A 123,233-nucleotide genomic window follows, 5' to 3' on the forward strand; every position below is an offset into this window, starting at 1 on the left:
ATCTGCGAGCTCTGTTGCCTGTAAGAAAAAACCCTAATATCATGCTTTTTAATTCATTGATTGATATTTAGTTCTGGGTTCTGAAGTACAAACATATATAGTTAGAAGATTATTCTGAAATCATAGACTGCATTCTTGGATCCGATCCTTTAGGGTTTTAGATATATGTTTTGCGACCTTTTAATGCTTTCGTAGGTATGTTCTTCATCAATCTCTGTTGTTATGAATAGGGAATGGCTTTAATATTTGCATGCTTTTCATTAAAATTCAATGTTATCGGTTGTTAACATATGTTGGGTTCTTGGAAATGGTCTGAATAAAAGAAGATTTAGCCTCCTTTTCTTTAAGAGTTTGACGACGGTTTTTCGTAAAAACCATCATCTGTATTTCCTTTACAAGGCGGTGCTTATTTAACTACCGTCGTATGTAATTGTATTGCTGTTTTCAGAATCACTGTTTACTAGCTTAAAACGTCGGTTTTTGAAAAAACCGTCGTTTATGTAGTATAAAACGTCAGATGTTTTGAAAAAGCTGTCGTCTGTATTTTAAATTACTTTCTATTAAAGTAATTATAATCTGCTATAGTGATGGTCATTGCTTGTCTTTTCACTTTATTATAAATAGTAGGGTATATTGTCGGAGATGGATAAGTCATGGATGCACGCAGAAGGAAGATCGAAGGCATATGAGTTAGGGGTGGAAGCATTTTTAAAATTTTCAATAGAAAATCTTCTTACCACAACACATATTCATTGTCCATGTGTTAAATGTGGGAATTTTCGATTGTTTGGGGTTGGAATTATAAGGGACCACTTATAATTTAATGGAGTTGACCAAAGTTATAAGAATTGGACATTTCACGGAGAACCTTGGCAAGCAACTACTAATGCTAGTAGAAATGTGGAAGAAGATGATGAACATGGTAGGTACAGTTTTGTGTCTGAAGAAATAGAGATAGATGATAATGATTTAGGGGATTTTGGATTCGATCCTTATGGGTTTGCCAATGTTATTGGTGATGGAGATCAACCCTTGTACCTTGGTTGTAATAACTACAACAAGTTGTCGGCATTAGTGAAGTTATATAATTTGAAGGCAAAACATGGGATGAGTGATGTCTGTTTTACAAAATTGTTGATACTTCAAGTAGATTTGCTTCTAGAAGAAAATACAATACTTTCCTCTATGTATGAGGCAAAAAAGACTTTGTGTGCATTGGGGCTGAGTTATGAGAAAATTCACGCATGCCCCAATGATTGCATCTTGTATAGGAAGGAGTATGAACATTCAACTCATTGTCCTACTTGTGGAATCTCAAGATGGAAGAAAGGCGAAGATTCAATCTTGAAATAGGGTGTCCCAGCAAAGGTAGTGTGGTATTTTTCACCAATTCCAAGATTTAAAAGGATGTTTCAATCAATCAAGACAGCTAAGAGTTTGACTTGGCATGCTGATAGGAAAGCAATTGAAGGTTAGATGTCTCATCCGGCGGATTCTCCCTCTTGAAAACTCGTTGAAGATAAATGGCCCGAGTTTGGTAATGAGTTGAGAAACTTGAGATTGGCTCTCTCATCTGATGGATTCAATCCCTACAGTTCTCTAAGTACCAGATACAATTGCTGACCAGTTATCTTAGTTACATATAATCTCCCACTATGGCTATGCATGAAACAAAAGTTCATGATGTTGACCTTATTGATTTCTGGTCCTAAACAACCCGAAAATGATATAGAGGTCTACTTAGAGCCTTTGATTAATGATTTAAAATCTTTGTGGGATGAGATTAAAGGAGTGTATGATGCTCATATAGGAGAATACTTTACACTCAGAGCTGCATTACTGTGGACAATTAATGATTTTCCGCTTATGGAAACTTATTTGGTTGTATCGTAAAAGGATATAAATCTTGTTCAATATGCGGTGATGATACACCTAGTCATATGTTGAAAAATGGCCACAAAATATGTTACACCGGGGATTGAAAATGGTTACCAATATAACGTCCATATCGGAGGCAACGTGCAGCTTTTAATGGGAAACCTGAATATGACACACCTCCAAAGCCTTTAACCAGAGAAGAAGTGCTACAAATGGTTGAAGGTATTAATTATAAATAGGACTCGAAAAAGGAGGGAGGTGGAAGTGAAAATGATGGTGACAAAGTTTGTTGGAAGAATAAGTCAAAATTCCTTGATCTCGAGTATTGAAAATACCTTCCTGTGAGGCATGCTGTAACACCCCGACTCCAAATTTAATTCCTATTTTAATTTATTTAAAGTGAAATTACGAATTTACCCTTGGGGTAGGGGTAAATTGGTCTTTTTTTTTATCCGGAAGGATTTGGGGTCACAACTGGTATTTTTGGGTAGGTTGTACTGAGACGAATTTGTAGACATGCGGTAGGCTTGAATCGGAGTTGGAACGAAGATTTGGCGATCAAAAATAATTCAGTGGCAAACTTGTAATTATTTCGAAAAGAGTTAGAGTAAAAATCTGATTTTTTTTCACTTTTACCTCACACACTCTCTCTCTCTCCCGATTCTCTCTCTTTCTCTCTCTATAATAACCCTGAAACTTGAATGCGTAACATAAGAATTATTTTACTATTACCCGCCGTCGTGCATCCATCCTATATGAGAAGGGCCCGGAACCTGAATAGTGGAGAAGAGTCTTCTTGTTCCTATTGCCCTTATTGACTTTGGCTTTATTCTGGTATACAAAAAATAAAACGTATTAGTTGAAATTGAAATGAAATATACAAAATTAAATAAACATTAGTAAGAAATATATAATAATTTTTAAATTAATATTAAAAAATTCCACATCATCGGCGTATGAAAATGAGCGCAGAGACACGCTCAACTATCGTCTCACCCCTCAAGCTCCTTCGGGCAACCCTCCTGAAGAGCGACTTGCAGATCATCAAAAGCCTCAAAATAATGGTGCAAGTCGCTCTTCCACTGCTTGTACCTCTCAGTGAAGAGTCCGTTGGCGTACGCCAACCACTCGTCGTCGAGATCCTCTAAGTTGTAGTTCGTCTGTAATAAATTAATTACATACATTAAGTAATAGAAAAAGATAGAGAGGGAGTGAAGGGTTGCGCACCTCCGTCTTGATCTCGTCAGGCATGACCTTCCAAGACTTTCATTGCATTGAGCAATAGGTCTGAACGACGTGATCAATGTCGTGGGCCAATGAGCTATGCAACTCCGCCTTCGGTGCAGCCCGATGCCCCTCGTCGTATCCGATGTTGATACGACTGTTGGTCACCCAGGTGACCTTTGCTGTTTTCAACTACTGACACGGCCCTCGAGTGTTCTTCTTGGCTGCAAAGATATATGACATTAATGTTAAATAAATAATAAATTTAACTATAAAAAAAAAAAAAAAAACAACAACAACTGGAGTTGAAGGAAATCTATACCTGGCAGTGACCCTGACGCACAAGTAGCATCGGTCGATGTGGTATCGGTGGTGCTGGCAGGCCGGTGACGCCGCCTGGTGCTAATAGGCTGCGCCACTGATGAAGCTGATGACACAAGCGCCTGGGACCCCCCGGGACCAACTGGCAAGTGGTCCATCAGTGCTAGAGCAGTGGTAGCAGATGAGGCCTAAGCTGGGGGAGGCGAACTCTGTGCAGTCATGACCGCCTTACAACTTCTAATAAGGTTTGACATCTGCAAAATTTCATTAATACACATACAAATTAATCAAATTTACGAATATATAATTGTAACCACATACAATTTCATTAAGAATCTTAACTAATTAATTAAAAGCATATCTTCACCTAGGGTTTGCGATTTTAGAGTATTCGGGACGACGATTCAAGATCCGTCGAATCCTACACGATCCTAGAAATACAAGGTACAACATACGTGAGTTGAGTTCAATCCAACGGTCTGAACATATCAAACCCGAATTTCACCTGGAAATTGCAAAATAGACTCAAACGGTAACCAAATTCAAATCCGAGCACACATACACACTCGTGACAACTAGGGGATTGCATTGGGACCCAATGCCCTACTACGACAATATCCCACACGCAATCACACGCGTCGGCAGCGCGTGAGTGTCCAAAGCGATAACAATCGCCAGAAAATTCTAAAAACTAAGAGCCAAGGTTCTTACCCTAGGTTCAAAACATCAATTGGAGCCACTTTTGTTCTCGGACCTAGGAATTTAAATTAAAAAACCGGCCAAAACTTAGGGTTTAAATTCGAGATATCTATTGCTACAATTAATCAAATCTACCCAACCATCAGCTAGAGCACGAAAAATAGTCCAGAAACCATACCTTAGGTGTTCGATTTGGTGGCCGGAGGAGAAAAACGAGGCCGGCAAAGATTCTGTGAAAACCGAGCAAATTCCAGTGGCAGGCGGGGAGAGAGAAAACTTTGGGCAGAGAGAGAAAGTGAGGAAGAAAGGAGGCTGTCGTGTTTTTTCTGAAAATTTAATCGATCTTGCGCGACGAATAAAACAAAGCTTCGCGCAAGGTATGTTTAATCGACCTTGCGTGACAAAAAAAAATGATAACATCGCGCAAGGTAGATTTTCCGCCCAAATTTTCATTACATTGCACGACGAATAAAAAAAACCGTCACGCAAGGTAGTTAGTCCGCCAAAATTTTCGTCATCTTGTGCGACGAGTAAACCAAACTGTTGCGCAAGGTTGTTATTCCACCAAAATTTGGGGTTTAGGGTTTAGAAGGATAGAGAGGGAGTGAAGGGTCTGATCGATCTTGCGCGACGACTAAAACAAAGCGTCGCGCAAGGTTGTGCTTTATAGACTTTGCGCGATGAAAAATTTATTTCTCCGTCGCTCAAGGTGGTTATTCCGTCAAAGTTTAGGATTTGTGTGGGAGAGAAAGTGAAGGGTCTGATCGATCTTCCATGACGAATACGTTATATTTCCGTTGCGCAAGCTGGTGTATCTGCCTCAAAATTAACGACACCTGCGTGACGTATTAAGTACATTGCTTAGCGCAAAGATGTTATGCGCGACGACAAGATGCTATCGTCGCTCAAGATTATATTGTCACGTTAAACCCTAAACCCTAAACCCTAAACCGAAAATTAGGACAACATGCGCGACGTAGAAGTGCTCCTTACGTCGTGCAAACCTCTCGCAAAGTAATATTTTAATTACTTTAAGTAGTATTTAGTTTTTAGTATTATTTCTTTACTGAAGAATTAGTATTTAAATATTTAATTTATTTATGAAATTACTTCATAAATGGTATTTAATTCTTTTATGGACTTCAAAACCTATTTTAATTAGGCAAACATATTGTAAAAACTATTTTAGTATTCCAAAAATTGATTTTAGCCTCCAAAACCCAAAATCCATGTCTCAAATTAAAAACTCTAACTTCTAAACTTGTTCCAACACTATTTTCAAGTCTCGAACCCTAACCATAAGCCTACTCTAAGGCACTTGTGACTCGATTACGCTTGGATACTCACATAACTTGACCTAGTAACCGGACCTAATCCAAGTTAATTGAGTACATCTTTACGTAGACATTTATATTAAACTTATATTTTTAATTTAAACTGTATAGCCGTTTTTTTAAATATATTCGAATATCACTTATTATTATTCCAAACAGAGTCAACACTTTATTTATGAAATTGTACTTTTTACTCTACTTATGATACTTATGAGTCTTTGTGATTTATAAAAATGTTTTGCGCGACGAATAAGTGTAATTTCGTAGCCCAAAGATGTGTTGCACGAGGCCAAGAATTTTTCGTCCCGCAAGGTTATATTTTCACTCGAAAATTATCGCAACTTGCGCGACGTACAAGGTTACCTTCGTTGTGCGAAGACGTGTTGCGCGACGACAACAGTCATTCATCGCACATTAAATTATCAAAAATTGAACTATATAGCAAAAATTAACACAACTTGCGTGACGTATAAAACCTAGTAACGTCACGCAAACCTTTCGCTTTCTTGCGCGACGAATTAGTTTTGAACTATAAATTTAATATCACGATGTCTAGTATATTAGGACAACTTGCGTGACGTGGATGTTCTCTTTACATCGCACAAACCTCTTGCAATGTTATTTATTTTTTTAAATTTAAAATTTTCTTTATTTTAAATAAATATTATAAAAATTACACATGTTACCTTAATGAACTTAAGTTTCATATGAATTACGAAAAAAAATTCAAAGATTTCGGTGCAATTAAAAGTTAATTATTTATATTCATAAAGACCACTGAAAATCAAATAGACAGATTCAAATCTGTTTTCAAATTTAGGTGTATATCTAAATTTCAATCTATATATTATATGACTTATTTTAATTTGTGATTGCCAATTTTGTGTGCAACTTGATTTTAATTTGTGATTGTCATATTTACACTACCATCATTAAATTACAACAAATTTCATTTACTATGTTTTACATGGGTAGTCGCTAATAAATTGCTTTATTCATCATCTGAACCTTCGTTATCATCGCTATCATCACTTTCGGTCTCCCAATCCTCCTCCTTATCACTTTCGTTGTTCGGGCCCACTGGAACTTCGTATCGCGGAAGATCACCAAGGTAAATTGTAATTGACTGAATCGGTATTTCGATTGAAGACACTCCTTGAAGCTGAAACAGTCCTTGTATAACATTTGTATCTCGAAGTGTTTCTGCATCATTTTCCATGGAAGATTCCAACCGTTGGTCAGTGATGTTGTCGACGTCATTGTTAGTTGGGTCTAGTTCTGGTATAGCATACACGTTCCTCTGATCCATCTGCTGAGCAAATTTCCAACCGCTCCCGACTTTAGGGTCATCTAGATACACAATCTGTTTTGCCATGTTTGCCAAAATGTAAAGGTCGCCATCATACCAAGTTCTGTTAATGTTAACTGATAGTAAGCCATGGTCAATTTTAACACTTCCTTGCCTATTTGGGTTTGTATCAAACCATCGACACTTATACATGATCACTTGGTATTGATCTTTGTAAAGCAATTGCACGACAGTTGTGAGTTTTCCATAGAAATCAATGTCCGTACTTTCGCCTCCACCTGGGATATGGACACCGCTGTTTTGCGTACACAACTTGTCATCTCGTGCAGTCTCCAAAAACTTGACGCCGTTAACATGGCAACCCGAGAACAATTCAGCGCGAATCGGGCCGAACGCCAAGTTATATAACTCTTCACTGTAAGAGGGTGAATTCGATGATTTCAACTTATTCACCTAATATTATACAAAAACATTCACGTGTTAGTTTGATAACATTAAATAATACGATATATACAAAACACTTATAACTTACATATTCCAAAAACCATTATGGAAACAATTCACGGTGTTTCTTGGCATACCAATGTGATGGATGTTCTAGCTTCGTCATCTCTTCATGCTCATCTAAGTATGTCATTATCTCATCACAATTGTTGAGTACGAACCAATGCGCTACCTCCATGTCATTTCTGGAAAATGACTCTCCTCGTACAGGATCTCCGAAGGGTCGTGCGCTTTGGGAAAAAATAGAAAGTTTCTCATTTCTCAAACCTCCGTCATTATTGTGCTGAGGACAATTGAAAGCCGTGTCCACATCTTTTAAATACATTCCACAGAAAGTAAGCGACTCATATTGAACCCAAGCCTCTATAATTGATCATTCAGGCTTCGCCCTGTTGTGTACAGTTTTTTTCAGCTCTCCGAGAAGCCTACCAAAATAAAACGAAACGATACAAATTAGCGAGTGTGGGATAAGGATGCATAAAAAATGATGAGAATTATATACCTTTCTATTGGATACATCCAGCGATAGTTGATAGGACCAGCAAGCAATGCCTCTTATAGCAAGTGAACCATTACGTGGATCATACTTGTGAAGAAAGCTAGAGGGAATATCATCTCAAACTTGCATAGGACTTGGATAGTGTCATGGCGCAACTGATTAATGTCTGTCTTTTGCAATGTTTGCCATTAGTAGGGAAAAAAATCTGGACAACAACATGATTGGTTTCACTACATCTTCCGGTAAAATGTGTCAAATATCCACAGGAAGTAGGTGTTGCATAAACACATGGCAGTCATGGCTCTTTAGTCTAGTAAATTTACCCCCGTCAACATTCACGCAACGTGCGATATTAGAAGCATACCCATCGGGAAACTTTACAGACGATACAAACTTTAGAAAATCTTTTTTGTCATTCGGTTTCATGGGAAAAAAATGCCAGATCCCTTCTTGCTTTATCACCTTCCCTGTTCATCCATAAACCTCTTCGTATGCCCATTCTTTCCAAATCAAGATGAGCTTTGATCGCGTCCTTTGTCTTGCCCTCGATATCTAGAATCGTTCCCATCAAAGTGTCAAAGACATTTTTCTCAACATGCATAACGTCGAGATTGTGCCTCAATTTTAGTTTCGACCAATATGGGAGCTCAAAAAACATAGGCTTGTGAGTCCAGTTCAAATGTGTAGAAGGTCTGGTCCGAGTAATTGTTTTCCCGAAAGGAGAAAAATCCAAATAGTTAAGCTATTCCAAGATCTCATCACCAGACCATTCTCTAGGTCTGAGACAATGCTCTGTGTTCCCATCGAACTCTTTATCCTTTCCCTGCCACTCATGGTCTCATGGCAACCATCTCCGATGACCAAGATAACAACCTTTTCTAGCGTGCCAACTAGAAGTTACATCTTCCTTGCATATAGGGCATGCCATATAACCCTTTGTGCTCCACCCAGAAACTATTGCATGTGCGGGAAAATCATTCACAGTCCACATAACTGCTGCCCACAAAATGAACATCTTTAAAGTGGATTTATCGTACGTGCGCACATCGTTTGTCCATAAATCCTTGAGCTCCTCAACCAACGGCCTTAAATAAACATCGATTGACTTGTCAGGATCCTCAATTATCAAAACAGTCATCATCATGTACTCTTTTTTCATGCATTTCCAAGGCGGCAAATTATATGGGAATACAAAAATTGGCCAAGTGCTGTGGTGTTGGTTTAGAACCCCGTACGGATTGAATCTGTCAGTGGCAAGTCTCAATCTAACATTTCAGGGATCAGCAGCAATCTCAGGCAATGTTCGATCGAACTCTTTCCATGCCTCCCCATCTGCAGGATGCCGCATCACATCATCGTCTGCCCGTTTTTCCTTATGTCATCTCATTTCTGTGGCAGTATGAGTCGACATATACAATCGCTGCAACCTAGGTTTCAGGGGCAAATAACGCATGACTTTTTGTGGAATCTTAGTCGTTCTATTCTGAGATGTCATCTTGAACCTCGACTCTTTGCATATACGGCATGTATCCAATGTTTCATACTCTTTGTAGAATAACATGCAATTGTTTTTGCAAGCATGAATTTTTTCATAACCCAATCCAAGACCATTCAACACCTTTTGCGCGTGTCTATGGTCTTTCGGCAAACAATTGTCAGTCGGAAGCATTCTCTTGAAAACCCCCAAAAAGTAATCGAAACATAGGTTCGACATACGATACTTTATTTTTTCGTGCATTAGCTCCACAATGGCCGTGAGAACGGAAAAGCTCTCACACCCCGAGTATAACTCTTGGTTGGCATTTTTTAATAGTTTTTCATATTGTTCGAATTTTGCACTGTCCATTGGTGTAGGCACGTCATCTTGCCCTTCTTGATTGATGTTGGTTGATGCAAATGGAAAAGCATCATTATAATATCCATGACTTGTTCATTAGGATCCACAATAGGTTTAATATTGTCCACCCTTGTGGCATTTGAAGACGAAACATTGTCTAATTGTTCCTCGTGAAGGTTCCAAATGCTATATGTCTCAATCATTCCATTCCTTAGTAAAGGAAATCCAACATTTTCAATTGTCTCCCACAACGTGTTGTTACACCTCCTACAAGGACAACAGATTCTAGTTGCACCTGGGTTGTGTCTACATGCAAACTTAATAAAATCCTCGATTCCATCCAAGCATTCATCTGCGCATCTATTCGGGTTCTGTATCCACCTCCTGCTCATAATTCCTGGAACCACAATCACAACACAACAATCACAACAACTTCATACGAAGTTATAATGTCACCTTATGCCTCGGGTAAGGGCCCTATCCCATTCGAGAATGCATAGTCATGTCACGTAATCTACGGCTACATGAGATTAGATTTCGACGTGGATGAATTTCGGCAGCATCTCGATACAGTTCTTGAGGTGGGCAGAGGTATAAATACCTACGTACCACTCGAAGAATATACAGAGATGACACCGAAATCTCCACAATCGAAACTTAATCATGTAGCCGTAGATTTCGTGACATGACTATGCATTCCCAAACTGTCCAAATAATGGGACAATTTTAGAATTAATTGGACCGCAGTCATGCTTTACGCATCAATGCAAGAAATCCAACTAATCTCGAACGGGAAAGTAAGTGTTACTAAAAATAAAAATAAAAGTACGAAGTTAATTTGTACATCACAACACATTGTGCTACGTCATGCACAATTTAACAACATAATATAAATATAATTTCACAAAAGAAATACAAACATAACAAACTAAGTTTAACATAATGTAATTAATTTAATATTTTTAAAATATAAAACGAATAAAATACTTTCTCAATTGTTCTCCACCAATCACTAATTACAAATATCCCTAATGAGAACGAAATTAATAATGTTAGTATGAATTTACATTAATACTTTTAAACAAACGACAAAAAATACTTACCCAATGAACGTACTGAATTCCCAGCAAAGGCAAAGGCAGAGGCAGAGTTATTTTGCGCAACGAATTTACTTTATCGTCGCGCAAATTATCGTCACGCAAAAAAAAAATATCTACGGGCAAAACCACATTTTCATCGCAAATGTGATCCATTTCGTTGCACAAAATACATTTTTCGTCGCGCAAGTACGTGGCAAAAACCCACTTTTGCGTGATGAAAAATTCTTTTTGTCGCACAAATTCCAAAGATCGTCGCACAAAATCAAAATTTTGTCTCATGAACGTGCCGACATCAAAGTTTACGCGACGACATAAATTTCAGTCTCGCAAGTTTTTGGCGCCAAAATAAAACATCCCACGTTTTTCTTAAGCGACGATCACATTTGTCGTCGCGCTAAGTTGTCTTTTGCGACGACTTATGAGGTCGCGAAAATGTTTGCAGCAAAAGAAAAAAACCCACTGTTTTCTGTCTAACTTTACGCGACGAAAAGGGAAACCGTCACGCAAGGTTTTCTCTCGCGACAAAATCTGTCGTCGCGCAAGTGTTTGGGGCCAAAAAAATAAACCTGCGTTTTTCTTACTCACTTTGCGCGACGATCTTGTCTTTTGTCCCACTAAGATTCGCTATTTTGCGCGACAAATATTTTTTTCCGTCGCTCAAGTGTATCTTGCGCGACGAATTTTGTGTCGTCGCGCAAATAGGAAAATGTAGTAGTTCTTATGTATTGAAAATAGATTTTGAAGAGGTTATTAATGACTTTTGCTTCTCAAAATGCTAGAAGATCAAGAATTTTTCAGTGATTGTTTGTATTTTTAGTGTTATTGCTTTTGTTTTTTGATTTGTAGATGATGGAGTGGAAGTCAAAGCAGCTTTTTGTATACAATTGAGCCACTTGAGAACTAAGCCCTATTAAAGAGCCACTTGAGAACTTTTGTTTTGTTTTGTTGAAATTTTAGAAGCTCTATGAGCCTACATATGATTTTGTTGTTTATGGATCATGTGCTTTTGGTCTTTTTTTTGTTAGTTAAATGAAATTATTCTACTTAAGCCGGTTAGTTGTTTTTGGGGCTTTGCCACCTATTCATAAAAAGAAAAAGGAATGAGCAAATTTTAAAATAAAAACAACATATATGCTAAGGGCCTCATTTAATTTTTGGCCATGAGCCACCAAAATGTCAGGGCTGTCCCTGCCTAAGACCAAATTCCCAGAAAGTTGACTCACGCCAACAAATATCACAATTTAACCACTTGCAGTTGCCACAAAAGTTCATCTTTGACTTAATTCACATTGAAGGTGGTAAAGAAACTATTGTGCCGATAACAGCAAAAATAGAAAGAAATAATCTACTTTGGAAACTTTTTTTTTTTTTTTTTTTTTTGGTCAAAGAGATGCTTCATTGAAATAAAGAGAAATCAACATAAAGTCTCCAAGAAGGAGGGAACAGCATCTCCACTTAACCAGACAACAACGAGGCAAAGAGAAATTAAACTAACTAGGAAAAACTTAGTTAGAAGGCCATCCACTAAGACGTCACCACCGGGTGCACGTCAACCTCTAACCAACCCAAACAAGGAAAATCTACTTTGGAACCTTGTTATAGAATTTGTATAATCTTGGAAAAATGATTCTGCTGAAGTTTTGTACATTAGTTGAAAATTTATGCCCAATAATCGTGTTGACTATCTGAACACAAAGCAATTTTTCCGCGTCATTGTTATTATAAGTGCCTTTGCAAAGAATCTTTTTCAACATTTTTTGTCGTGTGAACTGTGTCATGTGAATTTTCACATCATTTCCTGGCAGGGTGGTTTTCTTTCTTTCTTTTCTCGTGGAAGAAACAAATGGGTTGGTGAAAAGAAAATGACTTCTGATGGCCTAATCAGTTGCCATTTTCTCTTTTGATGTAATGTTGTTTGACATCAAAAGAAAGCTATCTATATATATATTTTTAGTACAAACGGTACTCTAAAATACTTTAAACTGCGTTTGGATCATCTGGTAAACCATAGAATTCCACGTCACTCTAGGAAATCATCCTCAAAAATAATAAACCACAGAATTCCAGACAGTATGGTAGTAGGGGATGGACGCCAAATATCCGATTGGACTAAAGAAAAAGGAGTCGTTCTTTTATTCAAACTGGGTGAAATAATGAGCTTTCCTTGTCTTTCCGTGTCGGCTACCACAATCTATGATTTGTTTACATGGCCGGCTACGGAATTTACTTTCATCAACACTCTTTTCTCATTCTCGACGCAAGTTTCACTTATTTTTTTCTTTTTGTTTTGTTTTTGTTTTTGTTATTTTGTACTTGTTTTAGGTTACCTCTTAGAAACTGGCTTCTCAATAATTATGCTTAAAAAAACTTTAATATGTGAAGTAGCTTTCTGGACCCGTGGTGATTTATTTTGCAAAACATAACAATTTTGTTGTTCCCAAATTTTTCAACAAACACTAAAGTACTTTATTAAATGAGCAAGAAAGACCAAGTACAGCAAACACTAGCTGAAAACTAACGCCTAGACAAAAGGCCAGAGAAGCAAGCGACAATGCCCAGACTGGAAGCGTCAATCTCTAAGCCTGGCAACTGAAACTAAACATTTGGGGAACAAGGCAGGCCATCCAGTCTCGTCCATTCCAAATTGGGATCGACTTTTGGGGCTAGGATTCTCAAAAAAAATCTTATTGGGCATCTGGTTCTTCCTTGCTTGCATCTGGTTCAAGGCAAATGAATCCACCTACAAATGTGCAAAGAAGAAAGCTTCCTATAAGTTTTGTCATTTATTTTGCATTATTTTTTCCTCAACTTGTATGTGTGATTGATGTAAGTCCTTGTGTGTGGCTATGCGAATCAGGAGAACTTCCTGTGTCAATGGTCAACATTTACATATGACGTCTTTCTGAATTTTAGAGGCGAGGATACAAGCACCAATTTTACAGATCATTTGGACAAGGCCTTGTCTGATAAAGGCATCTACACCTTCATTGATGGAGAGCTTACAAGAGGAGATCAAATATCGCCTGCCCTTGTCAAAGCAATTGAAGAATCAAGAATTTCTCTCATTGTATTCTCTGAAAACTATGCATCTTCGAGGTGGTGTTTGGATGAACTTGTTGAAATATTTCGATGTAAAGAATCAAAGCAACAAATAGTTTTACCCATTTTTAACAAGGTGGATCCATCTCATGTGCGAGACCAAACAAGTAAATTTGGTGACGCATTTAAAGGCCTTATTGAAAGCAAATTCAAAGATAACGAGGAGAAGGTGCTCATATGGAGGGAAGCTCTTACAAAAGCAGCAAATTTGTCCGGACATCCTTTCAAGGATGGACAGTATATTTCTATCTTTATCATTTTCAAGTTTAATTTTTTTCTCTCTCTTCTTTCTCTAGTTACACATTTATTTGTTGCTCATTATTAAAGAAAAGTATGCTTTTGTAAAAATATTAAATTGTAGGGAGAAGATTTAATTGGTACTTTTTCATTTTTGATAGCTGTATGTTGCGTTCTTTTGCACGGTTGGATGTTTAAATCTGATTCATTAAATGTGTCTAATTTGGTTAAACTGGCAGGTATGAAGCTACATTTATCAACAACATTGTTGATGGAATCTTAAGCCAAGTACTGAGACGCACATATTGGAATGTGGCCAAGCACCCAGTTGGAATTCAGTCTCATGTACAAGATGTGAAAAAGCTTTTAGATGTTGATGGGAATGGTCGTCGCATGATTGGGATATGGGGGACATCTGGAATAGGCAAGACAACAATTGCAAAAGCTATATGGAATGCAATTGCCCATGAGTTTGAAGGAACTTGTTTCTTGGAAAATGTTAGGGAAAATTCGCCACATGGAGGCCTAATCCAGCTACAGAAGACTCTTCTTCATAAGTATCTAGGCAAAAAGTTGAAAATTTAGAGTGTTGATGAAGGAATCGGTGTTATAAAAGAACAGCTGAGGGTAGTAGAGTCAGTTGGACCAATTAGACAACTTGGCTGGAGTTGGTTGGTTTGGTGAGGGTAGTAGAGTCATCATAACTGTCAATCCTACAATCACAACCAATATTTCCTCCACTAATGAATCCCTAAATGATGCTGATTGATATCATGATCTCCAAATGATTTGCTACGGTTAATAGCCTATTGTATTTACCAAAATGGTTCCATTAAAAGTCAACTGTATTCTATATTTATATTGTACAATTGTATCCAAATAAATCAAGAGATTACATTCTTTACATGGTATCAGCCCTTCTCTCCTTCAAACGAAGTCACCTCTCTTCTTTGATCCTCCATGGCCGCCACCAACAACTCCTCTTCCTCTCACTTTCCTTTGGGCCCAAACACTACCCATTTCATCAAACTCTCTGAATCCAACTACTTGCTATGGCTTCGCCAAATCAAGCCTTTCCTTGTCGGCCATGACCTGTGGCAATATATTGATGGGTCTAAACCAGCCCCTGCTGCTACCACAACCACCACCTCCTCCGACCCTCCTAATTCCTCTCAACCCAATCCTGCCTTCCTTATCTGGTACAAACAAGACCAGCTTATCGTTAGTTACCTCACCTCTACCCTTTCCGAGTCAGTTCTCGCCCTCACTGTCGGTTACGACACTTCCAAAGAAATCTGGGATTGTTTGCAAACTCACTTTGCCCAAAAGTCCATTGCTAGTGCTGCCAATCTCCGCTTCCAACTTCTTGATATGACAAAAGGCACCAAATCTGTTGACCAATACCTCAACCAGGCCAAATCTCTTGCTGACTCCCTTGCCTCCATCAACCAACCTGTTTCCAACGATGACTTGGTCACTGCCATTCTTCGTGGCTTGGGTCCCGACTATGCCATGCTCATTACAGCTATCCTTAATTTCCCTCCGTTGCCAAATTTCACCGAGTTACGCTCTCGTCTTCTCTCGTTTGAGACCCATGCCCCGCGGCCTTCCTCTGACCCTGCTGCCCAGAGCACTGCCCTTATGGCAGCCCAGTCCTCTGGGCCACCCCGTGGTGGTCCTGGTCTCTCCCAGCCATCACCTGCCTCCCGCAGCAATGGTGGTAACGGCCGCAATAGCCGCAATGGCCGCAGTGGTGGCTGGAACCGCAATGGCTCTCGTCGTGGTGATCGTTGGAATGCATTCTCCCTTCCATCCTCGTCTTGGCAGACACCTAGTTGGGCTCCCTGGAATGTGCCTCCACAACCGTCGACTGGTCGTGGATTTAGCTCACGGCCCCCTTGGGCTGGCCAAGGTGTGTTGGGTCCTCCTCCTTCCAATTGGTGTCCTACCTGCTCTACTACTCAACACAATGCTGCTGCTTGCCCCCATCGCTACAATGGGCCTGACTCTTTTCCATCCTTTGCTGGCTCTCACACCATTCATATGCCTGACACCACGTGGTACCCCGATACAGGAGCAACCCACCACATGACTGGCAATGCCAATTCTCTCTCAAATCCCCAACCCTACAATGGTAATAATTCTGTACTTTTGGGTAATGGAGACTCCCTTCCCATCTCTCATACTGGTAACATACCTCTCTCTTTGGGGAATTCTAACCTCAACCTTAGTAATGTCTTCCTTGTTCCTGCTCTTGACAAAAATCTTTTGTCTGTTGCTCGCTTTACACATGATAACTCTGTCTTCTTCGTTTTTACACCAAATTTCTACCAAATTTATGACTTACATACTGCCACACTTCTTTTTCAGGGCCCTTGTAAGGATGGTCTGTACCCGATGTCCTCCTCTTCTATCCCTTCTACCCCTCGTGCTCTCGCTGCTGTCTCGTCTTCAGTGTGGCATAATCGTCTTGGTCATCCCTCATCTTCCGTACTATCTAAATTAAGTTCCTCTTTAGGCTCTACCTTTCATTTGCATTCTAAATTTTGTACGGGTTGTGCTCTTGGTAAATCAACCCAATTACCTTTCTCTATCAATAAAAATTATACCCCATCTTTATTTTACTTAATTCACTCTGATGTGTGGATGTCTCCTGTTCTTTCTGTTACCGGTTTTCGTTACTATGTGCTCTTCACTGATGAATATTCCCGCTACTCATGGATTTATCCCATGCGTCGTAAATCCGAAGTATTTTCTCATTTTCAAAAATTTGTGGCTATGGTTAAAAACATATTTGGGACTTCTGTCAAATACCTCCAAAGTGATAATGGTACGGAATACGTTAATACCTCTTTCACCACTTTCTGTCATTCCCTTGGTATCCAACAAAGATTCTCTTGTCCCCACACCCCTCAGCAAAACGGTCTTGCTGAACGCAAACATCGCCACATTGCCACCATGACCCGTATTCTCCTAACCACTTCTCACATGCCTCTCAATCTTTGGGTCGAAGCTGCTCTCACCTCTGTTCATCTTATTAATCTCCTTCCTACTCCCGTCCTAAACTGGTCTACCCCTTACACTGTTCTCTTTTCTAAACCTCCCACATATTCCCACCTCCGTGTCTTTGGGTGTTCTTGTTTTCCTTTTCTTGGTCCTTATGTTAATCACAAGTTACTGAGTCGTTCCTTGGAATGTGTTTTTATTGGCTATAGCCTCCATCACAAGGGTTATCGTTGCCTTCACCCATCCACGGGCCGTGTCTACACATCTAGGCATGTTATTTTTAATGAAGATTGTTTTCCTTTTACTCAGTTACAGGTGTCTCCCTCATCCCCTTATGTGGCGCTAGACCTTTCTCCACTTCCTGCTGTACCACTGCCCCCACCACCCGTGGCCCACTTGCCCATTGATCCCATGCCGCCTCTTTCCCCATCCGGCACACTTCCTGCACCGGTCTCTCTAGGCCCAGCTTGTCCACCCACCCCTGTGGGCCCTAATTCCTCTACATCCCAGTCAGCCCCTGCTGACCTTGACTCCCAGTCAGCCCATGTTGATGCCCCTGCATCCCACACCTCCCTTCCTCACTCCATCACCCAGGTAGACCATGTGTCTACATCAGCCCCCATGGGTCCGTTTCCTCTCGCAGATCCATCAGGCACTTCTATTGCTGCATTGCCCGCCTCCCATGCTGCCATTGCGCCTATGCCTCCTGTCACAGCCACTCAGCCCGCACCTCACTCCATGGTCACCCGATCCCGCACTGGCACACTCCATCCCAAAATTCGCACTGATGGGACAGTTAAGTATCCTATTTCTCGTGCTCTTTTGGCAGCTGTCACTGATCAAGAACCGACTTGTTTTTCCCAGGCTCAGAAACATGCTGAATGGCGTGCTGCCATGACAGAAGAAATTAACGCTCTTCTGAAGAATAATACTTGGATTCTTGTTCCGTCTACCCCATCTCAAAATACGGTCGGCTGCAAATGGGTCTTTCGGATCAAACGCACTTCTGATGGTCGTCTTGAGCGCTACAAAGCCCGTCTTGTCGCCAAGGGTTTTCATCAACAACCTGGTATCGACTACGCTGAAACCTTCAGTCCTGTTGTCAAACCTGCCACCATCCGCACAGTTCTTACTATTGCCACCTCTCGGGGATGGTCCCTCCGCCAACTAGACGTCAAAAATGCTTTCCTCCATGGCCTTCTTAAAGAAGATGTCTACATGGCTCAACCACCGGGTTTTGTTGACCCCACCCGTCCCAATCATGTTTGCAAGCTTCACAAGGCCTTATATGGCCTCAAGCAGGCACCCCGTGCATGGTTCCATCGCATTAGCTCGTTTCTTCTTTCCTTCGGCTTCCGACACAGCCAATCTGACTCTTCTCTTTTTATTTTTCGGCATGCCTCTTATGTCATATTTTTATTGTTATATGTTGACGACATCGTGGTCACAGGAAATGATTCCAGTTTTCTTCACCAATTCATCACCGCATTGGGCCTTGCCTTTGATATCAAGGATCTTGGTCCACTTCATTTTTTTCTCGGCCTCCAAGTTACAACCACATCTGGTGGTCTTCATATCTCACAACTGAAATATGCCCATGACCTCCTCCAGCGTCATGACATGCTCCACTGCAAACCTGCCACCACTCCATTGGCCGCCAAAGTCCCTTTGTCTGCTTCCGACGGTGTGCCCTTGGAGTCTCCTTCTACCTACCGTGAGATTGTTGGCAGTCTTCAATACTTGACATTAACTCGCCCGGACTTATCCTTTGCGGTCCACTCCGTTGCTCAGTTCATGGCTGCCCCTCGCACCTCTCACCTTGTCGCTGCCAAACGGATCTTACGGTATGTCAAAGGCACGCTCGACTTTGGTTTCTCTCTTAGCCCGCAACCGTCCACTGCCCGCCTCAGTGCCTACTCCGATGCAGATTGGGCGGGCTGTCCTGATTCGCGTCGGTCTACCAGTGGCTACCTCATCTATTTGGGCTCCAATTTAATCTCCTGGTGTTCCAAAAAGCAACCCACTGTTGCCCGTTCAAGTGCGGAATCCGAATATCGCTCCCTTGCGCACTCATGTGCTGAGACTACTTGGCTCTCCTATCTGCTCTTCGAGCTTGGTGTTTCTCTTCACTTTCCTATTCTCCTTCATTGTGACAACCTGAGCACAACATACATGGCCGCAAACCCGGTCTTTCATGCTCGGACGCGTCATATCGAGCTTGACTATCATTTTGTTCGTGAAAAAGTCGCTCTTGGAAGTCACCAAGTTCGTTATATTCCCTCCATTGATCAGCCAGCTGATCTTCTCACGAAGGCCCTACACAAACCCCGCCATACTCTTTTACGATCCAAACTTGTCCAACCAGGGCTGTCCAGTTTGCGGGGGGATGTCAATCCTACAATCACAACCAATATTTCCTCCACTAATGAATCCCTAAATGATGCTGATTGATATCATGATCTCCAAATGATTTGCTACGGTTAATAGCCTATTGTATTTACCAAAATGGTTCCATTAAAAGTCAACTGTATTCTATATTTATATTGTACAATTGTATCCAAATAAATCAAGAGATTACATTCTTTACAATAACTACACAAGATAGCGGATTGCTAAAATGCCATGGAATTGAGTTGATATACGGGGTCCATAAGGTATTTGACTACCAAGCTCTTGAACTTTTCAGTTCGAATGCCTTCGGAACAAATGAACCTCCAAATGATTATTTGGAACTCGCACAACGTGCAATAGCTTTTGCTGATGGCCTTCCACTAGCTCTAACAATTTTAGGTTCTCATCTTCGTAATAGAGATAAAAAAATTTGGCAAGCTATATTAGATGGTTACAAAGGAGAACCTTATACACATATTGAAAGAATACTTCAAAAAAGTTATGATGCATTGGACGATGACGCAAAAGAAGTTTTTCTCGACATTGCATGTTTCTTCAACGGTGAAAATAAGGACTATGTGCTACGAATAGTACCCAAAAATTGCATTGAAGTACTCGTTGAAAAGGCAATGATAACTATGAATGGGATGATAGGATTTTAATGCACGACTTGCTAGCAAACCTGGGCAATGATATAGTTCACAAAAAATCCCCCAATGATCCTGGCCAACGTAGTAGATTGTGGTTTTACGAGGATGTCAAACTAGTTCTAATAGAAAGTACAGTAAGTATCACATACGTTGTTATATTCAATTTGACAAGAAAAAATACCTTATGTTACCTATAATTTTCTTAACAAAATGTGCTTGCATTTTGGTTTGTAATATGACTTCGTATTTTAATGTTAATGCTTTTCCATCTTAGGGAACAAGAAATATTAAAGGCATCATGGTGAAGCTTCCAGAAGCTGAGATAATCTTGAATCCAAAATGCTTCAGTAATATGGTAAATCTTCAAATTTTCATAAACCGTAATGCATCTCTATGCAGGCACATTAACTATCTGCCCAGAGCGTTAAGATTTATTGATTGGGGTAGATGTCAGTTACAATCTTTGCCACCCAATTTTCAAGGAAATCGTCTTGTTGAGTTCAATATGCCTTGCAGTCATATCAGACAATTGGAGGGATTTAAGGTATGTATTTGAAATTATTTTCATCTATTATATATAATTTCAAATAGATTTGTTAATTTCATAAGGAAAAAAAAAAAAAATTGTTTTCTAAGTTTTTGTCTTTTGAAGCATGTGATTAATTATTTCCTGTTTTTGTGTTCTTGTCTCACAGCATTTGCCAAACCTGACATCTACGAATTTGAGGGGTTGTCAATTCTTAGAAAAAATCCCAGACTTATCTGGAATCCCAAACATAAAGTACTTGCATCTAAGTGAGTGCACAAGTTTGGTTGAGGTTGATGATTCTGTTGGATTCCTTGATAAACTTGTTGAATTGGATCTTGATGGATGCGTTAACCTTGCGAGGTTTGGAACAAGACTTAGATTGAAATCCTTAGAAACACTTCGTCTATGGGGATGTGAAAGGCTTAAGAGTTTCCCAGAAATAGAAGTCAAGATGGAATCACTATGGGCATTGTATATGCAAGGAAGTGGCATAAGAGAATTACCTCCATCAATTGCATATCTTATTGGGCTTCGAGAATTGTATCTCGGTGGATGCTTCAATCTTACAACGTTTTCAACAACACTTCAATTGAAATCCTTAGAAAGACTTGATCTATGTGATTGCAAAAGGCTTGAGAGTTTCCCAGAAATAAAAGTCGAGATGGAATCACTACAGATATTGGATATGGAAGGAAGTGGCATAAGAGAATTGCCTCCATCAATTGCATATCTTACTGGGCTTCGAGAATTGTATCTTGGTGGATGCTTCAATCTTACAAGGTTTGCAACAACATTTAGATTGAAATCCTTAGAAAGACTTTGCTAAAATATGAAAACTACGAGAGAATATTTGTTTGTGGGAATTTTCTGTGTATTCTTCTCCTTGTAGGAGGTCATATTTATAATACAACGAAACCTGAATGGGCATGTAAATAATAAATTCCTAAATCTATTTACAGTAGGAAATAAGGAATTAAAGTAAATCAATTACAATTATAATAGGAATTCTTGGTGTGTAAGGAAAGTAAGTCAATATCCACAAGTCATGCCAACACTCCCCCTCACGTTGATGCATAGATGTCGTCAATGCCCAACTGATCCAGTGAATTGTGGAATGCTTTACTGGAAATTGCCTCTGAACTCGGCTTCTGCACTAGATAAAGCTACTACATTATGTTTCTTGCTCCTCCATGTCACCAAATTACCTCCCACAAATGTGAAGTAACCCGATGTGGATTTTCTATATGTTATATTACCTGCCCAATCTGCATCTGAATAACCATCAATATTTAGATGACCATGCTTTCAGAACATAAGTCCTTTTCCAGGTGCAGACTTCAAATATCTAAGTATCCGAAGAACTGCATTCATGTGGTCTTCACTTGGAGAGTGCATAAATTGACTGACAACGCTCACCGCATAAGCAATGTCTGATCGAGTATGTGACAAATAGATCAATCTTCCCACTAACCTTTGGTATCTTTCTTTGTTAGTTGGAACTTGATCCGGATATTCTCCAAGATGATGATTCTGAACAATACGAGTGTCCGCAAGTTTGCAATCTAGCATTCCTGTGTCTGTCAATAAGTCCAAGACATATTTCATTTGAGAGAGAAATATGCCTTGTTGTGATCGAGCCACTTCAATTCCCAAGAAATACTTGAGTCCACCTAGATCCTTCATCTCAAACTCAGTAGCCAAATAGTCTTGTAGTTGTGATATTTCCTATTTATCATTCCCAGTAATAATCATATCATCAACATAGATTATTAATGTTGTTACCTTCCCTTTCCTATGTTTCAAGAACAGAGTATGATCTGAGTTGCACTGTTTGAAACCATTGTTCTTTATTGCCATGGTGAACCGTCCAAGCCATGCACGTGGTGACTGTTTCAATCCATACAATGCTTTTCGTAACCTGCAAACTGTTCCAGTCTGAGTAGTATTATATCCAGGAGGAATGTCCATGTACACCTCCTCCGTGAGTTCGCCATGTAGAAAAGCATTCTTTACATCAAACTGATGTAGTGGCCAATCCAAATTAGCTGCAAGGGACAATAAGACTATGACGGTGTTTAACTTTGCAACTGGTGCAAAGGTTTCTTCATAGTCTATACCATAGGTCTGTGTGTACCCTTTTGCCACAAGTCTTGCCTTGTATCGCTCGATAGATCCATCTGCATTGTTGTTGTTAAAATGTTAACTCGCAATTGTACGGGCCAATTAGTAGTATAGCAAGACAAGTACGAGGTCGTACCCACAAGGACTGAGAAGTTAAAATCAGTTATGTACTTAGATTACCAAATTCAAGAAAGTAGGAGGTTAAGTCTAAAACATAATTTAAAGCAAGAGTGATTGTACTTGTTGAACAAATGAGGCAAAACAAAATTTCAAACAAAAGCAAAGTGAACAAATGTAACAAAGAGTACTTTTGTAGGCTGGAAAACAGATTGGGAGACTAGGGCATTCGATTCACCATAACAATTCAATTCTGGGTTATAAGGAGTCAAGTGACAAGTCTCATTCGGATTCAAAGATTGATTCTAGCTAAAGTATGATTAGGCCATGGTGTCTGGTCCTAACCTTGTGCTCCTAATTCCCTAACTTGATCATTTGTTGTCTAATCTAAATTAAGCATTAGGAACCCATTAAGCATAGAAGAACAATTTAAACAACCAAGCATGTATCTAATCCCTGTTGTCGAATGTCCATACATACTTTTCTTATTCTTAGTTCAATTCAAATCAAAGCATGGTGTCTACTCTTGATTCAAACCAAGGTAGCTAATATACAAGTTCTAATGGTGATCAATCATCCAACAAGCATATTAACTGATAAGCATAAAGAATAGGAATATGAATCATGAATCAAACTTGAAACTCAAAACTTCAACTTATAAACCCAGAATATTCATGTTAGGTTACATCATAGCCCTAGTTATGAATTTAGCTACTCATAATGGAAATGAAACTTAAGCAGAAATGAGAAAACATATTGAATGCAATAAGAGTAGAGAAACCAAATTCTGAAGTTGCTTGTGGTTTCCAAGGCTTCTCCAGGTGCTTCTCCACGTCTAATGCTACTCCAAGAACTTTCTCATGTCTAGAGTATGGCAGCTAAAGAGGTGATTTGGGATGAGTTTGGCTGGTTGGTGATGGCAGAGGAAGAACAAATTCGTAGGAAATGGAAGGAAGGCTTGTTGGAGATGTCCTCCCTGATTTTGGGCTGAATGGAGTGATATAAGATGACTGGAGTGAATTGTTGGTCAGTGGAGTGACTCCTTTTGCACTTGAGTAGCTGAAACACCTCCCTAAATTGCTCAACATGTTAGGTCTAAAGTCAAGGACAGCTGTGGTGAGTCACATGGCTCTCCTTTGCACTTGAGTAGCTGACACACCTCCCTTAATTGCTCAACATGCCAGGTCTAAAGTCAAGGACAGCTGTGGTGAGTCACATGGCTCAAAGAAAGTATCCAAGGCTCAACAACTGGAAACTGCAATCCTGAGCTTGGTGTGTATATGGGCTCACGAATTGGGCTCAACTTCATTATCTGATGCATTTGAGTAGTCCATCTTGAAGTTCAGACTCTTATCTTTCCAACTACATATTATTTGGGCCAATCCGAGTTCGGATGAAGATGTTAAGGCCGAAATGAGTTGCTAACCCAGTCTGCTCGTTTTTGCACCATTTTGCATCTTTTCTTATCCAAAGATACCATTGCTACCTAAGGCCCAATGAACTGAATGATAAACAGAAAAGGGATTAAAAGCACACGTTTGACTCAATAACATAACCAAATCATAAGCTAGAAGGGTACAAAATGATATACAATTGTGAACTGATCAAATACCCCCAGACCTAGATTTTGCTAGTCCTCGAGCAAAACAAAAGAGAATAAAGTTGAAAACAATGTGCAGATGCAACAAGCCTTTAAACCTCTCGGCATCCCTAATCGGAAGAGTTGTGTCTCCTGAGGGTTTAACAGAAACGATACCCACAAACGCTTTACTGACTCTCTAACACCAAAAGGTTAGAAAACTAACTTTGAAAACAACTAATGAAAGGAAACTTTAATCATGCATCCAACACCATAGAGTTACCAAGATAGATGATCAATAAGTGTGTAACGTGGAAGCTATAGCTCAAAGGCACACGGCTTCAAAGTAAACATACTCAAATCTTGAAGGAAGAACATGCTTCAACTCTAATTCTCACATCTAGCACTCAATCACTCAGAACCTATGGTTTTATTCTCTCAAACAAGCATAAGTGAGTATATGAAATAGAAGCACAATATTTGGTTAGATCTCATGAAGGGAATCAAATACTAAGAGTAGAGATACACACATACATACCAGCACCCATGAATACATCCTCAAAGATCAGCTAGGTCTTTCACAAGGTTGTAATGAAAGGCTAAGGTTAAAGGAAGTGGAAGAATTGGAAGGAACACAACTAACTTAAGAACATACCAAGGTTGCATTCTTCATTGATCTGCAAGGTATCATTGATTTAGAATGGTATGGCTGCAACTTCATAGCATCATCTGGCATAGACTTTATATTTCACATTTAGATCAAATCGAAACACTTCCTCTTTATCTTTTTTTTTTTTTTTTTTTTTTTTTTTTTTTTTTTTTTTTTGACTTGATCTACTTCTTCTTTAACTTTATTGCATAGATTCACACCAATTTACATTTGGGCATGTGGCAGCAACCTCCTTGCTTCAAACTTTATCTTGGCACACCTTGGTATATTTCTAAGCTATAGGGTATGGCTATAATAGGTTAAATATCTCTGATTGAGATACAAAGTTAGGGGACTTATGAGGGTGATAGAAGAAAAAGGCTTGAAGTGTTTGGCTGCAAGAGAGCTGATGGAACACACGAATGGGTAGGGTGAAAAGAAAGCACAGAAAATGGTTATACACGCAGAGCCTAGCATCACTTCAATGAGTTCATTCATGGGTGAGAGCACGCACCTGATATCTGTAAAGAGAATCATCCTTAGTATTCAATCAAAATGGAACAATGAGATCATTTAGAGTGAATTGAAGAAATTAAGTAGAGATGAGGAATAGAAACACTTTAAACCCTCTCAAGAAAGCAATTAGGCTCGAAATAGCTCACTAGGGTAGTCTCCACTATTCTCCTTCAAGAATCTGAGCATGGTACTTTAGCCACCAGAATTCTAAGAGCAAAAGCTTTGTGAAGTGTAAAATTTCTGATATGAAAATCTCAATGGCAGCTCCATAGCATTGGTTGTATGAAAATTTTTTTTTTTAAAAAAATAATGACAAGCGAACAAGCGAACGAAAATTGTAAACACAAATGAACAAAAATTGAAAACCTCCCCCCCAGACCTGAATTGAACATTGTCCTCAATGTTAAAGCATAACAAAGATGAGTGAGAACATGTGAATAATAAGGGGAAAGTTTAAGACAAAGTATTAGAGAAACTCCCTCTTGATGCGATTAGGTCGACCGCTACCAAGCACCTTATTCTTCAACACATGGGTTGCCTCCCAAGAAGCGCCTTAGTTAATGTCTTGGCAAGACATTATGCCATTAGCTAACTTGATTGTACGAAGGGAAGATGATCCACCACATGACCAGTTTGAATTCCAACTGACACTCCCTCATAGAATGGCTTTAAACGTTGTCCATTTACTTTGAAAGTCGAGCCATCTTTAGGATTTTGAATCTCCACAGCTCCATAGGGAGATACATTGACCACGGTGAATGGGCCAAGCCACCTAGACTTCAATTTTCCTGGAAAGAGACGCAACCGTGAGTTAAACAAAAGAACTGACATACCTTTGGTGAATTCTTTCCGTTGAATGTTCCTGTCATGGTAACTCTTGGTACGTTCTTTGTATAGCTTTGCATTCTCATAGGACTCATGTCGAATTTCTTCCAATTCATTGAGCTGAAACTTTCTAACATGGCCGGCCTTGTCCAGATCAAAATTCAACTTCTTGATGGCCCAAAAAGCATTGTGTTCAAGCTCCATTGGCAAGTGACAGGCTTTCCCAAACACAAGACGATAAGGGCTCATTCCGATGGGAGTCTTATATGCAGTCCTATAAGCCCATAATGCATCATTGAGCTTGGCAGCCCAATCTTTCCTTGTACTATTCACCACCTTCTCTAGGATCTGCTTAATTTCTCTGTTGCTTATTTCTACTTGACCAGAAGTTTGAGGATGATATGGTGTAGAGACTCGGTGGGTGATATTGTACTTCTTCATGAGTGCTTCAAATAGCTTGTTGCAGAAGTGGCTGCCTCCATCACTAATGACAGCCCTTGGAGTACCAAACCTTGTGAAAATATTGTCCCTCAAGAACTTCAGGACCACCTTATGATCATTGGTTTTGGTGGCTATGGCTTCCACCCATTTAGACACATAATCAACAGCAACAAGTATGTAGGTATAACCAAAGGAAGATGGGAATGGTCCCATGAAATCAATACCCCATACATCGAAGAGTTCCACAAAGAGTATGTTCTTCAATGGCAGTTCGTTCCTGCGGCTTATGTTTCCCATCCTTTGACACCTATCACACTTAACACAAAAATTAAATGCATCTTTGAATAGAGTAGGCCAAAAGAAACCTGATTGCAAATTTTAAGTGCTGTTTTCTTGGCTCCAAAGTGGCCTCCACAAGCCAATTCGTGGCTATGCCTAAGGATGCTTTCTTGTTCTTCTTCTGGAACACATCTTCTAATGAGTTGATCTGGGCAATGCTTGAATAAGAAAGGTTCATCCCAGACATAATGTTTCACCATGGAAAAGAACTTCTTTTTGTCCTGATAAGTTAGATCATTTCTAAGAACACCACAAGCAAGATAATTAACAAAATCAGCATACCATGGCTCTTTGACTTGGGCAACATATAATTGTTCATCTGGGAAAGTCTCATTCAATGGTAGTACAGCTTCTCCTTGCTCTTCAACCACAATTCTGCTCAAATGGTCAGCCACCACATTTTCACATCCCTTCTTGTCTCGAATCTCCAAATCGAACTCTTGCAGCAAGAGAATCCATCTGATCAAGCGAGGTTTGGCGTCCTTCTTACTGAGCAAGTATCTAAGAGCAGCATGGTCAGAATAAACAATTACTTTAGAACCAACAAGGTAAGGACGAAATTTTTCTAAAGCAAAAACTACAGCAAGCAACTCCTTTTCTGTTGTGGAGTAATTGAGTTGGGCATCATTCAAGGTCCGGCTCGCATAATGAATCACATGGGGAAGCTTGTTCTTCTTTTGACCTAAAACTGCACCAATAGCAAAGTCAGAGGCATCACACATTATTTCAAATGGTAAAGACCAATCTGGAGCCATGATAATAGGGGCTGAAGTTAGCTCTTTCTTCAAGGTCGTAAAGGCTTCCATGCAAGTCTCGTCAAACTGAAAAACAGCATCCTTAGCAAGGAGATTACACAATGGTCTTGAAATGCTTGAAAAAATTTTTATGAACCTTCTATAGAATCCGGCATGGCCCAGAAAGCTTCTAACTCCTTTAACAGAGGAAGGGGGTGGTAGATTTGTGATGATATTTATCTTGGCTTTGTCCACTTGAATTCCCTTGTTTGAAACAACATGGCCTAGCACAATTCCTTGTCTTACCATGAAGTGACACTTCTCCCAATTCAAAATCAGATTTGTTTCCTGACATCTTGTAAGCACTAGAGACAAGTGGTGAAGACAATCATCAAAAGATGAACCAAAAACTGAAAAATCATCCATAAATACCTCCATGAATCGTTCCACCATATCAGAAAAGATTGCCATCATGCATCTTTGGAAAGTTGCTGGAGCATTGCACAAACCAAATGGCATCCTTCTATAAGCAAATGTACCAAATGGGCATGTGAACGTGGTTTTCTCCTGGTCTTCCGGAGCAATGGGAATTTGATTATAACCTGAAAATCCATCAAGAAAACAGTAGTAAGCATGGCCAGATAAACGGTCAAGCATTTGATCAATAAAAGGCAAGGGAAAATGATCTTTTCTCGTGGATGTGTTCAACTTCCTGTAATCAATGCAAACTCTCCAACCGGTGATAGTGCGTGTTGGAACTAGCTCATTCTTCTCATTCTTTACAACGGTGATTCCGGACTTCTTTGGAACCACTTGCACAGGACTCACCCACTTAGAATCTGAAATTGGGTAGATGATTCCCACATCAAGTAGCTTCAAAACTTCAGCCCTAACCACCTCTTTCATATTGGGATTTAGCCTCCTTTGTGCATCACGAGATGGTTTGCTGTCTTCTTCCATTAAAATTCGGTGCATGCACATGCTTGGACTAATTCCTTTGATGTCTGCTATGGTCCATCCAAGGGCTGTTTTATGTTCTTTCAGAACTTTAATTAAGCTGTCCTCTTCATGTGAAGTGAGACCTGCAGCAATTATAACAGGGAGAGTTTCATTAGCACCCAAATAAGTATATTTAAGATGATTGGGTAGAGGTTTAAGTTCTAGCTTTGGTGGGGTGACAATGGATGGCTCCAATTTTGTGGAGGATGATACAAGAGGCTCAAGTGGTGGCCTAAAGGATGGTGGGTATGGCTGAAACACTTCTAAGGCAGCCATCACTTCTTGGAACTCTGATTCAAAGAGACCTTCCTCTTCTTGTGTTAGGACCGCTTCCAAAGCATCATTAGACTTTTTCTGCACAATTTTAGAAGAAACCTCATGATCAGTCATGGAGAGGGTGCCATCTTTCACTTTGATGATTGTGTCTGCAGTGGCCATGAACGGTCGCCCGAGGAGAATGGGATCAACACGGTCTACATATGGGTTATCCTCCATATCCATCACTACAAAATCAGCCGGAAGAATGAGTGTATTAACTTGAACTAAAATATCTTCTACAATACCTCTTGGATATTTGATAGAATGATCAGCTAGTTCAAGACGAATTGAGGTTTTCTTTATCCCTTCTAAGCCAAGCGCCTGATAAACTGAATATGGCATTACATTGATGCTTGCTCCCAAGTCCAACATGGCTCTTCCAACTGTCTTATCTCCGATGTTAATGGGAATGTTAAAGCTGCCAGGATCTTCTAGTTTTGGTGGAAGCTTCCTTTGCAACACAGCACTCACATTCTTGTTGAGCTTTACTTCTTCACTTGGAGTAAAATTGAGCTTGTGAGTCATCAAGTGCTTGATGAACTTTCCATATGCAGGAATCTGTTTAACAACATCAAGCAAGGGCAAATTGATATTAACTTTACTCAAAATATCATAAATCTCTTTAAAAGCCTTATCTTGATTTTCTTTCTTCAAACGGCCTGGAAATGGAATCGGTGGAATGTATGGAGGAGGTGGGATGTATCTATCTTGATGAAGATGTGATGGCACAAATTTGTCATCTCTTTTATGCAATTGAAATGGATTGGGTTCCTGAGAATCAGATTTGGCCTTAGGAGCAGATTGGGACGTTTTGGGTTGTTCTCCTTCCATAGCTGTGGTTTCCTCTTCATCTTCATCCTCTACAATCACAACATCATTTGATAGATCAGAACCAACTTTGTTATCAACAATCTTACCTGATCTGAGCACATGAACGGCCTTGGCTTCTTGGTTTTTTGGATTGATCATGGTTTGACTTGGCCATTTCCCAGGTTCTCTTTGAGCTATTTCAGTAGCTATCTGGCCCAATTGGACTTCCAACTTGGAGATGGCAGCTTGTGTTGTTTGCTGGAAATTGGTTTGGTTGATTGCCATTTGCTTCACTATATCCTCCAACGATGATGATTGTTGTGGCCTTTGGAGTGAAGGGGGATTCGCTTGATTCTGTGTATTCCTCCATGAAAAGTTTGGATGATTCCTCCAACCTGGATTATAACTTTGAGAATATGGGTCATTTATTGGACCTCGGTTGTAGGAATTCACCAACTTAGCTTGCTCTTGCACAAATTCTGGATATGCAGCCCCAAAGGGACAAGAAATGGTAGGATGATCATGAGTTTCACAGATGCTACACACTTCCTTCAAAGGGTTTCTTGAGTTCAATGCAAGGAGGGCATCTAGCTTTTGTTCCAATTTGGAAATCTGCACACTGGAAGAATCATTAGAACCACCAGCAATACGTTTACCTCTTGTATCGGTGTGTTGGGTCTCCATTGCTATCTCCTCAAAGAGTTCATATGATTCTTCTGGAGTTTTAGTCTTATAAGAACCACCTGCAAAATTAGTGACAATATTATGGCTAGAGGGGGTTAGTCCTTTATAAAACATACGCATCTGAAGCTTCAATGGAATCCCATGATGAGGACATTGATTGAGCAGCCCGTTAAATCTCTCCCATGCTTCACAAAACGACTCATCATCTTGTTGTGCAAATAGAAGGATCTTGTCCCTAAGCATGTCGGTTTTTTGCGTGGAGAAATATTTCTCCAAGAACTTCTTTTGAATGGCTCCCCAAGTCACGAGTGAACCAGGCTTCAAAGAATTCAACCAATATTTCGCCTTATCTTTCAAAGTGTAAGGAAACACTCTCATTCGAAGTTGATCTTCCGTCACACCTGTCAAGGGAAAAGAGCTCACAACATTAAAAATATCCTTTATATGAGTTAATGGATCTTCATTAGGTAAACCATAAAAACAAGGGAGCATATTAAGATGAGAAGATTTAAGCTCATAGTTTCGAGCTGCGGTGGGCAGCAAGATGCTTGAAGGGGATGCTGGAATTGTTGGGATATCAAGGTCTCCCATGAACTCATTGGCAGCCATCTCTTCTTCTTCTTGGTCTGAACTTGATTCCGAATTTGAAGGTGAAGACCCTGGGAGGTCAGTGTGGATAGCAAGACCTTCAAATGTGGCAATGGCTTGCTCTTTTGCAGTTGCTAACTCTCTTTCTAGACGATTCTGAATTTCAGAGATCACCCGGTTTGGTTGCAAAGATGGCCCTGCGTTCAAAGATCTCGAACGTTGGAATGAAGACCTCACTTGTTCAAGGAAAGGATTACTAGACATAAACTACCTGAAACAGAAAATAATTTGAGTTAATTAGTACTTCTAAAAGAATAGGGTAACCTTGGGCACATAACCAGGGAAGAACTTTCACTCAGTCCCCGGCAACGGCGCCAAAATTTGTTGTTAAAATGTTAACTCGCAATTGTACGGGCCAATTAGTAGTATAGCAAGACAAGTACGAGGTCGTACCCACAAGGACTGAGAAGTTAAAATCAGTTATGTACTTAGATTACCAAATTCAAGAAAGTAGGAGGTTAAGTCTAAAACATAATTTAAAGCAAGAGTGATTGTACTTGTTGAACAAATGAGGCAAAACAAAATTTCAAACAAAAGCAAAGTGAACAAATGTAACAAAGAGTACTTTTGTAGGCTGGAAAACAGATTGGGAGACTAGGGCATTCGATTCACCATAACAATTCAATTCTGGGTTATAAGGAGTCAAGTGACAAGTCTCATTCGGATTCAAAGATTGATTCTAGCTAAAGTATGATTAGGCCATGGTGTCTGGTCCTAACCTTGTGCTCCTAATTCCCTAACTTGATCATTTGTTGTCTAATCTAAATTAAGCATTAGGAACCCATTAAGCATAGAAGAACAATTTAAACAACCAAGCATGTATCTAATCCCTGTTGTCGAATGTCCATACATACTTTTCTTATTCTTAGTTCAATTCAAATCAAAGCATGGTGTCTACTCTTGATTCAAACCAAGGTAGCTAATATACAAGTTCTAATGGTGATCAATCATCCAACAAGCATATTAACTGATAAGCATAAAGAATAGGAATATGAATCATGAATCAAACTTGAAACTCAAAACTTCAACTTATAAACCCAGAATATTCATGTTAGGTTACATCATAGCCCTAGTTATGAATTTAGCTACTCATAATGGAAATGAAACTTAAGCAGAAATGAGAAAACATATTGAATGCAATAAGAGTAGAGAAACCAAATTCTGAAGTTGCTTGTGGTTTCCAAGGCTTCTCCAGGTGCTTCTCCACGTCTAATGCTACTCCAAGAACTTTCTCATGTCTAGAGTATGGCAGCTAAAGAGGTGATTTGGGATGAGTTTGGCTGGTTGGTGATGGCAGAGGAAGAACAAATTCGTAGGAAATGGAAGGAAGGCTTGTTGGAGATGTCCTCCCTGATTTTGGGCTGAATGGAGTGATATAAGATGACTGGAGTGAATTGTTGGTCAGTGGAGTGACTCCTTTTGCACTTGAGTAGCTGAAACACCTCCCTAAATTGCTCAACATGTTAGGTCTAAAGTCAAGGACAGCTGTGGTGAGTCACATGGCTCTCCTTTGCACTTGAGTAGCTGACACACCTCCCTTAATTGCTCAACATGCCAGGTCTAAAGTCAAGGACAGCTGTGGTGAGTCACATGGCTCAAAGAAAGTATCCAAGGCTCAACAACTGGAAACTGCAATCCTGAGCTTGGTGTGTATATGGGCTCACGAATTGGGCTCAACTTCATTATCTGATGCATTTGAGTAGTCCATCTTGAAGTTCAGACTCTTATCTTTCCAACTACATATTATTTGGGCCAATCCGAGTTCGGATGAAGATGTTAAGGCCGAAATGAGTTGCTAACCCAGTCTGCTCGTTTTTGCACCATTTTGCATCTTTTCTTATCCAAAGATACCATTGCTACCTAAGGCCCAATGAACTGAATGATAAACAGAAAAGGGATTAAAAGCACACGTTTGACTCAATAACATAACCAAATCATAAGCTAGAAGGGTACAAAATGATATACAATTGTGAACTGATCAATTGTGTTTTATAGTAAACATCCATCTACATCCGATAGTCTTTTTTCCTTGTGGTATAGTCTCCAATGTCCAAGTCTGATTTTTCTCAAGAGCTTTCATCTCCTCTTTTATAGCTTGGACCCACTTAGGATCTTTCAATGCTTCAGAGACCTTGGTTGGAATATGGATAGCAGACAACTGATGCATAAAATCCTTGAGTGGTTCAGACAGCTTCTCAGTGGATACATGATTTGCAATTGGATATTTGGATGTCTTACCAATATCAGGTGAATAACGGTTTGGTGGCTTCCCACGATTTTGCCTGAAAGGTAATTGATATCCAATAGTTTTATCCTCTAAATGCACAAGTCTAGTAGGAGTAGTTACCTCAAAGATATTCTCAGGCGATTGGTCCGTCAGTACTGTTGAGTGACAAGGGGGTCTTCATCTTGTTATCTTGAGTTGTCTGTAAGAGTATGACTCGAATCAAAAATAGCTTTGCAAGGGTTAGGCGATTGATCGTTGTTTGGCAGAGAGCATTTGCACGTGCCAGACTCGGGACGATCGATTGTTGTTATTTCTTGGTCGAGAGCAATCTTCATGCATAGATGAATATCTTCGTTTTCCAAGCTACTCCAATTGAGCTCTTCGTTCTGTATCTCCCCCTGAAGAGTAGAATTGGATGCTGGCTCATAGAAAAACATCTCCGATTCCAGAAAGGTGACATCCAAAGTGACATAGGTTCGCCGGGTAGGAGGGTGATAACATCAGTAGCCTTTCTGATGAGTGGAATAACCCAAAAAAAACACAACGAAGTGTACATGGATCAAGTTTTGTTTATTGATTTTTGTGGAGAGGAACGAAGGCCACACAACCAAAAATGTGAGGGGTAAACACCAAAACAGAGGGCAGAGGCCCGTGTTGCGCGAGCACTTGTAATGGAGTTTTGAAGTTCAAGACCCGAGAAGGCATGCGGTTGATAAGGTGAACAGCAGTGAGGATAGCATCATCCCAGTGATGACGAGGAACATGGCCACCAATGAGAAGAGCACGAGCTGTTTCAAGGAGATGACGATTTTCCGTTCGGCAACACCATTTTGTTGTGGTGTCTGGGGGCAAGTTGTCTCATGAATAATTTCATGTGTCTGGAAGTAAGTCTGAAAATCATGATTAACAAATTCTCCACCGTTGGGAGAGCGAAGAATCTGTATTCGAGCATTGAACTGTGTTTCCATCTGTTTGTGAAAGGATTGGAATAGGGAAAACACTTCATTCTTTTTTTTCATCAAATAAAGCCATGTCATCCGTGTACAATCATCGACGAATGTGACAAACCAACAAATACTAGAATGAGTAGAAATAGGTGAGGGTCCCCAAACATCAGAATGAATTAAAGCAAAAGGAATATTACTTTTATTCATACTTAAAGGATAGAATGCTCTGTGAATCTTGGCTAAAATGCAAGTGTCACATTTAAAATATGAGTCCTTAAATACAGGAAACAACTCGGGCAATAAGTGTCTCATATAACCAAAAGATGGATGCCCCAAACGTCGGTGCCAGAGCCAAATCTGTCGGTGCTTGTCATCAGACGGATGCTTCACACTGTTGGCACGTCCCATACTGAAGTCATCCACATAGTACAACCCCCCCTCTTTTAGTACCACGCCCAATGATCTCCTTGGTGAGAATATCCTGTAGTAAACAAAAATTGGGATAAATTAGTGCACAACAATTTAGTTGTTTAGTTGCCTGGCTCACAGACATTAATTTATTGGACAAAGATGGAACAAGTAGAGTATTAGAAAGGGACACAGAAGGTGAAAGGGCGACAGTGCCGACCCCTGTCACAAGATAGGTAACTCCATTCGCATTGGCAATACTTATGCGGCAGGGAGTAGTGGTGTGTAAAAAATCATTCGGATCAAAGGTCATATGATCAGTGGCACTAGAATCAATTATCCAACCAGTAGTATCTCGTAGATCAGAAGTATGAAATGCATAACCGCAGTTACCTGAGACATCCGAAAGCGCAGGACTATCAGTAGGGCCTACCTGCGGGAACAAGGCTAATTGGGGTTCGGTAGAGACAAGAGCAGCACGGCCGGAATTACTAGCAGTTTCTTTGAGCTTGCGAGTACGGAGGTCCTTTCACCAATTAGGATAACCATTCAGCTTAAAACAGGTGTCATGGGTATGTTTAGGGTTGCCACAGTGTGTGCAACCACTTCCATCAGTTGGAGCCTTGGGATGGGAAGGTGGGATGGTTTTAGGAGGTGGCGCACCAGCAGCAGTAGTATATGACTGGATCTGAAGGTGGGCCGCAATAGAGAAATTATGGGGCTGTCCGGCATGAGTAAGGGGACCTGATCGAGATGCACTCTTGGCTGCTAAGCTAGTGCCAGTGGGTGCAGATGAACCCATCATCACTGCTTGTCAAACATCTTCACGGCGAACATAGGCATAAGCTTGGTCCACAGTAGGGAATGGAGTGATGTGAAGAACATTACTTCAGGCCTTATCAAGACGATCATCAAGGCCATCCAAAATATATAAACTCGATCTTCCTAGAGAATATCATTATAGCGCTTGATATCACTTTCATACTCCATCATATTTGGATGACGGAAATCAATCTCTCTCCATAAGCTTTGGAGAGTATTGTAATAGGTTTCAATGGAGCCGCCAGTTTGTCGCATACTGGAGACTCGTCGTTTCAGATCATAAACTTGAGAGGTGTCAGTGCCATCATAGTAAGTTGTGGAAATTGCATCCCACACTGCTTTTGCCGTTGGAAAATGAATGAAATTGCCAATCAAGCTTTGCTCTAGAGAATTGATGAGCCATCCCTTCACAATAGAGTTCTCAGTACGCCAGCGAGGAAACGTTGGAGCGGTCGAAGGAGGTTGTGGAAGATCGCCATTAATATATCCCAATTTGTCTTTGCTAGAGATATACAACTCGACAACTTGGGACCATAAGGCATAGTTGGTGCCATCCAACTTTATGCCAATCTGTGCAGCGGAAGCTTCATAGGTAATCGTCGTCGGAATCGTTGTCTGATTCGGGTTCAAGGTCATCGTCTGATTCGAGTTTGGGGTCGTCGTCTGAGTCAAGGTCGGGGTCGTCATGGTAGGATCTTGATTTAGGATCGAGTTCGGGGTCTGAGTCTGCATCTGTATTAGTTGAGCCACCTGGGCACTCAACTCGGCTATGGTTAGTTGAGAAGGAGAGGAGGAAGCAGTGGTGCTACTGCCATGAGGATTATAAGAGTCATCCTCCCCTATGGTGGCGGCTAGGGTTTAGAAACTAGAGTCAACAATCCTAAGATCGCTGCTTTGATACCATGCTAAAATATGAAAATTATGAGAGAATATTTGTTTGTGAGAATTTTCTGTGTATTCTTCTCCTTGTAAGAGGTCATATTTATAATACAACGAAACCTGAATGGGCAAGTAAATAATAAATTCCTAAATCTATTTACAGTAGGAAATCAGGAATTAAAGTAAATCAATTACAATTATAATAGGAATTCTTGGTGTTTAAGAAAAGTAAGTCAATATCTACAAGTCACACCAACAGACTTTATCTATGTGATTGCAAAAGGCTTGAGAGTTTGCCAGAATTACAGCTGCTTTCAACTAACTCAAATATCTCATTTCCACTTGCGAACAACCCTCTTTATTGTTGGTCCACATTACGAGAACTTAATTTATCTGGAAACAATTTTGTCACGCTTCCGGAATGCATTAGCAAATTTGTGAGCTTGTACGTGCTTAACTTGCGTGATTGCAAGAGTCTTCTAGAAATTCCACGAGAAGTGCTTCCACCAAGAGTAGGTCTGGTATTCCTAGATAATTGCACATCATTGAAAAAAATTCCAGAACTGCCACTATCATTGGAGGTTGAGTTTAAGCATCTGAGTTTGATCAATTGCGTTAGACTACGTGGCTATGACATCACAGAAAATATTTTTCTGGATCAGGTCTCTGTCTCTTCTCTCTCTTTGTTTACCCAATGGTTAGAGTTGGTTAGAGCTGTTAGAATTGTTAGGAGGTTGGTTTGCTTAGCTGTCAGCTGTTAGCACGGTTACTTTCTTATTAAGCAAAGAGACTAAGTAAATGTATATATATATATACTGTACTGTACAACGATTAAGTAAGAAATATCATTCAATTTTCTCATCTGCTCTTAGAAACTTCCAGTAAACTCTTTTCTTCCTCTGTCTCTACTACCATGGTTAGCATGGTATTAGAGCCCTTCGTGGTTCTGGGGGCCTGATCTTTTGCTTCCGCTACTCTATTCTTCCCTCTCCTTTCTTCTTCCCTCTGATTTCTGCACCTACTGCACCGTCTGCGATTTTCCATTCCTTCACCTTTGTTGATTCTGCAATTCGTTTCTGTCTTCGTTTTCTTCGAGTTCGCAATTTTCTTCGACCTCTCGCTTCTGCGATTTCTGCAATTTCTTCGTTTTTGTTCTTCGTGCCTCACCTAAAATTCTGTAATTTCTTCAATTTCTTCGATCTGCAATTTCTGTGCTTTCTCTCTCTCCTGCTTTCATGGCGACTTCACATCTCAAGATTGACGGTATTCTTGGTCTTATCACGATCCGGTTGAAAGATGATAACTTCTTGAAGTAGCGATATCAACTTGAGTCTGTTCTGGACGGCTACGATCTCTTTGGCCATTTTGATCGCTCGAACATTGCTCCTCCGAAATTCGCAATTTTGGATGAGGAAGGTGTCACCTCTGAACTCACTGCAGCCTACAAGGACTGGGTGCAGGTCGACAAGGCACTTCTTAGCTTGTTGATCGTCATGCTTTCTGATGATGCGCTCGAATATGTCATCGGTTGCAAGATGGCGCATGATGCCAGGATGAATTTGACGGATCGATATGCCACAGTCTCTCATGCTCGTATCAATCATCTCAAAACCGAGCTTCAGACTACACAGAAAGGCTCTGAGTCAATTGAGAAGTTCTTGCTTCACCTCAAGCACATTCGCGATCACCTCGCTATTGCTGGTGTTTCGGTGTCCGACGATGATATGATGATTGCAGCCTTGAATGGCCTTCCTTCTGAGTATGATATGATTAGGACAGTCCTGGTTGCTCGTGAAACTTCGCTTTCCTTCAAAGACTTTAGCAATCAATTGCTTGCGGCTGAACAAGCTGCAGAGGCACGTGTGCTTTCTTCTCATGCACCTATGGTTGGCATGATAAGTCAATCCTCTCCTTCTGTTTCCTCCCATGCCTTCTCTGGTTCTGGTCATGGTGATGATCTCCTTCCAACTCCTCCAATTCCTTCAATGCCTTCTACTGCCTATATGAGTTCGCAGCTTTTTGGTCGATCTTCTTCTCATGCTCCCGGTGGCCAAGGTAGATTCTCTGGCTCTAGACCTTTTGGTCGTGGTTTTCAAGGCAGGTTTCAAGGTCCTCCTAAGTCTGGTGGTGGTGTTGTTCCTAAGTGTCAGATCTGCAGCAAGCGAGGTCACACCGCTGTCAATTGCTATTTTTGCAATTCGAATACCTCTTCTCCTGGGTCCTCTTCTACAATTGAATGTCAGATTTGTGGCAAAAAGGGCCATGGGGCTCTAGATTGTTACCATCGCTCCAACTATGTTTATCAAGGTTCTCCACCACCTGCCTCCATCACTGCCTTGGCTGCTCAGGCTTCTTTCTCTCCTGATGCTGTCTGGATTGCAGATAGTGAAGCAAGTCATCACATGGTGCCTCATATGACAACCATGGACTCTGCCTCCCCTTGCACCTCTTTCGATCAAGTCAGAGTGGGAAATGGGGAAGGTTTGCGCATTGATCATATTGGCTCAGCTCATATTCCCACTACAACTTCCTCTCTATCATTACCTTCTGTTTTTCATGTACCCCAACCTACGGCCAATCTTTTGTCTGTGTATCACTTGTGCCGGGATAATAATTGCCGTATGATTTTTGATCAATTTGGGTTTTCTATACAGGATAAAGTCACCAACAGGGTTATGTTCCACGGCAAGAGTGACCATGGCCTGTATCCCATCCCATGCTCTTTCCCTTCTTCAACTCATGTAGACAATAAGCAGCCAAAGATGGCTTTTCTTGGACAACAAATTCATTCCTCGTTGTGGCATAGGCGATTGGGTCATCCTACTAATGAGGTTGTTCAACTCATGCTTAGGGAAGCACAACCCCCAGTAGTTTCAGATTCCATATCTCAGATGTGTTCTTACTGCTTGAATGGTAAAATGCATCATTTACCTTTCTCTGCAAGGCATGATAAGGCATTTTCTCCTTTCTATCGGATTCATAGTGATGTATGGGGGCCTGCACATTGTAAATCAGTTGATGGTTATCGATATGTCGTCAGCTTCATTGATGAATATACTGGTTTTTTGTGGCTATATCCTCTTTGTGTCAAATCTGAGGTGTTCTCTCTGTTTCGCAAATTTTTTTGCCTTTATTATCAATCATTTTCAGGCCTCAGTCAAGTACTTTCAAAGTGATGGAGGGGGAGAATATATGAGTCATCAATTTCAGGATTTTTTATCTACTCATGGCATTGTTCATCAAGTCTCATGCCCTTATACACCTCAGCAAAATGGACTTGCTGAAAGAAAAAATAGGCATTTTGTAGAGACTGCCATTACTCTCTTGACTGAAGCTTCTATGCCTGACAAATTTTGGTTTCATGCAATGGCACATTCAGCTTATCTCATTAATCGGATGCCTAGTAAGGTTCTTGCCAATAAATCTCCTTATTTTCGGCTTATGCACAAATTGCCTGATATCGGATATTTGCGTGTGTTTGGGACTGCTGTTTATCCATGCTTAAGAGGGACCACTTCTCATAAATTGCAACCTCGTACTGCTGCTTGTGTGTTCATGGGATATCTTATGGGCTATAAGGGTGTTTTGTGCTATAATTGTTCTACTCAAAGATTTGTCATCTCTCGCCATGTCATCCATGATGAGTCAGTTTATCCCTTCAAGCATCCCAGCACTTTACACTCCAGTATTTTGTCCTCTGTGTCTCCATCTCTTTCCATTAATCTACCTTCCACTATTGTCTTTTCATCTGAGAACCTTGTTTCCCATGCCAATCATCCCTCCTCCTCTCCCAGTCGTCGCGAGTTTTCTCCTGCTGCACCATCGCCTCTCGTTCCTCCAGATGCTTCTTCTTCTTTGGTTCAGCCTCTGGCAGATTCTTTTCCAGTTTCGTCAGGGGAGCATATGCCTCCTATTGATCATGTCATTTCTAGTTCTTCTTCTAGTCTCTCTTCTTCTCGGAACATACATCCAATAACTACCAGGTCCAAATCTGGTCTGTGTCAACAGAAATCTTTCGAGGATTATCAGTGCTTTACTTCTATGCATGATTCTACTACTCTTGATGAGCCTTCTACTTTTCGTGCGACTTCTTTCTCTCCTGCCTGGATTACGGCTATGGAGGAAGAGATTTCTGCCTTAACCATGCAGGGTACATGGTGTTTGGTACTTCGCCTTGCAAATACAAATATTGTTGGCTCTAAGTGGATTTACAAGATCAAAAGAAATTCATATGGGACAATTTCTCGATATAAAGTTCGGCTGGTGGCGCAGGGGTTTAGTCAAGAAGCCGGCTTTGACTACGATGAAGCTTTCAGTCCAGTGGTACGTCATACCACAGTTCGTCTTATTCTCAGTTTGGCTTCTATTAATGGCTGGTCTTTGCCTCAGCTCGATGTCAAGAACGCCTTTCTCCATGGCGATCTTGACGAAGAGGTTTACATGAAACAACCGCAGGGGTTTGAAGACTCTTCTCATCCTGATTATGTGTGTAAATTACAAAAGTCTTTATACGGTTTGAAACAAGCTCCAAGGGCCTGGAATGCCAAGTTCACAGGCTACTTACCTTCCCTTGGTTTCAAAATGTCACATAGTGATCCACGTCTGTTTGTGAAGATTTCAGATTCAGCTATTGTTGTATTATTGCTCTATGTCGATGATATTATTCTCACAGGTTCAAACTCTCACGTTATTCACGAGGTTATTACAGATCTTGGTTTAGTTTTTGATCTCAAGGACTTGGGTCCCCTTACTTTCTTTCTTGGCTTACAGATTTCATGTAAGTCGAATGGTGATCTGTTTATCAGTCAACAGAAGTATGCCAAAGACCTTTTAGTCAAGGCTGGGATGGAATCATGTCGGTCCTGCCCAACTCCCTCTAAACCTCACACATAGGTTCTTCCTACAGATGGTGAACCTTTAAAGGAACCATCAATATACCGCAGTATAGTGGGTGCTCTTCAGTACCTAACTTTTACAAGACCAGACCTTGCCTACTCTGTTAATACTGTCTGCCAATTTATGAACAATCCCACAGAGGTTCACTTTCAGTTGGTTAAAAGGATTTTGCGCTACATTCAAGGGACTTTGCACTATGGTCTTACTTACTCTTCTTCTGTTCCAGTTTCTTTATCTGCATATAGTGATGCAGATTGGGCTGGGGACATTACCACTCGACGATCAACCACAGGTTTTGTTGTCTTCTTGGGTTCCAATCCAATTTCATGGCAGTCTAAGAAGTAGGGGTCTGTCTCCCGTAGCTCCACTGAAGCTGAATACCGTGCTCTTGCAAATGCCTCAGTAGAAGTAGCTTGGATTCGTCAGATACTTGCAGATCTTCATGTCTTTCTCTCAGAACCTCCACTGTTGTTTTGTGATAACATGTCTGCGTTAGCTCTCAGTTCTAATCCTGTGTTCCATTCTCGTATCAAACATTTGGATGTCAACTTCCATTTTGTTTGAGAACGTGTACAACGCAAAAACTTCTTAGTTCAATACATTCCTACTGATGATCAGGTTGCAGACATTCTTACTAAGGGGCTTCATAGTCCAGTATTTGTTAAGCATTGTACCAATCTCAGTTTAGGCACCCTAACTGAGATTGAGGGGGGGTGTTTACCCAATGGTTAGAGTTGGTTAGAGCTGTTAGAATTGTTAGGAGGTTGGTTTGCTTAGCTGTCAGCTGTTAGCACGGTTACTTTCTCATTAAGCAAAGAGACTAAGTAAATGTATATATCTATACTGTACTGTACAACGATTAAGTAAGAAATATCATTCAGTTTTCTCATCTGCTCTTAGAAACTTCCAGTAAACTCTTTTCTTCCTCTGTCTCTACTACCATGGTTAGCAGTCTCTCCCTCTATGTTATATGGTTAAGATGATGGTTGTTGTAACCAATTCTATTGCAGGTATCTTCTCCGCATTCTCAATTTCAAATTACTCTTTCAGGCGATGAAGTACCGAAGTGGTTCAGCTGTTGTAAAGATGCAACACTAGTTAGAGAGTGTTGAGAATAAAATCCCCATAATTTAGGAGATTGTATATAGCATAATTGTTGTAATCCCATCATATATGGGTCAACCTTGATTCTAGCATAGCAGTAACTTATTTCCTAGAATAGCACTTTGCTGTAACCATATATACATATGTAACTGTACGTTGAATAAACATTATCAATTCATTCTCCAATTTTATTATGGTATCAGAGCACCTTCGTGGTGGCTCTTCAATTTCCGCTGCAACCTTTGTTTTCTTTCACTCTGATTGAAACATCTAGGTTTCTTCTCTATCTTCTTTCATCATGGGCAATAGCGATGAGTCTTCTCAAAGCTCTGTCGCCGAGACCTCTAATTCTTTTTTTATACACTCTTCAGATCACCCAGGGCTCTTGCTTGTTAACAAGTGCCTTAATGGTGATAACTATCCCACATGGAAAAGATCCATGATCATCGCTCTTACAACCAAGAACAAGATTGGCTTTGTCGACGGCTCCATCGAAACACCTTCGCGAGCAAAGAAACCGGCTGACTTCGCCCTCTGGGAAAGGTGTGACAAAATGGTGCTTTCTTGGCTACTCAATTCAGTTGAACCCGATTTGGCAGAAGGGGTTGTTTATGCAGACACAGCACACGAAATCTGGAAAGACTTTGAAGATCGCTTTTCTAGGGCAATGCCCCACGGATCTACCAAATCCAAAAGGCAATTGCCTTCCACACCCAAGGTTCGATGCCTGTATCCAATTATTATACAAAACTTAAAGGCTATTAGGATGAACTAACCTCTTATAGGGGAACACCATCTTGCTCTTGTGATGGAATGAAAAGCTACAACAAGTTTAAAGAACAGGACCAAATTATGCAATTTTTGATGGGGTTAAATGATTCGTACAATGCCGTACGCGGCCAAATTCTACTCATGAAGGAACTCCCGAGTGTTTGAGAGGCATATTCACTAATCATTCAGGAGGAGAAACAGCGGGAAATTGGATCACCTGTCACCGAAGGAGTCTCCATTGCCGCTGCTGTGAAAACCCAAAAAGGAGCCGGATCTTCACACCATCGTTCTGGAAATCAGACCAGTTTCATGGGCACACCGACCTCCAGTGAATCCCCACTGCACTGTACCTATTGCAATCAAGATCATCACACAGTCGATCGTTGTTACAAGCTTCATGGCTATCCTCCTGGACATAAACTTTATCGTGGTGGTTCCAACCCGCCTGGACATACTAACACGGGGAGTGCATCGCGCAATGGAGGCCGCAGCAAGTGGCACGCTTCATCTTCATATGCCCATCAGGTTCAAGTGAGCTCACCAGCAGCTGCTACCCAAACTGAACAGACCAGCACAACCAGTTCTCATGTGGATCAATCCACTCAAAATCTGAAAAACATTTTGGGTGGACATTCTGTAGATCAATGCAAACAATTGGCAGCAACAATGGTACACTTATCTAAACCCACATCCGAAAATACTGATGCTTTTGCCAATGCTGCAGGTCTGCCCAATTCCCCATCTGTTAATTCGATTTTGTCTCACTCTTGGATACTTGATAGTGGTGCCACAGACCATATTTCATCTGATTCCTCCCTTTTTGTTCACTCTAATCCCTCTCGTATGCCATGTGTTAATTTGCCTACAGGTTCATCAATGCCCATTGATTCCACCGGCACTATTCTCTTTAATAAAAACATTACCCTTGACAATGTTCTTCACGTGCCTTCATTTCGTCTCAATCTAATGTCTGCTAGTGAACTCACAAAATCTTTACGTTGTTGTATAATTCTGTTTCCTGATTTTTGTGTCATACAGGACTTGGCTACGGGGAAGATGATTGGGTGGGGTAAACAAGATGGAGGACTCTACTACATGTCATCTGCTTCTCAAGCACCACCTTCCTGCCATGTCTCCTCTTCGTCCACCCTTTGGCATCAATGACTTGGGCATCCTTCACTGGCTCGTCTCAAATTACTTTCTTCCTTTATCCCTTCCATGTCTGTTTCTTTTGATAATAATTGTCATGTTTGTCCAATGGCCAAACAAACTCGAAGTTCTTTTCCCTTAAGTAATATTTCTACTAATGCACCTTTTTCTTTACTTCATTGTGATATTTGGGGACCCCACCGGATTTCGTCACATTCCGGTGCGCGTTATTTTCTCACTATTGTAGACGATTTTACTAGGTGCACTTGGGTTTTTCTCATGAGTCGCAAATCTGACACCCAATCTCTGCTCAAATCTTTCTTTCTTTTTGTCGCACGTGCTTTGAGCTTCCAATCCAATTTACCCTTATCTTTTTGGGGGGAGTGTGTTTTGACCGCAGTCTACCTTATTAACAGGTTACCTACCCCATTACTCAACCAAAAATCCCCTTTTGAACTACTTTACAATAAACCACACTTAGATGCGGCACTTCGGGTCTTGAGGTTTATCAAAGGCACACCTGGTCAAGGTTTGTTCTTTCCAGCAGCTAACAACCTTGCCTTAACAGCTTACTGTGATTCTGACCACGCAGGATGCCCTATAACGAGAAGGTCAACCACAGGCTATTGTATATTTCTTGGGGGTTCTCTTGTTTCTTGGAAATCCAAGAAACAATCAAACGTTGCAAAATCAACAGCAGAAGCAGAATATCGCGCCATGGCAACCACGTGCCTAGAGATAATATGGCTACGCTACATTTTGGATGATTTAAAAGTCATTCAGGATAAGCCCACTATGTTACATTGTGACAATGAAGCTGCTTTGCACATTGCAGCCAATCCTGTGTTCCATGAGCGCACTAAACATATAGAGATAGACTGCCACATAGTAAGGGAGAAGCTACAAGCAGGAATCATCTCTACTTCTCATGTTCGCTCACATGTACAGCTTGCCAACATGTTCACAAAGGCATTGGGACGAGATCAGCTAAAATTCTTAAGTGGCAAGTTGGGACTTCAAAATATTCACTCTCCAACTTGAGGGGGAGTGTTGAGAATAAAATCCCCATAATTTAGGAGATTGTATATAGCATAATTGTTGTAATCCCATCATATATGGGTCAACCTTGATTCTAGCATAGCAGTAACTTATTTCCTAGAATAGCACTTTGCTGTAACCATATATACATATGTAACTGTACGTTGAATAAACATTATCAATTCATTCTCCAATTTTATTAGAGAGGAATACTCTTCTAGGGTTGCTCGATGTGAAGTTTGTTTTGAAATTCCTCCAAATTTAGATTGGGAGACGTTAAGATTGGTTCTATGTGTTGTTAATAAAGGAAACTCATATTTTAATAAGATTGGTTGGCGTGTTCATATCAATAGAAAAATGGTCCAATTGACATTTATGGAGGCCAAGAAAACTCATGTGGCTCTTAACTGTATTCCGTTATTGAATCTGAGCAAGTTACATTTGGGGGAAGAACTGATGCGATTGCAGCAAGGTAATATGTGTCAAATTATATTTGAGTTCTATGACATGCCCACACCCGTTAAAATTCTCTGTGGGTTCCACCTATTAGGCCACCAGGTTGCTGATGTCACAGTTGATCGTGGGCAAAGGCAGAGATTGTTGCCTGATGCGATGGCAGTGGACGATGATATTCATGATGATCAACACCAAGACAACGAATTGCTTTCCTTGCCTTCAGCATCAGAGACTAGTCTTGGCAAGAGGCCTCGGTTATCAGATTTCATGGCATTTGATGATGATCATTGTGCTAACGTCGTTGACGTTGTGATCATGAAGCTCAAAGAGGGGAGGCGGATCACCCAAAGAGGAGGAACACTGATCTTAATGAGGAGCCAAAGTATGTAAATCCATTAAATGTTGAATGATATCTTTGCATTTTCTGGTCATATATTTGTGTTTTGTGTTCAGTTCAGATTTAGCAATATTTTGATGCACATCTCTGGGATATATGTTGTAGTTTTCAGCGTTTTGGATTAAATTCTTTTTCTTAGCACTCTACATTCGATATTAAATGTTCAAGCAATGAAGTTCCAAAGTGGTTTATGTGAGCCCCAGTTTTTTTTTTTTTTTTTTTTTTTTTTTTTAGTTGGCGGACGAAATGTGAGCCCCGGTTAAGCTATTGAAACAAACCAAATTTCCGGGCAATGGTCTGGTAATCAAGAGGTGTGTTAAGACGCCAGTAGTTTCTAAGATTCCATTTTAAGTTGCATCCGCAATACCTTTTCTTCTCAATTGATGCATCCAAAATTTATCCGCGGATGAACAAAATTTGTTGCAAGCCAGATTTATCTAATGCTTTCATTCGACACATATACTTTGTCTATGATTCTTCTATCTCATTCATTGGAATTGATGTATGTTGGGGATGAAATGTGTAACAGATTTATCTATTTCATAACTTCCAATCAAGGTTTGTTGAAAATCAGACATTAATTGTAAACAAGCATCCAAATATTTATGAAAGATTGTGTCTCATTATACTAGTGATGTTGCTGGTATTTGGTATTGGCAAGGTACAAGAATACTAGCATGCATGTCTAAATCATGTCAAGTTGCTGCAACTCATGTTGCTGGTATAGTTGTTCAAGATCTTTTTGATAATCCTGGAAAGACATGAAATGAAAAGCTTGATGAGCAGGCAATAGTATCATGCATATTATGTTGTTTTCGAACTCCTATCTAGTTTGCGAATAGATTTTGTTTCTTTGAATACCAATTGATGTTTGAACAGCCCTGGTAGAGCTAACATCTCCAATGGCTCCAATTACCCAAAAAGAATTTGGCCTTAGAAACTAGGAAAAGGACACCATGAATTACAACTTCTTTCTTTGTTCACGAAAGCGCGCATTATTATTGTCATTGCATGACCAGATTGCTACTGTAGATGTAGAATGTTTTTATCCACCGAAAATTAGAAAGGGCATCTCATAGTAAAAAAGATAACTACAACTTACAATGTGAACTGGCTCTAAGTAAAACTTATGAGAAACAGGAAGAGAGCGGCAGACAGCAGTGTAAATTTAGACAAATATGCACGGCAAAACCATGTGTCCATGGAACGCTACAAAACCGCCCACATTACCGCAAAGAAAAAGCTCCACATTGAATTGGCTCAAACCAAGTATTCAAGCATCACCAACTTGGTTATATTCTGACATAAGCCACTGTCCAACAACTACAAAAGCCTATACCTCATTTTTGCCACCATTCTTGGTGTATGGTGCCTTTACAGCTCTGCATGGTTGCCAAAACACATGTTTGAATTGAGTTGTATTTCCTATCATATAGCCAACCGAATGACCATGCAAATACCACAAAGCAAATAATCTCGAACAATCATCGAAAGTTTGCCATTCTGAATAGTTTTAGCCAAGCAAATCTTTAAACATGTTGGGAGTGCCTAAACCCAATTGTGTTACCCCACTTTATGTCACATCCCGAATCGGCTCCGTCGTAGTACGATATTGTCCGTTTTGGGCCCTCAGCCCTCAGGCTTTTGTTTCTGCGAACTCACGAGCAACTTTCCATTGGGTCACCCATCCTAGGATTGCTCTAGCCCAAACTCGCTTAACTTCGGAGTTCCCATGAATTCGAAACCAGTGAGCTCTCAAAAGGCCTCGTTCTAGATGGAGGAGGGCATGCACATATAACGCACATCACCCTCTCTCCATTGGTCGTTGTGGGATGTTACACTTTGAGCAGTTCTTGTAGCATTTGATAACTCAGATGCAAGATTAAACTCATCCCTATTGGTCAGCAAAGGGTCGCCAACACTGCTAGTGAGCCCACTGAGAGATGTATCTGCATATAATCCCCTAACATCAGGTGTCTTAGCAGCGCCAGCTGCACCATGATTTGCAGTTAATGCAACTTCAGTTTGATCAAGAAGCCCTTCTAACTGCTTGAAAGGATCTACAGTAGGAGCAGTACTACTAGTTGAGTCACCCAAATCAAGGAAGTCTGGAGCAGGTTCATGATTAACATCAATGTGTACAGCTGTTGGCTTTGGTACTCGGGGCTTCTCTGAAGCATGGCTATTAGCCTTAGACACCTTATGGTTGGCAGAAGATGGCCTCTCTCGGTTTTTGATGAATCCCCAAATAGTGAAATGGCAAGCTTCTGCTTTTCTGGAGAAATTTCAACCTGGGGCCTGCTCGACTCATAAGTATCATGTGCTTTTGAATTTGACATGCTCACGCTATCTACTTGGGTGACCCCTTTCGCTGATTTCTGGGAACTAGAACTAAAGGAATTTGGGATCGACAATGCTGGAGATTTGAATGGAGTTGACGGAAGGGGGCAAAGGGGGTCATCAAACCATGATCAAGCGGAGTAAGTAGGCCACTTTTAATTTGGGGGGCAAAGTGAGATTTGATTGTAGTTTCAGGGGGCATTAGTGTAAATAAGCTTTTTAGGAATAATGGTGAGTATAAAGATGGAATTGTATTTTTCCAAATTTACATGGTGGGTGGGAAAATAAAGTTAGTGGGAAAATAGGACAAGATGTGGAAATATCAACATTATATATTTTCTTTGGGTGATAATTGCACATAACTCCATTGTCTGGATAGTATTTGCGCAAATTTCCGCTTCTTTTTTTTCCCAAAAAATATGAACCACATCCTTGCACAGGTAGAAGAAAGGTGAGGCCCATTAAGTTTACACACACTGAAAAAGACAGACCACCGGTCAATATTATTGAGCTGGTGAGCAAAAGTCCGAAGTATGCGCGTCAGAAACCAAAGGAAGATGAAGATAGGTACCTTCATCACATTCACAACAGCAAATTAGAAAATAGGTACCTTCTTATAACAACTTATTCTTTGATCAGAGTATGGCTCATCTGGCCAACCAACAAGGACATCCTTCTTTTTCTTCTTCTACTACTACTAATTTTTTCACTCGTGATCCATGGACATATGATGTGTTTTTGAGTTTTAGAGGTAAGGACACACGCACCAATTTCACAGATCATTTGTACAAGGCCTTGTCCGATAAGGGGATCTACACCTTCATTGATCGTGAGCTTATTGGAGGAGAAAAAATCTCACCATCACTTCTCAAAGCAATTGAAGAGTCACAGATTTCTCTCATTGTCTTCTCTGAAAACTATGCATCCTCACGCTGGTGCTTGGATGAACTCGTTGAGATCCTTCGATGCAAAACATCAACGAAACAAATAGTTTGGCCCATTTTTTACAAAGTGGATCCGTCGCATGTACGAAACCAAACAAATAGTTTTGGTGATGCATTTGCTGACATTAACTGCAGATTTAAGGATAGTACGGAGAAGGTGCAAAGATGGAGAAGCGCTCTTAGACAAGCAGCAAGTTTGAAAGGATATACTTGCAAGGCGGGAGAGTATATTTCTACCCTCTATTGTGCACATATATATGGTTAATTTAGTGACTTGATTCTATTTTCAGGGTCCTCTATCTTGTTCAAGTTTAAAGGTTTCTCTCCTTTTTCCTTTGGTTATATTAATTGTTACTCATTAAAAAAGGTATTGTTTTGAGAAAAATTGGAAAGTGTAGGGAGAAGATTCAAAACCCATATATTAGCCAGACTAATATAAATAATACATATCATTGTATACTTACATATCATTGTATACTTAGTAAAACGAGTCAATATTGTTTGTGGTTAAGAACTTAAGGCTCCATTTGGATGGAAGGATTCCAAATTCATGGATTTAGATTACATAATAAGGTAATCTTGTTTGTTTAGACTAGTGAAATTCATGTATGTCAAGATTTGGACAAGAGAGAGATGAAGAAAAATGAATTTCAAATGATTCCTTACATGTAGTCACTTCAAATCTATTTCAAACGCACTACATCTAGTTGCTCCAATATATTCAGTATCTATATTAAATGCACTACATCTAGTTATTCTTAAATCCACATCCCTCCATGATCCATCCAAACGGAAACTTACTTTAGCGAGCTATACAATCAAACTCGGGGGAGTATGACAGTCGGTTGAATAGACTATGTACCTAAATATGGTGTTCTTTATGTGCTTGCATGTTTAAATTTTATTCCTTAAATGTGTCCAATTTTTTTAAATGGTAGGTCTGAAGCTACATTTATCAACCACATCGTTGAAGAGATCTTAATCGTAGTATTGAACCGCACATTTTGGAATGTGGCCAAGTACCCAGTTGGAATTCAGTCTCATGTACAAGATGTGGAAATGCTTTTGGATGTTGGTGGGAATGATCGTTTCATGGTTGGGATATGGGGGGCATCTGGAATAGGCAAGACAACAATTGCAAAAGCTATATGGAATGAAATTGCCCATAAGTTTGAAGGAAGTTGTTTCTTGCCAAATGTTAGAGAAAATTCAATGCCACAATATGGAGGCTTAATCCAACTACAGGAGACTCTCCTTCAAGAGATTCTTGGTGGTAAAAAGTTGAAAATTGCCAGTACTGATAAAGGTATCTCTATTATACATAAACTATTGAGGCCTAAAAAGATTCTCTTAATTCTTGATGATGTGAATCAGTTGGAGCAATTAGACAACTTGGCTGGAGTTGGTTGGTTTGGTGAGGGTAGTAGAGTCATCATAACTACACAAGATAGCGGATTGCTAAAATGTCATGGAATTGAGTTGATATACGAGGTCCAAAAGTTATTTGACTACCAAGCTCTTGAACTTTTCAGTTTGAATGCCTTCGGAATAAAAGAACCGCCAAATGATTATTTGGAACTCGCACAACGAGCAATAGCCTATGCTCAAGGCCTTCCACTAGCTATAACACTTTTAGGTTCCCATCTTCGTAATAAAGGTATACATCGTTGGCAAACTATATTAGATGGTTACGAAGGAGAACCTTATTTAGGTATTCAGAAAATACTTTGAAAAAGTTATGATGCATTGGAAAATTCAATGCAACAAGTTTTTCTTGACATTGCATGCTTCTTCAAAGGTGAAGATAAGGACTATGTGATACATGTACTAAGAAGTTGTAAGCAGAAGGTCTCCCAAGATTGTATAGAAGTACTCGTTGAGAAGGCTATCATAACTATTGAATGTAATAGGATTTGGATGCATGACTTGCTAGAAAAAATGGGAAAGGATATAGTTCACGAAGAGTGCCCCATTGAGCCTGGCAAGCGTAGTAGATTATGGTTTCATGAGGATGTCTACCATGTTCTAACGGGAAATACAGTAAGTATAATATACGTTCTTATATTCCATTTGAAAAGAACCAGTACCTTATGTAACCTAGAAATTTCTTTACAAAATGTACTTGTATTTTAGTTTGAAAAGTCTTAACACTAATTATTTTCCATTTTAGGGCACAGGAAAAATTAAAGGCATCATGATGGAGTTTCCCAAGCCAAATGCGATAACATTGAAGGCAACAAGCTTCTCTGGGATGGACAATCTTGAAATTTTCATAAATCGCAATGCAATTCTATCTGGACACATTAAATATCTACCCAACGACTTGAGGTTCCTTGATTGGGGTCAATGCCAATTACGTTCTTTGCCATCCAAGTTTTATGCAATGCATCTTGCTGTGTTCAATATGCCTTGCGGTAGTATGAGAAAGTTGCAAAAATTTAAGGTAACAATTGAAATTATTCTTATTTATTACTATTTCAAATAGAGTTCTTGTTTTTGGAACAAAAAAATATATTTGAAGTTTTTTTTTTTAAGGGATTTGATAATTTACCAATTTATGTTTTTGTCTCACAGTATATGCCAAAGCTGAAATCTTTGAATTTGAGTGGCTGTCAATTCTTAAAAAAAATCCCTGACTTATCCGGAATCCCAAATATAAAGTGGCTGAATCTAAGTAATTGTACAAGTTTGGTTGAGGTTGATGATTCTGTTGGACTCCTTGATAAACTTGTTGAATTGAATCTTGATGGATGCGTTAAGCTTACAAGGTTTGCAACAACACTTAGATTGAAATCCCTGGAAAGGCTTTGTCTACGTAATTGTGGAAGGCTTGAGAGCTTCCCAGAAATAGAGGACAAGTTGGAATCCCTGGTGATTTTGAATATCGGAGGAAGTGGCATAAGAGGATTGCCATCATCAGTTGCATATCTTACTGGGATTACATTTATGAGTGCTGGTTATTGTGACAACCTTACATTTACGTCATTGCGTAGTATATATGGATTGCAACGTCTCACTACATTTGGCGATAAGGTGAACTCTGACTCAAACATCTCATTAGCTCTTCCCAAGCTAGTTTTCTTTAATCTCCAAGGATGCAATTTATCAGAAAGTAACTTCGTCCTGCCTCTCGACTGCTTGTTCACGTTTACATTTCTTGATCTATCGGGAAACAATTTTGTCAGACATCCGGGATGCATTAGTAAATTTGTCAACTTATGGTTTCTTAGATTAAATGGTTGCAAGGGGCTTCAGGAAATTCCAGAATTGCTTCGACCAAGTGTAGATCGGGTACTCCTGCCTAATTGCACATCATTGGAAAAAATTTCAAAACTTCCCCAGGGGGTTCGGTGGCTGGATTTGGTCAATTGTCATAGACTAGGTGGCTATGAGATCACTGAAAATATTCTTCTGAATGAGGTTTCTGTCTCTTCTCTTTCTCTCTTCCTCTATATTATATCGTTTAGATGATGATTGTTGTAACTCTATTCTATTGTAGGTACCACATTCTGTATTCGAAATTATACTTCGAGGCAATGCATTTCCAAAGTGGGTCAGCTGTTGTAAAAATGCAACAGTATGTAGATATCCTGATGTCGAGGATAAAGAGGAATACATTGGTGGATGTGAATTTTCTTTTGAAATTCCTCCAAATTTAGAACGGGAGACGTCAAGATTGGTTCTATGTGTTAGTTATCATTACCCTTACTTTGACGATGCCAAGATTCTTATCAATGGAAAACTCGTCAATGAGATATGGATTGGGGATACGTCTGCAACGGAGACAGAGGATACTCATGTGTGGCTCAAGTGTGTTCCATTATTGGATCCGCAGAAGTTACGTGTGGGAGAAGAACCGACGCATTTGCAGCAGGGTAATATGTGTCAAGTTATATTTCACTTGCAAGGCGCAGGACCGATACCCGTTATAAGCTGTGGGGTACACCTATTAGGCCACCAGGTTGCTGATGTTAGTTGGAGTGCCATGGCTGGTGACGACGATATAACGATGAATGAATCAACGAGTTGTGTCGGAAAGAGGCCTCGTGGATCAGATATCACCGCAGTTGATGATCATGATCATCAAGAGCAATCGCTTTGCTCGTCTTCAGAACCAACGGATCACCCAAAGCGGAGGCATATTGATATTGAAGATGAGAAAGTCCTTTCTTCTGAGCAGCGAATTTAATGCCAAAGAATAAACCCCACAATTCAGCCTCAAGCACCTGTCCTTTCCCCAAGTTTACGGCAAACCCAGCAATCCAGTCTCCATTAGAAATTTCCTCTGTCCTTTCACATTATTTTGGCACGGTGGTCTCTTTTCTTTTCACTACGAGTTGTCAAAAGAAAAAGTAAAGATAATGCTTGTCAAAAGAAAAAGGCATCTTGAAAATTAAAGGAAATATCACCGTTTGATCACTTACAGTTGCAATGAAATTTCTTCATCTTTTACTTAATCACGGTTCACATTCACATGAGCAAAAATGAGAATTGAAAAGCAAGAACAAGTAAGGCATCTTGAAAAGATGATTGGGCAAAAGTTTGTACATTAGGTAGCTGCCAATGTAGGCCCAAAACTCGTGTTGACTATGTAAACCCAAAGCTAAATATTTTCCATCTATTTTATTTTATTTTTATCACAAGGGCCTTTGCAAAGAATCTTTTCAACATTTTTCCACAATGTGGATTCGGTGTGTGTATATGGTCATGTGAATTTTCACATCATTTCTTGGTAAGGTGGTTTTTTCATGTTTAAAGAGTGTAATCATAGGGTACTAAATTGTAATTAATCCTAATTTTTTTAACAAAAGTACTTGTGGAAGACACTAATTGATCGAAAATACTTTCAACTGACATCGAAAGCAGCAAAAAGGTGGGACCCATGCCTGCCCCGTAGACAATTAAGGGAAATTTTGATAGTCGAAACTTGATGGCAAAAAATTAAAAAGATTACGGTACATAATTGTTAAAATTGAGAGTGTATGGACAAACATGCTTTAAGGGTGAGAGTTTAGGGTACTAAATTGAAATTAACCTAAAAATTAATAAAAATGAGTTTTGTGAAAACAATTTAAAATCTTGAGGGGTGTTTGTGTAATTTCTAAAACTCCAGAGAATTTTGTGAAAAGACCAAAAAGCTCTAGGGCTGTTAGTGTAAATAACTCAATAAAAGAATGAAAAAGAATATTATCACATAAACTAAATTACAATATAAAAAATTTAGAGCCTCAAATATAAAGTCCCGGACATAGAGCCCCATTGTGAGAGAGAATACATTTTCCATTGAAGGTACCATGTACTGGAAGAAAAAGAGATACAAATCAGCCTTAATAATAATGAAGAGGTCTTAATCAAAAAGTAGAAGTTCCGTCAAGTATTAAAAGAACGAGAAGTTGCCTTGAAAGTTACCCTTTACTTCAACAATTTGTACCTTCGCATTACAGAGAAACTGTTTCAACTGACCACTTTTGTAGCTGCCAATGTGCACTATCTTAAAGCAATTTATTAAGCAGTGCCTTTACAGAGAAACTTTCTAACATTTACTGAATTATTATGGTCATATCAATTTCACATAATAAATTACTTGGAAGCCGAGTTATGTATTTTCTATTCTTTTCTCCTGTAAAATACAGGTTGATTTTAAATAAAAAAAAAAAAAAAAAAGGCCGTGAAAGAATAAACAGTTGCCCTTTTTCTTTTGATGTTAAGAGGTGGATAGGCAGTATTATTGAACTGAGTTGATCGATGGCGTGTTTGTGATCTTGTCAACTACCTTACTTGTATTTTGACAACTGAGGTTTAGGTTCTTTTCAGTCTTATTTTGAGTTGTTGTTTTGGATGTTTTGAACTGTGTTCCCAAAAGAATCTATTTTCTTGTTGGAATCTACTGTAAATTTTGTACTCTAGTGGGTTTTGTAAATAAAAGGTTGCTTGTGAATATAACGAGTTTATTTACGTATCCGCACCGTTTTGAAAGTCTTATTCCTAACTCAAAATCCTTACGTTTTATTGAGAACGTAATGTTATGATGTTCGGTTCTTAAAATTGCAGCACTACGTTGTCGATAGGGCGTGGCGCTATTACGTGCTCAATTTTTGGGGCGTGACACCAACAGTATTCTGTAGACATGGAAATTTTGGTGAATTAAATTCCACTAAGTAAAAAAATAATTAGAGTTTGGTTGATTAAATTGTGGGGGCCATAATTCGCTCATGTGGCATACAATTCATCAAATTCGGATTAGTTGTCAAAAGTGACACGTGTTGACATTCGACGGAGTGCATCAAATAGTTCAAAGTGAAAACAAAATTAAAGGAAAGAATCTAATGTGATTAACTTTGATTTAAATCAAATATTAATCAAGTCAATCAATCGAAGATAATTTGGTTAAATTGCCAAATTATCAGAATTGATTTTAAATCAAATCAAAATCCCACAAAGCAGGTTCCTAAAGAAGGAAAGCTATTTAGGTCAAGCATCCTGCAGGGACCTATAAATAGGAGGCCTCAAGACGAAAAAAAGGGGCTTAGACAGACCAAGCATTCAGAAGAAACAAAAAACTTGTGAAATAAGGATGGGTTTTAGAGCCTAATTAAGGACTAATATTTTGTTTCCTTTTTGCGTGAACCGATTAAGTGGGCATGGAAGATAAGTCAAGTCAGCCCTCGGTGATGAGTAGAGACGACTTGACCTGACCCTATATAAGCTAAAGGCCCTGGTCTCATCAGATACGTTCTCTAAACCTATTCTCATCATAAAGAGAGAGCTCAAACAGATTCTAAGAGAGAGGAGAAGTCTTGATCCGTTCCTGTTCTTGTTGGGATTGCTGCTGCTAAGGATAGGATGAATTCAGAAGCTGTGTATTCAAGGAAGATGGCTACAGGTATGTCTTCATATCTTTATATGTATTACAGGTTGTGTGTAAGATCTAGAACATGCATATAAAGAATCTAACATATCGGATGCAGCACTCCACAAAAAGAATTAGGTTCCCTCCTCACACGGACAAGCAACTTTCTTGTTGCCGTATTTTTTTTGTTAATCTAGTCAAATTTCTCTGTTTTCTTATATATTCTTTTATTTTTTTATTTTTTTTTACAAGTATCTCAAAATAAATATATGTTAATTGTATCAACCAATAATGGATCCAAGGCCAAACTTACATGACAATAACGGATATAAACAAATATTTTATTTTATTTTTATGAATGAACAAAATTCTATTTAACCCATACAAATATATAATATTAAAAACCATAGGGGAAGGATATAAGTATTACAAAGATACAAATATTATGTATACCAAAACATGAAATATGTTTTGTTGTGAACTTTTCTCTTTATCGGGGCTAATATATTTTCTTTAAATAAAGAAGTCATGATTATATAGCATACGAAATGGGGACCCCTACTAGCCATAAACAAAGTCCGCCAGTGTACTCAAGTGTTTTTCACTAACTTCAGATAATTGGGTTCATAAGACCATCTGCAATGGTTAAGATCAATGCAATTTTATCATATGAAATTGAACAAAAATAGTAAAGTGTCATTTGCAATTGTGTGATTTAGTTTATTGCAATAGATGCAATTGCAATAGAGGTGCTATAATGTGATTAATCCTCTATTGATTGCAATAGACTAACTATGAGACCCACATGCCAATAAACTGAAGCTATTGAACTGTACCATTGTAAGTAAAACTGCAGTTCAAATAATATACTGGCAGACTTAGATTACTTATCTCTTTTCTTTTCTTTTCCTACAAAAGAGAGTTTAATTTTTTTTGGTCAGAAAAATAAAAAAAAGACTTTAATACCCAAAAGAATCATTACATGTTCCCTCTACTATTAGCTCAACCAGATGAACTGTACAAGTGGGAAGGGGAGGACCATTAGAGCAACTCCGCCAAGGAGTCCAAGCCCGAGGCTGGGGGGAGGCCAAGTGAAAAATCCTGTTCCAGCGGGCTACTTTTGGCCGGACTGGATGTGGGATCCAGTAAAAAAAATTTGAATTCGCGTGCGCTGACGTCATCCCTGCAGGTTTCCAACGGCTAGACACATGTCTTCGCTTGGGCTCTTCAATCTACTTCTCCTCCTCCAATCCCTGCGCTAGCTAGCTGGTAGCTGCTCCCATATTCTCATCTCGTCTCATCTGTTTCTAAAAGCCTCAAATATGCATTTAGAAATTTCAGGGTCAGGTACATCAATTAATGAAGAAAAGTAATTCTTTATGACTTCACCATGAGTATTGTTTGAAAATGGTTAACAGGGAACAAATCAAAGATGCAGACAAAGAACATAAAAATGAGAATGGGTTTCAGAATCAGTATGCAATGGATACCAAAAGAAACAGACAATTGAAAGAATCCCAAAAGAAACACACACATATTGAAAAGCTCACAAAATGATTTCAATAAAAACAGAAACGCAAAGGTCCAAATGGCTCTCACATGCACTTCGAAGACTTTCATCACGAGACTAGGAGAGTGCCTCTTCTTTTTATTTTTGTGGCTGTTCAATTTCTAACATGTTAAATCATGTTACACAGTAATTAGCCACTGCTTCAAGACATTGATATGCCTTTGCTTTGAATGTGTTTCTTGTTAGTCTAGCATATATTGTAGCAAAGGCACTAAAATTTCTACTTGATTTGGTATGGTATTGGTACTTATGGCCCTTTTGGTTTTGATTGTATGAAAATACTCCTAGCTCTGATCAGATTTATTTTAACATTTCATAATGTGAAGCAGCTTTAAACAAACATGGTGCAGCAAAGGTACAGTCTAGTTTGTCTTTGGCCACGAGTTTTGTAGGTAAAAGAAGAGGGTCAATGGGGGGCAATTGACACCAACTGTCCGAGTGAAGAAGTTTCTTTGAAGGTTCCTTATCATTTACTTCAACGTTTCATAAGACAGAAACCGCGTTGACGTATAAAAAATTACCATTCAAGTCAATGGGAAAAAGGGATAGGGAGACATAGAAGACCCCATTGAGATTACAATATCTATACAGAAAATTTTAACCTCAGAAATCTTGATAATATTAATATATATGGTGAGGGCTGGTAAACAAAAGGAGGAGTTCCAACTAGTCTATGACAATATAAATATTCATTTGCTCAAGTTTCCACGAAATCTGACACTTTTGGGTTCTTATCTTCATCAGGAAAGCAGAGGTCAAGGCAAGGGTTAAAATTCATGGCAAGCGTTGTTATTTTTAAAATATTATTTGGACTTAACAATGTTAAGAGAGAATAATATTTATTTGAAGTTTGACGTGTCATATTATAGGTCTTTATATTGTTAGAACGATTTAAATGTAACAAAATACAAGTAAATGCATGATTATTATGTAGAGATTCAAAATCTTGAACAAAAATACCTATTTATCATGTAGTAAAAGAAAGCACGTCACCGTTAAAGATAAGAAGTTACCTTGAAGGTTCATACCCTTGAAGGTGGAAGCGAGCTAGGAAAAATGAGTTCCCACTTGGGGTTTGAAAACGAAGATGAAAAATATCGTGTTAATGTTGCTGAGATAATATGGTTCCTTCTTTTGCTGAGATAAACAACTAAGAAAACACATATGAAGGTCCAAATGAAGCACATGCACCCTCTCATGGGTCAGAACCCACATGACATGAAAGCAACTCTGTAATTATTATTTTTTATATAGCAATTTATATCAATTGCAAATAATAGTAAAATGTGGGACTAAAAATGGAAAAAACAAAATTTTGAAACATACCAAACCCACACAATCCACCTTAGGACATGCACTTGGAAGAGACTTGTCTGCCTCTGGGTCTTCTTTGAATTTTTGTGCCACTTACAAAACCACAATGGCTCAATTTTAGTAATACAGATTAAGGGTTAATTTTGACAAAAGCACTTGTGGAATTGGTGCCTTCCCACTCAAATTTGCAAAAAGTGAACAATTGAAGGGTATTTTGGATAATTGGTGCCTTCCCGCTCAAACCTGCAAAAAAAAAATATGTCATAGTTTTTTTTAACAAAAGTACTTGCGGAAGCCCACCTTAGGGCATGCACTTGGAAGAGACTTGTCTGCCTCTGGGTCTTCTTTGAATTTTTGTGCCACTTACAAAACCACAATGGCTCAATTTTAGTAATGCAGATTAAGGGTTAATTTTGACACTTGTGGAATTGGTGCCTTCCCACTCAAATTTGCAAAAAGTGGACAATTGAAGGGTATTTTGGATAATTGGTGCCTTCCCGCTCAAACTTGCAAAAAAAAAAATGTGTCATAGTTTTTTTTAACAAAAGTACTTGCGGAAGACACCAATTGATCGAAAATATCCTTCAATTGACATTGAAAGCAGCGAAAAGGTAGGACCCATGCGTGCCGATTAGACAATTAAGGGAAATTTTGACGATCGAAACCAGACTGCAAAAAATTAAAAAGATTAGGGTACATAATTGTTAAAATTGAGAGTGTAAGGACAAACATGCTTTAAGGGTGAGATTTCAGGGTACTAAATTGAAATTAACCGAAAAATTAATAAAAATGAGTTTTGTGAAAACAATTTAAAATCTTGAGGGTTGTTTGTGTAATTTTTGAATTTCAGAGAATTTTGTGAAAAAACCAAAAAACTCAATGGGTGTTAATGTAAATAACTGAATAAAATAATGAAAAAGAACATTAACACGTAAACTAAATTACAACATAAAAAATTTAGTGCCTCAAATATAGTCTCGGACATTCCCATTTGCGAGAGAATACATTTTCCATTGAAGGAACCATGTACTGAAAGAAAAAGAGATACAAACCAGCTTTAATAAGAAAAAGAAATACCATCGTTTGACCATTTTTGTAGCTGTCAATGTAGGCCCATTTCTGCTATATAGCAATACTGGCCATGTGATGTGCACTATCTTAAAGCAATTTATTCAGCAAAGAAAAGGTAAAGGAAGTTGAAACGAAAGTTCCTCACACCTTTAACTTAATCATGTCCGCATGGAAGATGGTAGGAAACTGCTTCGTCAAGCCATAGTTCTTAAGCCTTAAGCTATTTGTCATGTATATAAGCTTAGTTCTTACTGTATCGTTTTATTAATTAAGAAAGAAAATCAATACAAAATCAGATAAGATTCTCTCTGCGTCTTCTTCAATTCTTCAATGTTCTTCAAATTCTTATTCAGGTTTATGGGGAGTTCCCCATTGCCAATTAATTTTGGGGTGGAACCTCAACTTCCTTCAGATCTGCCCCCTACAACCACTCAACCACCAGTCTCTTCTTCTCCTTCTTCTTCTTCTTTCACTCATGATTCATCATGGACATATGATGTGTTTTTGAGTTTTAGAGGTGAGGATACACGCACCAATTTTACAGATCATTTGTACAAGGCGTTGTGTGATAAGGGCATCTACACCTTCATTGATCGAGAGCTTGTAAGAGGAGAAGAAATATCGCCAGCCCTTGTCAAAGCAATTGAAGAATCAAGAATTTCTGTCATTGTATTCTCTGAAAACTATGCATCTTCGAGGTGGTGCTTGGATGAACTTGTCAAGATCCTTCAATGTAAACAATCAAAGCAACAAGTAGTCTTGCCCATTTTTTACAAGGTGGATCCATCTCATGTGCGAAACCAAGAAAGTAAATTTGGTGACGCATTTGAAGAACTTATTGAAAGGAAATTCAAGAATGACAAGGAGAAAGTGCTCATATGGAGGGAAGCTCTTAGACAAGCAGCAAATTTGTCCGGACATACTTTCAAGGATGGAAAGTACGTATATTTTTATCTTTATCATTTTCATGTTTAATTTTTTTCTCTCTTCTTTCTCATTGCTATTTGTTACACATTTAATTGTTACTCATTATTAAAGAAAAGTATCCTTTTGTAAAAATATTAAATTGTAGGGAGAAGATCTTTATTTTAATTTTTTGTGTATTTTTATATTTTCGATAGCTGTAGGACATTATTTTTCTATATTTCAGGGTTATCTATCTTTTTCAAGTTAAGTTAATTTCTTTTTCTTTTTTACTTTGGTTACATTTAATTGCTACTCATTAAAGAAAAGTATTCTTTTGAAAAAATATACAACTGTAGGGAGAAGATTTATTTTCTTGGGTACTTTTGTTTTTTCGATAGCTGTAAGGAGAAAGTTCCAAATCCATATATATTAATCTCTTCGAAAGGCATACAAGTATAAATGATACATAACATTAGGTTTGTGGTTAAACAACTATTAATCTCTTCAGTATGTTGTGTTCTTTTGCGTGGTTGGATATTTAAATGTGTCAAATTTGGTTAAACTGGCAGGTATGAAGCTACATTTATCAACGACATCGTTGATGGAATCTTAAGCCAAGTACTGGGCCGCACATACTGGAATGTGGCTGCATACCCAGTTGGAATTGAATCTCGTGTAGAAGATGTGGAAAGGCTTTTAGATGTTGGTGGGAATGGTCGTCGCATGGTTGGGATATGGGGGACATCTGGAATAGGCAAGACAACAATTGCAAAAGCTATATGGAATGCAATTGCCTATGAGTTTGAAGGAAGATGTTTCTTGGAAAATGTTAGAGAAGGAAGCTTAATCCAGCTACAGCAGACTCTTCTTGATAAGATTCTAGGCAAAAATTGGAAAATTCAGAGTGTTGATGAAGGAATCGGTCTTATAAAAAAACGGCTGAGGCATAAAAAGATTCTATTAATTCTTGACGATGTGGACCACTTGGAGCAGTTAGAAAAATTGGCTGGAGATGATTGGTTTGGTGAGGGTAGTAGAGTAATCATTACTACAAAAAATAGGAGATTGCTAGACAACCGTAAAATTGAGTTTTACGAGGTGAAGAAGTTAGAATATTACAACCAAGCTCTTGAGCTTTTCAGTTGGCATGCATTCCGAAGAAGTGAACCTCCAGAAGATTATTTGGAACTCGCACAACGTGCAATAGCAATTGCTGATGGCCTTCCACTAGCTCTAACAATTTTCGGTGCTCATCTTCGTGGTAGAGATATACCAAGTTGGCAAGTTATATTAGATGATTACGAAGGAGAACCTTATACGCATATTGAAAGAATACTTCAAAAAAGTTATGACGCCTTGGATCATCGCGCAAAAGGATATTTTCTCGACATTGCATGTTTCTTCAAGGGTGAATTTAAGGACTATGTGCTACAAATGGTACCCCCAAAAGTCATTGAAGAATTCGTTGATAAGGCATTGATAACTATTAGTTGGTATGCCATTACAATGCACGACTTGCTAGAAAAACTGGGCAAGGATATAGTTCACAAAGAATCCCCCAGTGATCCCGGCAAGCGTAGTAGATTATGGTTTTACAAGGATGTCATACAAGTTCTAATGGAAAGTACTGTAAGTATCACATGTGTTTTTATATTCAATTTGACATGAAAGAATACCTTATCTTACCTGAATTTTCTTAACAAAATGTGCTTGCATTTTGGTTCGTGACTTCGTTTCCTAATTAATGCTTTTCCATCTTAGGGAACAAGAAAGATTAAAAGCATCATGGTGAAGCTTCCAGAACCAGCTGAGATAACTTTGAATCCAGAGTGTTTCCGTAATATGGTGAATCTTCAAATTTTCATAAACCATCATGCATCTCTATGTGGGGACATTAACTATCTGCCCAACGCGTTAAGATTTATTCATTGGCCTAGTTGTCAGTTACAATCTTTGCCACCCAAATTTCAAGGATATTGTCTTGTTGTGTTCAGCATGCCATGCAGTCATATCAGACAATTGGAGGGATTTAAGGTATGTATTTGAAATTATTTTCATCTATTATATATAATTTCAAATAGAGTTGTTAGTTTCAAAAGGAAAAACACGAAATTTGTTTTCTAAGTTTTTGTCTTTTGAAGCGTGTGATTAATTATTTCCTGTTTTTGTGTTCTTGTCTCACAGTATTCGCCAAACCTGACATGTATGAATTTGCATGGTTGTCAATTCTTAAAAAAAATCCCAGACTTATCCGGAATCCCAAACATAAAGTACTTGATTCTAAGTGGCTGTACAAGTTTGGTTGAGCTTGATGATTCTGTTGGATTCCTTGATAAACTTGTTATTTTGGATCTCAGTGGATGCGTTAATCTTACGAAGTTTGGAAGAAGACTTAGATTGAAATCCTTAGAAACACTGGACCTAAGGGGTTGTGAAAGTCTTGAGAGTCTCCCAGAAATAGAAGTGAAGATGGAATCACTAAGAAGATTGGATATGGAAGGAAGTGGCATAAGAGAATTGCCTCCATCAATTAAACATCTTACTGGGCTTGAAAAGTTGATTCTCGAGAGATGCTTCAATCTTACAAGGCTTGATTTACGGCTGCTTCATTGCGTGTCCACTTTACGATCTCTTAATCTATCTGGATGCAATTTTGTCACGCTTCCGGAATGCATTAGCAAATTTGTGAGCTTGGAGGGTCTTACCTTGCGTGATTGCAAGAGTCTTCGAGAAATTCCACAAGTACTTCCACCAAGAGTATGTTGGGTATCCCTGGATAACTGCACATTATTGGAAAAATTTCCAAAACTGCCACTATCATCGGAGGTTGGGTATGTGAGTTTGAGGAATTGCGTTAGCCTACGTGGCTATGACATCACAGAAAATAGTATTCTGGATCAGGTTTCTGTCTCTTCTCTCTCTGTCTCTCTTTGTCTCTCCCTCTATGTTATATGGTTAAGATGATGATTGTTGTAACCAATTGTATTGTAGGTATCTTCTCTTCCGCATTCTGAATTTGAAATTACTCTTCCAGGCGATGAAGTACCAAAGTGGTTCAGCTGTTGTAAAGATGCAACACAAGTTAAAGACGAATACTCTGCTCGATGTGAAGTTTGTTTTGAAATTCCTCCAAATTTAGATTGGGAGACGTTAAGATTGGCTATATGTGTTGTTAATAAGGGAAACGTATGTGGGACTCTATACCAAGCAGTGACACGTGTTCATATCAATGGAGAACGGGTCGGCGAGATATATATGTGGATAGAGGACAGTAATGTGGGTCTTAGCTGTATTCCATTATTGAATCTGAGGAACAGAGCAATACGTTGGGAGAAACTGACGCAATTGCAATACGTTGGGGGTAATAAGTGTCAAATTATATTTAAGTTCAGATTCGTGTCCACACCCGTTAAAATCCTCTGCGGGGTCCACCTATTAGGCCACCAGTTGCTGATGTCAGCATCAGAGACTGGTCTTGGCAAGAGGCCTAGGTTATCAGACGTCGGTGATCATGAAGCTCAAAGAGGAGAGGCTGATCACCCAAAGAGGAGGCACACTGATCTTAACGAGGAGCCAAAGTATGTAAATCCATTAAATGTTGAATGATATCTTTGCATTTTCTGGTCATATATCTGCGTTTTGTGTTCAATTCAAATTTAGCAATATTTTGCTGTGCATCTCTGGGGTATATGTTGTAGTTTTCAGGGTGTGAATTTTTGTTCCTTTTGTTTTGGGTTAAATCCTTTTTCTTAGTGCTCTACATTCGATATTAAATTTTCAGGCAATGAAGTTCCAAAGTGGTTTATGTAAGCTCCAGGTTCAGCTGTTGAAACGAACCAAATTTCCAGGCAATAGTCTGGTAATCAAGAGGTGTGTTGAGGCGCCAGCAGTTTCTGAGATTCCATTTTAAGTTGCATAAGGCAATACCTTTCTTCTCAATTGATGCATTCAACATTCATCCGCAGATGAACAAAACAGCAAGCCGGATTTATCTAATGCTTTCATTCCACACGTATACTTTGTCTATGATTCTTCTGTCTCATTCATTGGAATTGATGTATGTTGGGGATGAAATGTAACAGATTTATCTATTTCATAATTTCCAGTCAAGGTTTGTTGAAAATCATACATTAATTGTAAACAGGCGTCCAAATATGCCCAAAATACTTCTTTGAAAGATTGTCTCATTACACTAGTAATGTTGCTGGTATTGGCAAGGTACAAGAATCCTAGCATGTCTAAATCATGTCTAGTTGCTGCAACTCACGTTGCTGGTATAGTTGTTCAAGATTTTTTGATAATCCTGCAAGGACAAGGAATGAAAAGCTTGATGAGCAGCAATCTAGGAATGAAAAGATTTTTTGATAATCCTGCAACTCACGTTGCTGGCATATTATGTTGTTTTCGAACTCCTATCTAGTTTGTGAATAGATTGTGGTTCTTTGAATGCCAGTTGCTGTTTGAACAGCCCTGGTAGAGCTAACATCTCCAATGGCTCCATTACACAAAAGAATTTGGCTTTAGAAACTAAGAAAAAGACGCCAAGAATTATATAACTTCTTTGTTCACGAAAGCGCATTGTCATTGCATGACCGGATAGCTACTGGAGATGTCAAATGTCCAATTTTAGCCACCAAAAATAACAAGGGGCATCTCATAGTCAAAAAGATAACTACAACTTACAATGTGAACCGACACCAAGTAAAACTTACAACAAACATGAATAAATGTCCCTACAACACAAAAACAAAAATTCACTTCATACAGCCGTATTATAACGAGAGAGGCACACAGCAGTGTAAATGTAGACAAATATGCAAGGCAAAACCATGTGTCCGTGGAGCGCTGCAAAACCGCCCACATTGCCACAAAGAAAAAGCTCCGCATTGAAATGGCTCAAACCAACATATTCAAGCGTCACCAACTTGGTTATATTCCTACATAAGCCACTGTCCAACAAATACAAAAGCCTATACCTCATTTTTGCCACCATTCTTGGTGTATGGTGCCTTTACAGCTCTGCATGGTGGCCTTGAAACTTGTTTGAATTGAGTTGTATTTTCTATCATATAGCCAGCCACACTGAAAGACCATGCACATACCACAAAGCAAACAATCTCGAACAATCACGATCGAAAGTTTGCCATTCTGAACAGTTTTAGCCAAGCAAATCTTTAAACAAGTTGGGATTCTGACTTGTTGGGGTCACACCCATCTGCCTTACAAGTGCATCCTTTTCCAAGGAATCTTTAGGGTTAGGACCCTTATTCAATTGTGTTACCCCACTTTGAGCAGTTCTTGTAGCATTTGATAACTCAGATGCAAGATTAAACTCATCCCTATTGGTCGGCAAAGGGTCGCCAACACTGCTACTAAGCCCGCTGAGAGATGTATCTGTATATAATCCCATAATATCAGGTGTCTTAGCAGCACCAGCTGCACCATGATTTGCAGTTAATGCAACTTCAGTTTGATCAAGAAGCCCTTCTAACTGCTTGAAGGGATCTACAGTGGAAGCAGTACTACTAGTTGAGTCACCCAAATCGAGCAAGTCTGGAGCACGTTCATGATTAACTTCAGTGTGTACAGCTGCTGCCTTTGGTACCTGGGGCTTCTCTGAAGCATGGATATTCGCCTTAGACACCTTATGGTTGGCAGAAGATGGCCTCCTCTCGGTTTTTGATGATCCCCCAAACAGTGAACTGGCAAGCTTCTGCTTTTCTGGAGAAATTTCAACCTGAGGCCTCCTTGACTCATAAGTATCACGTGCTTTTGAATTTGAAGTGCTCACGCTATCTATTTGTGTGACCCCATTCGCTGATTTCTGGGAACTAGAACTAGAGGAATTTGAGATTGACAATGCTGGAGAGGAATACGTTGGCCTACCCCATTTTCTTTGAACACCATCTAGTCGTAACTTAAGTTCCGAAGATCCTGCATCTGAAACAGGTGGCAATGATGCAGGCTGGCGGATCTCCCTAACATAAGATGGTTCAGGAACTGGAACAAGCTCGGTTGAGGATGCAACTGCAGCTGGAGGAATTCTGGATGGCACTGCTGGCTTTGGAAGCTCATATGCCTCAAACCTAAGACCATGGGTTAAAGCTTCATGCTGATCTTGGGTACTGAAGTTGCTGATATTTAACATTCCAGAGCGCTCATTCTCAGGAATATAGGGCTGAGCACCTTTCTCTAGTGCTTGCTGGACATAGCCATTGAGGAATGAAAGTCTTTTGTCAATCTGCAAGAGAAGATGAATATTAATATTACACAAAATAATCTTATCCAAGAAATCGATAAATAAATGGTTTCCGCATGATCCAAAATCAAGGTTTTCAAGCATATTAGAGAAATACAATTGCAAAATCCATGAAAAGAGCAACTTATAACTAAAGGGAAGAAATAAGATGCAGGTACCAGGGATGAAGAAGTCGGGAAACTAATTCAAGCATGTCATGTAATACCAATTAGAATCACTTGATTAACATCCAGGTATTACCAACCAAAGGCAGCTACATAAATTAAGTTTCGCCAGTATAATAGATGCATGTTGGTCAAATAAGCAATTTTAATCATTCATAAACTGATTCCGAATTTTTCTCGATCTAAACCACAAGATCTATATCATCATGTTTATATGCGCCAAAACTACAATAAAGCAATCTTTGTATTTTTTTTACAAGGAAATCTACAATTAGTGCCTCCAGCACGAGCATACATACTAAGTGTCAAGCAATAATAAGGCTTCAGAAACTCAGGTACAATTTAATAATGATAACTGGCATTATCACAATTGGGACCCGAAGATTATTATCTTCACATTGATCCATGCATGCATACATACACGAGAATGATAAAAGAAGGGAAAGCAATAATTTGCTGACCCTATTAAAACCTGTGCAGTTGATAACTGTATACATATCATTCATAGCACATTTTCAAAATTTACCAAATAAAATATCGGAAGGTCAAGAACAGCATTAACCAAACAATACATGACATCTTTCTACTTAAACAGAGTCAGATTATTTTTCAGTCAACATTTACAATGGCCTTTTTCTTTTGGACCAAAAAAAGTCCCTCATTTAATGATTTGCTAGCCTATTTATAGAGGCTGACTGTTCAGTATTTAAAAAATATCACTAATGCCCTTGCAATTGTCAGATATGGGCCCTTACTTTTTCTCAAACTTCATCCCATAAGTAGTACGGATAGGGCATATTTAACAAGGAAGCAAGCAAAGCAAAGCTATTCCTTCCGCATTCACGGTCAGTTAGGATACATGTTCATTTTTCATAGTATTTCTATTTTGGAAAATATTCTTCTGGATCTATACAGTTTTAAAAATATTTAATGTTGTGTCATGATTCATAATAACGTATCTGTGAAACACAAACACAATCATGATCTGAAAAACTAAATTATGTTGCATCAAAGATAATGTATCCATATGAGAAAGTACATTATCACGACGTGGAAAAGTGGTACGTCCCATTAGAAAACAGGAGGTTCAGACAGTAAGCCAACAACCACCAAATAACAAGGAAAAGAGAAATGCGGAACTACTATAGTTCTTAATACTTTAAAGGAGAAGCAAAAAAACGAAGGGTACGAGTAGTTAATGCAATTAAATATGACCTCAATGTCTTCACAACTTGCATCTGACGGCATAATACTCTCAACTGCAGGAGCATCTAAGCTAATCACAGCTTGCAATTCATATGCACGCTGCTGCAGATCTGTTGGTCTAAGCTAAGTACGTTATTTCTAGCAATAATTATATCGTACACATTCAGCTAAGTCCAATAATTTATAAATCAATACAACCGTAACACATCGTTTGATAATGTGGGCACGTGACCCAGTTTTAGTGACCAAAATGCATGTTTTGGTGACCAAATTGTAGCCCAAAGTTGCGGTCATTAATAGCTTTTTTATTAGTGACTAAACATTGATAGTCACTAATTCTTTGTGTTGTAGTCACTAATTTCATAAAACAATTTCTTTCTTCTATTGCTCTCTCTCTTCTCTCTCTCTCTTCCCTTCCTTTCTTCTGTTCTTGAATAATCAAACCTTCATCTTAACAATTTCAACTCTGATTCAGCTTCTTGCTGACTAAGCCTTCAATCATTAAAAGATTTGGAAACTACATGCATACATACATACATATAGTCAACCATTCAAGAGCCAATGTTGGAAACTAAGCCTTCAATCTCAATCATATGTTGAATTTTGTGAAAGCGGCTTGAGCTGCTGCTCAGTCCATTTTGTTTTAACGTCTCCTTTTTGTTTTCATTTTACATCTTTAATTTTTTAAACATCCTATTCAAATTTGCCCTGGTCTTTAGAGAAATTGAACCCACTACTAAAGGCATATACATAAAATGCAATTTCCATCATTCGGGAAGAATAAATTCATACCAGTAATGACACATGAGACACATGATAATCTATAAAGAGATGCCTCTTCAATCCAGTGTGCCAACTGTAGTCACTTTGAAACTTGAAAGTACCAAGCTACCCTTCATATAAATAGATACTTATTGCCCACTGATTGCCCTCACTCTTCTCTCTCTCCCGCAGCTCTCTCTTCGCGCTCTCTTCCTCTCTCAGCGCTTTCTCTCTACATCGTCGCTCCACGACCACCACCACTCTCTTTCTCCCTCTGTCGCGAAAACCTAAGCATCACTCTCTCTCTCTCTCTCTCTCTCTCTCTCTCTCTCTCTCTCTCTCTCTGCAGTCGATGTTAGGGTTTGTCGAGGGGGTTCTTGAAGGCCAATCTCTGCGTCCCTCAGCTGCCCGGCCAAGGCTGTTCCTTCCACAGCGTCCTCACCAATACCTACAAGCTTACTTTCATGGAATCCCCTTCTGGCATTAAGGTAGCTTTTCCAGTTTTCTACGAATCTCTTTTTTCTTTTTCTTTTTTTACTTTCACATCTTGAAATTAAGAATTATGGTTTGATTGAATATGAAATATTTGCTGCTTCTGTTGGCAATTTTCTAGCATTATATCTATCGATTTAGGATCGGAAAGAAAGGCCTCTTCTATCACTCAATTACATTCTTGAACTTGAATTTGTGCTTAGCTTCGAAATTTGGACATCCGTGGTTGTGTTTGTGTATACCAAATTGTCATACAATTAGATTCATTCTTAATGTGCTGCTGCTTTCTTACTCTTTGTTTTGTGTTTGTGCGTGCAGATTATCTTGGTTACTCATCCCAGTACCGGCGACTTGCGTGAATCTTTGAAGTACATTTACAATTTGTATGTGGAATCTGTCGTGAAGAACCCGCTCTACACTTCTGGAACTCCAATCAGGTAACTGGTTCAGTTTCGATTATCGTAATGTAGGAAATGATCAATCTTCATCTCATAGGTCATAAATAGATAGTCATGCCTACTACATGGATTAATATTATCAGTTTTATAATTCTCTGCTCACACTGCGTCCCATTTAGTGATAAACAAACTGTCTCCTTGCATGTTTTTTTGCACTATAACAAGCCTAATATTTGAACTAGTTTATCTCTTGGTTTAGAAGGCATGTTTGATGCGTGTCATCTTATTGTTAGTATTTTGTAAACTCTGTTTGTTAGAACCTACCTACTTTTCTTTTTCTTGTATATATAGTTCTATTGAATTAGTTTACTGGTGGCTTATCCATCTTTGATCAGAGTTAAATATATAGTGAGTGGAGATATAGAAGAGTAGGATGTGGAAGTGTTTAAGACCAGGGGTAGTATTCAAGAGGATACCTGCTCTGCCCCTTAAGATCTCAACCAATTCCAACTTAATACCTCAGGTTCGCTTCTCTTAGCTTTCTGGGATTCTTCTTTTATTGTTTTTCTTTTCTTCATGTTTTGCTTTGCGTTTGTGGGTTGTAGTCTATATGTAACATAAAACTTTGATTTCCCTTCAAAGTGAGGTATATTACATAGGATTGACATGGATGTGCCATTCTTAACTGTTCATTATTTGCAGGGGTAGCTTCTGAAGTTAGATGTAGTTGGTGTATCTTGTGAATGAGCTCAAGTTTAATATTCGTGTTATACATCTGTTAGTGATGGTGTTTTATGGAAATATATATTAAGGAATAGGTAAATGTAAGACTCGTTTATTTGGCTTAATGTTTCTTCTTCTTCTTTCATTGTTACAAAGTTCCATGCATATCTGGTGTGTGTACCACACCATTGCATGCCACTTCTTCCCAATTGATTGCAAGTGATCTTTCCTGTTCCTGTTGTAAAAACCCTTCTCTTCCCTGGAGCTGTTGCAAATGGTGCACCATGGTTAGTTACAGGGAAATTGCACCAATAATGTGATTACTTAAAAACTTGTATTGGATTATTTGGAAACTAAAAATTAAACTTAGAGGACTATTCAAGTTTGTAGAAACAACTCACAAGAAACACTGAAAAACTTAAATGATACAAGGGTATTAGGCAAGGACTTACAGGTGGAGTATATCCAGGTAAATTTTGCGAGTGAGCAATCACAAAATAACCAGATCCTCTAAGCTTAATGTCCGTATATAGAAGGAACCTAGCCTAGGGAGACAACATTGCACGTTTAACAGAATTGAAACACAATTAAATTAATCACGCTTGTGACTATCTGTTTTGATAAACATCAAATTTTGTCTTCTTTGAAATGTGTGTGTGTGTGTGTGTGTGTGTGTGTGAATATTTCTCTGTTCCTGACATGAACACATAAGAAATCCAAAAATAGGAGGACAGGTATAGTATTTAGCCATGTGTAAAGGATGCGCTCCAAGTATTTCTGGCTTTGAGCTTGCTGAAAAAAAGATACATCTGACATAGTTCTTAGGCAATCGACAGCAATCTAAAAGGGATAAAAAAGTAATTGTCAAAATCACGAAGCACGAATTACACTCAGCAGGTAGGCATTGTGGATGAAAAAGATAACCAGAGATGTTGGCTGATTCAATCAAAACTAACCAGAGATGTTAGTATTCTCAAGGAAACATAATGAAAACCAAAGAAGATATCAATTCCAGAAATTACCCTAATAAAAAACTTCCTTCTACCTACAACTAACGATCCCGCAATACCATATGATGGAAGATCTTTGTTTTGTTTCCACAAGTTTCAATCAACAACACCTACAGATGACATTCCGAACCACACAATTACCATTTTGAGCCATCATTGACATTTGAAAAACTGAAGGAGAGCTGGCTCCCCAGATAATTTATTGGAAGAAGAATGACAACCTTAACAATCCCAGCAAAGCCAAATACTCTCAAACTGCATAAAAACAAACAAACAAAAAAGCCTCAAATATGCACTTGGAAATTTTAGGGTTAGGTAAATCAATTAATGAAGAGAAGTTCAATGCTTTAATTGGAGGCCTGCTTTCATTGTCCTCTGTCATGGCTAGTCCCTATATTTGAGAAACGCAGAGTTAAGAGTCTTTATATAAGTTTCAGTACACTACAAATTTGACTTCTTTATGACTTCACCATGAGTATTGTTTGAAAATGGTTAACAGGGAACAAATCAAAGATGCAGACGAAGAACATAAAAATGAAAATGGGTTTCAGAATCAGTATGCAATAGATACCAAAAGAAACACACACATATTCAAAAGCTCACAAAATGATTTCAATAAAAACAGAAACGCAAAGGTCCAAATGTAATCAGAACAGAAAGGTTATAAATAAATACATACCTGGATGCCCCGTTTCAACGATCCGAGACAAGAACCCGATAGCCCATTGCGGCAACAACGGACATTTTGGAACTGATCCACATCGAGCTTCTTTCTGCGTTGGATTTGTAAGACGAGATAACCCTACGTAGGGGATAAAGATTGAGTTTTTTTTATAGGGAAATTGACACAGAGGTGGGTTTCGCGAGAGAGGGAGAAACAGAGTGGTGGTGGAGGTGGAGCGACGATGGAGAGAGAAAGCGCTGAGGGAGGAAGAGAGAACTGTAAGAGAGAGAGAGAGAGAGAGAGAGAGAGAGAGAGAGAACAATGAGGGCAATCAGTGGGCAAGAAGTATCTATTTATATGAAGGGTAGTTTGGTATTTTCAGGTGCCCATGTGATTATATCAGATTAAAATTTGTAAAGTGATTATATGAGAATAAGGGTTTGCAAAATGATTATTTGAGACAATTCCCTTGTAACTTCCTCTGTCCTTTCACATTATTTGTTGGCACGATGGTTGTCTCTTTTCTTTTCACTACGAGTTGTGAAAGATTTTAATGTCCTTTTTTGGTTCTGTATTGAACTTTATTCCTTTACTTTTTTTGACACAGTAGAATTTTAATGCCCACAAAATCATTACCGTGTTCCCTGCTAGCTCACTCACTCAATGAACTATTGAAGCGGGAAGGGAGGACCCCCAATAAAACTACAAAATTCGATAACAAAAAGAAAAAGTAAAGGTAATGCCCGTCAAAAGAAAAAGTAAGGCATCTTAAAAAGTAAAGGAAATATCACCGTTTGATCACTTGCAGTTGCAATGGATTTTCTTCACCAAAATTCGTGTAGACTATCTAAACACAAAGCTAATTTTCCGTTTTTTTATTTATCATAAGGGCCTTTGCAAAGAATCTTTTCAACATTTTTCCGCCGTGTGGATTCGGTGTGTATATTGTCATGTGAATTTTCATATCATTTCTTGCCATGGTGGTTTTTGTTTTCTTTTTTCGTGGAAAAAACGGATAGGTGAAAAGAAAAGCAATTGACTTGTGTAATATATATATATTTTCTCTGAGTACCTACTTTTTCATAATGTACCTATTCATCTTGTAGCAAAAAGCGTGTTACCGACTCCTTACGCTTGAAGGTGCAAATGAAATTTCTCTTCATGAGGTGAATCCAGTCAATGAAGGCTAAATAATTGTGAAGAGATGTTAGTCAAAAAGAAAAAAGCATCATCATGAATTGATGAAAAAAAGCTGTTGTGCCTAAGAAAGGTTCTTTTCCGTAACCTTTACCATTTACTATTATGGCTCTCACATGCACTTCGAAGACTTTGATCACAAGACTAGGAGTGTGCCTCTTTTTTTTATTTTTGTGGATGTTCAATTTCTAACATGTTAAATCATGTTACACAGTAATTAGCCACTGCTTAAAGACATTGATATGCCTTTGCTTTGAATTATTATTCAAGTTTGTAGAAACAACTCACGAGAAACACTGAAAATCTTAAAAGATACAAGTGTATTAGGCAAGGACTTACAGGTGGAGTATATCCAGGTAAATTTTGCGAGTGAGCAATCACGAAATCACCAGATCTTCTAAGCTTAATGTCCATATATATATAGAAGGAACCTAGCCTAGCGAGACAACGTTGCACGTTTAACAGAATTGAAACACAATTAAATTACTCACGCTTGTGACTATCTGTTCTGATAAACATCAAATTTTATCTTCCTTCTTTGAAATGTGTATGTTTGAATATTTCTCTGTTCCTGACAGGTATAGTATTTAGCCATGTGTAAAGGATGCGCTCTAAGGATTTCTGGATTTGAGCTTGATGAAAAAAAGATATATCTGACACAGTTCTTAGGCAATCGACAGCAATCTAAAAGGGATAAAAAGGTAATTGTCAAAATCACGAAGCACGAATTACACTAAGCAAGCAGGTAGGCATTGTGGATAAAAAAGATAACCAGAGATGTTGGCTGATTCAATCAAAACAAACGGATGATCTAAATCAAATAAAAGACACTGAAAACCCATTAGTATTCTCAAGGAAATATAATGAAAACCAAAGAAGATATCAATTCCAGAAATTACCCTACTAAAAAACTTCCTTCTACCTATCATGGAACTCACGATCCCACAATACCATATGACATTGGGGCACTAAATTGTTGGAGATTGATCAAATGCAAAACCAAATGACATTGGAATCAACATCCATCCACATTCAGATGATGATATCATGGCATGGAAATGGAAGATGTGAGCTTTGCTGGTGCAGCTGAGAACATAAGGTCCATATTGATCAAGCAGACAATGGAAATCAAAATATAACATATCTGTAAACGACAACATAAGAGTTGTTCATCCTTCTCCAATTTTATCATCTATGTTTACACCATAGTGAACCGAGCAGACCCAGCATCAAAGCGACTAGCACCAAGGCAGCCACGCCTTCTTCCTTGCCGAAGGAAGACACACTTTGAGGTGCCAGACACCTGCCGAAGCTCCCAATTGCCAAACCTAATCTCCAGGACACGTGTCGCCACCACGACGACTTGCACAAAGTCACACATTGAAACTTTGTGCAAACCTCCTACTTTCACCTCCCTATAAATAGGGAACAGTACCCAAGTAAAAAGAGTAACTACTTTCTCACTTTTACTGTTATTCTGCCAAAGTTACCACTTATAGCTGACTTAAGCATCGGAGAGCATTCGGCCGGCACCACACCGATGTCCGAAGCTTAACAATTGCTTCTCCCATTTTGTCTTCTGCAGGTCCCCCACCAGCCTATTTCACAAAGGGCCTTAGCCCTCTTCTCTATTGAAGATTCCACACACCTCATCACTAAGTTGGACTCAATATTGACCGAGCCATTTTGAGCATCAACAGTTTGGCACCGTCTGTGGGAATCGACACCAAAATCCCCTCTTTCTCTATCAGCCCAGCTGGCTCCTTCACCCATCAGGCCTCGTCGCCTCTTTTTCACCCCACACTCTGCTATGCCGACCAGGAAACCTTCGAGAGATGCCACTCTCCAAGCAGAAGTGGAGCGCCTCTGCGATAGTATTACTAAAATGTCGGAGAAATACGAGCATCTTCATTGTAGGAATGTTGAGCTAGAGCATGACTATCATGCTCTAAAGAGGAACTAGGAGAGGACTCACACCCAGGATGCCCAACAAGACCTCACCCAGAATGTTGGGCATACCCAACCAAATCAGCTAGTACATTCCAGCCACAGTGCCCCGGCCCAATCTAGGCTCCGCAAGGGCAAAGGCCACCTTCAGCCAGAGTTAACCCAGTCGCGACTCGTTTGCATTTCCCCGCCGAAGGACCTGCCTCATGAACCAGTCAGGATCTACAGAGATTGCAGGGAACACATCTCGGATCGTCAACCAGAGCCGATCCCTATTCCTGTTAACCTCGAAGACCCACAGGTGACACACCTGGGGCCCCAACCAGGGCCCGCCTGCTTACCCGACGATGAAGGCGTAGGGAAATCGGATAGCTGGGAAATTTATAATTCAGAAGCTTGGCCACCTTACCACATCGAGGCCTTGGAAGATTGGGAACATTCCCCAGCCCCTGTCTGCCCACCCCGCAGGCCTTTAGCACCCGAGACTCTCCTTCACGCCTACCCGGCCATGAGGCTTCTCTTTGAAAAGGTACGGCGTCTGGAGAGCGAACAACATCGCAGCCATCAACCCCTCTGGGCAAAACCACGACCGGGGCCCTTTACTGAACGTATCCTCCACTATCACCAGGAGAAAGATATCCAGCCGCTCCGCATCGCCTTCTACACTAGCACGGAGGACCCTCTCACCCATATCCACTCCTTCCAGTATGCCCTTGGGTGCAAAGGCCTCACTGACGAAGGCATGTGCCTCCTCTTCCCTTCCACCCTCAGCAGCGCGGCCCTAAACTGATTCTATAGACTCCACCCCCGCACCATCAACTCGTTCGACAGTCTCAAGCACACATCCAGACTAATCGCCTATACTCCGCCGACGACTTGTATATGTTTCAGCAAGCTGAGGACAAACCCCTTTGGGAATATGCAGCCCGGTTCAGTCACGAATACTCCCGCTGCCTAGAGACTAACGATCGCGCTGTCTTCGGGGCTTTTAAGAGTGGCCTCCGCGAGTCCAACTTTCGCTACCTGATTCATAGGAACAGTTGGAACACATATACAGAGCTAATGAAGCAGGCAGCGGTCCATGCGAAGGCTGAATACTTCATTTCCAAGCGTGGCCCAGCCAACCTGGCGCGTAACACTTTCGCCGATCATCCACCTGCTTCAGTACCTGCTTCAGCCCTACCTCAGCATTCTACCCCCACCCCAAGTACCAGGGTACCCAACAACCAAAACGGAAGGATAGCTACCAACACCCCTTCAGCAATAACAAACGTGGCAGACATGGCAACCACCACCAATCTAGTGGAGGCAACCCTCCCAAGACAACTGATCGGGCCCTACTTCCCTTCACACCCAGGCCCAGGTTCGAGGTTTTTACCACCCTCAACACCACCTATGAGAACGTCCTGCGTGAAGCTCCTATCATCCCCAAGCCACTTCCCCGGAGACCATCCGGCAAGCCTATGCCAAACACGGGTGTCTTCTGCCGCTTTCATCAATTCAGCGGCCATGACACCGAATCTTGTGTTGCGTTGCGCAACATAATTGAAGGGCTCATCCGTGAGGGAAAGCTGGACAACTATGTGCACAACTTACCACCCCCGCCTAACCCTCACCAACGACATATCAACATGATCTCCACCATCAGTGGTGGTCCTACCCTGGCTGGCACCTTCAACAACTCCATCAAACATTATGTCCGCTCCACCTATGCGCACCAGGTCTTCAGCACCAAGCAGGGACGCTTGACGAAGACCCAAAAGTCTGGCTGGGGCCCCATTACCTTCTGCAAGTAGGAGGAGCGTGGTGTTATGCTCCTCCATGATGATGCACTCATTATCCGTGCGGACATTTCTAATTTCGACGTTGGGCATATCTTGGTGGACACTGGCAGCTCGGTCAATGTGATGTTTGATGACGCTTTCAATGAGCTACAGGTCCCGTCTCACTTACTCGACCGAAGCATCACAACCCTTGTGAGCTTCTCAGGTGATGTGGTCCAGCCCATTAGCAGCATTCATCTCCCTATATCTATTGGGGTTGCACCCCAGCAGGCGACGATCACTACCCCCTTCCTTATCGTTAACTGTCCCACAGCTTACAACGTTATCCTTGGACGCCCGCCTTGGCCCAAATGAGGGCTTTTATTCCCACATATATGTTGTTGCTGAAGTTCCCTACGCCTAATGGCACAGGCACGGTGCTCGGCGACCAACTCAGCACCCAAAGCTGCTATGCTTCAGCAGTCAAATCTACCAATCGCCAACATAAGAGTAAGGCCCTTGCAGTAACCAAGGCTTCCGCCCCTCCTCAAGCTGGCACAGAACGACCTGAGGACCCAAGGGAGGAGTCTGTCACACAACAGGCATAACCTGTGGAAGACCTAGAGCTTGTTACTCTTCATGACGATATCCCGGATCGACAAGTCCGGATTGGCACCTCCATCTCGCAAGAGCTCCGCTTTGACCTCATCGCCTTCCTCCGCCTCAACTCCGAAGTCTTCGTATGGTCCTACAATGACATGCCTGGCATATCACCAAACATCATATCCCATAGGCTCAGCGTCAATCTTGCCGTCCGACCCGTCCGACAGAAGCGTCGCGCTTACGACCCCGAGCGCTTTGAGGCCATCATGGCGGAGGTGGATCGATTGAGTAGTATCGGATTCATCAGGGAGGTTGACTATCCTACATGGCTGGCTAATGTAGTGATGGTCCGTAAACCAAGAAAGGGCTAGCGCATGTGTGTAGATTACACTAACCTTAATCGGGCCTGCCCAAAGGATAGCTTCCTCCTACCCCGCATTGACCAGCTGGTCGACGCCACAGCTGGCCACGCCCTCCTTAGCTTCATGGATGCTTACTCAGGTTACAACCAGATCTTCATGCACCCCGAAGATCAAGCCCACACCTCCTTCATTACGAATCGTGGCCTCTACTGCTATAAGGTGATGCCCTTCGGCCTTAAGAACGCCGGGGCTACTTATCAGCGTCTAGTGAACAGCCTCTTCGCCCCACTGATTGGCAACACCATGGAAGTATACGTTGATGACATGCTGGTCAAGAGTCGCACAGCTGACAAACATATCCCTAACCTCTCTGCCATGTTCACCATCTTGAAGCAGTACAAAATGAGGCTCAACCCCACCAAATGTGCATTCAGGGTGGCTTCCGGCAAATTCCTTGGCTTCATGATCAGCCAGAGGGGTATTGAGGCCAGTCCAGAAAAGATCCAGGCCATCTTAGACATGACAATACCTAAGACGGTCAAGGATATCCACGCCCTGACCAGATTTATCTCCAAGGCCACTGACCGCTGCGCCCCATGCTTCAAGGCACTTAAGGGCAGCAAGCGAAGCATCACCTAGACTGCTGAATGTGACACGGCTTTCAGCTAGCTCAAGGAGTATATGGGCCGGGCCCCTTTATTGTCAACCTCTGAGCGCGAGACATCCTCGTGATTTATCTCTCTGTCTCAATTTCGGCAGTTAGCTCTGTGCTCATCCGACCAAGGGATAACGCGGAGCACCCAGTGCACTATGTTAGTAAAGCATTGCAGGATGCCGAGGTCCGGTACCCAAACATTGAAAAACTGGCGTTCGCCCTGGTCATCTCGGCTAGACGCCTCCGATCATATTTCCAAGCTCACATCATCCATGTCCTAACCAACCAACCGCTCCGACAAGTGTTGCAGAAACCAGAAACTTCTGGGAGGCTGGTTAAGTGGGCCATTGAACTTGGTGAGTTTGATATTCACTACAAACCCCGCCCAGCTACAAAGGGCCAGGCCGTCGCTGACTTCTTATCCGAATTCACGGAACCCCAAGCCTCAGCAGCTACCCAGCTCATAACCGAACCCAATCTCCCTCCAAGCCAAGACCATACCACCAGCAAAGGCACTTTTGACCTGACCCAGCCCTTATAGACTTTATTTGTGGATGGCTCTTCTAATGCCCAAGGGTGTGGGACCGGCCTCGTTCTCATCTCCCCAAACAAGGTTGCCCTTGAGTACGCCCTCCGCTTCAAATTCCAAGCCTCCAACAATGAGGCCGAATATGAAGCACTCTTAGCTGGCCTTCGACTAGCCAAAGAGATGGATGCTAAACAAATTCAGATATTCAGTGACTCACAGCTCGTTGTCCATCAAGTCAACCAGGACTTCACGGCCAAGGATGCCTCTATGACAGCTTACCTCCAGCACACTCGGCACTTGCTTGCAACCTTCCACGCTCATTCTATAAACCAGGTGCCACGCTCTGAGAACAGCCATGCTGATGCATTGGCCAGGTTAGGATCAGCCTTGGAGCAGGGCATAGGTCGCCACATCCACATCGAATTCTTGGATCAGCCCAGCACACAAGCCCCACTCATATGTACCATTGATCACAGCCCTACATGGATGGACCCCATCCTTCAGTTTTTGCAGAACCAAACACTACTGGCTAATTCTACTGAGGCACGACGCGTTCGCTATCATTCTGCCCGATACCTGATCATTAACGGCTCCCTATACAAGCGGGGTTTCAGCCTTCCTTACCTCCGATGTCTGACTCCAGAGGAGGGTCATTATGTCATTCGGGAAATCCATGAAGGCATCTGCGACAACCACTCGGGCGCACGCTCACTGGCTCATAAGGCAATTCGTCAAAGATACTTCTGGCCTTCACTCCACATTGATGCCCAGGCCTTCACCCAAAAATGCGACAAGTGTCAGAGATTTGCCAACATTCCACAACTCCTGGCTGAACCATTGACAACCATGGTCAGTCCTTGGCCATTTGCCCAATGGGGACTGGACCTCATTGGACCAATGCCTGAGGGCAAGGGCTAAGTCAAATATGCAATTGCAGCCGTAGACTACTTCACCAAATGGGCTGAAGCCGAGCCTTAGCCACCATCACTGCGGCCCGCGTCGAAACCTTTGTGTGGCAAAATATCGTATGTCGCTTCGGCATCCCCAATCCATCGTCACAGACAATGACCGGTAATTTGACAATGCAAAATTCAAACAATTTTGTTTTAACCTCAAGATCCGTCTTTGCTTCGCCTCCCCAGCCCATCCTCAATCCAATGGCCAGGTCGAAGCCGTGAACAAAATTATCAAGAAGACCCTAAAGACAAAACTTGACAAAGCCAAGGGCTGCTGGCCAGAACTACTTCCGGAAGTTCTCTGGTCCTACCGCACCACATTCCGCACCTCCACAGGTAAAACGCCGTTCTCTCTATCATTTGGTAACGAAGCCGTGGCACCAGTGGAGATTGGCTAGCCCGCATACCGAACCTCCGCTTACGATGCCAAGGCCAATGACGAGCAATTGGCCCTAAACCTCGACTTCATTGACGAGCTTTGTGACCAATCCAGCATGCGCAATGTCGCGTACAAACAACGCATCGCCAAATACTACGACTCCTAAGTCAAGCCCCGTGCTTTCAAAATGGGGGATTGGGTCATGCGCAAGGTTTCCTTGGCTACCAAAAATCCTACTGAAGGTACCTTCGACCCTACATGGGAGGGTCCTTATGAGATTATCAAAATCTACCGCCCCAGCACTTATCAGCTTCGTGATCACAAGGGCAAGACGTTGCCTCATCCTTGGAACGCTGATCACCTCAAGTACTACTACAAGTAAACATATCTAGACCCTAGGACAATACTTTAGTCTTGAGCATTGACTATAAGTAAACTCTTGTACCTTCTGCCTTTCGGCACCTATTTAAATGAAACGCCTGACTCCGGCTAATTCCTATCCACTCACATGATTATCATTTTACTAGCACAACTGATATCACATAACAACAAGTCTCATATCATAAGCAAATCAAAATACCCTTGCTCCACGTAAGGCAAAATGTTCATACAAAGTGTTTTTAATAAACAGCTGGAATATATAAAGAAGGCAACGCCTTTAAGACTCAGTGGAGGGGGCATCCCTAGTGGCCGACTCCTCCTCTGGCGTCGGGATAGTGGCATCAGCAATGGGACTCGGTGCAGGAGGCTCGCCACTCGTATCAAAGTTAATCTCGACCGAGGGGTTCAACCTAACCAGCCTATCCTCCCAGCGAAGCTGCTCATCAACTAGTCGGTCCATAATGTAACTCCTTAGCTCCTCTGAAGTTTGGAATGACTCGATCGCTTCGACTCGGGCAGCAGCTACCTCCTCGGCCTTCGACCTCTTCAGCTCATCCACCTCCTTGGCTAGGGCCGCCTTTTGCAACAACAGAGTGTTCTTCTCTCGGATAGCCTCCTGCACCTCCGCCATCTTGCTCTTGGCCATCTCATCACGCCTCTTCAGCCTCTGGATCTCTTTATCTGCCTTGGCCATGCTGACATACATCTCGCCAAAGGCCTGCAAAACAAAACAACATCAGTCAGACCAAACAAGAATGATCCGAACAAATTCACAAACAAGGCCACAACTCACATAAGCAGAAGTGAGGATCGTTTTCTGGGACCGATCTATATAGGAAGAGGCTGGGGTTCTCGCCAGAGCCTCGGGGTCACTCTTCACGCCTTTCAGGAAGACGTTAACTAGGGGCACCTCCTGCCGGTGCGTGGCCAAGTTCACCTCCTTCTTCTGCTGACGTAGCTTACCGAAGTCCACCTTCTCCACCCGTTCAGCAAACATGTCCTCCATGCCGAATGAGAGCTTTGGTGGCGCCTACAGATCAAAGGGTGGAAGTCTCGACCCCGCTCCTATCACATGCTGATGAGCTTCCTCGAAGGCTTTCCTCTTTCCCAGCACGTCAGCAACCCGGCCCTCATCATCATCTCTGGGGCGCTTCCCAGTACGTTTCTCTGCCTTCTTGGCCCGAGACTCCCTTAGCCGCTTCTGCATCTCGGCATCATCAATATCCACTGCCACCTTCGTGCTCCCTCTTATAATACCCGCCACTGTCAAAACAAAACAAAACGAACAAAACAACTACGTTAGTCACAACCAGAAAGGGCTCATAAGACAAACAACAAAAGTAACCCAGGTACTTACTTCCTTGCAGGAGTCCAGACTCCAACAAATTCTTCTGAGTGACTAGGTTCCCGCACTCATGCTCGGTCTCTGATAGCTGTGCCCTCACCCACTCAACCTCGTCTTCCTGCTCCTTAGAGATAGGCCCCCACTTCACTGAACCTGCACCAAAAATAGAGATCCAAGAATGAGAGCAAAAAAAAAACAAAACACAATCAAACATCAAACAGTCTTAAGGGATGGGGCCAAGGACCTATAGACTGGAAATGGGTAGGAATGTGTTGGGTAACGATCTTCCCTGGCGGACACTCCCAACCACCATAAACCATGCACCACCTGTTCTTCCAGAACTTTTACGACTACTAAAGTAGCCCCTCTCCTCCGCCTTTCGGCAATTGGCTTGTACCTAGTTAAAATTTCCCTGTTGCTTCAAAACCGAGTACAAATACATGAACTGCTCAAATGTTGGCTCCCCCAACCCAACCAACCACCAAGCGATATACATTCCATGGAGAAGAATCCAAAAGTTGGGATTATACTGCCCAGACGCATACCCCAACTTAGTCAACATCATCTGCACCCATGGATGAAATGGTAGTCTGAAGCCGTGCCGATACATATCCGTAAAAATCATCACAGAGTCATCCGAAGAATATCTAACTACATCAGCCGCAGTGGGTAACCTCAAGCCCACGTAGGGTGGAACACAAAAGTCTGTCCGAAGCTGGGCCAACTTCACTTCTGTAAGCGTATTCTGCCTCGCCAAAGGGACACCAACCCGAATGTCTACTCCCTCTGAAACTGAAGCCACGGCTATACCCACGGACCCCGATGGTGATGCCTGGTTGCTCGAACCCACCTCTAGCGTATGAGGCAAGGCTAGAACCCGGTTCGCTATATCCTCTAACTCTATTTAATTCCTCTGCATCTCCCTATATGCAGCCGACTCGGGGTCTACCGATGGCTCACCCCTCTCCACCCCATGCCCTATCATCCTACTTTCTATAATACCTTCTACCATACCCTCTGTCTCTGAACTCTCCTCTTCAAAACAAACATATTGGCTGGGCTCTTCACTCTCAGTGTCATCCCTACCAAAGGCAGGGGGGTCATGACTTTCTCTATCATAACTTTCCGACATGTACAATATGCAAAAACAAGAACAGGGAACTAATGCACATGCAAGAAGGATCTAAACACAACAACACAAAAGGTTGGCTAATCTACATGTTTTTGGTTTACAAACAGGCATTCAACAGGTTCATCTCAATGCTCAACGTGTTCATCATATTCATGCTCATATTCAAGGTGTTCTTCCTAGCCTTCAACATGTTCATACAAAGAAAGACATTTCAAATCAAAATTTCATGGAAACAAGGCCAAACCTTGTTTGCACCACCATGAAAGACTTGCCGGAAATCACCTTGGCCACAAGCGCCACCACCAAATTTCGCCGGAAATCTCCTTCTCTCCTCCTCTCCTTCTCACTTTCCAAACAATTCTTTTTCCACAACTCAAGTGTGGTGCCTTCGCCACCTCAAGTTCCTATTTATAATGAACCAAGGTTACCTAAGCCTCGGTTCACGAGAAAACCCTAGCACCCTTGTACTTCCCTCTCAAATTTCCTGCACCTACACACAATTTGCAATTCAAAATCCAAAAAAAAAAAAGCGGAGAAGAGATTTCTCATATGACTTGCCGAACGGCAAGCCCCGTGCAGAAGAAAATAGGGACTAACAAAAACCTTGTTGACTTAGCTCCAAGCCTTGACGAAACCCGATTGGGCTGGCCCCAAGGTTTGACCCAAACCCAAGGGCTCAAATTTCTTGCCAACTCTCCCTTGTCGAAACCCTGCTGCAAAGTCAAAAAATTAAATAAAATAAAGTTTTGCCGAAAAGGTCCTGCCGAACGGCAGGTCCCATGAAAGTAAAATAGAGGGTCACGAAATGGGTTACGGCATCCTACCAGCTTAAAATTGGAGCAGCCCTGCCAAACTAGCTCCAAGACCTCTCTACCCCTGCAAGATCACCCCTCACGGCCCAACTCCACTCTCGAGTTTCTCAGCTCCAAGTTCACGCCAAAACTGCCAAAGAAACCATGCCACAATGCATTTCGGATGGCCTTGCCGAACGACAAGTCCCATGAGAGAAAAATGGGAAGTGTCACCGAGTTTCATACCTTGCTGAACCACACCCTATCGATCCAGACCAACAAGCTCGCAGAACACCTTCAGACGACCCCTGCCGATCGGCAGGCTCACGCCAGCTCCTCCCTGCCCTGCCAAATTGGGCTAACAGAGCTGACTACAACAGCTTGCACAGACCCAAGACCCCAACACCCTTGCCAAACAACAAAGGCCGTGCTGAATTTACGAAGGCCTCTCCACAGGTTCGGCCTCAAGGTCTCACCAAACCTGTAACGCCGACTCCAAGGGCTCCAGAAAATAGCACAAATCCTCACACCTGCCGAACGGCAGTCACGTGCTGCCGACGTAAAGCCCCTTTCAACTAAACCCAACTACAACCGCAGGAACCTAATTCGAACTTAGATTGCTGCCAAGAAGATACCACAGCCCCAAAATGTACTTAATTCACCCTTGCCGAACGGCAAGGGTTGTGCTGAAGCATTGGGGACTCACAAGATGGCTCCCCCAAAATCACAGTGCCTCCACGAAACCAGACCCGACTTGGTTTACTCACGCCTTCGGTACCTCACCAAAGCCAAACTAAGACTTACCGAATCAGCACAAAACACTTTTCGAAAAACCTAGCGAGTCCACCCCAAACCCTTATCAAGCTTGCCAAAGCCAAGATGGCACCAAACCAAACCCACCCCAAGATCAATGCAAAGGTATCAAACTTTCCAAAAACCCTTGCAGTTGTCGAAGCCTCCCTGGCTCCTTTTGAGGTAACAGAACAGCCCAGCTCTTGCCGACGACACCACAGGCCCTAAAAACTCTTAATCTACCCTTGCCGTTTGGCAAGGGTTGAGCAGAAGCAATTGCGGCGTCACGAAACCGGGTTTGGTCTGAGCTGCCCTTACCGAACCTACCTTCTTTCCAAGGAAAATCTTGCCGAAAACTTCTGAACTACCGAACTATTAGTACCAAAGCTAATGAAGTCCAGCTGCAAGGCGTTACCAAGGCTGCGAAGGGGAGACCTCCAAAAATAAAAAATAAAAAAAATTTCCCAAATTACCCTTGCCGAACGACAAGAGCTATGCCGACGTTGCGGAAGCTTACGGCCCCCCACTCACCGAAGCTTAAGTACCCAGACCCTTTCTTGCCGAAGCCGTCAGTACGCTGAAACTAAACCAAGACACATAGCAAAGCGACTCGAAATCATGATGAGAAAGACTTGCCGAAAGGCAGGTAACACGCTAAAAGATCACTTGCGGCTGTGTTCCCATCCCTCTTCCTCAAACCCTAGCACTTTACAATTGCCGAAGCCCACACAAAACCGCCCAGCCTTCTTCCTAAGAGCCGTACCCTTGCCCAAATCCTTGTGGTCACCCAAGGATCTCATCGAGGGCCTAGAGCCCAAAGCTTGAGTATTCTTGCCAAAAGGCCCACGAGCAGCAAACCTCTTTCTCGCCGAAGCCAAGACCAGGCCCAGCCCCACATAGCCCAGCCTGGCCCCTTGCTGAAACCCAACTGACTGCCCAGCTACCAAAGGCTTTTAATCTCATCAGATTGACCTCACTATTTGCCGATGGCCTCACTAGGCCTGCCAGCTGAACGGCAAACATCGGGCAGCCACAAAGCACAACAACAACAAAAAAAAGGCTAGGACCTTGCCGAACGGCAAGGACCATGGAAGGAGAATAGAGCCCCCAAATTTTTCAAATGGCTCAGCCTGCCGGAGGTCTAGCTTCCCAGCTTCCAAAAAAAAAAAAGGCTAGGACCTTGCCGAACGGCAAGGGCCATGAAAGGAGAATAGAGCCCCCAAATTTTTCAAAATGCCTCAACCTACCGAAGGTCTAGCTTCCCAGCTTCCAAAACAAAAAAAAATGCCGAACGGCAAGGGCCATGGAAGGAGAAGAGAGCCCCCAAATTTTTCAAATGCCTCAACCTGCCGAAGGTCTAGCTTCCGAGCTTTCCAAAATAAAACAAATTTAAAAAAATTAAAAAAAAAAAAAAAAAGAGGACTCACTCACCCGATCCTTCCCTTGCCGAAGCTTAGCCCCTAAAATCTACGGACCCACCTCCCAACCTATCTGCAGAATGCCCAGGTACCCAGCTACCAACAGTTCTAGAGGCTCACACAGCTTGTATCATACATTCCATGTGTTGACGCAACTCCTAGCTTGCCAACTTGGGGGACTAGGGCTTGCCCTACGGCTCCCAATGAAGCTGGAATGCTCGGTCATGATTATACAAAAACTCACAAGTTTCCAACCCAGAAGTTACTTCTCGACCGCAAACTTGGGGGACTACTGTTTACACCATAGTGAACCGAGCAGACCCAGCATCAAAGCGACTAGCACCAAGGCAGCCACGCCTTCTTCCCTGCCAAAGGAAGACACACTTCCGAGGTGCCAGACACCTGCCGAAGCTCCCAATTGCCAAACCTAATCTCCAGGACACGTGTCGCCACCACCACGACTTGCATAAAGTCCCACATTGAAACTTTGTGCAAACCTCCTACTTTCACCTCCCTATAAATAGAGAACAGTACCCAAGTGAAAAGGATAACTACTTTCTTACTCTGCCAAAGTTACCATTTATAGCTGACTTAAGCATTGGAGAGCCTTCGGCCGGCACCACACCGGTGTCCGAAGCTTAACGATTGCTTCTCCCATTTTGTCTTCTGCAGGTCCCCCACCAGCCTATTTCACAAAGGGCATTAGCCCTCTTCTCTGCTGAAGACTCTGCACACCTCATCACTAAATTGGACTCAATATTGGCCGAGCTATTTTGAGCATCAACAATCTACAATTACATAAATGAGAAGTTTATTAGATGATCTACGTGGCCAACTGTGGTTAACGTTAGCCTTTGATCATTAATGCATTGCAAGTCTGTCCGTAGAAATCTACCACCCTACAAACTGCTCTCAGCAAGTCTCAATTGCCACTGTATTCGTCTGGTGGCCTGAGCTTAAAGCATTGGTGGGCTGGTAAACAAAAGGAGGAGTTCCAACTAGTTTATGACAATATAAATATTCATTTTCTCAAGTTTCCACGAAATCTGACACTTTTGGGTTCTTATCTTCATTAGGAAAGCAGAGGTCAAGGCTAGGGTTAAAATTCATGGCAAGCGTTGTTATTTTTAAAATATTATTTGGACTTAACAATGTTAAAAGAGAATAATATTCATTTGGAGTTTGACGTGTCATATTATAGGTCTTTATATTATTAGAACGATTTAAATGTAACAAAATACAAGTAAATGTATGATTATTATGTAGAGATTCAAAATCTTGAACAAAAATACCTATTTATCATGTAGTAAAAGAAAGCACGTCACCGTTAAAGATAAGAAGTTACCTTGAAGGTTCATACCCTTGAAGGTGGAGGCGAGCTAGGAAAACTGAGTTCCCACTTGGGGTTTGAAAACGAAGATGAAAAAGATCGTGTTCATGTTGCTGAGATAATATGGTTCCTTCTGTTGCTGAGATAAACAACTTAGAAAACACATATGAAGGTCCAAATGAAGCACATGCACCCTCTCATGGGTCAGAACCCGCATGACATGAAAGCAACTCTGTAATTATTATTTTTTATATAGCAATTTATATCAATTGCAAATAATAGTAAAATGTGGGACTAAAAATGGAAAAAACAAAATTTTGAAACATACCAAACCCACACAGCCCACCTTAGGCATGCACTTGGAAGAGACTTGTCTGCCTCTGGGTCTTCTTTGAATTTTTGTGCCACTTACAAAACCACAATGGCTCAATTTTAGTAATGCAGATTAAGGGTTAATTTTGACAAAAGCACTTGTGGAATTGGTGCCTTCCCACTCAAATTTGCAAAAAGTGGACAATTGAAGGGTATTTTGGATAATTGGTGCCTTCCCGCTCAAACTTGCAAAAAAATGTGTCATAATTTTTTTTAACAAAAGTACTTGCGGAAGACACCAATTGATCAAAAATACCCTTCAATTGACATTGAAAGCAGCGAAAAGGTAGGACCCATGCGTGCCGCGTAGACAATTAAGGGAAATTTTGACGATCGAAACCAGACTGCAAAAAATTAAAAAGATTAGGGTACATGATTGTTAAAATTGAGAATGTAAGGACAAACATGCTTTAAGGGTGAGAATTCAGGGTACTAATGACAGGACCCGCCCCGAAATTTCCCCAAGACCGAGGCGAATCCCGTCTTTGTTCCGACATCACCCCGATGCCGGGCCCACTTACTAGAAACCGAGACTCTCTATCAAAATTTTGGCAGAGTCTCCCTTATGAATTGAACAAACCAACAAAATTCAACCTGCATAAAAATACAGAATAATCCCAACCAGCAGCATGCTTTACAGCAACTAAACAGTTTACAACAAAATGGCCCCCGGCCTCACAATTCAAACCCTAACAAGGGCGATAACAGAGCATGTCTAAGGACTTCAATTTCAACAAAACAGAGTATAAAGGAAATAACAGGAAGAAAGAGTTCTACGATGACTCAAGGCTCGGAAGCTCACGATCCAGCTCTGCTGCGGAGCTCAGTTGACTACTGGCTGGGGGGCGCAAAACAGAAAATTGTGAGTGGACAAAAATAAATTCAGTTCGGTGCAAACCAACGTAATATAACCCCACCGTTTAGAAAATCATGCAAGAAATCCCATGCATCTCAAAACCGTCATACTCAAGTATATATATATATAATATATATATCAAGACAAATCAATACCAGATGCCAAGTCCAAAATCCATAAAGAACGCTTTACAAAACCTGCCATCCAAAACTTATAAATCTCACAACCAAACTCTCGAAAGCGTACCCATTGGCACGACCGGCAAGGAAGTATCCACACCGAGAAAACAAGAAAGAATGAATAGATATACATATATAATATAAGAGATATATATATATATATATATAAATATAACCATTCCTAGTTGTACCGGGGAAACAATCCAACCGGGGGATTGTTTGACTAGTCACCCTGGCAGAGTCCTCGTGATGAGTCCTCAATCCACCATGTGACTAGGGAACGAGCCGTCCAACTGGGGGACCAACTCTCAGCCATAACGTACCGTCGATAACCTCAAAACCCGTACGTCTGTGAACAGTCCTACGCGCGCAGACTACCCAATTAAGGGTCTACAGCAACATCCCGTCAAGGATGCCCCGGGTCCCGACAATTCCAAGTATCTCAAGTCTCCGTATCCAAGTTCCACATCAGGGGAGGTACATAGGGTAGTGCTTACCGCACACCAAACTGACATTCTATACTCACCACTTTCCACAATCTCATCTCAACAACCCAAGTACCTCACACATAACCAAATATATATAGAAATCCCCAAAATCCATATATTCATACTCAAGATACTCAAATACGTCAAAACCCAAAATATATTTTCAACGCCTCATAAAAATATCACTTTCAACAATTTCATAACTAATATATATTCAAAATACCATTTAAAACATCATGCATAATATTTCCCAAAATCCATCGAAAATATACTTTCAATACCCAACTACACCAAACCCACAATATTTTACCAAAGCGCTATAAAAACATCAAGTTCAACTCATTAATATAATGTATTCAATAAATCATTAAAAACATTATGCATAAATCTTTCATCAATAAAACCATGCATAAGATTTGAAAACAAGGTCCACTCACAAGTAGTCCCACGCTGCTTAACTCTGAGAGGGTCCCGCCTGCTGTGTATGCGTAGTCGAAGTACCTAATTCAGAATACGTATACGAGATTAATACGAAGCGTTTGGAACGAGTACTTTAAATTAAATATCCTAATTTCCCAGGTCTCTAGTAAGTGTACTAGGAACGAGACGTTCTAAGGTCCAACTACCCAATTTGGACGATGGAACAACTTCGGGAGACACTCGGTCAACCGGCGGTCAAACTTCCCAAGTTGGGTCAACCGGGCCCACGGGACCCACGACCTCCGTTTCACAATCCGAAAGTTCCTAAAGGTTTCACAAGGTCTAAGATACCCGTCTCGCAAGTTTGGTCCGAAACGGACGGTTAGATCGCTTACAATCGGACAATCAGACGGTTATTATAAAACGCAAACTTTAAGTTATTGAACCGGAACATCCGGGGTTCCGATTCACGATCCGCGAATTCCTATACGATCCTAGGAATACCTAGAACAACATATTTTAATTCGGAAAGGATCTAACGGTCGGAACCTATCGAACCCGGATAACGCACAATATGCGATAATCCGTTCGATAGTCAAATGATGTCCGAATTGAGATCCGCGAATTCCTATGCGCTCGTGACAACCTAAGGATCTCATCGGGTTAATTTGCAGCCTAACCAGTCTCGCCCACGCGCCGCCACACGCGCCGGCAGCGCGTGGGTGTGTAGAGTAATTCCGGCGACGGAAAAACTCCACACCCGAGCTCACCCTTCCGGCTACAGATTCTACTCGACGAGTGGAACACTTTATTCAACTACACCAAAGTCCAATTCGGACGGCAAGTGGCCGGAATCGGTGTCGGAAACTCACGGTTTAACCCGGAACTTCACGGCTTCGATCCGGCGACCACCGTCGACATCGTCATCGCGCAACCTAGGAAACAGCTAGAAGGGAAGGAGAGCTACCTGTTCCAAGTGACGGCGCAGCTTGCGACGGCCGGAAACGTCACCGGAGACGTCGGCAGTTTCGGCTGTTTTTCACGACGTTGCCACCGCCGTTCGCCAGGTTTTCGATCGGAGAAAAGGGGTGGGCTGGGTAGAGGAGGAATAGAGGAAGCTTTTGCAAGAAACGGCGCCTTAAATGGTGGTCGGACGGCGAAGTTCTCGCTTCTGAAATTCCGACGAAAATTCGAAACGGGGAGGGGCTCAGCCACACGGGGAGAGAGAGAGAGAGAGAGAGAGAGAGAGAGAGATCAGATATTTTAACCCAAACTTCAAAATATTTACGGTTTTGCCACTGTCGATGTTTTGCCCGTAACTTCTTCGTTACAACTCCGATTTAAGCCTACCGCGTGTCTACGAATTCGTCTCAGTACCACCTACCCAAAAATACCAATCACTGCCCCAAACACTTTCCGGGCAAGAAAATGACCAATTTACCCCTACCCTAAGGGTAAATTCGTAAATTCACTTAAATAATTTAAAATAGGAATTAAATTTGGAGTCGGGGTGTTACAACTAAATTGAAATTAACCAAAAAATTAATAAAAAAGAGTTTTGTAAAAATAATTTAAAATCTTAGGGGGTGTTTGTTTAATTTCTGAAATTTCAGGGAGTTTTATGAAAGGACCAAAAAACTCAATGGGTGTTAATGTAAATAACTGAATAAAAGAATGAAAAAGAACAGTAAATAACTGAATAAAAGAATGAAAAAGAACATTAACACATAAACTAAATTACAACATAAAAAATTTAGTGCCTCAAATATAGTCTCGGAAATCCCATTTGCGAGAGAACACATTTTCCATTCAAGGAACCATGTACTGAAAGAAAAAGAGATACAAGCCAGCCTTAATAAGAAAAAGAAATACCATCGTTTGACCATTTTTGTAGCTGTCAATGTAGGCCCATTTCTGCTATATAGCAATACTGGCCATGTGATGTGCACTATCTTAAAGCAATTTATTCAGCAAAGAAAAGGTAAAGGAAGTTGAAACGAAAGTTCCTCACACCTTTAACTTAATCACGTCCGCATGGAAGATGGTAGGAAACTGCTTCGTCAAGCCATAGTTCTTAAGCCTTAAGCTATTTGTCATGTATATAAGCTTAGTTCTTACTGTATCGTTTTATTAAGAAAGAAAATCAATACAAAATCAGATAAGATTCTCTCTGCGTCTTCTTCAATTCTTCAATGTTCTTCAAATTCTTATTCAGGCTTATGGGGAGTTCCCCATTGCCAATTGATTTTGGGGTGGAACCTCAACTTCCTTCAGATCTGCCCCTTACAACCACTCAACCACCAGTCTCTTCTTCTCCTTCTTCTTCTTCTTTCACTCATGATTCATCATGGATATATGATGTGTTTTTGAGTTTTAGAGGTGAAGATACACGCACCAATTTTACAGATCATTTGCACGAGGCTTTAGTCCGTAAGGGAATCCGAACCTTCATTGATCGAGAGCTTGTAAGAGGAGAAGAAATATCGCCAGCCCTTGTCAGAGCAATTGAAGAATCAAGAATTTCTCTCATTGTATTCTCTGAAAACTATCCATCTTCGAGATGGTGCTTGGATGAACTTGTCAAGATCCTTCAATGTAAAGAATCAAAGCAACAAATAGTTTTGCCCATTTTTTACAAGGTGGATCCGTCGGATGTACGAAAGCAAACAAATAGTTTTGGAGATGCATTTAAAGGCCTTATTCAAAGCAAATTCAAGGATGACAAGGAGAAAGTGCTCATATGGAAGGAAGCTCTTAGACAAGCAGCAAATTTGTCCGGACATACTTTCAAACATGGAGAGTACGTATATTTCTATCTTTATCATTTTCAAGATAAAATATTAATTGTTACTCATTATTAAAGAAAAGTATCCTTTTGTAAAAATATAAAGTTTTAAATCCTTGTTAACATCTTTTTTTTCTTTTTTGGTCAGAAGAATTATTACGTACAAGATCGTTGATGTTGTGTTCTTTTGAGTGGTTGGATGTTTAAATCTGATTCACTAAATGTGTCTAATTTGGTTAAACTTGCAGGTATGAAGCTACATTTATCAACAACATTGTTGATGGAATCTTAATCCAAGTACTGAGCAGCACATATTGGAATGTGGCCAAGTACCCAGTTGAAATTCAGTCTCATGTACAAGATGTGAAAAAGCTTTTAGATGTTGGTGGGAATGGTCGTCGCATGGTTGGGATATGGGGGACATCTGGAATAGGCAAGACAACAATTGCAAAAGCTATATGGAATGCAATTGCCCATGAGTTTGAAGGAAGTTGTTTCTTGCCAAATGTCAGGGAAAATTCAATGCCACATGGAGGCTTAATCAAGCTACAGAAGACTCTTCTTCATAAGTATCTAGGCAACAAGTTGAAAATTCAGAGTGTTGATGAAGGAATCGGTGTTATAAAAGAACGGCTGAGGCATAAAAAGATTCTATTAATTCTTGACGATGTGGACCACTTGGAGCAGTTAGAAAACTTGGCTGGAGATGATTGGTTTGGTGAGGGTAGTAGAGTAATCATTACTACAAAAAATAGGGGATTGCTAGAAAATCATGGGATTGAGTTGATATACAAGGTGAAGAAGTTAGATTACAACCAAGCTCTTGAGCTTTTCAGTTGGCATGCATTCGGAAGGAGTGAACCTCCAAAAGATTATTTGGAACTCGCACAACGTGTAATAGCTTTTGCCGATGGCCTTCCACTAGCTCTAACAATTTTAGGTTCTCATCTTCGTAATAGAAGTATTGGAAGTTGGCAAGTTATATTAGATGGTTACAAAGGAGAACCTTATACGCATATTGAAAGAATACTTCAAAAAAGTTATGATGCCTTGGATGATGACGCGAAAGAAGTTTTTCTCGACATTGCATGTTTCTTCAAGGATGCAAGTAAGGACGTTGTGCTACAAATAGTCCCTAAAAATTGCATTGAAGTACTAGTTGATAAGGCAATGATAACTGTTGAATGGGATCAGAGGATTTTAATGCACGACTTGCTACAAAAACTGGGCAAGGATATAGTTCACAAAGAATCCCCCAATGATCCCGGCAAGCGTAGTAGATTGTGGTTTTACGAGGATGTCATACAAGTTCTAATGGAAAGTACTGTAAGTATCACATGTGTTATTATATTCAATTTGACATGAAAGAATACCTTATGTTACCTTAATTTTCTTAACAAAATGTGCTTGCATTTTGATTTGTGACTTCGTTTCCTAATTAATGCTTTTCCATCTTAGGGAACAAGAAAGATTAAAGGCATCATGGTGAAGCTTCCAGAACCAGCTGAGATAACTTTGAATCCAGAGTGCTTCCGTAATATGGTGAATCTTCAAATTTTCATAAACCATAATGCATCTCTATGTGGGGACATTAACTATCTGCCCAACGCGTTAAGATTTATTGATTGGCCTAATTGTCAATTACAATCTTTGCCATCCGAGTTTCATCCGGTACGTCTTGCTGTGTGCAATATGCCCGCGGGTCGTATCAAACGATTGGAGAAATTGAAGGTAACAATTTAAATTAATTACTTATTTATTATTATTTCAAATAGAGTTCTTATTTTCAGGAAGAAACAAAAATCTAAAGTTGTTTTTTTAAGGGTAGGGTGTGATTTGATAATTTCCTATTTTATGTTTTTGTGTCACAGATTATGTCAAACCTGACATCAATGAATTTAAGTGGTTGTAAATTCTTAGAAAAAATTTCTGACTTATCCGGAATCCCAAACATAACGAACTTGAATCTAAGTGACTGTACAAATTTAGTTGAGATTGATGATTCTGTTGGACTCCTTGATAAACTTGTTCGATTGAATCTTGATGGATGCGGTAGGCTTACGAGGTTTGCAACAAGACTTAGATCGAACTCCCTGATGGAACTTTCCCTTGTTGGTTGCCGAAGGCTTGAGAGTTTCCCAGAAATAGAGATGGAATCACTATTTAGTTTGGACATGGAAGGAAGTGGCGTAAGAAAATTCCCTTCATCAATTAGCAAATGTTTCAACTTGCGTATGCTTAAATTGCGTCGTTGCAAGAATCTTCTGGAAATTCCAGAACAAGCGCTTCCACCAACATTAACTTATGTAGTCATTGATTGCTGCCCATCATTGGAAAAAATTCCAAAAGTGTCTTGGGTTTCGCTGGATAACCGCACATCATTGGAGCAAATTCCAGGAAGGATAGAGATATGGTTGTACAATTGCTTTAGACTACGAGGCAACGACATCACAGAAAATATTTTTCTGAATCTGGTTTCTGTTTCTCATTTCGACATTCGTCTTCCAGGCGATGAAGTTCCAAAGTGGTTCAGCTGTCGTAAAGATGGAACAACAGTTAGACCTTATTTTTTTACAGGTCCTGGAACAAAGAAATACAATGGTGGATGTGAAGTTAGTTTTGAAATTCCTCCAAATTTAAAATGGGAGATGTTAAGATTGGTTCTATGTGTTGCTGGTACTGGTGCTTATGCCAAGATTCTTGTCAATGGAAAACTCGTAAATTCGGATGAGTTTGGTACTGAATTATTTGATGATAGTCATGTGGGGTTCATATGTATTCCATTAATGAATCGTGAGTCAGGAGAACCACCGAGGTTGAAGCAGGGCAATATCTGTCAAGTTATATTTGGCTTGACAAGATTACGGCGGACACCCCTTAAAGTATCCTGCGGGGTCCACCTGTTAGGCCACCAGGTTGATGTCCGTGAGACTGATGGGACGCAGTGGTTGGCAGATTTGATGGCAGTTGACTATGATGATTATGAGCACCATGTTTACTATGATGATGATGACGACGACAATGTTGACGACGATGATGATGAGCACGATGTTGACGATGATGATGATAATGACGACGATGTTGACGATGATGATGATGATCAACACCAAGAAAACGAATTGCTTTCCTTGCCTTCAGCATCAGAGACTAGTCTTGGCAAGAGGCCTCGGTCATCAGATTTCGGCACTTGATGATGATCATGGTGCTAATGTCGTCGACTTTGGTGATCAAGATGCTCAAAGAGGAGGGGCGAATCACCCAAAGAGGAGGCACATTGATCTTAAAGAGGAGCCAAAGCATGTAAATCCATTAAATGTTGAATGATATCTTTGTATTTTTTGGTCATATATCAGCGTTTTGTGTTCAACTCAAATTTAGCAATATTTGTTGTGCATCTCTTGGGTATATGTTGTAGCTTTCAGGGTGTGAATTTTTTTTCTTATTGTTTTGGGTTAAATTCTTTTTCTTAGCGCTTTACATTCAATATTAAATTTTCAGACAATGAAGTTCCAAAATAGTTTATGTGAGCCCTAGGTTCAGCTACGTACCGAAACGAACCAAATTTCCAGGCAATGGTATGGTAACAAGAGGTGTGTTGAGGCGTCAGCAGTTTCGGAGATTTCATTTTAAGTTGCATAAGGCAATACCTTTCTTCTCAATTGATGCATCCAGCATTTATCATAGGATAAACAAACCCCGATTTATGTAATGCTTTCATTCCAAACATATACTTTGTGTAATGCTTTAATTCCACACACATACTTTGTCTATGATTCATCTATCTCATTCATTGGAATTGATGTACGTCGGATGAAATGTAACAGATTTATCTATTTCATAATTTCCAATCAAGGTTTGTTTGAAAATTAGACATTAATTGTAAACAGGCATCCAAATACGCCCAACATAATTTTGTCGATAGTGTCATGCATATTATGTTGTTTTCTAACTCCTGTCTACTTTGCCAATAGATTTTGGTTCTTTGAATACCAGTTGCTGTTTGAACAGCCCTGGTAGAGCTAACATCTCCAATGGCTCCATTTACCCAAAAAGAAATTGGCTTTAGAAACTAGGAAAAAGACGCTGGGAATTATAACTTATTTCTTAGTTCACGAAAGCGCATTATCTTTGTCATTGAATGACCGGATGGCTACCGTAAATGTTGAATGTCCAACTTTATCCACCAAAAATTATAAGGGGCATCTCATAATCAAAAGATAACTACAACTTACAATGTGAACTGACACCAAGTAAAACTTATGACAAACAGGAATAAATGTCCCTACAACACAAAAATTCACTTCATACAGCATTATTATAACAAGAGAGCGGCACAAAGCAGTGTGAATGTAGACAAATATGCATGGCAGAACCATGTGTCCGTGGAGCGCTGCAAAACCGCCCACATTGCCGCAAAGAAAAAGCTCCGCATTGAATTGGCTCAAACCATCATATTCAAGCATCACCAACTTGGTTATATTCCTACATAAGCCACTGTCCAACAAATACAAAAGCCTATACCCCATTTTTGCCACCATTCTTGATGTATGGTGCCTTTACAGCTCTGCATGGTGGCCTTGAAACTTGTTGAATTGAGTTGTATTTCCTATCATATAGCCAGCCACACGGAAAGACCATGCACATACCACAAAGCAAATAATCTCGAACAATCATGATCGAAAGTTTGCCATTCGGAAGAGTTTTAGCCAAGCAAATCTTTAAACAAGTTGGGATTCTGACTTGTTGGGGTCACACCCATCTGCCTTACAAGTGCATCCTTTTCCAAGGAATCTTTAGGGTTAGGACCCTTATTCAATTGTGTTACCCCACTTTGAGCAGTTCTTGTAGCATTTGATAACTCAGATGCAAGATTAAACTCATCCCTATTGGTCGGCAAAGGGTCATCAACACTGCTACTGAGCCTGCTGAGAGATGTATCTGCATATAATCCCATAACATCAGGTGTCTTAGCAGCATCAGCTGCACCATGATTTGCAGTTAATGCAACTTCAGTTTGATCAAGAAGCCCTTCTAACTGCTTGAAAGGATCTACAGTGGGAGCAGTACTACTAGTTGAGTCACCCAAATCGAGCAAGTCTGGAGCAGGTTCATGATTAACTTCAGTGTGTACAGCTGCTGCCTTTGGTACCTGGGGCTTCTCTGAAGCATGGATATTCGCCTTAGACACCTTATGGTTGGCAGAAGACTGCCTCCTCTCGGTTTTTGATGATCCCCCAAACAGTGAACTGGCAAGCTTCTGCTTTTCTGGAGAAATTTCAACCTGGGGCCGCCTTGACTCATAAGTATCACGTGCTTTTGAATTTGAAGTGCTCACGCTATCTACTTGTGTGACCCCATTTGCTGATTTCTGGGAACTAGAACTAGAGGAATTTGAGATCGACAATGCTGGGGTGGAATATGTCGGCCTACCCCATTTTCTTTGAACACCATCTAGTCGTAACTTAAGTTCCGATGATCCTGAATCTGACACAGGTGGCAATGATGCAGGCTGGCGGATCTCCCTAGCATAAGATGGTTCAGGAACTGGAACAAGCTCGGTTGAGGATGCAACTGCAGCTGGAGGAATTCTTGATGGCACAGCTAGCTTTGGAAGCTCATATGCCTCAAACCTAAGACCATGGGTTAAAGCTTCATGCTGATCTTGGTTACTGAAGTTGCTGATATTTAACATTCCAGAGCGCTCATTCTCGGGAATATAGGGCTGAGCACCTTTCTCTAGTGCTTGCTGGACGTAGCCATTGAGGAATGAAAGGCTTTTATCAATCTGCAAGAGAACATGAATATTACACAAAATAATCTTATTCAAGAAATAAATAAACAAATGGTTTCCGCATGATCCAAAATCAAGGTTTTCAAGCATACTAGAGAAATTACAATTGCAAAATCCATGAAAAGAGCAACTTATAACTAAAGGGAAGAAATAAGATGCAAGGACCGGGGCAAAGAAGTTGGGAAACTAATTGAAGCATGTCATGTAATACCAATTAGAATCACTTTATTAACATCCAGGTATTACCAACCAAAGGCAGCTACATAAATTAAGTTTCACCAGTATAATATGATGCATGTTGGTCAAATAAGCAATTTTAATCATTCATAAACTGATTCCAAATTTTTCTCGATCTAAACCACATCTATATCATCAGGTTTATATACGCCAAAACTACAATAAAGCAATCTTTGTTTTTTTATTTTTTGTTTTTTTACAAGGAAATCTACAATTAGTGCCTCCGGCACGAGCATACATTCTAAGTGCCAATAATAAAGCTTCAGAAACCCATGTACAATTTAATAATGATAACTGACATTATCACAATTGTGACCTGAAGATTATTATCTTCACATTGATCCATGCATGCATACATACATGAGAATGATAAAAGAAGGGAAAGCAATAATTTACTGACCCTATTAAAACCTGTGCAGTTGATAACTGTATACATATATACATTAATAGTACATTTTCAAAATTTACCAAATAAAATATCAGAAAGTCAAGAACAGCACTAACCAAGCAATACATGACATCTTTCTACTTAAATAGAGAAAGGTATCTAGTCAGATTATTTTTCAGTCAACATTTACAGTGGCCTTTTTCTTTTGGACCAAAAAAAGTCCCTCATTTAATGATTTGCTTGCCTATTTATAGGGACTGACTGTTCAGTATTTAAAAAAAATCACTAATGCCCTTGCAATTGTCAGATATGGGCCCTTAATTTTTCTCAAACTTCATCCCATAAGTAGTACAGATAGGGCATATTTGACAAGCAAGCAAGCAAAGCTATTCCTTCAGCATTCACGGTCAGTTAGGTTACATGTTCATTTGTCATAGTATTTCTATTTTGGAAAATATTCTTCTGGATCTATACAGTTTTAAAAATATTTAATGTCGCGTCATGATTCATAATAACGTATCTGTAAAACACAAACACAATCATGATCTGAAAAACTGAATTATGTTACATCAAGATAATGTATCCATATGAGAAAGGTACATTATCACAAGGAGGAAAAGTTGTACGTCCTATTAGAACAATTTACAAGGCAACTACATTTCTCAATGAGACATACATTAGTTCACTTTCCTTATATCTAATTTATTTTCATCAAGGATTCTATTTGTTATATCTCAACAAATGCTTTCCAAAAGATACATTTTGTACTAAAAAAAACAAGAGAAAATTAAAGTTACAGTGTATCGTTTGGCATATAACAATAAGAGGGTCACCAAACTTAATGCAATCACAAGGTTAACCAACCATTAGACTTTACCATTAGAAAACAGGAGGTTCAGACAGTAAGCCAACAAACACCAAATAATAAGGAAAAGAGAAATGCAGAACTCCTATAGTTCTTAATACTTTAAAGGATAAGCAAAAAAAAAAAAAAAAAAGAAGGGTACGAGTAGATAATGCAATTAAATATGACCTCAATGTCTTCACAACTAGCGTCTGACGGCATAATACTCTCAACTGCAGGAGCATCTAAGCTAATGACAGCTTGCAATTCATATGCACGCTGCTGCAGATCTGTTGAGTGAGAAGCTGACAATTCTTCCACCAAAGATTGACACTGCAAGGGAAGAAAGATTTGATACATACTTCCATGACAGGCCAAAACAAAATGAAAATGACAACATTATAGCTAATCATTGATTAGATGAATTTTAACATTATAATGATGTTCAGAAAACTTCAACTTAAAAAAAACATTAAACATTCATCATGCAACTATAGAGCTCGGGAACTCAAAGCAAGGGCCACTGATCATTGACACACACATGCACACATTTTTATGTACACATTTCAAATCTTGCAAATAATATCTGAATGTTATCAAGCATATTTCTCCCTTAACTAGCATTAACCATTGTATAAAGTAAAATTGTATTATGTTTCTTTCTTACAGAAACTATTTCAAAAGAGCCCCACCACCAACCACTTACTGCTATCTTACGCTTTATGTAAACATGTTATTTCTAGCAAAAATTATATCATACGCATTCAGCTAAGTCCAACAATTCAAAAATCAATACAACCCTAAAACATCTTTTGACAATTCATCTTAAAACTTTTCGTGGTCCAGCCATCAGATCAAAATTCTTAAAACAAATAGAGTACCCCATGGTTAAAAAAAAAAAAAAATTATAACCAAAAAAGAACATTGATCATAAAATAACATTTCAACTCTGATTCAACTTCTTGCTGATTAAGCCTTCAATCATTAAAATATTAGGAAACTACATGCATACGTATGATGATCTAAGTGCACACGTCATTCTGCTAGAGCTGATGTTGAATTTTGTGAAAGCAGCTTGAGTAGCTGCTCAGTCCGTTTTGTTTTCAAGTCTCCTTTCTGTTTCCATTTTACATCTTTAATTTTTGTTTCAAAACAATTTGTTACTTAAGAATGTAGAATCGCTTGTTAGCGCTTTAGAGTTTATGGTTTAACTATTGTGAATGGTAGCTGATAACCTGAGAGCTAAACCAGATACCCTAAGCACTAAATCTAAGAAGCACGGACACGGATACGGATATGGAGATACAATACGACACGACATGGGGATATGATAAATTTCTAAAAATTAGGATACGATACGTCGTGGATACGGCAATTTAAATAATATATAATAATTTAAAAATAACAATATATATAATTTATAACATATTTTAAATAACATAAAAATGATAATATTATTACTTTTGATATTATTACTTTTAACATACTTCCACTTGTCTTGGTTATAATATTATTACTTTTAATAAGACAAACAAAACAAAATCCTTTTGTCAAAACGATAAGACCAGCCATCACGTGGGGTGTGGGTGAAACTGTGAATATTAAACAAACAAAATCCTTTGACCAAAAAAACAAAAACAAAAACAAAACAAAATCCTTTTGTCAAAAGAACAGAGAAGCACGCGTGAGAAACAAAATGAAAATGGAGAAGAGAACCTGACGCCGCCGACAATGAAGAATGAAGAAGAAGAAATTGATGAGTAGGGGCGCCGCTTGATGAAGAAGAAAAAGGAAGATCTGGGCTTCTTAAGGACGAAGAAGAAGAATTGATGAGTGGGGGCACTGCTGGATGAAGAAGAAGAAGATCTGAAAGAAGAAGTGGAGATGTTTCCTGATACGCGTATCCTAAACATCAGATACTCGAATCTGTAATGTCAGATACGCATATCTTTTTGTCGTTGACCGTATCCGTTTACTCGGATACGTATCCATCGCGTATCCGCACGTATTCACAACGTATCGTATCCCCTAGCATATCAGATACGGGATACGCACCTCAACCAGCGTATCCGTGCTTCTTAGCACTAAATGGATGAAAAGAAGGTCCACCAAACAGGAAAACTTAACCCTAAACTCTAAAGCTAAGCTCTGAACAGGTGAAAAAGCAAAACTAGCAAACATGCTCATTCCACCTTGAGTGAATTGAACAGCAGCTTAAACGAACATAGATTTGATGACATCCGCAATGCAGATGTCCACTACTAAACCAGATTCTAAATGTATACAAGTCCTTTTTTCCCAAACTACTAGAAGAACTCTGCACTGCCACTCATCTATCAAAATCCATGTTAATCATTACATCTTTTGATTAAACATCTTATTCAGATTTAGCTCTGCTCTTTAGAGAAATTCAACCCACTACTAAAAGCATATTTACAGAATGCAATTTCCATCATTCGGGAAGAATAAATTCATTCCAGTCATGACTGATGCTAATCTATAAAGAGATGCCTGTTCAATCTAGTGTGCAAACTGTACGGTAAGATTTGAATTTTCAATCTTTCAACTTAATTTTCAGTCAAAGATCTGCAAGGTAACAAATCTTATCTTCTCTCAGGGAAAGCAAAATAAAATGGCATAAATACCAGTACAACTCTTACAATTACGAGCATAATTACTAATCATAATGCATTATTTTTAGAAGGAAACTAAAAGAAAAAAACCACTCGTAGGAAAACAACTGATTCAACCTCAGATACAAATGCAAAAATTAGGCTATACTGAACAAACACGGAGCAATTTTTTATCACCCTAGCCCATTGAGGGTAAAACAGTAACTTCCATGGCTTTAACAACCCCTGCAGCAGCAAAGTTCTAGAAGATGGCACCTTGATAGCCAAGTACTGTGCTAGAGAAAACTAGTTTGTACCCGCTATTAGCAAACCAACACTTAGGAAAAGGGAGATGGGATCATCCTATATGACCTATTTAATCTAAAATAAAATAAAAAATGGTAACCAAAAATAATGAAGACAAGACTAAAATAAATATATTGAAATTCCACATTACGCTACAAAAGCAAGATTGCTATCGAAAGGTGTTCAAATCTATGCAGACGATTAATGCATGCAAATTGATATTGTTGTCAAAGTAAACATTGTATTAGTGTTCATTATATGCACCTCAGGTAGGATATCCACTTTTCTCTGAGCTGAAATTTCAAAGGCATATATTTTCATGATTGCTGTAACTGCATAAGCCTGTATGAGAAGAACAGACTCACTTCAGTTTCAACAAGTAAGATACAAATATACACAGAAATACAAATGGTGCTTTTTTTATGAATAGATAACCAAATATAAAAATGAGAGAAGAAAATTTTAAACCTATGAAATACTCTACGAAATTTATGATTGTTTACTTCTTAAGCAAATGGAAAATAAAAATTGTGTGCCCTGCGTTCTCTTCTTTATTCTTTCCATAAGCTCTCATGTTTCTATAACTACACAGAGACCCTGCTTATTCTAACCAAAGTAAATTTGTACTTCAAATTACCTTTTAATCCATAATCTTAAGAAAATATTTTTTTAAATTATGATTTGCACTCCCATTATTTTCATTCGGATTCTAGCTTTATATGCATTTTTAACGGTAGATATAATTAAATTGTGTTCGTTTAATACAATTATACCCTGACCTCATTACCAAATTTAAGAAGCATGAAAATTTCTTCAAATCAAACCCTAAAAAATTACTAAAGCAGAAAATGAACCTCTATTTACAAAAAAACTGAGTTTGAGGGATACCTTGACGGATTCATCATTTGAATACGCCTCTGCCACATCACATAACTTCCCAGTGATATAGGAAGCAGAATATTTTCCATCAGCAGTTCCATATTCCCCCAAAACCCAACAAATGACCTGAGATCACAACTAAAATTCAGATATCAACAGGAATATTCTTCCAAAAATTTCTACATAAAGAAAAGAACTGAGAGGACAGAATGTACCTGAAGAAATACAGATGGAAGCTTTGGCTCACCAAGTATACGCAAATATGACTCCACCTGCACATAAAGAAGTTTATTTCTTTAACATGCAGAAACAGGGAAAGCAAAAAAATGGTTTAAGACATAGTGCAGAAGCAAGGAATGCACAAAAATGTTGTAAACATACTACTTGAATATAATCCTCAAATGTTACACAAATAGCAGTACTATAAAAAGGTGAATGCAGCATTATATCTCCTATGCTGAATTTATCAGGGACTGTTGAACTCAATGGCAAAAAGAATGAAAAGCCTTAGCAATTTTGCAACATCAAAATGTTTTTCATCACAAACAACAAACATAGCAGTAATAAGTAATGCTTCTATTCCCAATGAGGTAAACCAAAACCTTAGAAAAAATCCACCTCTGAGGTCTCAAATGTTATATGCATGAAATGGCTTGAGAGTAACTTACATAATTTTATAGCTAACTAGAACAAGTGACACCTGTAAGTTATGTGTCAAATTCTTTGACGTGGCAACTCATCCTCCTAACATGATATGTCCATGATTTTACCATCAATTGTTGATGGTCTAAGTCAATGGATGGGACTATTTGTGGAGTCCAAAAATTTAAGGGAGACATTAATCAAAAGTTCAACAGGAACCTTTGAAATCGCACAAAATTTTGGGGGCATGCTATAACATTTTAAACCATATAATAACTGAAATAGCGACTTTTTAATGACATTGAACAAAACAGTTATAAACATAAGGTGTAAAATTAGAGTTACATACCGCAGATGATCTCAACTGACTATCTGCAGAATCATCATCCTCTCCAAATCCCTCAGCAATCAACTTCATCAAGTTATGTGCCACCTTGACATTTACCAAATCTCCCGCATGTTCAAACACTTTATTCATGGTCTGCAGAGAAGGAATATCAGGCATGGATGACATCAGGTGCTTAATAAGCAATAACAAAATACTCCCATGGTAACTAGAATATAAAAGGCAAGATGTATTACTCTTACCTGGATAAACCATTGATTACTTGGTGCAAATTGCTCCGCAAGCTCCACACATCTAGAAGCTATATATGTTTTGTAATGGTTATCATTAATGCTAATCATGTAATCAATCATACGATCCACAATCACTTCAACATTGGAGGACTTGGTCATCTTGTACAATAGTTCAAATGTTTTTCGCTTCAGAGTATCATCTGGGTCCTGCATCATGCACATCAAATTTCATCTAAATTAAAAGTTTAAAGCATGATTTGAAACCAATCCATTAAACCCAACAGAATTCTTTCACCTCTAAGCAATCAATGACGGCTAGTTGATGTTGCTCTGCTATCTCCGGACTAATCTTTATTAGTCGACCAAGGGCATCGATGCCCATATATTTCAAATTATGACTGTCACTCTGTCCACCAAATATACAACAAGGTGGTGTTTAACTCTCCAAATAATCTACATGCAGACTATAATTTGCAGAAAATTACACTGAAAAATACAAAAACTTCAAACCTTCAAAAATCTTGAGATGACTTGAGCAGCCTGTTCTAACAACTTAGGATTTGGATATATGGCAGAAACGCAACAAATACACTCATAAAGTACAGCATTTCCTATATTACTGGAAGAATCGCACTTCCTAAAAATATCGCCCACTACCATATACATCTTCTCACTTGATTGCTTATCACCATTCCCCAACAATGCCAAGATCTTCAACAATCTAATCTGCATTATCAAACTAATTCAGTTACTACATTACGTTACAACAAACAAACAAAGCTCATTATTTCAATTCCTCTATCATGCCAAAAACTTCCCACATTAATAACAAGCTCAACTTCATTGAAAGTAAGTAAAACCTGAATAAAGGGCGCCGGCAACTGATGGTAATCGTAGGTCTTGGGCAACCTGCGCTCGGCGACCTGTTTGAGAATGCTGACAAAGCTGACCACCAAATCCTTATAAGAATTCACATCGATTGTAATGAGGTCAAACAACGGGCAGAGCGTGGCACCCATGACTCCCGGATCGTTATCACAAAGGCGCTTCCTGAAATTGGAGACCAGATGCGAAACAGAAGATGGCGATTTCTGATAAAAGCGGTGAAGCGCCATGATGGCCTTCTTCCTGACAGCCTCCTTAGGATGGGCGAGGAGGTCCACGACCTGGGGCAAAACGGCAGGCACAGTCTCGTCGTTGATGAGCTTGCAAACTGCATTGAGGGCGGCACAAACGACAAGGTAATTGTCAGACTTGAGATCCTTCTGGATGGTATTGACGATCAAGATGATCAAATCGTGATCGTCGCTGAGGAAGAGCGAAACGGCGAGGTAACCGGTGCGTTTAAGCAAGAGATTGTCGTCGTGGGTCATCTTGACGGCGTGGATGTAGGCGAAGGAGCCGTCGTGGCCGAGCATTTCGACGTAGACGAGGCGGATGATGTACTCCTTCATCTTGCGCTTGGGGATTTCAGGCTCGGAGAGACGTCGTTTTAGGGTTTCGATCTCGAGGAGGACGATGCGCTCTTCTTCGGCCTTGGATCGAGCTTCGCCGATAGACTTGACGAGGTCCAGGAACTCCTTGGATTGGCCGAAGCCGCCTTGAGAACCCATCGCAAGCTCTCGCCCTATGGTCTTCAGTTGCTCCATTGCTGCTGATGATTGGTGGAGTTAGGATTTTGCAGTTGCCAATGCGATGGAGATTAGGGTCTTGAATTTGGGGCATTAATTGGTGAGTAATTGGACTGAGTTCAATTGCATGAAGCAGCAGAAGAGAGAAGAGGAGAGAGAAGAGAGAGAAGAAGAAGAAGGGGCTTTTAGTTTTGGGTTTTCTCTTCTGTTGTTGCGTGCTGTGTGTAGATCTAATTCTGAAGAGATTGCCATGACTCGCGCGTGTTTTGAAGAGTTACTGTGGATGGGTGGTGGAAAGTAAAAGGAGAGAGGATAGAGGTGAAAACAAGAATAAACAGTGAATAAAAGGTATCTATGTAATTTTATTTTTGGACGGTATCCATGTAATTGATACGACAAAAAAATCACTTTCCATTACACATAACGAGTATTGGTTGAGTTGGTAACTAATGTTATCTTTGATAATAAGAACTAGGTTCGAGTCCCATTTTCCCTCCCCATAAACTTTTCTTTACCGAAAAAACAAGTATATTAAGGCTTATATAAGTAGTATCAAGGATGACTTCTTTCATCATTATAATGTCATCCTAGCAAGTAAGGTCGTGAAACTCTTTGTGGCTTGATCTTGATAGATCAAGTTCAACACATTGGTTCAATATATGTATGTTTTTGTTACGGAATGAGATGCTATTATGTTTTTTGAATTATTCACAACCCCCCTCAAAGAAATGTTTATGTCTAATTTTTTAGTATTCATTGTAGATGAATTAATTATTTCGACTAGATAATTTTATTTTTGTTCTTCTTTAATCCTCTAGAAAATTGTTATTAACTTATTATTATCTTTAGTTGCTTATTTTTTTATTGATTAATTACTTATTATCTTAAAGTAACTTTATTTGTGCTCTTATTTAATCTCCAATTTTACTGCTATTTTTTTAAAATATTTTAGTATTTATTGTCCTTGAAAAATTAATCTGGTCTACATAATTTACATAGTAAATCATTATAAATAAAAGATTGTGACGTGTTTAACTCTCTTTTTATCAATTAGTACACATTTTCTAGGTCACATTGTTTTCTTATTTTTAACCCATTGATATTTCCGTACCACCGATATTTAACACCGCACTTAGAACTGAGCTTGAGCCTCTATGTCCCTCCTTTTATTTGTAATTTAGTATTGTTGCATTCCTTTGAAGTTCATTAGGTACAAGACAGGATAACAAATCTTTCTAGTTTCTCTTCTACTTCACACCCATCACCTGAAAATCTCACTACCACAACCTTGCAGCCTTTCATCCTTCTTCTTCTTCTTCTTCCTTATCCCATTTCCGTGTTTTTCCCTTCTTATTTCTTTTTTCCTCACTGAACAACAGCAAATCTTTTTGTATTTTGGGGTCCAAAATTTATCAGAACATTTTGTATATCGTGGTGGTCCTCAATTTATCAAAACTTTCTGAATGGGGTCCGCAATTTGTCGACACCTTTTGTATTTGGTGGTCCGCAATTTATGCTGAACGTCATCACTTTTGGTTTCCGGCTCAACAAAATACTTTAATGAAGCAGCCCAAGGCGAAGGCCGAAAAGCTACAAAGGCAAAGCCTGATGCCTGATCCATGAATTTGGATTAACAACATAAGGCCCACATTCCAAATCCACACAATCCTTGGTCTGAAAGAATGTCCAGACCTAAACACATTTATGACATGTTTATTAATCCGTAATTAGATTAGGAGAAATTTAATTGAGGAAGAGTTGGATTGAAGAGAATTAGATTCTGGATTCCTATTGAAGTTGTTTATTAAACCATATAAATTGAGAAGAGTTAGATTCTGGATTCCTATTAAAGTTATTTACTAAATCATATGGAATTAGGGCAGGAGCGGTCCTAAGTACTAAAATGTCCTCGTTGTTTGGTTAATGGCAAATTTGAAAATTTTTAAATTGTGCGAGGATATAATGGGTAAAAAAGATGAATTCCTAACGAGTTAGTTCTCCTATAATTATAATACCACCTTCCACCCAAGAATTGGAGGAATTCAATTCCTAATTTTGTGTGGGCCCCACTTACTTATTAATTCCTTGATGTAAAGTAAATACAGTAATCCTTTATAAGTGGAATTTAATTCCTGATGAGAATTCCAATTCCTATCCGTATTCTAGCACCATACAATAATTTCTCCAACATAGTTGAGCGCAATCGTCAAGCTCAAAACACAACACAACGATGCATCATGTAGTCTTCAATCTCTGAATTGCAACCAGATACTGTCCCTGAATTATAATTTGTAATATGCTATAAATATTTTCCTAAAAAGATTATTCAATCCCCTACCACATAAATGCCCATATTTCTTTCTTTCCTTTGAATAGCGGGAAATAATAGGAAAATATCTCCCTAACAAATGGATAGAGTCGCTACAGATGTATTTGGAATATGCTAATAGTATTGCATTTTCATCTCTATCTATTCATGACGTAGAGTGAGAAACGGCTTGAATGTCATCAGAACAGCGATTGCCTCTACCACATTCAAGATGAAGAAAATCATCTGGCTACCTGCAAAACGATATGGAAGTGGTAAACTTTCTAAGCCTTACATTACAAGCTGTAAGTAAATTTGGCTACGTAATTACCAATTTGGTATGAAGGGTCAATTATTTAGAGGAAAAAGCTAGGCTCCTAAAAGACGAGGAATTCCTCCTCAAATGAACATGTGGCCAAATGGAAATTGACACTTGTCCAAAAAATGAAAAATAATGCACAATTAGGCCACATGTTCATTTTAGGAGGAGTTGCGCCTCTTCTTCCAGAAGCCAAGCATAATTCTATTATTATCGGTTTAATTTGAGATGCAAGGTAAAATATGAAATACCAAACAAATATTGAAGCAATTTGAAAAGGAACTAAATGAAGTCCAACGTATCCACATGCATAATCAATGAATGAAAACATATAATTTTTGGAAGAAAAAAATATAGAAATAAAGAATTTCTTGGAAAACAAATAATAATGAAATTTGAACTCTTTCTTTTCCCTCTTCCATTAACTTTACTTTTTCTTCTTCGGTCAGTTGATGACCTAGAAATGGTAAATATCTGATGCTACCGTTCTTCATCTTGTGCATTATATCAGTTTCAGAAAACATGTACTTAGCCTATCATCATCTAAAAACCATCTTCCCTTTTCTTTTATTTCTTTCTTTTTTCGTTTCATTTCGATCTAAAATATAAATATACAGAAATATGAACTAACTAAATTGTAATGTAACAATATAGCTTAGGATATACAAAGAAAGGTCAAAACATCTTGTAAGTGTTTGATTTCTCCTAATTTATTACTCTTTTTGAGCCACCAAGTAATAATAGTAAAAATTTATAAAACTGCAACAAATGCCTAAGTGAGCAAAACTATCTAACAAAAATCCAGGATGAAAAGTTTGGTTGAGTATGATACCAGGTAGGATGGCAGCATCCAGACGTGTTTGAGCCCAAGAAAACCTGTTGAGCCGAAATCATGATTAACATAAGATAAGAATTTTTTTTCTATGTATTACTACAAAATCATGTAATTTAAATGTGATGATTTTCAAAGCATAAATCAATGTAAGAAAGTAATGCTGTAAGCTTGTGTTATCTGATTTCTTCAAAATTCATCTGTAGTAATTTTGAAACTATATGAAACGCAAAATCTGTAGTGTTTTTCGTGTAATAATTCAGAAACAAGAAGCATCATATATATAACAAAATCACTTCGGCTCCCAGTTGGAATAAGCTAAACTTACAGTGCACCACCAGCAGCTGGACCAATTGCCTTGAACAGAGACATTGCCGTCATAGAAATTCCATTCGCGGCACCTCTTTGTCTTTGGTCCTGTTGTTAAATTATGCTCAAGTTATGGCACATTCTCTAGTTGAAGAGCAAGAATATCATGACTTAGAGAAGGGGAAAAATTTTAAGTAGTTAATTTGAGAATAAAATTACCACAGCTTTGTTTTGGAGAATGAACATTCCAGTTACAATTGTGATCTGATTGTACAAAAAAACTTCAAAAGTTAGAGCACAAACCATAGAAAGACAGCCTTTATCTATATGAAGCACCTTACAATGGAAAAAACCTGAGATGCTTAAGTATCTAGTAACAAAACATAAAAAGTAAACGAAAACAAGATTCTTGAGCACCCTACTGCACACACAAGTAAGCAGGCTGCACGAAAATCATTTTCGCTTATGTGGTTGTTCAGCCTTGTAGACCCGTAGTTGGCCATTGTCATTGACTCTCAAATAACATGGTTTCTTAGAAGCGATATTTGAATCAGCCATGCCTATGTCTACTTAAAGCAAGTGGCATATCTTGTTTTTAAAATTGTAGAAATAATTCAGTCAATTGTCAAGATTAGAACATGGTCACCACTAGCAATACAATCAGGACAATTCATATCGGTCCCCTATTTTACTAAATCGGTGAGCTTCTGTAGAGTAGATATAGTTATTTTTTACTTTCTTCAGTTAAGATGACAAAGTTGTAGTTTGGTTTTGTTTTTTAATGAGATTCTGTATCAAGATGATGGTAGACTAGTAGTTCACCAAGTCTTTGTAACGCAAGGATGCATGCAAGTGTGTAAGTTGAAATGAGATATAAAGTCATGTCTGCACTTACAGATAAGACATTCTTCAGCACAGATGCAATATTTAACATCAGGTAGAGGGAGAACCCCGATAACATTGCTATAAACGGGTAACTTGACAGCAGAGGTATTGTGATAATCTGCATATGAGAATCATGTGCCAAAAAAAAAAAAAAAAAATCAACAAAGGTAAAGAAGGCATAGGTCAGTCGGCATTACGTCGAAAGACATTCATAAAAAAAATGCAGAAGCTACAACAATGCAAATGGAGCAGAAGCTGAAAAATTACCCCTCCAATGCGAGCAATCATTACAGGACCAAGAAGCCTTTCCACAAACGGGTATAGGGTGATTTGGAACACAAAAAGACCAAAACCTACAAGTTGATAAAATCGTCAGCGATTATTGAGCATGTGTAGAGTTACTTACACAAATCAGAAATTGAAACTGTATCAAATACTCTATCCTTGAGTGAACTTAATGTATCATGTATAGTACATGTGGGCGTATCGCGTATGTGTATGTATATGTATGCATAAGAAAGAAGAGGGCTGCACCCCTGATACCAGTGACAATGTCAGAAAATTTTGAAAAGAGCTGCAGAAACCAAAACTATGAAGTGATAACTCTACTCATATAAATTTAAAATGGCCAAAAAGATGCCTGGACCTAGAATCTTAGGTGTCATTCATCTTTATTTCTTTGTATCTTGACATGCCTGTTATATGTATAAAAAAAAAAATTGAGTCCTTTAAACGATGGAAAGAATAGAAGCAGATGGAAACATCAAATATTACCTGAAATTGCAAGAACTTCACCAACATTCTCAGTTGAAAAGCTCAAACCCCCAAGCTTTCGAGGACTCACAGCCCATAATGAAAATATCTGATTTTTTGGGCAAAAGAAAAAAGTTTCACTTAATAGCCACTTTGGTAATTAGAGATCAATAAGAATGGGGACAGGGGAAGAAGAATAAATGAGTAAGTGAAGGAGTAAGAAATGCATTGTACAAAATGTCTTAAACCATTCAAGCACTTTTAATCTACCAAAACCAATGAGAAGAACCATTTCAAAGAAAGGGAGCAGAGGAAAAAAACCGATTCTGTGAACAATACTATACTTTTCCAACAGGTAAAAGGTATGAAGTTACCTCTGTATAAGCCATGTCATGGAGTGAGTATACACAATAAACAATGATTGCTGACATTAAGGGCCAATTCTTGAAGAGGTTTTCTTTAGGTATCTGTTCTTCAGTTTTTTGTTTTCCTTCATTTGCAAAAGACCCATAGGATGCAGTTTCTAGAGCTTCAAAAGAATCATCTTGCAATCTAATATTTCCATTGTGCTTGTGTAAAGTTTCCTGCAACCAACCAGATATAGAAATTTTCTGTTAACACTTAAGAGTTTCAAAAGGTCCTTAATGTACGAATGTGCTAAAGATGACCCAAGTATTCAAGGATACATGATTATAATGATAAATTCCTTTCCAAGGATATTGGATTACAAATATTGTTCATTTTGTAACTGCCTTTAGATGTAATGGAGGACTGTAAGGGCGGCCTGCATTCTGAATTTCATGGAGGTTAAGTGATGACAAAGTAGGGTTGAGAAGGTACAAAAACAACCATGAGAAAAAAAATACATAGGTCAATATTTAACATTTCAAAAGAGATTCAACAACATAAAGGAATATACTAAGATATGTACCGGAAGCCAGAAAGAAGCAATGCATACTCCAAATGCAAAAACCGATATACATAGGCAAGGCAAGAAGTACGGAAACCTACATCAAAGTTTCAGATTTTAGAACATCATGGTGCAACAAAGAAATAATTAGAAAAATTCTGAAATTTGACAATCTCACTGCAGCATACTTAAATCAACTGGCCAAACTTACCTCCCAAATATGGAGTTTTGGGAAAATATATTTGGATACTTGTCTGCTGGCTGCATAAAACATTGTAAAGAAACATTTGATTAAACAAAAGGATGAGAGAGAGAGAGAGAGAGAGAGAGAGAGAGAGAGAGAGAGAGAGATCAGCAAGAAAAAAAATATACTAAAATCATCTTCTACCTCATGATTTTCATTAATCTGTACTATTTAATTTAACCTACTCTTTCAAGAACCAACCTTCGAAAACCCCAACCCCTGTACTAATTCAGAACAGAATATGTTGCTTTGTTGCTAATGTGTGTTAAAGTTAAGTCTAATAGTATGCAAACTGGGAATAACTGTTCAAATCCCTGTAGGTGTCAATTTCAAGAACTTCATTTGTTTCTTGTTAGTTATATGGACAGTCCTTAGAATTAATTCCAGATCTTAGTCCACCTCATGCTTGCTCAAAGCCTTAAAATTAATTCCTAAGTGTCGGTGACGCCCTCATGCTTGCTATCTCCTCTACACTCATTTCATGCTCTTAGGTACCATCTCACACCTTCTCCAGAGGTGGGAGTTTCATTTCTCAAGTTTTGGCTTTCTCAAGGTTCTGTCAGCAGAAAACAAACCAAAACAGAAATTAGGCTACATGGATTTTAGAGTGTTTTCCAACACTAATGTGCTGAGATTCTTGGAGAAGTTTCGTTTTAATCTTCTTTACGCTTCTTAAGTTAAATAACTCTGTTTGTTCTGTGGTATAAGCTTGTAACGAGTGATGATTCTATTTTTGGTTAATACGCCTCAAACTTCTAAAAGCATATCCTCTTTATCAAATTCAAGATTCCATGGTTCTGCTACCCGAGTCATTGTTTTAAAAGGTGGAATTAAAACAGGTTCAGTTGTGATTTGTATTCATTTATGTTTCTGAATCCTTTTCTCAAAATCTGAAACTGATGTGATTTGTGGACTGTACATGTATTTTTGCTATTTTTCTTTCATTGTTCCATACAGCAGATGTTATTACTATTGAATTGAATCAGTTGTACATATGTAATTTTGATTGTGACCATGTTAGCATGTGAGCATTTAACCCGAAACCAATTGGCAATCGGTGGAGAGGCCTGAGATCTTTTTAAACTACTAATGCAAAGCTTCCTTTTCTGATGTAGGATAATACTTTCCACAGTAAACAACTTCTTAAACGGATTTCATCATGGAATATGTTTAGTACAAAACAAGTGAACCAAAATTTGTACACACGGAAGGACATATTAAACAATTAGCAAGACAAATACACATTCATCGAGAGAGTCTCTGAAGTGTAGTTCCTAGAATAGAAGTACAAGAAGTAGAATTACCTGGGCCAGGAAGCCTCCCAAAGCTGGGCCAATGATCAATCCGATACCCCAGGCCACACTAACCTGAAAACAGATTATAAATCTCAAATGATGTAGTAAACTTATAAGAAGTTGTAGAAGACAAGAGGACAATGTGAGCTTACTGTTGACATGCCTAAAGCTTGGTGTTCTTCTCGAAAGGCTTCACTTGCGTATGCCTGGTCATGCAGTTAAATCATATATGTAAAGTAAACTTGACTTGACATACATGGTTAATAATCATATATGGAACAATATGATACCTTTATTGGTCCAAGTAAACCATTCAAACATCCAAGAAGAAAGCGTGTAGAAATGGCCATCCAAAAATTTACACTGAGTCCAAATAGAGTGTTGAAAATAACCCTGAGCCAATAATTATTCAAAATCATTTATAAATATGTTGAAGCAAACAGAAAACCTTCATTGCCGAAGTATGAAACTGAAACTCAATTGCAGAATAGAAGTTACTAACACTGCAGCAATCCCTATTATTATGACAGGTTTACGACCGTAGCGATCAGCCACCACTCCCCAAAAAATTGATGTCAAAACTCTGCCAATCATAAATGAAGCCCCTTCACAATATAACGAAGTTTGTAAAGAACACTTGCCAAGAAACTAAAATGTGATGAATAACTAAATTTATCTCTAAGAAAGGTAAGAACTGACTCACCTACATAACCCGCATAGTAGCCAATGTCTTCCTCTCTTTTAGCAATTTGCAAATCCCTGATCTGCAAAGAATAGTTAATCCAACTTCTCTATTGGAATCTTGAAATATCAAGTAGAACTCAAAGGGCGAAAGCAGGACAACAAGTGAACAAAGGGAAGACACTTTTTTATTGTCTTACAGAACATTTTTTTAGAAATACAAGTAAAGTAACAACACTCTTGAGAAAGTATACTCACCATAAAGTAAAGAAATGGAAAGAGAGACGATATCGGCAGCGCTGAAAATTACCACAGAACAACAGAACGGGGTTAAAACATTTGAAGTAGATTAGAAGACATAGCAAAGTACAAAATCATAAAAAATCTGACAGTGCTACAGTATACCAACTTTACAAAGCAACTATTCTACATAGGAGATATAAATAATTCATAGAAATGACAAACCAATTAAAGTATAAGAACAGATCATGATTCCGCATACAAGTTTCAAGCTACCCTCTTATATGGTAACATATGAACAATTGATTGCCCTGAATCAATCAAATTCCAAAAAGTCTTGTATGAAGTATTGAATCTATAGTTCATTAGAAAACCGCAGATAAAAAAATAAAAAAAAATAAAAAACCAGGTTTCTTTAATTTCAAATTCTGCAGTAACTCATTGTAAAACCGCAGATATATTCTTGGCAGCAATCTGAATGCATCAGGCACTTAAAACACAACATATTCCTGATTTCTTTTTAAGTTTTTAATCTACGAACATCAATTCTAAGATTAGTTTCTTCTATGAAACACTGAAACTACTTTCAAATAATGTGGTGAACTTTCTGAGCACCCGTATTTTCGTAATCGAAACTCCCACAAATCAATGAGTTATAACCTCATCATACGTACATGCCACAGCATGCAGAAGAACAACAATGGAAGTGAAACACAACACCATGAACAAGAATCTGACAACCCAATTGGATTCTGCTCAAGAACAACATTATATTATATAAAATGACAGAAGGGCTTACCAGCTGAAAGAACAACAAGCCATACAGCGACAAGCATTTTAATGGGCAACCCTCTTTGCAACTCTTTACGCTGTTCAACCTTACAGCCAGGGCAATTCTCATAGTAAACCTTCTTCAGCAGCGCCTCTCTGCTCTCCTCAGCCATGTTGATGATTTGCTTTGAACCCAGAAACTCAAAAATGGCTTCTTCTTTTTTTCTGGTTTGAGTTTGGCTCAGAAGATGACTTAGGAGATGAAATTTGGTTTATTTTTCTGGGTTTGTTTTTCTACGCGTCAGGGTTCACATGAAAAGCACAAAAAATTGTTGATGGTTAATAATTCTCACTTGGCTTTGGCTGTTTTGCTTTCTGATTGGCATCATTGCATGCGTCAGCTACAGGCAGTGAGAAATCATAATCATTGAAGCCGGTGGACAAAAGCCAGCGAGGAAAATGTGACCATAATTAAATATGAGAAAACTTGTGGGATTTGAATCAAAATCCAATGAAACAGCCAATCCATCTTAAGAAATAAAATATGCCGTACAAGGAACTGTTTTGATACGACAAAGAAAGGGAAAATTCTGTGGTGCCTCAGCTGTATCGGTACAGCCCGTTATCCAAGGGTCAGTATTGCATCTTAAAAATAAAGGGTTGAGATTGAATGACCTGAAGACTTGTTGAGCCCTTTGTTATTAAATATCACGTGACATACACGTGACTGAGAAAACAAGTGAAAAGCTTCAACGAACGTGCGGAAGCCCTGGCGTGCATTGGACCTGCTTATCTCTGGGATCGATCTCTCTCTCTTGGAAATCCAATCCTCATCTATGTCCCCAAATCAGAATCTGGGCGTCTCACTTCTGCCGACGCTGAGATGCAACAGTCATCGGACATCGCGTGCACTGGGAGCTGCTTCATCTTTGCAATATATCTCTCTTTCTCTCTCTCTCAAATCCAATCCTCATCTTTGTCCCCAAGTTGGAATCTGATGCATCTCCTCTCTGCCGACACTGCGATGCAAGAACCATCGGAGAGGAGACAGAGTGGGTGATTCAGTCGAGTTCGACGGGGGTGGTGTGAAAGGCCTTTATTTGGGTAGAAATTCAACGACTTAGTATTGAATCTGGAGTGAGGATGTCTGTGTTGCAGAGCCTTTGATGGGAGAAAAAATTCAACGCCTTGGACTGAATCTTGGTGATTTTTTTTCCCTCTTTTAATAATTTTTAATATTTTAATATTTTAATATTTTCTCTTAATTTCATCACAGCATCAGACCCACTGTGATCCTTTCTCCATCAAACCCATGTAATTTTCGTTTTATGGAGGATTTGTTTTCTTCCATGTATGAGGTTATGGATTTGTGCTTCAAAATAAGGTATGAAATTTTGAACAATCAGGTTGTTGATTTTCTTTAAAGTCTTGGATTCTTGAATTTTCTTCCTACTTTTTTTTTTTTTTTTTCAATTTGAAATTTGTTTTATTACTCAAGAACTCTGGTCATGATGAATCCAATTGGAGTTTTCGGGCTTGTTAGTGGAGAACTGAGGTTGGCATCAAAAGAGAAAGATGAGTTCTTTAACTAAGAAACCTCATAACTGGTTTTGGTTTTGGCTATATTATTTCTTATGTGCAATTGCATATAGTTTTTATGCAATTGCATACAGTTTATGCAATTTTTGACCCCCTGTATGCAATTAGCGACAGTGTGATGTTTAAAGAAACGTTTGACTTGAATGCTATGTCATTGAGTTATTTACCCATTAACAATCTAGTAACAATTGAGGTTTCGTTCGTTGAGTATGTTGCGGTCATTTGATAAATTTAAATGTTGGTATGTTCGGTAAGAAAAAATAAGAGTTCACGAGAAAGAAGAAGACATGATATATATATATATATATATATGTATAATTTTTTTTTAGGTGAAGTGTCTTGGGTTGCCATTACCATTTCAAAGATTGTATTGCTAAATCTGTAAGTGTATGGTTTAAATGTGATGTTCATGATTGATATTGGTTGTTGTGATTGCCGTAATTGCTATATATTGGTTGCTCTGGCTAAGGAGTCAGGAAAAGAGCAGTTAAGACAAGTGCATTTTTGTTACACTGAAATATGTGTTTTGAGATACCATCACAGTGTTTGAATAATCTCTCTCTACCTCCCTCTCATTTGCAGAAAGGGGTATGCTCACTTGGACTTTTCATGCATACTTGGTGAGATTCTCACCTTCTTCTGAGAGCCTAATATTTAGGGGCTAACATTTGTGTACTCTACAAGTTATAAATTGAGCTAAACGTATTACAAAATATTTTAGGTGAAGTGTTTTCTTTGTTTATGTTTCTTTTTTGAGATCTTATTTCTTATTTATGTGACATGTAGTCTTGGTTAGAGAAAATAGATGATATCACATATAATTTTCTATAGCTTTTAGGTAGTAGTAGATTATCCGTATTGTCATGCAAATGAACACACACACAAAAGAGGCCCTCTAGCCAAAAAGAGGAAATTTGGTGATCTTTGCATACGTTATAAGAGTGTGAGCCAATGAGCCTTCTAGTAAAAACGAAAGAAGTTAAAAACCAAAAAAAGGGCGGAAGGCAATTGCATATTGTAAACTAATAATTGCAAACAGACGTTACGAAATTGCGTATATATATATATATATATGCAATTGCATATTGTAAAATGAGATTGCACATAGATGCTACGCGATTGCATACAGGCATATGCATATGGATACTATAAATTGAGAATTGCACACGTGCTATCAAATATGCGATATATGCCCACAAAAACCATTAACATGGTTAAATTGTTGATTTAGTCCTTGAACTTGTATCCAATTTTCAATTTATCGCATGACCTTTTTTTTCATAATATTACGGATATGAATTTTCTTTATCACCAATGTCTCCCCTGCCGTTTAATTCCCTAACATTTCGTCCAATCTGTCATTAAATATGAGGGCACATTGATCATTTCATACGTTAAACATAATTGAATTATGTAAAATTAAATAATATGAAAGGATATTAAATATATGCCTTAAAGCCAAACATGTGATATTGCGTTCTTTTTTGGATATTTCACCATCATTTATGGGCAAAATCATTGTTTGCATCTATGTTATTTAGTCTACAATCATAATAGCACAACAATCCTTGGAATATGATTCGTATGTGGGCTAAGCAATGAGATTGGATATAAGAAGACTTCTCATATTTCCACTTCACTTCGTGGTCATATATTATCAATTGGGCATTGATCATAATCGAAAAGGTCCAATTTTCTTTTTCGTCAATTCAATGTGACTCAATCAATCGACCATTAAGTAATAATTTTTGTTGAAAGCTTTTAAATTTATATTTGTACCAACAATCATATGTTTGATTTTATTGAATTTTTTTTAAATTAACAATATAGGAATAATTGGAGATAATCAACAAAGTTCAATTTTATTCTCAATACTTCATTGGGTTAAATTAGTAGTAAATCATGAAAGTTATATTCAGTAATTTATGCCCAACAAACCTACCTAAAGAACGCTAAGCGACTCGTTCATCGGGTAAATAATGTTGTTCGTTGACCAAATTACCCAACGAACTCCTTGATTTACTCAACAAAAAAGGTATTTTACTTCGAAGACGCAAGGGGAGCGCTCGGTGAGTAAAGCTAGTCGTTCCCCGAGAAATTGGACTAACTAAAATATTTTATCAAACAAACGGGGTGTTTGTTCTAGTGAACGCAAGGGTTGCGTTCGTTCAGTAAAGTTATATGTTCCCTGTAAAATTGGCCAAACCAACTTACTTTTTCAAACAAATGGGGAGTTTGTTCAAACGAACGTAAGGGTTTGCTTTCGTTCAAAAATACTCGGCGTTCTGCCGAAAAAGAAGGCCAACATAGCTAATTTTTTAAACCAATAGGGTATTTGTTCAAACGAACGAAATACGTGCGTTCCTTAAAAAAAGCTACCCGTTCGCCGAAAACATGCCCCAACCACCTTACGTTTTCAAACAAACGGGGTATTGTTTCACACCAACGCAACATGTGCGTTCGTTGAGGAAAGTTTTCTGTTCGCCGAAAAAATATATCCAACCAACTTACTTTTTCAAACAAACGGGCTATTTGTTCACATAAACGCATGGGTTGCGTTCATTGAGTAAAGTTGCTCGTTCTTCTAAAAAATGGGCCAAACTAACTTACTTTTTCAAACAAACGGGCTATTTGTTCACGTAAATGCATCGGTTGCGTTCGTTGAGTAAAGTTACCCGTTCCCTGAAAAAATGGGCCAAACTAACTTACTTTTTTAAACAAACGGGCTATTTGTTCATGCGAACGCAGGGGTTGTGTTCGCTGAGTAAAGTTGTCCGTTCCCTTGAAAAATGGGCCCAACTAACTTACTTTTTCAAACAAACAGGCTATTTGTTCATACGAACGCAGAGGTTGCGTTCATTGAGTAAAGTTGCCCGTTCCCCAGAAAAATAGGCCAAACTAACTTACTTTTTCAAACAAACTGGCTATTTGTTCACATAAACGCAGGGCTTGCGTTCGTTGAGTAAAGTTGCTCGTTACCCGAAAAAATGGGCCCAACTAACTTACTGTTTCAAACAAACGGGCTATTTGTTCACGCGAACGCAATGGCTTGCGTTCGTTGAGTAAAGTTATCCGTTCTTCCGAAAAATGGGCCCAACTAACTTACTTTTTCAAGAAAACAAGCTATTTGTTCACGCGAATGCAGGGGTTGTGTTCGTTGAGTAAAGTTCCCCGTTCCCTGAAAAAATGGCCAAACTAACTTACTTTTTCAAACAAACGGGCTATTTGTTCATGTAAACGCAGGGATTGCGTTCGTTGAGTAAAGTTGCTCGTTCTTCGGAACAATTGGCCCAACTAACTTACTTTTTCAAACAAACAGGCTTTTTGTTCACGCGAACGCGATGAGTTACGTTCGTGGAGTAAAGTTGCCCGTTTCTTGAAAAAATGGGCCCAACTAACTTACTTTTTCAAACAAATGGGCGATTTGTTCACGCGAACGCTGGGGTTGCATTCATTGAGTAAAGTTACCCGTTTCTCGAAAAAATGGGCCAAATGAACTTACTTTTTCAAACAAACGGGATATTTATTTATGCAAACGCAAGGAGTGCGTTCGTTGGGTAAAGTTGCCCGTTCCCCGGAAAAATGGACCCTACTAAATTTCTTTTTTAAACAAACACACTATTTTTTCACGCGAACGCAAAGGTTGCGTTTGTTGAGTACGTTGTGTTCATTTGATAAAGTTAAATGTTGGTGTGTTCGGTAAGAAAAAAAATAAGAGTTCATGAGAAAGAAGAAGACATGATTTTTTATTTTTTATGTTGTTTTGTTTTGTTTTGAGTTGAAGAAATTATTATTATTATTTTAAAGAAAAAGCGTATGGGTGTGATATATAGTATTGTTAATTTAATTGGATCTTTCCCCTGATATTTTTCAGGTGCTTCTTTTTTAAAACTATTTAAAATGTGGTTCTTAAAATTTTTCATGTAAGCCTTGTACCAAGGGATATGCACTAGAAACCAACTCCACTAAATAAATTTTTGTGTCAATTTGTTGCACGTTGGAGTATATATACAGTTGTTATAATAATAATATAAATTATGTAAAATAAAAAATTTTAGGGGGTCCTCAAAAATCAGGGGCCCTGTGCATTGGCGCCACTTGCACTATTTCAGGGCCGCCCTTTTCTACTAGTTGGGTTAATCTTAACTATCTCATATATGGGAAGATAGTAGAGAGCTCAAGAGAGACCTATGTGCACCATGTTCAAACATGGCTTACAAACTGCTCGGGTTACGTAACTTGGTATGACTATTGTGTGAATCTAGATGGTTGTTCCTCATTGTTTGAACCTCATTGGCTAAGCTTTTTATGACGACAATCCAAGGTTGAATATC

At 39.5% G+C, this 123,233-nt stretch overlaps 7 protein-coding genes and 2 long non-coding RNA genes across 16 annotated transcripts; 5 read left to right on the forward strand and 4 right to left on the reverse strand.

Annotated features, from left to right (window-relative positions):
- LOC18786125 (protein SUPPRESSOR OF npr1-1, CONSTITUTIVE 1) lies at positions 13,436-21,443 on the forward strand. Its single transcript, XM_020557182.1, is given in 7 exon segments — positions 13,436-13,453; positions 13,563-14,041; positions 14,281-14,673; positions 14,675-14,747; positions 19,621-20,049; positions 20,363-20,632; positions 20,784-21,443. Coding segments are annotated over 7 exon segments (2,322 nt in total).
- On the forward strand, positions 49,423-51,506 carry LOC109947053 (TMV resistance protein N-like). The gene is made up of 2 exons (XM_020556425.1): positions 49,423-50,000; positions 50,714-51,506. The coding sequence occupies exons 1-2, from the start codon at positions 49,474-49,476 to the stop codon at positions 51,504-51,506; spliced, it is 1,320 nt and encodes a 439-aa protein (XP_020412014.1). The 5' UTR covers positions 49,423-49,473.
- LOC18785842 (TMV resistance protein N) lies at positions 51,522-54,232 on the forward strand. Its single transcript, XM_020556424.1, has 4 exons — positions 51,522-51,815; positions 51,946-52,218; positions 52,350-53,195; positions 53,275-54,232. Exons 1-4 carry the CDS (start codon positions 51,534-51,536, stop codon positions 53,962-53,964), a joined length of 2,091 nt encoding a protein of 696 aa, XP_020412013.1. The 5' UTR covers positions 51,522-51,533; the 3' UTR covers positions 53,965-54,232.
- Positions 60,708-97,238, forward strand: LOC18787131 (TMV resistance protein N). 5 transcript variants are annotated; one of them, XM_020556797.1, is made up of 6 exons: positions 60,720-61,518; positions 62,056-63,115; positions 63,248-63,520; positions 63,671-64,387; positions 64,478-65,064; positions 65,268-65,791. In XM_020556797.1, the coding sequence occupies exons 1-6, from the start codon at positions 60,911-60,913 to the stop codon at positions 65,272-65,274; spliced, it is 3,252 nt and encodes a 1,083-aa protein (XP_020412386.1). In that variant the 5' UTR covers positions 60,720-60,910; the 3' UTR covers positions 65,275-65,791. The 5 variants fall into 5 exon arrangements, with proteins under 5 accessions (XP_020412384.1, XP_020412387.1, XP_020412385.1 ...); XM_020556796.1 differs by lacking the exon at positions 65,268-65,791 and having other exon boundaries at positions 60,718-61,518; positions 64,478-65,163; XM_020556795.1 differs by lacking the exons at positions 62,056-63,115; positions 63,248-63,520; positions 63,671-64,387; positions 64,478-65,064; positions 65,268-65,791 and adding exons at positions 94,093-95,170; positions 95,303-95,575; positions 95,716-97,238 and having other exon boundaries at positions 60,708-61,518.
- On the reverse strand, positions 66,035-67,719 carry LOC18786140 (AP-4 complex subunit epsilon). Its single transcript, XM_020556800.1, has one exon. It carries the CDS (start codon positions 67,632-67,634, stop codon positions 66,645-66,647), a length of 990 nt encoding a protein of 329 aa, XP_020412389.1. The 5' UTR covers positions 67,635-67,719; the 3' UTR covers positions 66,035-66,644.
- On the forward strand, positions 69,502-74,863 carry LOC109947180. 4 transcript variants are annotated; one of them, XR_002270133.1, is made up of 3 exons: positions 69,502-70,365; positions 70,688-71,290; positions 74,271-74,863. It is a non-coding gene; the product is annotated as an uncharacterized LOC109947180 (long non-coding RNA). The 4 variants fall into 4 exon arrangements; XR_002270132.1 differs by lacking the exon at positions 74,271-74,863 and having other exon boundaries at positions 70,688-70,806; positions 71,163-71,291; XR_002270131.1 differs by lacking the exon at positions 74,271-74,863 and adding an exon at positions 71,470-72,517 and having other exon boundaries at positions 69,832-70,365.
- LOC109947181 lies at positions 71,898-73,173 on the reverse strand. Its single transcript, XR_002270134.1, has 2 exons — positions 72,513-73,173; positions 71,898-72,330 (listed from the first exon to the last, which is right to left on the reverse strand). It is a non-coding gene; the product is annotated as an uncharacterized LOC109947181 (long non-coding RNA).
- Positions 97,942-108,009, reverse strand: LOC18784761 (AP-4 complex subunit epsilon). The gene is made up of 10 exons (XM_020556801.1): positions 106,983-108,009; positions 106,633-106,848; positions 106,418-106,528; positions 106,132-106,329; positions 105,893-106,024; positions 105,117-105,173; positions 104,911-105,027; positions 104,287-104,364; positions 101,294-101,437; positions 97,942-99,629 (listed from the first exon to the last, which is right to left on the reverse strand). The coding sequence occupies exons 1-10, from the start codon at positions 107,769-107,771 to the stop codon at positions 98,547-98,549; spliced, it is 2,925 nt and encodes a 974-aa protein (XP_020412390.1). The 5' UTR covers positions 107,772-108,009; the 3' UTR covers positions 97,942-98,546.
- Positions 109,964-117,733, reverse strand: LOC18787094 (protein ZINC INDUCED FACILITATOR 1). Its single transcript, XM_007217870.2, has 17 exons — positions 117,329-117,733; positions 116,548-116,588; positions 116,312-116,372; positions 116,111-116,213; positions 115,899-116,001; positions 115,761-115,814; positions 115,618-115,680; positions 114,281-114,330; positions 114,091-114,166; positions 113,534-113,743; positions 113,181-113,268; positions 112,674-112,759; positions 112,417-112,524; positions 111,741-111,785; positions 111,541-111,629; positions 111,213-111,256; positions 109,964-110,315 (listed from the first exon to the last, which is right to left on the reverse strand). Exons 1-17 carry the CDS (start codon positions 117,471-117,473, stop codon positions 110,224-110,226), a joined length of 1,458 nt encoding a protein of 485 aa, XP_007217932.1. The 5' UTR covers positions 117,474-117,733; the 3' UTR covers positions 109,964-110,223.

This window comes from Prunus persica, chromosome G2 (assembly GCF_000346465.2).
Source record: "Prunus persica cultivar Lovell chromosome G2, Prunus_persica_NCBIv2, whole genome shotgun sequence".
NCBI lineage: Eukaryota > Viridiplantae > Streptophyta > Magnoliopsida > Rosales > Rosaceae > Prunus > Prunus persica.

What these genes read in the sequence shown, in the direction of transcription:
- LOC18787131 (XM_020556795.1), top strand. Translation starts at nt 60,911, where the DNA reads ATGTTCTTCAAATTCTTATTCAGGTTTATGGGGAGTTCCCCATTGCCA. An exon ending in CATACTTTCAAGGATGGAAA is followed by an intron (nt 61,519 to 94,092) that starts GTACGTATATTT and finishes TTAAACTTGCAG; the next exon opens with GTATGAAGCTACATTTATCA. An exon ending in AACGATTGGAGAAATTGAAG is followed by an intron (nt 95,576 to 95,715) that starts GTAACAATTTAA and finishes TTTGTGTCACAG; the next exon opens with ATTATGTCAAACCTGACATC.
- LOC18785842 (XM_020556424.1), top strand. Translation starts at nt 51,534, where the DNA reads ATGCAACAAGTTTTTCTTGACATTGCATGCTTCTTCAAAGGTGAAGAT. An exon ending in ATGTTCTAACGGGAAATACA is followed by an intron (nt 51,816 to 51,945) that starts GTAAGTATAATA and finishes TTTCCATTTTAG; the next exon opens with GGCACAGGAAAAATTAAAGG. An exon ending in AAAATATTCTTCTGAATGAG is followed by an intron (nt 53,196 to 53,274) that starts GTTTCTGTCTCT and finishes ATTCTATTGTAG; the next exon opens with GTACCACATTCTGTATTCGA.
- LOC18784761 (XM_020556801.1), bottom strand. Translation starts at nt 107,771, where the DNA reads ATGGAGCAACTGAAGACCATAGGGCGAGAGCTTGCGATGGGTTCTCAA. An exon ending in GTCAGTTGAGATCATCTGCG is followed by an intron (nt 105,174 to 105,892) that starts GTATGTAACTCT and finishes CTTTATGTGCAG; the next exon opens with GTGGAGTCATATTTGCGTAT. An exon ending in AAGTGGATATCCTACCTGAG is followed by an intron (nt 101,438 to 104,286) that starts GTGCATATAATG and finishes CTTCCCTTGCAG; the next exon opens with TGTCAATCTTTGGTGGAAGA.
- LOC109947053 (XM_020556425.1), top strand. Translation starts at nt 49,474, where the DNA reads ATGGCTCATCTGGCCAACCAACAAGGACATCCTTCTTTTTCTTCTTCT. An exon ending in TATACTTGCAAGGCGGGAGA is followed by an intron (nt 50,001 to 50,713) that starts GTATATTTCTAC and finishes TTTAAATGGTAG; the next exon opens with GTCTGAAGCTACATTTATCA.
- LOC18786140 (XM_020556800.1), bottom strand. Translation starts at nt 67,634, where the DNA reads ATGTTAAATATCAGCAACTTCAGTACCCAAGATCAGCATGAAGCTTTA.
- LOC18787094 (XM_007217870.2), bottom strand. Translation starts at nt 117,473, where the DNA reads ATGGCTGAGGAGAGCAGAGAGGCGCTGCTGAAGAAGGTTTACTATGAG. An exon ending in GTTTACTTGGACCAATAAAG is followed by an intron (nt 115,815 to 115,898) that starts GTATCATATTGT and finishes CTGCATGACCAG; the next exon opens with GCATACGCAAGTGAAGCCTT. An exon ending in AAGCTTTAGGCATGTCAACA is followed by an intron (nt 115,681 to 115,760) that starts GTAAGCTCACAT and finishes ATCTGTTTTCAG; the next exon opens with GTTAGTGTGGCCTGGGGTAT.